This window comes from Scyliorhinus torazame, chromosome 12 (genome assembly GCF_047496885.1).
Source record: "Scyliorhinus torazame isolate Kashiwa2021f chromosome 12, sScyTor2.1, whole genome shotgun sequence".
Taxonomy (NCBI): domain Eukaryota; kingdom Metazoa; phylum Chordata; class Chondrichthyes; order Carcharhiniformes; family Scyliorhinidae; genus Scyliorhinus; species Scyliorhinus torazame.
This window is the reverse complement of record NC_092718.1, coordinates 106,031,860-106,176,038: the sequence shown is the minus strand read 5'-3', so window position 1 is coordinate 106,176,038 and position 144,179 is coordinate 106,031,860. Positions and strand designations below refer to the sequence as shown.

Below are 144,179 nucleotides of genomic sequence, written 5' to 3'. Positions count from 1 at the left end.
GTCTCAGCAGGCCATGGCCCAGTCTCAGCAGGCCATGGCCCAGTCTCTGCAGGCCATCGCTGAGGGCATCGGCGCCAGTGGCCATGTGCGAGCCGGCGTCGCACTATCACAGACAGGGTTTGCCAACCCCCTGGGCTCCATGGCTGCAAACCTGCAGACCCCTGCCGATACCAGCACGGGCCTCCAGGACTGGCAGCGCCAGATGTCGGGGGGGCGTCGGATGGCCAGTCCGTTCGCATCCCCCACCCATGTAGAGGCCTGGGGGCCATCGGGCACCCCGAGGGGGGAGGAGGTGGTGTGGTCCGTCCCGGCTCCCTCTGTAGGGGAGGTCCCGGTACACCGCGACACCTCGGACTCCCCCCCTTCCGTCCCAGGTGCATCGGGTGGGCAACGGGCAGGACAGGCTGGCAGCTCGCCATCCCAGTCGCCCGGGCCGCAGCCTGGCCCATCTAGGCCAGGACGCCCCAGGAAACGGCCGCCAAAGGGATCCAGTGTCAGAGGGCAGGAATCACAGGAGTCCACCTCCAGTTCTGCTGTACCGTCTGGGGAACCACGTAGTCAAAGGGCCCGTAAGGCCAAACAATTAGACACTGAGTAAGTTGGCACGGGTGCAGGGCACAGATGAGTTTTAGGGGCTAGGGCACGTGCATGAACTCCTTTCGTTATTAAAGTCAATGTTACACCTACCGAAGCTGCCTTTTTGCTCTGTCCAAAGTGTGCGGGGGTGTCATGTACATTGAGCACAAGTGTGTGTGTGAGGGGTGGTCTTACCTCAGCCCCAGGTGAGTCTGCCCCCTTCCCCCTGGGCCGCCATCAACATCCCCTGGGCAGAGGACGGGACCGTGCGCTGCAGTGTCACAGCCGCACGGCGACGTGCATCCCATCGATCGCGCCCTGGACCATGGGGAACCCGGCCACGGCAGAGAAGCCCACGGCCCGGGCATCTTGGCTGGCCCGGTCCACGGGGAAGCGGATGTAGCGGTGCGCCATGGCATATAGGGCATCTGTCACTGCCCGGATGCACCGATGCACCGATGCCTGCGATATGCCGGACAGGTCCCCACTCGGTGCCTGGAATGACCCCTTTGCATAAAAGTTCAGGGCCACCGTAAACTTGACGGATACGGGGAGAGGGTGTCCCCCGCCAGTGCCACGCGGTGACAGGTGTGCAGATGTGTGCCACGGTTTCCCGGCTCATCCGGAGTCTCCTCCTGCATTCCCGGTCCGTGAGGTCCTGGTATGACTGCCGGGGCCAGTACACACGGGGCGCCCTCGGGTGCCTCCGTTGCCGTGGGGCCGCGACGTCCTCCTCCCCCTCCTCGTCCTGTCGGTCAGGTGTCCCTCCAGCCTGGGCGGCTGCCGCCTGCCCCTCTGCGGCAGCCTGCGCCGCCTCTCTGGCACGCTCCTCCTCCTCCTCCTCCTCCTCCTCCTCATCCAGGGCAACATAGACATGAGCGGCTGCCACCACGGCGGCCAACATCGCTGGATGATCTGAAAACATGACGGCCTGGTGGGGGGGAGGGGAACGACGACATGTCATCATTGCCCATATCCCCTCCTCCCCCCAGCCAGGTGGCATGGACCGCATGGGTCCAACTGTTGGAGGCTGGCACCTGGCCAGGTGGACCAACTCACTTGCCCTCCCATCCCCCTCCTCGGCAGGGACCCCCCCCCAACCACCACCCCGGCACGGACCCCCCCCAACCTCCACCCCAGCACGGACCCCCCCCCCAACCCCCAACCTCCACCCCAGCACGGACCCCCCAACCCCCAACCTCCACCCCAGCATGGACCCCCCCCCCAACCTCCACCCCGGCACGGACCCCCCCCAACCCCCAACCTCCACCCCAGCACGGACCCCCCCCCCAACCCCCAACCTCCACCCCAGCACGGACCCCCCCCCAACCTCCACCCCGGCACGGACCCCCCCCAACCTCCACCCCAGCACGGACCCCCCCCCCCAACCTCCACCCCGGCACGGACCCCCCCCAACCTCCACCCCAGCACAGACCCCCCCCAACCTCCACCCCGGCACGGACCCCCCCCAACCTCCACCCCAGCACGGACCCCCCCAACCCCCAACCTCCACCCCAGCACGGACCCCCCCCAACCCCCAACCTCCACCCCAGCACGGACCCCCCCCCCAACCTCCACCCCAGCACGGACCCCCCTCTCCCCATCCCCAACCTCCACCCCAGCACGGACCCCCCCCAACCCCCAACCTCCACCCCAGCACGGACCCCCCCCCCAACCTCCACCCCGGCACGGACCCCCCCCATCCCCCTCCCCGGCACGGACCCCCCTCCCGGCACTCCCCCGGAGCCCAGCCTACTCTAACCACCCCCCCCCCCTGCCGCACACACACACACACAACCCGAGACACACCTCTCCTCACGCAATCAGACTGCGGCCACGCCATTTCCTGCCCAGAGCCAACCCCCCAGGCCGTCACTCACCTCCACGCTGGTCGGCGTGAGCCTGGAGCACCGGGTCACGCCGATGAAAAGGAGGTTTGATTCACGTCGACGTGAACGGTCATCACGTCGACGGGACTTCGGCCCATCCGGAAGGGAGAATATCGGCAGGCCGAAAATCGGCTGCCTTGTGCAGACCCGTGACATTCTCCGCGGCAGCGGCGCCATTAACGCCCCGCCGACTTTTCTCCCTTCGGAGACTTCGGCGGGGGCGGGGGCGGGATTCACGGCGGCCAACGGCCATTCTCCGACCCGGCGGGGGGTCGGAGAATGACGCCCATTATGTACAACCTAACCGTTTCCACATTTGTTTACCACTCTCAGGAGCGTCCTCCTGTAACCTTATGACGTCTTGGATGGTTGGCATTGGCTTGTCAGAAGCAGACCTATTTATATCAGATCGTTTAGTCTGACTTAACATTTTAGGCACCATCACTTGCTGAATTTGCGCGGCTGTCCGCGCTGCACAATCTGCTTGTTCATTACCAACGTCAACTGGGGTCCTACCATTTGTATAGGCAGCGCATTTAATGACGGAAATCTGCGCGGGCATAAGGAGGACCTGCAGTAGGTCATTAACTAAACCCCGGTTGGATATTTCCGTGCCGGCCGAGGTAAGGAATCCCCTATTCTTCCAGCGCTGTCCGAAGTCATGAACTACCCCGAAGGCGTATCGGGAGTCAGTGTAAATATTTACCCGTCGATCTACCCCAAGTATACATGCACGGGTAAGGACAAAACGTTTGGCTTGTTGGGCTGAATAAGGGGTCTGAAAAGCGGCCACTTTTAGGATCAGACCATCCTGATCTACGATTGCGTAACCGGACAGTCTCCGGCCAGTGGGGCTTACTAATGCACTGCCATCAACATACATAATCATGTCAGGTTGTTCTAATGGAATATCACTCAGATTGTCCCTTATTGTGGTGGTTTCCTGAATCAAGGCTAAACAGTCGTGGCCAGGCGCGTCTTCATGGACAGGGGGACAGCTAAGAAAACAGGCTGGATTGGGATAGTGGTACAGTGTTTAAATGTCAGACGTGGATTGTTCAAAAGGTATATTTCATACCTATTCTGACGAGCTGCGGTAAGATGCTGAGTCTGCAGTTGCCCCAGTAGTGCGATGACCGAGTGGGAGCTATACACCGTAATATCCTGTTGGAGAGTGATGTTGGCAGCAGCCTGCAAACTATTGTATATCGCTGCCAAGATCTGGGTGCAAACAGGGTGGCCCAACGCCACTGGGTCGAGTTTGGAAGAGTAATATGCTACGGGCCGGTGCTTGTCCCCATGTTGCTGGGTGAGTACCCTGTTGAACATCCTTCCAGAACAGTACAGTATATCTGGAACGGTCGGTCGTACAAGGGCCTACTGAGGGCTGGTGCTTGTAACAAGGCCTGCTTCAGGCAACGGAAGGCTTCGAGTGCCTTGGTGGTGAGAGTAAAATTCCCCCCTTCACTAGTGTAAGGCGTCAGCAGCTTTGTATAGACAGCGATGTTTGGTATCCACTGCCTACAATAATTCACCATACCCAGCCTATGACGAACTTCCTTGGCTGTGGTAGGGGCGGGGAATTGGCATATTTGTTCAATCCTACTGGGTTCGAGACTTCATTCTGTGGCTGTAAGTAAAACTCCTAAGAACTTGACCTTTGTCTGAGCCACCAGGACCTTTGATTGTGAAACAACATAACCCAACAAGGATAGGTGGTTTAATAACTGGATCCTATCATCCCTGTTACTGGGCTCGTCGGGACTCGCTACCAATATGTCATCTCCTTACTGCACCAGAGTGGAACCATGCTCCAATGTCAAGGTCTGGAGTTGGGTCTGCAGACATCTGGAGAAGAGCGTAGGTGAGTTGACGAACCCCTGAGGCAGTTGAGTCCAGGTATACTGCTGTCCATTGTAAGTAAAAGCAAACAAATATTGGCTTTCAGATGCGAGTGGAAGGGCAAAGAAGGCATGCTGAAGGTCAATTATGGCGAACACCCGGGCTCGAGCTGGAATTTGAGGCAGTATGTGGGCAGGATTAGGGACGAGTGCATGGAACGGCTGTGCGATGGCATTGATTGAACGTAAATCCTGTACCAATCGGTACTGGGCTGGTTTAGGCACAGCAAGTATGGGGGTGTTACATTCTGATTGGCAAGGGACCAAAATACCCTGTTGCAACAGCTCTCGGATTAATTTGTCTATAGACGGGGCAGCTTGGGGTTTCAGGGGGTATTGCCGAATGGAAGGCAGCTTTACATGGTCCTTAATCATTACCTTAATAGGCTTTCCCACTTGTGATGGTTATTCTGCCCAGACCTGTGGATTGACATATTCAAAAACGTCACGTCCCCAGTGATGCTGAAGTCGAGTGTTAATCGTTTCAGGGACCTCAAAATATTTTATGGAAGTGCCGTCTGGCCTGTCCGATTGGAGAGTCCTTATGACTAAATTAGCTAGTCAATCCTGTATTGGGAAAGGGTTTGCCTGGGCGAAGTCAGTGTATCTCGTCTGTCCTCCCCTTGGTGGGTACGCCCTCCTTTGGGTCGGGTTGTCTCCTTCTGCTGCCCGTCTTTTAAAGGGGCATTCCTGTTGCCAGTGATCTGCACGGCCGCAATTAAAACATGCATTGTTCCCTCTAGATCTGCCCCGTCCTCTTTTCCCAGTAGGCCAATGGCCCCTCAGAGGGGGCGGCAGTTGTAAAGCTGTTGGCACATACGGTGGGCCATAAAGAGGAGCTGAGGGTCCATTTGGGTGGGTTTGATATCCTACCCCATGTTGATCCACCCACCCAAGGTCACAATATTGGGGTTCCAGCTGGTAAGCCACCGTTTCTGCCGCTGGTTGGGTTCTCAGATCATCCTTTTTCATTACATATTCAGTCTTAATCTTTGTAACTGAGCGTCCTTCCAGGCCTCTACCCTCCTTCCAATAAAATCTGACTGCCCTGGCCATCTGAGAAGGGTCGTTCCCTGTCCAATTCATGTTATTACATTTCACGGCAGTAGCCACGGAAGGTGGTAGGCAATACATTAACATAGCACAATATTGAGGGGAATTCTGACCATTTTGGTCTGGAAAGTCGCCTGACTGCCCACAGTAGATTTCATTAAAACGTTCCAGAAATTCCTCTGGCTCTTCAGTCTTTTTAGGTTTGAGGTCTAAGAAAGCAGAAATGTTTATGGGCTTTTGAAATGTGACATTCAACGCATTCAGAATTTGTGTCCGTCTGTCATCGTCCAAAGCATGGGCTTGCTGGAGTGCGGCGTGGCTAGCATAATTCAAGTGATTGAGATGATTGCGCTACTCTGCTGGGGTTAAAACCTGCTGGACTAAGGTCCCAGAATCAGCTGGATAAACTGAGATGGTAGTTCTCAGATAATCCACGAAAGCAGCAGGAGATTTCTTCCTGTCTGGGATTGCAGCCAGAATAGCCATCATCTCACTGGGTCTCCATGGGAAATAAATGTCTATCGTGGGCTGGGCGGCCGCCGTTACCGCATCAGGATTTGGTATTTTCCTAGTCAGCAACTGTCTCAGAGTCTCACTAGGGGGCGCTCTAGCGAATTGCTCTGGCTCTTCAAAGACTTTGACGTCCTTCCCTGCCACTCGGGGGAGCTCCAGCTCCTCAGAACCATTCCCATCCTCTTTCTTTGTTCTCATACTTTTCTGTCCTACCAGATCGGTCTGAAGGGATCCAGTTGGTATGCGTGATTGTTTCTGGATAGGATCAGGCCCCTCTCTCACTGTCCGAGATTGGGTCCTAGAGCTAACTGGGCTTGTTGAACAGAGCTCCCTTTCTCTAACAGAGAGTGAAGATGCTGTAATCGGACCCAAGCTATCAATCGAAGGGGCTGGAGAGGCTGGCATGATTTGAATCTGGGGAGCAGTGACTGGATATAAATTATGATACCCTGGTGGTTCCGGAATTAGTGCAGACAATGCGACTGGAGCAGTCGGAACTCTAGCCGACGTGGTCCAATTTTCGATGTCCTCATCTCCTTCTGTCAATGCAAGGCCAGCCATTGAACTACGTAGCCCATTTTTGTTTTGTTTTTGAGTCCACCCTCTCTCTACTTGCGCGTTTTTTGAATGCACACTCCTTTTTCAAGATCTCTAGAGTTTTCTGGTTCCCCCTTCACTAATTGGAATTCCCATTTTAAGGGCATTTTCTTGCCAACTTGATAACATGATCTCATCTCTTTCCTCTTGCGCATTTTTTGAATGCACACTCCTTTTTCAAGATCTCCAGAGTTTTCTGGTTTCCCTTTCACTAATTGGAATTCCCATTTTAAGGGCATTTTCTTGCCAACTTGATAACATGATCTTATCTCTTTCCTCTTGACAATATTGTCTCCATAATCCAATTAATTCTTTTGCTTTCATACTTTGGCTCTTTTTCCAGATTTTCCCCTGAATTTTCTAAATGATGTCCAGGTCTTCAGTGCCCCCTAGTGGCATTCATCACCCAATTTGTTCCTTAAGGTTGCTGACATTTTCCTAAAATCTATTGCTTTATCTGGATAAATATCACATAATATTTGCAATGGCGTGCCTGGATCATTCGTGTTATCCAAGCAATTCCCCATAATCTCAAACTCGTCCGCAAGACTGCGTTTTTTCGCCACTACAGTCCAAGGATGTGTTGGTGGTCATAGACACCTTCACAAAATGGGTGGAAGCATTTCCATCACGAACTAATATGGCCAAGACAATGGCTAAAATATTAACACACCACATCTTTACAAGATGGAGCCTCCCACGCAGTATAGAGTCTGATCAAAGCTCCCATATCACAGGACATGTAATGAAAAACGTCCTCACGATTTTTGGCATGAGACAAAAGTTCCATATCGCATACCACCCCCAGTCAAGTGGTATTGTAGAACGAATGAATTGGACATTGAAAGCCACCCTCAGGAAAATGGTACAGCAGAATAACAGCACCTGGGATTCAGTACTCCCATTTGCTTTGATGTTTTTAAGAAACACGGTATCCACGTCCACAGGATACACCCCCCCATACCCTCATGACCGGACACCCCATAAAAGGCACTGAGTATTTATTAGGACTAGATTTGGCCAGCCCCGCAATTACAGCCCTCAGGCATGACAATGCAGTAACACAACTAGTACAGAACATAGCTCTGAGGAGCGGTTGAATAAACTCAGTTTGTTCTCACTGGAACGACGGAGGTTGAGGGGCGACCTGATAGAGGTCTACAAAATTATGAGGGGCATAGTCAGAGTGGATAGTCAGAGGCTTTTCCCCAGGGTAGAGCGGTCAATTACTAGGGGGCATAGGTTTAAGGTGCGAGGGGCAATGTTTAGAGTAGATGTACGAGGCAAGTTTTTTACACAGAGGGTAGTGGGTACCTGGACCTCGCTACCGGAGGAGGTGGTGGAAGCAGGGACGATAGTAACATTTTAGGGGCATCTTGACAAATACATGAATAGGATGGGAATAGAGGGATACGGACCCAGGAAGTGTGGAAGATTGTAGTTTAGTCGGGCAGCATGGTCGGCACAGACTTGGAGGGCGGAAGGGCCTGTTCCTGTGCTGTACTTTTCTTTGTTCTTTGTTCTTTGTTCCATAAAGGCGGGCCAACTCGCAGCAGTAGTGAGACTTGGAGCCAGGAGGAATTAGTGCAAGGCTTGTTTCGACAAAACAGTTCACGCCACTTAGTTTACAGTAGGGCAACAAGTTATGCTTTACCTTTACAACCCCAGTTCATTCCTTTACCCCAAATTTTCCGGACCATACTCCATTTTGGACAAAGTCAGCCCCTCAGTATACAAAATAACCTATCCCAATGGTAAGTCTGTGTCGTTTCATATAAACCAGCTCAAGGTTTACGGCTCACATAATAACCACACACAACACACCCTGCTCGCAGCAGCAGACGAGCACGCCCTGCCCAACAGATGACGTATTCCTACCCTTCCCCAACCACTCCAGCCCACCCTCAGACACGACTTCAACTCCGCCCCCATAGGCACGACTCCGCCTCTCCCTTCCTTCAACCAGCAGCGACAGTGATAGCGAACACATTGACGAAAGCCACAGCACACCACATTACAACTATACCCCTGCACCAGGCCCCACTCGCAGCGAATCTGAGCATGATTCTACTGACCCATTTGAGATCGCTTATATCAGATCTACCTACCCAGACCCACCGCCCGACGATTACGGATTGAAGCATAGTAGCTCCAACCTCGACACACGATTCTCGCAGCGAGACAATTCGTTCAGGCTCATCTGGAATGATGAGATGCACCCCAATTCGCCCCAAGCAGCTTTAGCACGGTTACTACAGACAAGAGTTCGGCAGCCGGGGAAAGATAATGACTTCGAGTCTGACTCCCACCAAACAAATCCCTTTGCGACCCTGTTCGCTATTGAGCAGTGACGTCTCCAGTTGATGGAGAAAAAAGGAACCAATGGAGAGATACGGTGTCCTTTCTGGTGGAACCTGCACCATGTTTGTTGAATGTTTGTTCGTTAGTGTTATCGTTAAGTGTTGTTCATAAACTCGAAAGTTTCACGGCCCCACGTCATCACTCCTTTAATGCCCCTGGCTGTTAATGGAACAAGTTTGTCCCCAGACAATAGTTCAGAGGAACTAGTTTGTCGACAGAACATGACTCATAGTTGCTCTCCTAATCCGAGAGGCAGCCCCCCACGACGACCACATTCTTACCCGTGCTTGCCGGTTGCTCAGGCAGTGGAGAAACGGCAGTGGTCCCCGCCTTGCCTGAGGACCCCCCTCTGGTCAGCTATGCTCGGGTAGAGCACATACGGCATTGATCACTGTCCTACCCGGGTATCCCACCCATTTCTTACCCACCGCGGCCCATATGTATCCCATTTTGGCTCGTTATGTTCAAAATTCTTTTGTTTGGTTTTGGCAACCCTTAGGTTGCTTCCCTATGCTATTGACAGCCTCAAACACTGGGACGGTAAATCACACAGGCTGAGAGACAGCTTGCAGTATGGCAGTATTTTTCTCAGACGTCGTGTCCCAATATTCGGGTTTTTTTTTTAAATCAGGGAGTCACAGATGGTGACCAATTATAAAGGGAATTTGGCAATATAGGACAGACATACAAGATCTTAAGCAAGATAATAACAGAAATTATGCTTGTGTTCACAGAACTCCAGGAAACCCAGGAACCCCAGAGGAAGACAAAGAAGAAGTTTGACAAAGATGAAGACAGTCTTCGTGTTCACATGGATCTTAGCGGGATCCCTTCAGTTTTGTGCACGGATGCTACCCCCCCCTGACCCCTGCCACACAAACCGTAAACGAGTCTCAGCCCTGCAATATACGGAACCCTGAGATAACTAACCCAGCGACAGCTAGCAATACCCCGACCTAGTGTGATAAGTTTATCACCTGGTACTCACTCTCATATGTAGTTGAAGCAGTCTTAGTGCTGGCGATACTTTGCAGTGTCGTGCAAACGTTTAGAGTGAGGAAATGGCGAAACATAGCATGTCGCTTTCGCACCCCGGTATACAGGTTTAGGTCCCCCATTTTCGGATTTGACCAGGCCCCCGAACCCATTGGGATGGATTATTGAGCATCCAATTTGTTTAATGTATTCTGTGGAATAAAGAGATGTAAACCTATGTGTCTGACTGCCAGGCCAGAGAACTTTGTGTGCTGCTATTTTGTACAGTTTAAGATGTATAGATTATTTTTGGATTGTTTGTATTTTTGGATTGTTTGAATGAGGATAGCTTATTGAGAATAGTTAGAGGTTCCAGTTTTTTTATTTTTCAGTAATGCATTTATTAATGTCATAGTGCCCCGTAGAGTTTTATGATAATGAATGTAAGTAAAATGGTTTAAGTAAAATTGTGTTGCATAGGATAGGACAGTGTAGAGCCTAAGTATGGGTTCCCCAGTTGGTCAGAGGATGAAGACGACATAATAGTGTGATCCTTCATGCTTCATGTTGAGGATCACAAAGAGGGAGTGTAGCCATCTGGGATGGCCACGTCCCGATTACAAAATGGACACTTGCAAAGAATGCTAAGAAACAAGCAGGTGCAAGCTCTGTCTGTTGATTAGAACCTTAAACTCTCAGACAGGACAGAAACTACCAAGCAATCTACATACTAATGAGCCATCTCCGGGGGACAAAAGGGAAACATTTAGATACACAATGTTAAGGCAGACTCCCCAGCGCCAGAAGAAGCAAAATACAAAGCAGACTAACAGTCACCAGGACACGTCCAGCGATCAGGGAACCACCCCTCTATTGGAGGAAGATCGATACGACTGATTGGGAAAAACCCAATTAGTTGAGGCCAAGTTCAAGGCCCGCCCAAAAGAGCGTGAAGCCCTTTTTAGTATAAAAGATATTCCCCAAGGGAGAATCTTCCTCCTTTGGCTTTGGCTCTCATCGAGGAGAGAGACCAGCCTAGCAGCTACAACAGACCAAGTAAGTTCCAAGTCAACGCACGCTACGAGATAGACGCTCCTAGTTGCTACCCTGTAAACAGCTCAACCCAGCAGCCTCAGAACCGAGCAACGGCCATTGTTCCTCTGATTGAGTGGGCACCCGAAGCTAAGTATAGGCTTTAGTAATAGTGGTAGTTTAGTTTGCAGAGTTTATGCATGAGTAGATTTGACTGTGTGTAAATAAATGGGCATTGCTTTTGAACTTACTAACTGATGTATCGAGTCATTGATCAGTATTCGGTTCTGAACCTTGTGGCAGTGTCGAAAGATACCTGCCGACTCTTGAGCAAACGTAATTAAACAGGGCCAAATTAAGAGCCAACCAAAGAGAGCAATAAATCACAATCTATGAAAAGTTGTGGCTCAGGTGAACTCCATGATACACTTTGGGGTGCACTGAACTCTGATCCACAACAGATTTTAGGGCCACTCCTGGTTGAAATGTCCAAGGACTCGATGAATTAGGGGGAGCTTCCACCCATATTAACACAGGCCTCGATTTCACTTATTCGAAAGAATGTTAAAGATCTGGAGGACTGTGGATACGACCGACCAATATTGCTTCTAAATGTGGGTGTGAATGTTTTGGCCACGATTTTAGCAATATGCCTGGAAGGTCAGTCACCAGGGGAAATAGCGTAGGATCAGACAGGGTTTGTAAAGTGACGACAGTTATCATCAAATATCAGGAGATTGTTAAATGTGGTTATGAGGGTGTCATGGTGCCACATTGGTAAGCATTATTGCTTCACAGCTGCAGGATCTCGGGTTCAATTTCAGCCTCGGGTGACTGTGAGGAGATTGCACTTTCTCCCCGTATCTGCGTGGGTTTCTTATTGGTGCTCTGGTTTCCTCCCACAGTCCAAAGATGTTCAAGTTAGGTGGATTGATCCTGCTAAATAATAATAATAGCTTATTGTCACAAGTAGGCTTCAATGAAGTTACTGTGAAAAGCTCCTAGTCGCCACATACCGGCGCTTGTTCGGGGAGGCTGGTACGGGAATTGAACACGCGCTGCTGGCATTGTTCTGCACTACAATCCACCTGTTTAGCCCACTGTGCTAATCCAGCCTCTTAGTGTCCAGACGGTTAGGTGGGTTATGGGGTGGTGGCGTGGCTTGAGTAGGGTACACTTTCCAAGGGCTGGTGCAGACTCGATGGGCTGAATGGCCTCCTCTGCCTTGTAAATTCTGTGATTCTGTGACGCTCCATTTAGACTGAGAAACTAGAGTAATAATATCTATGGTAGCTGAAAAGGCTTTTGATCGGGTTGAGTGGGAATACGTTTTTGAAATATTAGGACAGTTTAGTCTTGGGCCAGATTTGTTAACTGGAGTAGGTTGTTATATAGAGCCCTCAGAGCTAGTGTGCATACAAGCACCATCAGTTCAGGTTATTTTAGCTTGGAACAAGGCAGGGATGTCCATAGTCCCCGATGCTCTTCGCGCTGGCAATTGAGCAACTGGCAATATGCAGAGTGAAGAGGAATTGAGAGGAGAGGGGTAGAGCACGGCGTCTCCCAGTATACAGACGACCTGCTGTTATACGTCACTGATGAAATCTACCCGTGGTTAAGTGTAGTCTCGTATACATATAACTCAGTAGAAATTTGCACTACACGGCTCAGCTGTGAAATGAAATCTTTATTGGGTGTCTATTGATTATAATTGAGAGTTTGAAATCTTCTTGTGGTTGCAAATCAAATGTTCTGAAGAAAGCCCCTGCCAGCAGAAGACTTTTCCAGGATATAATTAAACTTAGTAGCTTACAAACGACTTGAACTTTGAAAATACAGTAATGCTTTATTGCTCAAAGCAAAACAGGTGGCGCAGACATAGAGTTAGAATAGAAATACGAAATAAATATAGTAGATAGTCAAGCACTTAGTATAGAGTGATTCTGGAATAGAAAATGGCTGCCCGGACATCTATGTTTAAGGAATTTGTTATCAAACTGAGCCTTCCAGAGGGACATAGATAAGCTGCAGCGCTGGGCTGAGAGGTGGCAAATGGAGTTTAATGCAGAAAAGTGTGAACTGATTCATTTTGGAAGGAATAACAGGAAGACAGAGTACTGGGCTAATGGTAAGATTCTTGGCAGTGTGGATGAGCAGAGAGATCTCGGTGTCCATGTACATAGATCCCTGAAAGTTGCCAACCAGGTTGAGAGGGCTGTTAAGAAGGCGTACGGTGTGTTAGCTTTTATTGGTAGAGGGATTGAGTTTCGGAGCCATGAGGTCATGTTGCAGCTGTACAAAACTCTGGTGCGGCCGCATTTGGAGTATTGTGTGCAATTCTGGTCGCCGCATTATAGGAAGGATGTGGAAGCATAGGAAAGGATGCTGAGGAGATTTACCAGAATGTTGCCTGGTATGGAGGGAAGATCTTATGAGGGAAGGCTGAGGGACTTGAGGCTGTTTTCATTAGAGAGAAGAAGGTTAAGAGGTGACTTAATTGAGGCATACAAGATGATCAAAGGATTGGATAGGGTGGACAGTGAGAGCCTTTTTACTCGGATGGTGATGTCTAGCACGAGGGGACATAGCTTTAAATTGAGGGGAGATAGATATAGGACAGATGTCAGAGGTAGGTTCTTTACTCAGAGAGTAGTAACGGCGTGGCATGCCCTGCCTGCAACAGTAGTGGACTCGCCAACACTAAGGGCATTCAAATGGTCATTGGAGAGACATATGGACGATAAGGGAATAGTGTAGATGGGCTTTAGAGTGGTTTCACAGGTCAGGCGCAACATCGAGGGCCGAAGGGCCTGTACTGCGCTGTAATGTTCTATGTTCTATGTTCTAATCTGTTTCTACCCCTGTAACATGCTGATTAGTTTGGATGAGTATCCAATACATTTGATTTGATGATTGGGTTGTCTGTCTTCAATGTGCAACATTATCTTGTTGAACTTTAAAGTTAATATAAATGTTGCATGTGGAATTCTTTAATGTGTATTGGAATGCAAACTCTGCTCTTATCAGTGAACAGATATGTGCTGAAATCTGCAATTCCTTTCATTTGAACAATAGAGAGTTCATTTGAACTATAATGTCAATTTGACCCTCAGTAGAAATGTGGCATTTGCTTCTATTTCGACTGCAAATGTTTCAAATGCTGTGCTTTTATTTTTGCAAGCTATGTGCTTTTGCAAACTGAGGTTATGTTTGATCATATTTGCAGTGCTATGATAGGATCCATTTTAAAATGATTTTTGAACTGGGCTTTACTATTTATAACAAAATGTCTAATTAATGATCCTTTTACCTGTCAGAAATAGCAGGTTTCCTTCAGTGCTCCCTTTTGATCAATCGAAAGATTAAGTGAGATGTATCATCATAAAATAAAAGGAAGAAGAAATGCGAGAGGATAGGTAAAAGCACGAAGAGGAACTCATTCACATTGTCTTTGACGGTTTCCTTGTTCGAAAACAGCCTTCAACAATAGAGCGAGCAAGCTTTCCATTTCAAGCATTACAGCAAAAATTCTTAAAATTCTTAAAGAACATTCATTATACAATAACAATTAATTTAATTTAATTCTCCTGATTCAGTATTAATCTTTCAGCAATACATTAGTAATATAGTCAAATAATTGATAGGTTAGTAACGGTTCAACAATAATATTTTAGTTCTATTTCATTGACTGGTGATGCACTGGGATTAATGTGAATCATTCTGATTGGTGGGGCCCTGCATTTAGTGAATAGTTGGGTAACGCATTTGATCAACAGGAATGTTATGTAGATGATGAATCCTGCTACACAAAAGAAGAAGAATCCCTGTACGATGGATATCCCTGTGGGTCCCAACCACCCGCAAAGTTTGTCCCAGATAGAGATATCTGAGGGTGTGTCAAGCTTCCTAACTTCTTCTTGAATGTTTGCTGACAGATCTTTAACTTCTTTTGAATTATCTGGAATGAAAGTGCAACACGCCGCACCAATCAGGGCACAGGTGCCACCTTTTTCGGCTAACACATAGTCAAGTGCCATTCGAGTTTGTAATGCCACGGTTCAAATTGCTCGCATTTCGTCAGAGATTTTATCTAGGGCAGTGGCGGTATAATCAGCTGTATTTTGTATGATGGTTGTTATTTAATTTAATTTGTTGGCAAATCTTGTCTCCTAATAAAAATAACTAAGTTTACCATAGATTTTGTCTTGCAAAGTGAAAGATCGTTTATTTCGTTGAGTGATTGGTTCTGATGGATAAGGGAGATCAGGAAGATCACTTAGTAAAAATTGATAAATTGCTTAAAACATTGATCTATTGATTAAAATCGATATCATGATTACATATTCAGTAATAAATAATTAATATTAATTATTTCATATGTACAAATAAAATACAGTGAAATAACTGAAGTTGAGTATATGATTTAGTAATAATTGGCAAACTGATTATCAAAATTGATTATGCAATTCAGTAATAAAATTATTAATAATAATTCACTAATAAATGAATAATAATGCAGTAAATAATAGTTCAACAGAAACTTTCCATTTTGATGTTATTGGCTAGTGGTGCATATGAATTACAATGAACCATGTGGATTGGTGCGGCACTATGGGTAGGCATGCATTAGCCAAAGTATCTGATCAGCAACATCAGTACGTAAATCATAAGTCCAAATATGCAAAATAGGAAAAGTCCCTGAATGATGTTAATTCCTGTGCCACCCAACCATCTGGAAAGCCAACCCCAAAGAGTGCAATCAAAGGGTTGGTCAAGTTTTTAAAAAAACTTTGTCTGCGATGTGTATTGCCAAGTCTTTGACATCTTCTGAATTATGCACCAAAGCCTATTGAAATGGTTAATTTCCCTGCAGAAACAAAAGGACGTATAGTGGGCGGATAACTTGGAATGATGCCATTTGCATCTCTCTCAACATTTTTATGACCCAAATGGACTGGATTGCTGCGAAATTCATCCTTATCTTTTGTATTGGGAACAGTGTGTTCTCAACATGGATTTGCTTTAAAGAAAATTTTAAATTCGAGTCTCACATTGCATAAAGTTTAACTTTCTATCCAATTAATTTTAAACATTATTCATCTGCTACCCTCTGATAGAACCGACTCATTCTCGCCCGAGTCATATGCACCCTGTACCCTGTGCACCACCTTAAACTGTATCAGGGCATCCTTGCACAAGAGGAGGTCACGTTTACCTTTCGCAGTGCCTCACTCCGGGGGGGGGGGGGGCGGGGGGGGGGGGGGGGCTGAAAAAGGAGGAAAATCTGTACAAACTGTATAGTTGATTGTTGGGAAGAATGTTTCCCGGGGTGTTTATTTGCTGTAACTACTTTGATACAAGTTTGAATAAAATGCGTTAAAAAAAAAATTAAAACATTATTTTAAAATATCCAACACAATAACTTGTTGAAAATATGACTGAATCAATCTTGCGCTGAATGAACTTGGTTTTCTGTAGATGCATTCGCCGGCTCTGTTAATCTGATGAAAAGCACAACTAACAAGACTTGTTAATTTTTTTCCAATAATTAATAAAGCATCATTCATCAAATGACAGTCTGCCTTTCTCAAGTTAACAGTTCTTTGCAATGAACTATTGTGTTGCGTAGCTATAGCCTTTTTGGTGATACGTGACTTGGGGCGTATCCCTGTAGCCAGGGTCCGTGTCTTGATCATAGGAGTCCATTTTGTAGTCATGAAATCTGATAATGCACAAATTCGCAAAATGGCCGTCTTCAACACAATAAAAGAATTTCATATATTTTCTGGAATTTTTTATCGGAGTGAAAACAGGCGTCGGAGTTGTTGTTACCGGAGGAGGCGAAGACATCATTTCTGCTGCGATTTATGTGCTATTTTTAGCAGTTGCAGTTTCGGACTGGGACTGAGATCCGTTACGGTTAGTAACGTCTTGCTGTCAGTCGGGTAGGACCAAGTTCAAAGCTGTGGACAGTTCTTGTCTTAAAACAGCGACAAGAGGGCTTCAAAAGGATTCTCCTACACTCATATCATAGTTGTCCTCTCCTGGCTGGAGTTCCATTCCAGAAAACTCCTTTCAAACTGTTTCAAACGTTTCATCATAGTTTGTGAGATCTTTTAAATGGTTTTGAACCCAGGCTGTTGTTTTTATCACTTCAACTCCAAGCTGTTTGGTGCTTAATGGGTTAAGTTGTATTACACTTTGTTTGCCACTTGGCTCGTTATCATTGTTCAACTGTACAGGCTTCCCTCGTTTAACAATCTCGGAGTCTGTTAAAGCTTCCATGAGAGGCTTTCGAATCGGGGCCAGCAGCATGTCTTGGTCCGCCTCAGAGTGAGATAATGGATTGGTCACGGGAAAAATGGGTGCTTGAACACGGAACGGACAGATAGTCTATTTGGCCAGACTCCTCTTGTGGAGTTCCAATCAGAGTATTCATAGTTTTCATGTCAGTAGCAGCTTGCAATAATGCAGGATCTGATTTAGATACCTCTGGTACATCTCGGGCCTTCGTTGAAATAATTTCAACTCTCGCCGGTGGAGGAGCTGTTTGCTTTGGAGAGTTGAGCTGAAGTTTTAAGAATAGATTTAAAGGCTTCTGAGCCGTTAATTTGTCTGTCAGCACTTTGTTATGACTATTCATGGTGTCCATTTCACTCTCCCAAGTACACTTTTCTTTAAGTAACTGGTTGTTTTGAGTTTTTACTTCATCAATTTGTGATCTTAACTGTTGAACTGTGGATTCTGAGTCAGTATTTCTCTTTTGGAGTTCTTCAATTTGTAATGGTAATTGCTGAGTTCTGCATTCCGAGTTTGCCAATAGTGTTTCAGTTTGATCAGATTTTTAGAGGTTAGAATTTGCAGCTCACGATTGGTCAATGACTGCCACGAGTTTTTCTTTGATAGATTTAAGTTTAATGTTTGATCTTGGTGGTGGAATTGGACCTGTCGCTGTATTGCTCGGGATATTTTGACTAGTTTTGGAACTGGGAGTAGGATTTAATCAAGGGCCGTTTGTTTTCTGAGCCAAATAATGAGTTGCGAGATTGTCTGTTAAGACTTTGCAATGACCTTTCATGTTGTTCATTTCATTTTCCAAAATACATTTTTTCTCAAGTAACTGGCAATTTTGACTTTTAAGACCATAATTTTCTGATATTAACTGTTGAATTTTGGAATCTGATTCACTATTGTTTCGCTGTAATTCGCCAATTTGGAATGATAGTTGTTGAACTACATTTTCTAATAATGTTTTGATCTGTTCACATTTTTCATGTCGAAATTTTGCATCTCGTAATTGTTCAACAACTGCCACTAGTTGGTCTTCAGTGGACTTATGATCATGATCGTGTTTTGAGTTCACGAACATTTCTTGTTGCCTACGGAGCTATGACACTACTGCGAAAGACCATTTCATACATTTCTTTCTGGTCAAACGTGTGGTTTTTCGCCAAACTCTCTTGATGTCGTCAATGGACCACAGTCCTTTAGGGATATCATATTTTGATTCAATTTTCGTAGCTACTTCAGACAATCCAAAATGTCTCTGAATTTAAGATTTAAGGTCACCCAATATATCGTCAATAGAGACAGCTGGTACAGCTGGACCTCCCTTTGAAGTTGTGGGGAGTTGTTCTCTACCCTTTGAAGGAACCAGGTCTATTTTAGGACTGTTATCCGCCATAAATCCTGCCTTAAAACCGAATTTTGTGGTCGTAACCAAGTGTGTGTAATTTGAAATACAGTTGTATTTTATTTAGTTATACGGCCTGCACCCGATTGAATAGCTCTTTACAGGTCCTTTCTAGAGGTGGCAGAGCACTAGCCGGTGCGGCTTTAAGACTTTTAATAGGTGCAAAAAGATTTTCTGACCACAGTCTAGCCGTTTTTCGGACAGGTGTCTTTGGGTCTTCCGTCCTTCTGGTCTTTTCACTAATGGTACGGCCTTCGGACATCTGATTTCCTCCGAATCCTTCCGATCGTCTCCGATTCTTTCCAATCTTCTCTGACTTTGCACTCCACCCCTCTGGCATACACCGCCAATTGTTGACATCTACCCTTTGGTTAAGTGTAGTCTCGTATTCACCTATCTTAGTGGAAATTTGCGCTACACGCCTCGGGTGCAAAATGTAATCTTTATTGGATGTCTGTTGATTATAATTGAGAGTTTGAAATCTTCTTGTGGTTACACAGGTTCGATTCCCCACTGGATCACTGTCTGTGTGGAGTCTGCACGTTCTCCCCGTGTCTGCGTGGGTTTCCTCCGGGTGCTCCAGTTTCCACCCACAGTACAAAGATGTGCAGATTAGGTGGATTGGCCAAGCTAAATTGCTCTTAGTGTCCAAAATTGCCCTTAGTGCTGGGTGGGGTTACTGGGTTATGGGGATAGGGTGGAGGTGTGGACTTGGGTAGGGTGCTCTTTCCAAGAGCCGGTGCAGACTCGATGGGCCGAATGGCCTCCTTCTGCACTGTAAATTCTATGCAAATCAAATGATCTCAAGAAACCCCTTGCCAGCAGAAGACCTTTCCGAGATATAATTAAACTTAGTAGCTTACAAACGACTTGAACTTTGAAAATATAGTAATGGTTTCTTGCTCAAAGCAAGACAGCTTGCGCAGACATAGAGTTAGTATAAAAATACGAAATAAAGATAGTAGATAGTCAAGCATATAGTATAGAGAGATTCCGGAATAGAAAATGGCTGCCCGGACCTCTATTTTTAAGGAATTTGTTATCAATCGGAGTCAATCTGTTTCTACCCTTGTAACATGCTGATTGGTTTGGATGAGTTTCCAAAACATTTGATTTGATGATTGGGTTGTCAGTCTGCAATGTGCAACATTGTCTTGTTGAACTTTAAAGTTAATATAAATGTTGCATGTGGAATTCTTAAATGTGTATTGGAATGCAAACTCTGCTCCTATCATTGAATTGGTATGTGCTGAAATTCCTTTCATTTGAACAATGGAGAGTTCATACGAACTATAATGTCAATTTGACTCTGAGTAGAAATGTTGCATTTGCTTCTAGTTCGACTGCAAATGTTTCAAATGTTCTGCTTTTATTTTTGCAAGCTAGGGGCTTTTGCAAACTGAGGTTATGTTTGATCATATTTGCAGTGCTATGATAGGATCAATTTTAAAATGATTTTTGAACTGGGCTTTAATATTTATAACAAAACGGCTAATTAATGATCCTTTTACCTATCAGAAATAGCAGGTTTCCTTCAGTCACAGACCCAATTTCCAGTGTAGATCGGATTTTGGAGACACTGGCACAATTTGGCTCGTTCTCGTAATATCAGCTTAATGTGGGAAAGAGTGAGGTATTCCTGGTCAATGCACAGATAAAGGGGAGAGATTTGAAGATGCTTTTTGGCTTGTTGGAACAAACCTTCGGTATCTAGAAATTAGGGTAGCTCAAACTGGGCACAGCTATTGAAATTAAACCTGCCCAGTTTGCTCGATAGGATGACGGAAGATTTCAAGAGGTGGGATGCTCTCCAGCAGTGTCTATCCGGACAGATCCAGACCGTGAAGATGACAGTCCTTGCAAAGTTTCTGTTTGTCTTCTGTAACCTCCTGATCTTCTTGCCTAAATCTTTTTTCATGAGGATGAACAGGCTGATGTCGAACTTTATATGGGTGGGGAAATGACCTAGGAATCGAAGGGTGTTTTTGGAGTGTGACAGATGCATGGGTGATTTGGCTTACCAAATTTGCTAAATTACTATTGGGCAGAAAACATGGAGAAGGTTTGGAAGTGGGCTATAGAGGAGGGTATAGAGGTGTGGAGATAGATGGAGGAGGCCTCATGTAGGGGGACGAGCCTGAAAGCACTGCTGTTGGTGCCCCTTCCATTCTCACCAGCGAAGTACTCCACAAGTCCACTGGTGGTCACCTCTTTGAGGATCTGGAACAAGTTCAGGCAGAATGTTAAGATGTGGGTTCTGTCTGTAATATTCATAGATTTACCCAAGCTGGGCTGGACTCCACATATAAGGAGTGGAGACATAAGGGGATAGAGTGGTTCAGTGACATTTTTGTGGAAGGGAGACTTGCAAATTAGAGGAGCTTGTGGAGAAATTTCACCTGCTGGATGGGAATGGGTTCTGGTACCTACAGATCAAAGATTTTTTGAAAAAAGGAGTTGGCCACGTTTCCACTGTTGCCACCCACTCACTGAAAAGATTGTGTTAGAAGATGAGCTTGGATGGTAGCACAGTGGTTCGCCCAATTGCTTCACAACGCCAGGTTTCGATTCTAGGCTTGGGTCGCAGTCTCCCCGTATCACAGAATTTACAGTGCAGAAGGAGGCCATTCGGCCCATCGAGTCTGCACCGGCTCTTGGAAAGAGCACCCTACCCAAGGTCCACACTTCCACCCTATCCCCATAACCCAGTAACCCCACCCAACACTAAGGGCAATTTTGGACACTAAGGGCAATTTAGCTTGGCCAATCCACCTAACCTGCACATCTTTGGAAGTGGGAGGAAACCGGAGCACCCGGAGGAAACCCATGCACACACGGGGAGAACGTGCAGACTCCGCACAGAGAGTGACCCAAGCTGGGAATCGAACCTGGGAGCCTGGAGCTGTAAAGCAATTGTACTGACCACAATGCTACCCTATCTACGTGGGTTTCCTCCAGGCGCTCCCACAAGTCCCAAAACCCATATGTGTTGTTAGGTGAATTGGACATTCTGAATTCTCCCTCAGTGTACCTGAACAGGCGATTAGGGGATTTTCACAGTACTTCATTGCAGTGTTAATATAAGCCTACTTGTGACACTAATAAAGATTATTATTGAAGATTTCTGGCATTTATGGACAGCTGATGGGAAGGGAGAAACTCATTTGAACAGATTAGGAGGAAATGCAAGGAAAAATTTGGGGTAACCTTTGAAGAAGGGATTTGGAGTGAGGCCCCCAGAAGGATAAAATCAACTTTGTCATGTGTGAGGTTAATAGGGCAGCATGGTGGCGCAGTGGGTTAGCACTGCGGCCTTATGGCGCCGAGGACCCAGGTTCGATCCCAGCTCTGGGTCACTGTCCGTGTGGAGTTTGAACATTCTCCCCGTGTTTGCGTGGGTTTTGCCCCACAATGCAGAAATGAGGAAGCTAGGTGGATTGGCCACGCTAAATTGCCTCCTAATTGGAAAAAAAATAATTAGGTACTCCAGATTTTTTTGAAATGAAAAAAGAAATGTGTGAGGTTAAGTCTGATAAAATTCAATATGGCAGCACAGTGGCGCAGTGGTTAGCACTGCTGTCTCACAGCGCTGAGGCCCCAGGTTCGATCCGGGCCCTGGGTCACTGTCCCCGTGGAGTTTGTATTTTCTCCCTGTGTTTCCATGAGTTTCGCCCCCAAACCCAGGTTAGGTGGATTGGTCACGATAAAGTGCCCCTTAATTGAAAAAATTAATTGGGCACTCTATATTAAAAAAAATAGGTTTAATACAATTTGTGGTGGTGCCTAGAATGCATATGACAAAGTCACGTATGAGTTGATTCATTCCAGAGGTAGACGATAAATGTGATGGATGCTCCAGTGGGCCGGCAGGCCACACCCATATGTGTTGGTCCTGCCCCAAACTGGTGGTGTTTTGGGAATCCTTTGCGAGGTCAGAGATGATTGGGCTGAGACTCTCACCGAACCCATGGGTGGCGATATTCGGGACTTCAGAGGATCCGAGACTGCAGACGGGGAGAGAGGCTGACGTGATGGCCTTTGCCTCCCTGATAGCTCGGAGGAGGAACTTGTTTGGTTGGTGAGCCTTGAAGTCGCCTAAAGCAGTTAGATGGGTGAATGATATGGCAAGCTTTCCTCCATTCTACCACAGGAAAGACATTGTGGTATTTTCTTACGTGATTTTAATGGAGCAAGGGTACATGTTTGTTCTAGCGCTGGTGGTGAAATTGTAGTTACTGCTGATATTCTTGCAGGTGCTGCAACAGCCGCCGCTGGAGCAGCAGGTAACATGGGCTGGATTTGAGCAATAGGCTGCATTTGAGCAGCTGCAGTGTTAAAAGTTGCCTGATTGTGCAAACCACGATCTATCTGAATGCATCGGTCAACTATGTGTCGGTATGTGCCAGCTGTGGCCCAAGCTGGTAAAACCAAATTCAAGGCAGCAGAAACTCCAGGTTTAACACCGGCTATAAAAGCCGTTTTTAATGGACTTAAAGTGCTTGCATCCCATGTGTCATTTTCCTGGTCGAGTGTCATCCCTGAATATTCCATCCAAGTACGTAAAAATCTTTCCTCAAAATCCTGAATATCTTCATTCTTTTTTTGAAAGCAAGCTGTGATCTTAGACCAATTGGTCCTCGGGGGGTGAAATTGTAATAGCCAATTGTTGATTGTTAGCCAACCAGCTTCTAAATTTTGCAAATCGTCTCCAAGGGCAACTTCTACTTCATTTCTAAGGGTTGAACTTATACGAGTACCTAGCATGATAGTCAGAATTTGTACTCCATCAAATGGGTGGAGACTGTAAATGGCTTGTAATCTGTGAATTCCATCCCATGTGATCTTACCACCCTTTTTAGGGTGTGGAAGACCCTTGGACCATTCGTCAATTTTAGAAGGATCAATTTGTTCATGAACCCATTGGTGGTCAAATATGTTTCTAGTGATAGTTTCACCATCTTCTTCTATTTTTTTGCTTCCAACTCTAACCCGTTTGCGTTTTAAAGGGGCTAGTCGAATTGCTTTAGTATTTTGTATTGTAGGAACACTATCTTCGTCTGATTCATCCGACAGAGAAAATGATTTATTTTTATCAATTGATCTCGGCTGTGCAATTGCCGATTGTGCCACTAGGTGGGTGGCTTGGACTGCTTTCTGAGTTTGTTCAATCTTTTGTACAGAAAGCATGTTTGTCAAAGAATTACAATGTTCAGTCACGCTGGTTATATTTCTTTCTAAAACACATCTTTCTTTCACTAACTTGCAATTTTCAAGTTCAATTCGCTCAGTTTTTAATTGCAATTGTCGGTATTTTGACTCCACTTCAAAGACTTGATTTTGGAATTCTGTTATTTGAAAAGATAACTGCTGGAGTTCAGAGGTTTTGTTTTGCAAATCTGTTTTAATTTCATCATGATGCTCAAGTTTGGATTTTGCAACTCGTAAATCTGTTTTAATTTCATCATAATGCTCAAGTTTGGATTTTGCAACTTGCAAACCTGTTTTAATTTCATCAGAATGCTCAAGTTTGGATTTTGCATCTTGCAATTCTGTTTCAAGTTTGGATTTTGCATCTTGCAATTCTGTTTTAATTTCATCATAATGCTCAAGTTTGGATTTTGCAACTTGCAATTCTGTTTCAAGTTTGGATTTTGCATCTTGCAAATCTGTTTTAACTTCATCATAATGCTCAAGTTTGGATTTTGCAACTTGCAATTCTGTTTCAAGTTTGGATTTTGCAACTTGCAAATCTGTTTTAATTTCATCAGAATGCTTAAGTTTGGATTTTGCATCTTGCAAATCTGTTTCAAGTTTGGATTTTGCATCTTGCAATTCTTCAACAACTGCAATTAGTTGCCTTTTAATAGACCTATACTCATCGTCACTTCGTTCAGTATTTAATTGTAACTGTTGATATTTTGACTCCACTTTAAAAACTTGATTTTGAAATTCTCCGATTTGAACAGATAACTGCTGGAGTTCAGAGGTTTTATTTTGCAAATCTGTTCTAATTTCATCATAATGCTCAAGTTTGGATTTTGCATCTTGCAAATCTTCAAGAACTGCACTTAGTTGGTCTTTAGTGGACTGAAGCTGATGATCACTTTTATTTTTAACAATGATCTCTTGCTGACTGTGTATCTGTCCCGTAATTACCAGGGACCATTTTACACGTTCTGCACCGTGTAATCGTGTGCATTTTCCCCATGCTCTCTTGATATTATTGAAGGACCACTGTCCTCTGGGGATATCATACTTTGATTCAATTTTTTTTGAGGTTTCACATAGGTTAAAATGTCTACGAGTGAAAGATCTACAATCCCCCAACATATCTTCAACAGAAACATCTGGTATTCCAGCACCCCCCTTGGATGTAGTGGGGAGTAATTTTCTGTCTGCTAAAGGCTCTGAATCTACACTTTGATTAGGATCAGCCATACATTTTCCTTGATTGCTGACTGCCGTCACTATTTTTTCAGTCCCGTTTTATTTTAGTTATTGCAGTGACTAATCTTCCAGCCACGTCTGATAGTCTGACCGACCGACTGGCACTTGATTTATTTAACACAGTCTATAAAAAATGTTCTTTTCAAGGGTCGAAGTACTGATTGATGCGGCTTTAAGACTTTTAATGGGTGAAAAAGATATTTCTTACCCCAGTCTAGCCGTGGGTTCCAGCTGTCTTCTGGGCCTCCTCCGATTATCTCCGAAGCTTCCCGAAGGTTCCCGACCTCCTCCGATTATCTTCGAAGCTTTCCGTCGTCACCTGGGCCTCCGAAGGTCGTTCAGTACTCCCCCCTTCTGCCTGACTACGCCAAAATAGGAATCTTTAATTTATAAGGATCTTAACCTGTCGAACTACGCCAAGTTTGGGGGAAGCTTAGTTGATGAATCAAGTCCTGGCGCAATACGACAAGTTGTAAGATTTATAATATTTATAGACTGTGTTAAGTTGTATGATTCCTTGTATTATTCGACTGTGTATAGTTGAAGTAATTTATATCATCTCTGCTATTCGGTTATCAGTAGCACTTTGCGAATACTGGAACTCAGCAGAAATTTGCAGTATAAACTCCTCAGGTGCCAAAAAGAATTGTTTTATTTGTAGTCGCTTGATTACAATTTGAAAGTCATTTAAAAGGCAATTCGTAGACAATTTGAAAGTCATTTAAAAGGCAATTCGTAGACAATTCGAAGCTTTCAGAGAATTACAGACATTATCTTTCTTTGCTTAGGCAGACAGCTCGAAAGTAACTTTTAAAAGGTCAAAGTCTGGCAATGAAACATGAAGAGAGAGAGAAAGCTAATCTTCAGCTAAACTCAAACTCAAAGTCAAAAGTGGACTAACATCACTGACACAGACTGTTAGGCTGACAGAACCCCCAAAGACAATTACCTAAAAACTAAACACTAAAACAAAACTGGAGACTAGAATCAAAGGCAAAAAACACTAAACTAACAGAAAGACAACACAGCACAACACCCCCCCAAAGACAATACACCACAGACAACACACTAAAAACTAAACCTAAAAAGACAATACTCACAAAGACAACAAAACCCAAAATGGCGGGGAGAAACTTTTTAGTTATACACTTTCATATCTGTCTTAAGTCATCTAATTACACCCCAATATCATCCTAATTGGTTTGGGTTAGACTCAAACACATTTGATTTGATGGCAAGCCGTCCATCTTCAATGTGCAACATCAGCTTTTCTGACCCAGCTGTTATCTGCATTGTGAACAATGTTGCTGTGTATTCAGTCCCTGTCCTTGACAATTAGCACAAGCAGTGTCAAATTATATAAATGGGTATTAAACTTGCTGTTTTAATGTCACACTGTCTTTGAAAATATGCATTTGCCAGAACAACGGACTTCAGTAAAAGTGAATTATGCTGTAACTGGGGCTCAACATTTATGCTTAAACAGCTATCTTTTACCTATACTAGTTGTATTTGAAATACTTGGCTTCTACAGGGGTGCGGGGGCGGGGGGGGTCCATTCTTGATGGGAGCATTCATCTCTTTCTTTAAGGATTGGTAAGCAGCAGACAGATGGACGGGGTATGTGATGATATGCATAAGCACTTATGTAAATATTAACAGATACGATCTCAAACCAGCAGGTGTCAGTAAAGAATGGGGCACTTACCTCGGGAAGTCTGGAGATAGTCGTCGTAGTGGATAGTCACATTTGTAATAGGTCTCAGATAATTTTATAATAGTGATTTAATAGTTTGTGGTTTTAGTAGTTTTCATATTGTTATCTGACCCACGTTACTGTTAATCAATAAACATTCAGCGAGTCATGAACTGGATATTCTCTAGTGCACTAATTATGTCCACCCAAGAACCAGAACGAAACATGATACCACGATTGGCGATCTGAAGATCTAAAAGACCAAGTGGACCGTGTTCGCACAGAGCTATGATTTTCGACACATCACATCTCATCCTCTTTATCTGCAATCCAATTGGAAGGCTGAAAAATGTGTTCACGTTTTGAAGCAGCTACTCAAAAAATCGGGAAGATCCATATCTCGCATTGCTTAGATAGAGAGCAGCACCATTGATTAATGGGTTATCATCTTCACAATTGTTAATGAATCGACAACTCAGAACCACCAGCTCGCCAAATATTTCACAGGAACCATCCAATCGGAAACTCGTGAAGCAGCTCAAATTTCAAAAAAGGAGGATACAGAGTTTAGATCTGATCTGTTGGCTGTGGGATTGCTTAGCTCTCTCTATTACTTACTGCTTTCACTGTTTGGCACACAAGTAGTCCTGTTTTGTGGCTTCACCTGGTTGACGTCTGATTTTTAGTTATACCTGGTGCTATTCTTGGCAAGACCTCTGCACTCTTTATTGAACCAGGCTTGATCCCTCTTTTAATGGTAATGGCAGAGTGGGGGATATGCCATGCCACGAGGTTACAGATTGTGATTAATTACAATTCTTCTGCTGTTGGTTGCACACTCTTGATTTGTTAGATCCATTTGAAAGCTATCCCATTTAGCAAGGTGGTAGTGCCATACAGCACAATGGAGGGTATTCTCCATATGAGGGTGGTGCCTATTCTGTACAAGGCCTGGGCAATGCTCACTCCTAGCATTACTGTCATGTAGCATGATCTTTGAACGTACAAACTTGGGCTGACAAGTCACAAGTACGTTTCGCTCTACACAAGTGCCAGGCAATGACTATCTCCAACAAGAGAGAATGTAATCATGTCCTCTTGAGTTTCAATGGCATTACAATCACTGAATCTTCCAGTATCAACATTATGGGTGTTACCATTGACCAGAAACAAAACTGAATGAGACAGATAAATCTGTGGTGACAAAAGCAGGTAAGGGGATGGGAAACCTGTGACGAGTAGCTCACCTTCTGACTTCCCAAGGCCTGTCCACCATTAACAAGGTACAAGTCAGGAGTGTGATGGAATACTCTCCACTTGCCCGGATGAGTGCAGCTCCAACAACATTGAAGAAGGTCAACACCATCCAAGACAAAATAGCCCCACTTAATTGGCACCCCTTCCAAAAACCTCCACCACCGACGAAGAGTGTCAACTGTGTGTGCCATCTACAAGGCGCACCGTAGGAACTCACCAAGGCTCCTTAGGTAACACCTTCCAACCTCACAGCCGCTACCACTTGGAAGGACAAGGGCAGCAGACACATGGGAACATCACCATCTGGAGGTTCCCCTCCAAGGTGCTCAGTATCCTGAATTGGAAATATATCACTGTTCCTTCACCTTCTCTGGGTCAAAATCCTGGAACTCCCTCCCTCACAGCACTCTGAGTGTACCTCCACTACAGGCACTGCAGCGGTTAAAGAAGGCAGCTCGCCGCCATTTTCTCAGGAGCAATTGGAGATGGGCAATAAATGCTGGCCTAGTCAGCGATGCTCACATCTTGCAAAAATAGAACTTAAGTCATACCATTGTCTCCCCAAGAAATATTTATCCTCCATGATATTCCTTGATGCTCCTTGTAGAGTCTGGAAAGGCTCTGAGGAGGCAAGAGTGAGTTCCTCACCCTAATGTTCCCAGCCATTGACCTGCTCTTGTAGCAATAGCAATTATATGGCTGGTGCAGTTCAGTTCTGAGAAATGGCCACCTGTTGGTGATGGGGATGTGGAAGGTATTATATGTAAACAAGGCTTTAAATGTGTTTGTTTAAAATTTTTGACCGCACTTTCTGAACCACTGACCTCAAATACACCAAATTGGGGAGACGGGACTGGGGGCATTCTGGCTAAGTTTGCCGATGATACAAAGATAGGTGGAGGGGCAGGTAGTATGGAGGAGGTGGGGAGGCTGCAGAAAGATTTAGACAGTTTAGGAGAGTGGTCCAAGAAATGGCTGATGAAATTCAACGTGGGCAAGTGCGAGGTCTTGCACTTCGGAAAAAAGAAGAGAGGCATGGACTATTTTCTAAACGGTGACAAAATTCATAATGCTGAAGTGCAAAGCGACTTGGGAGTCCTAGTCCAGGATTCTCTAAAGGTAAACTTTCAGGTTGAGTCCGTAATTAAGAAAGCAAATGCAATGTTGTCATTTATCTCAAGAGGCTTGTAATATAAAAGCAGGGATGTACTTCTGAAGCTTTATAAAGCATTAGTTAGGCCCCATTTAGAATACTGTGAGCAATTTTGGGCCCCACACCTCAGGAAGGACATACTGGCACTGGAGCGGGTCCAACGGAGATTCACACGGATGATCCCAGGAATGGTAGGCCTAACATACGATGAACGTCTGAGGATCCTGGGATTATATTCATTGGAGTTTAGGAGGTTGAGGGAAGATCTAATAGAAACTTACAAGATAATGAATGGCTTAGATAGGGTGGACGTAGGGAAGTTGTTTCCATTAGCAGGGGAGACGAGGACCTGGGGGCACAGCCTCAGAATAAAAGGGAGTCACTTTAGAACAGAGATGAGGAGAAATTTCTTCAGCCAGAGAGTGGTGCGTCTGTGGAATTTATTGCCACAGAGGGCGGTGGAGGCCGGGACGTTGAGTGTCTTTAAGACAGAAGTTGATAAATTCTTGATTTCTCGAGGAATTAAGCGCTATGGAGAGAGAGCGGGTAATCCTTAGTTGAAATCAGCCATGATTGAATGGTGGAGTGGACTCGATGGGCCGAATGGCCTTCCGCTCCTATGTCTTATGGTCTTATGGTCTTAAAGGACAATGCTGCAAATCCATGGGAACACCACCATGCCAGATTCCCCTCCAAGCCACATATCAACCTGACTTTGAACACAGAACATAGAACATAGGACATTACAGCGCAGTACAGGCCCTTCGGCCCTCGATGTTGTGCCGACCTGTGAAACCACTCTAAAGCCCAGCTACACTATTCCCTTATTGTCCATATGTCTATCCAATGACCATTTGAATGCCCTTAGTGTTGGCGAGTCCACTACTGTTGCAGGCAGGGCATTCCATGCCCTTGCTACTTTCTGAGTAAAGAACCTACCCATATGTCCTATATCTATCTCCCCTCAATTTAAAGTTATGTCCCCTCATGCTAGACATCACTATCCGAGGAAAACAACTCTCACTGTCCACCCTATCTAATCTTCTGATCATCTTGTGTGCCTCAATTAAGTCACCTCTTAACCTTCTTCTCTCTAACGAAAACAGCCTCAAGTCCCTCAGCCTTCCCTCATTAGATCTTCCCTCCCTACCTGGCAACATTCTGGTAAATGTCCTCTGCACCTTTCCAATGCTTCCACATCCTTCCTATAATACGGCGACCAGAATTGCTCGCAATACTTCAAATGCGGCCGCAACAGAGTTTTGTACAGCTGCAACATGACCTCATGGCTCCGAAACTCAATCCCTCTACCAATAAAAGCTAACACACCGTACGCCTTCTTAACAACCCTCTCAACCTGGGTGGCTTCTTTCAGGGATCTATGTGCATGGACACCGAGATCCCTCTGCTCATACCAAGAATCTTCCCATTAGCCCAGTACTCTGTCTTCCTGTTATTCCTTCCAACATGCATCACCTCACACTTTTCTGTATTAAACTCCATTTGCGACCTCTCCGCCCAGCGCTGCAGCTTATCTATGTCCCTCTGTAACTTGTAACATCCTTCCGCACTGTCCACAACTCCACCGACTTTAGTGTCATCTGCAAATTTACTCACCCATCCTTCTACGCCCTCCTCCAGGTCATTTATAAAAATGACAAATAGCAGTGGCCTCAAAACAGATCCTTGTGGTACACCACTAGTAACTGGACTCCAGTCTGAACATTTCCCATCAACCACCACCCTTTGTGTTCTTCCAGCTAGCCAATTTCTGATCCAACCTGCTAAATCACCCTGAATCCCATGCCTCTGTATTTTCTGCAGTAGCCTACCGTGGGGAACCTTATCAAACGCTTTACTGAAATCCATATACACCACATCAACTGCTTTACCATCATCCACCTGTTTGGTCACCTTCTCAAAGAACTCAATTAGTTTTGTGAGGCACGACCTACCCTTCACAAAACCGCGTTGACTATCTCTAATCAAATTATTTCTTTCCAGATGATTATACATCCTATCTCTTATAAACCTTTCCAAGATTTTGACCACAGCACAAGTAAGGCTCACTGGTCTATAGTTACCGGGGTTGTCTCTACTCCCCTTCTTGAACAAGGGAACAACATTTGCTATCCTCCAGACCCCTGGCACTATTCCTGTAGACAAAGATGACTTAAAGATCAAAGCCAAAGGCTCAGCTATCTCCTCCCTAGCTTCCCAGATAATCCTAGGATAAATCCCTTCCGGCCCAGGGGACTTATCTATTTTCACACTTTCCAGATTTGCTGACACCTCCTAGTCTAGTAGCCTGAATCGCAGTATTCTCCTCTCCAACATTGTCTTTTTCCTGTGTGAATACTGATGAAAAATATTCATTGAGCACCTCTCCTATCTCCTCGGACTCCACGCACAACTTCCCACTACTGTCCTTGACTGGCCCTACTCTTACCCTAGTCATTCTTTTATTCCTGACGTATTAATAGATAGCTTTAGGGTTATCCTTGATCCTACCTGCCAAAGACTTCTCATGTCCCCTCCTGGCTCTTCTTAGCTCTCTCTTTAGGTCTTCCCTAGCTAACTTGTAACTCTCGAGCGCCCTAACTGAACCTTCATGCCTCATCTTTACATAAGCCTCCATCTTCCTCTTGACAAGTGTTTCGACTGCTTTAGTAAACCACGGTTCCCTCGCTCGACCACTTCCTCCCTGCCTGACAGGTACATACTTATCAAGGACACGCAGTAGCTGTTCCTTGAACAAGCTCCACATTTCCATTGTGGCCATCCCCTGCAGTTTTCCTCTCCATCCGATGCATCCTAAGTCTTGCCTCATCGCATCATAATTGCCTTTCCGCCGGATATAACTCTTGCCCTGTGGTATATACCTATCCCTTTCCATCACTAAAGTAAATGTAATTGAATTGTTGTCACTATCACCAAAGTACCTCCAAATCTAACACCTGTCCTGGTTCATTACCCAGTACCAAATCCAATATGGCCTCGCCTCTCGTTGGCCTATCTACATACTGTGTCAGGAAACCCTCCTGCACACTTTGGACAAAAACGGACCCATCTAAAGTACTCGAACTATTGCGTTTCCAGTCAATATTTGGAAAGTTAAAGTCCCATAACAACTACACTGTTGCTTTCACTCCTATCCATAATCATCTTTGCAATCCTTTCCTCTACATCTCTGGAACTTTTCGGAGGCCTATGGAAAACCCCTAACAGGGTGACCTCGCCTTTCCTGTTTCTAACCTCAGCCCAGACTACCTCAGTAGACGAGTCCTCATCAAACGTCCTTTCTGCCACCGTAATACTGTCCTTGACTAACAATGCCACCCCTCCCCCTCTTTTATCACCTTCCCTGAGCTTACTGACATATCTAAACCCCGGCACCTGCAACAACCATTCCTGTCCCTCCTCTATCCATGTCTCCAAAACGGCCACAACATCGAAGTCCCAGGTACCAACCCATGCCGCAAGTTCACCCACCTTATTCCGGATGCTCCTGGCATTGAAGAAGACACACTTTAAACCACCTTCCTGGCTGCCGGTACACTCCTGCGACTTTGAAACCTTACTCATGACCTCACTACTCTCAACCCCCTGCATGCTGGAGCTACAATTCAGGTTCGCAATCCCCTGGTGAACTAGTTTGGAAATATATCACCGTTCCTTCACTATCGCTGGATCGAAATTCTGGAACACCCTCCCTATCAGCACTGTGCGTGTATGTACTGGACATGGGTTGCAGCCATTCAAGAAGGCAGCTCACCTTCTCAAGGACAGTTACAGATGGGCAATTAATGCAGGGCTTAGCCAGGAGACACATAGCCAAATAAAGAAAATGCCCTTTCATTGACATTACTGCCAAGCACATTACAAATTGTTCAGTTCATATTTGTTCCTGCAATTAACTTGGCATGCAAGATAAGGCTTCCATTATTAACTTATCACTAATTGAAGGTAAATAATAGTTACCAGCCTGTGTTGATTGTAACCGTCCCTCCTTCTTTGCCTACATATGCACAACCACCCTCCCCATCTCCCACTGACGGGACGAGGTAGTGTCCAGCTACAGACTCCAGCGCAAGATGGCCTACTTACCCCTACTCTTTCTGACATTGGCTCTCCTCCCTGATAGCCCCCAAGGCTGTGGTAAGTCATGATAGCCACCTGGTTTAGACACACTCTGACTGGGATTAAAGTTAAAGGGGTACAAGGCATTCAGTTTTTAACTAGAATGAGGGACTTCCATTTGAATTGAGATACTGAACAAACTGAACGTATTCTCCTTGGAGCAGAGAGGATAAAGGGCATGTTCATGGCTGTGTTCGGCACTGCAAGGAGTACAAGAAGGTTATGCTGAAATGATACAAGACCTCAACTGGAATGTTGTGTTAATTTCTGGGTTCCTCATTTTCAGAGGATGTGAACACATTGGAGAGAGTGCAGAAGAGGCTCTACGTGAATGGTTCCAGGGTTGAGAACCTTCAGTTACGAGCATGGATTGGAGAGGTTGGGACTGTTTTCCTTGGTGAAGCTTGAACATAACAAGGGGGCTGGGCAGAGTATATGGGGGAAACTGTTCCTCCTCGTAAAATGATTGAGAATGAGAGGGCACAGATTTAAAGCAATTTGCAAAAGAGGCAAATGTGATGTGAGAAAATTCCTTCTTCACACGGTGAGTGGTTGGAGTCTAGAATGTACAGCCTGGAAATACGATGAAGGCAGGTTCAACAGGGGCATTCAAGAGGGCATTAAGTGACTAGAAACAATGTTCAAGGGTACGGGGAAATGGCAGGGGGATAGCACTAATTCACGATGCTCGATTGGGGTGGGGGGCAGAGCAGACATGATGGGCTAAATGGCCCCCTTCTGAACTGTGACAATTCTGTGATTCTGTCTTTCCGTGATGAGCATCGAGTGAATCCGAGCGAAGTGATTAGAGTGACAGTAAGCAAAGGACACAGTTTCATGATGATCAGTTAAAGAAACAGGGCAGATTGAGAAGTTGGTTTTACAGAGCTAGTTATTGTATTTGAAACTATCTACCTAACAGGGTGAGGGTCGCAGACTCAAGAACGGCGATCTTTACGTGGGAAATGAAATAAATAGCTGAGAGGTGAATTATTAGACCGATGGTGTAAGCCAAGGTCTGAACACGGGGCCAGATGTAAACTGCAACCCAGTGATCAGGTCAATATGTTTTCAATTTATACCTTTTCCAATGCTTGTGTTCTATCATTTTCCAGCGCGATGGAGTCCAGCAATCGGAAATCTGGAGCAGTTTCTGGCTGAGCATCTGCATGAGCAATATCCTGACCCCAGTGTATTTGTTACCTTGCGTTTGGTGAACTACTCACTGCAGCAGAAATATGTAACAAGTCTGAAGAAGAATGTTCTCCACAATGGTAAGAGGGCAGAGATTGAAGACATCGCCTAGGTTCACAGGGTGTAAGAGCAAAAACTAACATCTGCATAACTCAATCACAGTTAAATGTCATGTTGCGACTCATTTATGTTTAACTAGGTGAGAGTCAGAGGGTCAATACCAAGGAGAGTGGCACTGGCAGAAGGTCGGGACTGAGAAAGTGCCGCACTGTTCGAGGGTCAGCACTGACAGTATACTGCACTGTTGGAGGAGCAGTACTGAGGGAGTGCTGCACTGTCAGAAGATCAGTATTGAAGGAATCTGCACTGTCAGAAGGGCAGTACTGATGGAGTGTCGTACTGTCGGATGGTCAGTACTGAGGGAATACTACATTGACAGAGAGTCAGTATTGATGGTGTGCTGGGCTGGCAGAGGGTCAGTACTGAGGGAGTGCAGCACTGCTCGAGGATTAGTGTTGAGGAAATGTTGCACTGTTAGAAGATCAGTATGAGGGAGTGCTGCACTGTTGGACGGTCATTAATGGAGTTCTACACTGTCAGAGGGTCAGTACAAATGGAGTGCTACACTGTCAGAGGGTCAGCACAGAGGGAGTTTTGTACTGTCAGAGGGTCAGTACTGAGGGAGTGCTGCACTGTCAAAGGGTCAGTACTGAGGGAGTGCTGCACTGTCAGAGGGTCAGTACTGAGGGAGTGCTGCACTGTCAGAGGGTCAGTACTGATGGAGTGGTGAACTGTTAGAAGATCAGTATAAGAAAGTGTTGCACTTTTGGAGGGTCAGTACTAATGGGTTGCTGCACTGTCAGACGGCCAGTACTGAGGGAGTGCTGCACTGTCAGAGGGTCAGTACTGAGGGAGTGCTGCACTGTCAGAGGGTCAGTACTGAGGGAGTGCTGCAATGTTCGAATATCAGTTTGAGGGGGTGCTGTACTGTCAGAAGATCAGTCTGAGAGAGTGCTGAACTGTCAGAGTGTCAGTACTGAGGGAGCGCTGCACTGTCAGGGTGTCAGCACTGAGGGAGTGCTGCACTGTCAGTGGGTCAGCACTGAGGGAGTGCTGCACTGTCAATCGGCCAGTACTGAGGGAGTGCTGCACTGTCAGTGGGTCAGTACTGAGGAAGTGCTACACTGTCAGAGGGTCAGTACTGAGGGAGTGCTGCGCTGTCAGTGGGTCAGTATTGAGGAAGTGCTACACTGTCAGAGGGTCAGTACTGAGGGAGTGCTGCACTGTCAATGGGTCAGTACTGAGGGAGTGCTGCCCTGTCAATGGGTCAGTACTGAGTGAGTGCTGCAATGTCAGAGGGTCAATGATTCCGCATGATGCAACCACTTTGTTTGTGTCAAGGAAGAACCGATTTGTTTGTTATCCTCTCCAGATCCAGCTTGCTGACAGCCTGTTGTGTTTTTTTTCATTTTCTGATTCCTGAGCAGCTGCGACTCTGTCCAGTGGGGAGTTCAGTTTTTACGTATTGGCTTTGATCGCCTCCTGTGAAAACACCTTGAACGTGAAGGTTAATGAATCGGGAACAACCCCTGGTATCGACCTGGGGAAACTGCTGTCTGAGAAAGTTGGTCAAGAGATGAAAAGTATAGGTAAGCAGCGGGAGAGTGAAGTTTCTGGAGAGCTGGAGAATGATAAAAACAGTGGCGGGGATGGGTGGCATTTGGCTCCATGACCGAGCTTCATCATGTACTGAATGATATATTTGAAGTGATCTGATTGTGATTATCTCTGGCTCATATGCCCTAATACATGTGACGAACAAAAATTAACAATCACACATTTAAAAATTAATTATTCGTTTAGCATCAATGACTCCTTGTGGAAGAGACTGATTGTAGCGCACAAAGACTCCATGAGACGAAAAGAGTGAAGTCGATGAGGCTTTATTAAGCGTGTCTGTTCCCCAGCAGCCCGATAGTAAACTGGCCTGCGGGGGAAGGCACCGGCTTCTTATACTTTGCCTTCAGGGCGGAGTATGAGATCAACGGCCAACCAGGACCCGGGATCTGTCAGCCAATGACATTAGGGCTTCCAGTCCCACATGACCCCCAATACATACTACCACATTCACCCCTTGTCAAAAATGAACCCGGCGGGGTGATGCTTCGTATGGTGGTAAGGGTTTACAGGGCTGGTCCTGGGAGGATAGAACAGATACATGGTAGTACAGTATTGGACAGTATCGTCCTGTTACAACTATTTACAGAGGGTATAGGAAAAACAAAATGTTCATTGAACAGTCCATCTTTGTTTTACATCGACGCCACGAGTCGGTCGGGCGGTCTGGTCGTCCGTGTCGATCGCCTCGGCCCCGGCGGTGGTGGTGGTGCTTGTACCAGCGTTGTCGCCTCCGGGAGCCGCACGGTTTCAGCTGTCGGTGCAAAGGGGAGGGGGACTGATCCTCCTGGGAAGGGGGCGGTCGCGGGGTGCGGCGGCGGCAGGAAGAGGGGGCGGTTGGGTTGATGGTGTCGGGGGGGTGTGCGTGGTGCCGGCGGGCGCCAGATCCCGCAGGGAGACCGTGTCCTGTCGGCCGTCGGGGTACTCCACGTAGGCGTACTGGGGGTTTGCGTGGAGGAGGTGAACCCTTTCGACCAACGGGTCCGCCTTATGTGCCCGCACATGCTTTCGGAGCAGGATGGGTCCTGGGGTCGCCAGCCAGGTTGGCAGCGACGTTCCAGAGGAGGACCTCCTAGGGAAGACAAGGAGACGCTCGTGCGGCGTTTGATTAGTGCTTGTACATAATAACGACCGGATGGAATGGAGAGCGTCCGGGAGGACCTCCTGCCACCGTGAAACTGGGAGATCCCTGGACCGTAGGGCCAGTAGGACGGCCTTCCAGACCGTGCCGTTCTCCCTTTCTACTTGCCCGTTCCCCCGGGGGTTGTAGCTGGTCGTCCTGCTTGAGGCTATGCCCTTGCTGAGCAGGAACTGGCGCAGCTCGTCACTCATGAAAGAGGACCCCCTGTCGCTGTGGACGTATGCGGGGTAACCGAACAGCGTGAAGATGCTGTTCAGGGCTTTAATGACTGTGGCCGCGGTCATGTCGGAGCAGGGAATGGCAAAAGGGAAGCGGGAGTATTCGTCCACTACATTAAGGAAATATGCGTTGCGGTCGGTGGAGGGGAGGGGCCCTTTGAAATCGAGACTGAGGCGTTCAAAGGGGCGGGAAGCCTTAATCAGGTGCGCTCCATCTGGCCTGAAAAAATGCGGCTTGCATTCCGCGCAGATGTGGCAGTCCCTTGTGACTGTACGGACCTCTTCTAAAGAGTATGGGAGATTGCGGGACTTGATGAAGTGGTAAAACCGAGTGACCCCCGGGTGTCAGAGGTCCTCGTGGAGGGTTTGGAGGCGGTTAATTTGTGCGTTGGCACATGTGCCGCGGGATAGGGCATCGGACGGCTCGTTCAGCTTTCCGGGCCGGTACAAGATCTCATAGTTAAAGGTGGAGAGCTCGATTCTCCACCTTAAGATCTTGTCATTTTTAATCTTGCCCCGCTGTGCATTATCGAACATGAAGGCTACCGACCGTTGGTCAGTGAGGAGAGTGAATCTCCTGCCGGCCAGGTAATGCCTCCAATGTCGCACAGCTTCCACTATGGCTTGGGCTTCCTTTTCCACTGAGGAGTGGCGGATTTCTGAGGCGTGGAGGGTTCGGGAGAAAAAGGCCACGGGTCTGCCCGCTTGGTTCAGGGTAGCCGCTAGAGCTACGTCGGAGGCGTCGCTCTCGACCTGGAAGGGGAGGGACTCGTCGATGGCGCGCATCGTGGCCTTTGCGATGTCCGCTTTGATGCGGCTGAAGGCCTGGCAAGCCTCTGTCGACAGAGGGAAGGTCGTGGTCTGTATTAGGGGGCGGGCCTTGTCTGCGTACTGGGGGACCCACTGGGCGTAGTACGAAAAGAACCCCAGGCAGCGTTTCAGGGCTTTTGGGCAGTGCGGGAGGGGAAATTCCATGAGTGCGCGCATACGTTCGGGGTCGGGGCCTATTATCCCATTGCGCACTATGTAGCCCAGAATGGCTAGCCGATCGGTGCTAAAAACGCACTTGTCCTCGTTGTACGTGAGGTTCAAGGCTTTGGCGGTCTGGAGGAATTTTTGGAGGTTGGCGTCGTGGTCCTGCTGATCGTGGCCGCAGATGGTTACATTGTCGAGGTACGGGAACGTGGCCCGTAACCCATGTTGATCAACCATTCGGTCCATCTCCCGTTGGAAGACCGAGACCCCGTTTGTGACGCCAAAAGGGACCCGTAGGAAATGGTATAATCGCCCGTCTGCCTCGAAGGCTGTGTACTTGCGGTCACTTGGGCGGATGGGGAGCTGATGGTAGGCGGACTTGAGGTCCACGGTGGAGAAGACTTTATACTGGGCAATCCGATTGACCATGTCGGATATGCGGGGAGAGGGTACGCGTCTAGTTGTGTGTACCTGTTGATGGTCTGGCTATAGTCAATGACCATCCTTTGTTTCTCCCCTGTCTTCACTACTACCACCTGCGCTCTCCAGGGACTATTGCTGGCCTGGATTATGCCCTCCTTTAGTAGCCGCTGGACTTCGGACCGAATGAAGGTCCGGTCCTGGGCACTGTACCGTCTGCTCCTAGTGGCGACGGGTTTGCAATCCGGGGTGAGGTTCGCAAACAAGGACGGGGGTTGCACCTTGAGGGTAGCGAGGCCGCAGATAGTGAGTGGGGGTATGGGGCCGCCGAATTTAAACGTAAGGCTCTGTAGGTTACATTGGAAGTCTAAGCCCAGCAAGGTGGGGGCACAGAGTTGGGGAAGGACGTTAAGTTTGTAGTTTTTGAATTCCCTCCCCTGTACCGTTAGGGTGACTATGCAGAATCCCTGGATCTGTACGGAGTGGGATCCTGCAGCTAGGCAAATCTTTTGTGCGCTGCGGTAGGTAGTTAAGGAACAGCGTCTTACCGTGTCGGGGTGTATAAAACTTTCCGTGCTCCCGGAGTCGACTAGGTATGGCGTCTCGTGGCCGTTAATTAGGACCGTTGTCGTCGTCGTCTGGAGAGTCCGGGGCCGAGCCTGATCGAGCGTAACCGAAGCGAGCCGTGGTTGTAGTAGTCGGGTGTGGTCCGTTGTTGCCGTCCAAGATGGCGTCGGGGATGGACAAAATGGCTGCCCCCATACATCGTACGCGGCTGAGGGGTCACAAGATGGCGTCGGGGTGGACAAAATGGCCGCCCCCATGCGTCGTACAGGTCGGGGGCGGTCCAAGATGGCGGCACCCCTCCTCCCCTCGTGGTGGTCGGGACCCAAAATGGCGGCGTCTGTGGGTCGCACATGGTGTGCTGGGGGGTCTGGGGAGCGCTAGGACCGCGCGGAGTTCCTTCACTGCGAGCGCCAGGGCCGCGGGCGCTAGGACCGCGCGGAGCTCCCTCTCTGCGAGCGCCAGGGCCGCGGGCGCTAGGACCGCGCGGAGCTCCCTCTCTGCGAGCGCCAGGGCCGCGGGCGCTAGGACCGCGCGGAGCTCCCTCTCTGCGAGCGCCAGGGCCGCGGGCGCTAGGACCGCGCGGAGCTCCCTCTCTGCGAGCGCCAGGGCCACGGGCGCTAGGACCGCGTGGAGCTCCCTCGCCGGGGACAGCGGTGGTCGGGGCCCAGGTAAGTTGCGCCGGCGGGTCAGGCGTGGGGCGCGGGACGGGGGTGAGGGCCCAGGTCGGCGGCGCCGGCGGGTAAGTCGTGGGGCCGCAAGCGCAAGGAGCGCAAGGAGCGCGAGGAGCTCCCTCACCGGGGACAGCGGCGGTCGGGGCCCAGGTAAGTTGCGCCGGCGGGTCAGGCATGGGGCGCGGGACGGGGGTGAGGGCCCAGGTCGGCGGCGCCGGCCGGACAGGCGTGGGGCGTGGGGTGAGGGCCCAGGTCGGCGGGTCAGGCGTGGGGCGCGGGACGGGGGTGAGGGCCCAGGTCGGCGGCACCGGCAGGACAGGCGTGGGGCGGCGAGCGCTAGGACCGCGCGGAGCTCCCTCACCGGGGACAGCGGTGGTCGGGGCCCAAGTCGGCGGAGCCGGCGGGTCAGGCGTGGGGCGCGGGAGGGGGGTGAGGGTGGCGTTCGGGACGCGAAAGACCCATTCCTCTCCGTGGAGAGTGTTGGCCGGCACCCAAATCGGGAGCGCCGGCGGCGGGTCGTACATGGACTGCGGGGAGGGGGGTTGGGGAGCGTGGGCGGCGTGCAGGGCTCCCAGTTCTCCCGGGGCCACGGTGGTCGGGACCCAGAGCGGCTGCGCCTGCCGGTCGCACATGGCGTGCTGGGGGGGTTGGGAGGCATAGACTGCCTGTAGGGCTCCCTGTGGCCCCGGGACGGCAGTGACCTCGCGGGATCGGCACACCACCGCATAGTGGCCCTTTTTCCCGCAGCTTTTGCAGATGGCTGCGCGGGCCGGACAGCGTTGTCGGGGGTGGTTCGCCTGGCCGCAGAAATAACAGCGGGCGCCCCCGGTGCGACTCGGCGTTTGGGCCGCGCAAGCCTGTGGGGTGTCCGGGGGGGGGGGGGTTTGCCGCGATGGGTACGTACGGGGCCCAATGGCCTGCCGCGCGGTCGGGGCCGTAGGCGCGGGTAGCGCGGCGTAGAACTCGTCCATCGATTCTTCGGGAGCTTGTCATCTCGTCGCGAGCTGGTAGCGAGCGTAGATTTGGTTAACTGGGCGGACATAGAGACTTTTCAGTGCTGCGAACGCCATCTGGAAATCGTCAGTGTCTTCAATGAGGATGAAAATCTCCGTGCTCACCCTCGAGTGCAGGACCTGCAGTTTTTGTTCGTCTGAGACCCGGCCAGTGGTCGGTCTGAGGTAGGCCTCGAAGCAAGTCTGCCAGTGTTTGAAGGCTGCTGCCGCATTCGCTGCGTGGGGGCTGATCCTCAGGCATTCTGGAATGATCCTGAGCTCCATAGTCCTTTTTAGGCACGCTTAATAAATTGTAGCGCACAAAGACTCCATGAGACGAAAAGAGTGAAGTCGATGAGGCTTTATTAAGCGTGTCTGTTCCCCAGCAGCCCGATAGTAAACTGGCCTGCGGGGGAAGGCACCGGCTTCTTATACTTCGCCTTCAGGGCGGAGTATGAGGTCAACGGCCAACCAGGACCCGGGATCTGTCAGCCAATGACATTAGGGCTTCCAGTCCCACATGACCCCCAATACATACTACCACACTGCTGAAAAGCTTTCACCTTTAGGGTGTGTGAGTCTTGTCCAGCACTCATTGTCAAAATCTATCCCCAACCCCATCCTGACCCTATACACCTCAAAAAAATTAAAATGTTTTCTCTGCATTTAACCTATCCGTTTACCTCAATATCCTAAAAAAATAACTTTCCATTAGATCATAATTTACCGGTTAAATTACAGAGTATAGCGTCCCTGGTTTGATTATTCTTTCCTCTGATTATACCTGACAATAGTAATGCCCCCAAACTTTGCCAGAGAAGATTTCTGATCTCCATGTACATTGCTCAGAACAGACTTGGACCATTGTGCACAGTTCTGGTCTCCATATACCTTGGTTACAACACATCCCGAGCACTGTGCACAGTTCTGGTCTCCATATACGTTTGTCAGACCACACGTGGAGCATTGTGCACAGTTCTGGTTTCTGTATACCTTGGTTAGAACATATCTGGAGCATTGTGCACAAACTTGGTCTACATATTTATGTAGACTTATAAAGTTTTAATGGGACTAGTACGAAGTCTTACAACACCAGGTTAAAGTCCAACAGGTTTGTTTCGATGTCACTAGCTTTCGGAGCGCTGCTCCTTCCTCAGGTGAGACATTCACCTGAGGAAGGAGCAGCGCTCTGAAAGCTAGTGACATCGAAACAAACCTGTTGGACTTTAACCTGGTGTTGTAAGACTTCGTACTGTGCTCACCCCAGTCCAACGCCGGCATCTCCACTTAATGGGACTAGACAGGGTAGATGCAGGGAAGATGTTACCAGTGATGGGTGTGTCCAGAACCAGGGGTCACAGTCTGAGGATTCAGGGTAAACCATTTCAGACAGATATAGGAGATATTTCTTCACCCAAAGAGTGGAGAGCCTGCGGAATTCATTACCACAGGAAGTAGTTGATGCTAAGACATTCAAGAGGTGGCTAGATATAGCGCTTGGGGAGAATGGGATCAAAGGCTATGGGGAGAAAGCAGGATTAGGCTATTGAGTTGGATGATCAGCCATGATCGTGATAAATGGCGGAGCAGGCTTGAAGGGCCAAAAGGCCTCCTTCTGCTCCTATCTTCTATGTATCTAATTTGGTTAGCCCAGGCTTGGAGCACTGTGCACAATCTTGGTCTCGATATTCTTTGGTTAGACCAGAAAGGTCGAATTAGAAAGGGCACCTGGGTGGCCTCAGGTTGGCATGGACAAGATGGGCTGAATGGCCTCCTTCTGTTTGCAAGCTGCTATCTGACGGATGGAAGAAGCAGATTCAATTGGAGCTTTCAGAAGCAGAATACGATAAATATATTGAAGGGCGGGAACTTGCAAAACTACTGTGAAAGAGCAAGGGGGAATTGGACTAAGGTAGCTTTCTCAAGGTTCTGGGACATGGACAATAGGCCAAATGGTCTCTTACTGAGACGTATCACTCCCTGCAATGATAAATCTTAGTCCTACTCCTTCGGAAATTACTGTGAGATATGTTATGGGCGAGGCATTTTCAGAACCCCAAAATGTATCATGGAGTTCAACCAACCCCCTTTAATGTATTGTTGCTTGTCCGAGCACACGGATTGTTCTCCAGGTGTGGGATTACAATTATGGACACATGGGTTTTTAAACACAAAACAATGTTCATTCCATGAACTCAGCTTAACCCTTTTAAATAAACATTGAATCTCTTAACACTTCAAAGAAAACCCCGAAAATATTACAACACTAAATAATCCTTCAGTTTTCCCTTTCAACATCCAAGAGATACTAAACACTTTAAACAGAAACACATGAAATTAAAATCACTTACTGTCACAGGTAGGCTTCAAATGAAGTTACTGTGAAAAGCCCCTAGTCACCACATTCCGGCACCTGTGCGGGGAGGCTGGTACGGGAATTGAACCGTGCTGCTGGCCTGCCCTGGTCTGCTTTAAAAGCCAGCGATTTAGCCCTGTGCTAAACCAGCCCCTCAGGTTAAAGGCATTACTTTTATGAGTTTAAATCACCCAAATGATCCAGAGATAGTCTTTCATGGCAGAGATCACAGCAGATCCGGCTCACTGCAAACACAGACACTCCCAAGCTCTTTTCAAAACTGAAACTAAACTCAGCACTAAAAACTGAAAAATGGCTGATCTAAAGCCCAGCTCCACCCACACTCTGACATCACTGCATTTCTTAAAGTTACATTGCTTAAACATCCATTTCTTAAAGGTACTCTCACATGACACTTCTCCCCAAGAAAAAAAAAATAAACCATCAACTTCAAGATGATTTCACTTTTCACTTTTGCACCATCCACTAAGATATGTACACAGTAAATATACCTTTTCGTTTAAAAAAAAACACACGCAAACAGGTATAATAATATAGTCCATTTTTCTTTGTTCTTTCTCCTCCAACCAAACTCCTTCCCGATTGACAGTCTCTTTGAACAAAGTCTCTGCACGATCCATCCATTCCTCAACTCCTCGGCATTCCTCTTTAGAATCAGATACTTTAGTTCAATCTGACCACAGATTCCCTTACAATTCTCCAATACAGGAGCATTGGTGATCACAGCTTTAAGGCAGTCAAATGCCTGTTGAAAGTCCCCTGTACATTGACATTTTTTATATTTCTTCAGCAATTCCATCAGTGGAGCAACCACGCTACAAATTCTTTGCACAAAGGTTCGATCAAATTCATTCATACTAAGAGATCGTATTATTTCCCTTCATCTTGAGGGTATCGGAAACTCCGCAAGGAAAGTGATTCGGGCTTCTTCAAATTCACTTTCGGCCAGGTTTATCACCAATCCCGAAGCCTGAAGTCGATCGAAGAACTCCATATGATTTTTTTAATGTTCTTTCCATGTCTGGAAGTTGTAAATAAAAGCAGATTGGCCCACTTTCTCAATGCAAACCTTCAAACGTGGGATAGGATAAGAGTCCGTTCTTATAACTGCATTCACCTTTCGATAGTCCACACACAACCGTTGGTACAGTCTGGTTTAGGTACCATCACTATGGGTGAGTTCCATTGGCTGCAACCCACTTCAATTATGCCATTTGTAAGCAAATTCTCAATCTCTTTGTTAACCTGTGCCAATTTTAAAGGGTTAAGTCTACATAGATGTTGTTTGATAGGAACAGCATTTCCCACATCTCCATCAGACATTGCCATTTTAGTATGTCCCAATTTATCTCTACAAACCTGCCTATGAGACATCAATAACTCTTTCAGGTCCGTTCATTTTTCCTCTGGAAGGTAACTTAACTATTCATCCCAATTTTTAAGAACATCCTCATTTTCCAATTTAATTTCAGGAATGTCAAATTCACAGTCATCTGGATTTGGTTCATCATTTTGAGTTAGAATCATTAAAACCTCCTTTTTCTCTCCTTCCCTTTCAAAATACCCTTTAAGCATATTCACATGACACACTCGGTGAGTCTTCCTTCTATCTGGTATTTTTACCACATAATTTACCTCACTTAATTTCCTTTCAATCTGATACGGTCCACAAAACCTAGCTTTTAAAGGTTCACCTACCACTGGTAACAACACCAAAACTTTATCCCCAATGACAAAACTACGAACTTTGGATTTCTTGTCCGCTACCCGTTACATCACATTTTGTGCAACTTCCAAATGTTGTCTAGCCTAAAATTTGACACGTAATCCAATCATGTAATTTCCGATTTCTCACCCACAAATTTTTCCTTAATCAATTTAAGTGGTCCTCTTACATAATCACCAAAAATTAGTTCAAAAGGACTAAATTTGGTAGACTCATTCGGTACATCCCTCATTGCAAATTATACGAATGGGATTCCTTTATCCCAATCCTCTGGATAATCTTGACAATACACCCTCAACATTGTCTTTAATGTCTGATGCCACCTTTCTAACACTCCCTGCGATTCTGGATCGTACGCAGTTGATTTAAATTTTTTTATTCCGAAGCTATCCATAACTTCTTTGAATAACTTTGAAGTAATATTCGATCCTTGATCCGATCGAATTTCTGTGGGTAGTCCATATCTAGTGAAGAATTGAAGTAACTCCTCCACAATCCTCTTAGCTGTAATATTACGTACTGGAATGGCCTCTGGAAACCTAGTAGACACATCCTTTATAGTCCAAAGATATTGATTCCCACTTTTTGTTTTAGGAAGCGGTCCTACACAATCGATTAGGACCCTTGTAAAAGGTTCCTCAAATCCTGGAATGGGTATTAAGGGCGCTGGTTTTATCACTGCTTGAGGTTTCCCTATCACTTGACATGTGTGACATGATTGATAAAATTTAACTACATCTTTCTGTAGTCCAGGCCAATAAAAATGTTTCTGTATTTTAGCTTGAGTTTTCCTTATTCCCAAATGACCTCCCACTGGTACCTCATGTGCAACTCGCAACACCTCCTTTCTATACCCTACCGGCAATACTACTTGATGAACTTCTGCCCACTTTTCATCTGCCTGCATATGTACAGGTCTCTATTTTCTCACCAAGACATCACTTTTACGGTAATAACACTCTGGTATACTCTCAGATTCCTCTTCTGTAGATGGTTTCTGATACATCCATTTTATTTCCACATCTTTCTGTTGTAACTCCGCCAATTTTCCTGAACTAAAAATATCCGCCTCATCCTCCACCTGTTCTTGTTCTTTTTCAAGCATCTGATCAAAAATTGTTTCTGATAATTGCACTTCAACCTCATCTTCACTCTTTGATTTCTCCTCTTGTCTTAACCTGGGACTTTGCGAACTTGTTACTCCACAATCCAGAAAAATCCCAGGATATTCGTCCTTCAACCCTTCAGTTGTCTGATTTTCCACTGGCTTATCAACCACAGTAGGCATCGCTCCCATCTGCAAACCAGCTATATCATTACCCAAGATAAACTGTATTCCTGGACAAGATAGTTTATCTATTACTCCTACTGCCATTTCACCACTCTTCACTGGACTTTCCAACCTTACCTTATATAATGGAACGCTAGCCCTCTCACCCTGAATTCCACATGTTACCACCTTTTCTGGCAACATTCTTCCCAAACTACATAATTCCTCATCTTTTACCATTACAGATTGACTAGCCCCTGTATCTCTTAAAATTGTGACTTATTTACCTGCTCCACATGACACACATGAGTAAACTTTACCCACACAAGTAAATTATTTAAAGACATCTGGCACCTTCTTAACAATTACTTCTTGAACATGCTGTACAATCGTTTGCACCTCCTTCGCTTCCCTTGGGCTTTCCTTTACCACTCTAACAAATCCCACTGTCTTATCCTGTTTTACCACATCAGCCTTCTCAGTGCTTTTCTTCAACCACCAACACTGTGACAGGCTGAAACTGATGTCGGAAACCAATCTTTGATTTATGAACTAATTCACAATCATCTGCCATTTGTGCTGCTAAACTCGCAGTTTTAACCCTCTGTTCTTCCACATGAGTTCTCACTACATCAAGAATTGAATTTTTAAACTCCTCCAAAAGTATAATTTCTCTGAGAGCTTCATACGTTTGGTCTATTTTCAAAGCCCTGATCCACCTATCAAAATTACTCTGTTTGAGCCTTTCAATCTCCATGTATGTTTGACCAAATTCTTTCCTTATATTTCTAAACCTTTGTCTGCAAGCTTCAGCCACTAGCTCATATGCACTTAAGATGGATTTCTTCACCTCCGCTTACGTTCCAGATACCTCCTCCGGTAGTGATGCAAACACTTCACGAGCTCTACCTTCCAGATTTGTTTGAATCAGTAATACCCACATGTCCTGTGGCTATTTCATTTGTTTAGCTACCTTCTCAAATGAAATGAAAAAGGCTTCTACTTCCTTCTCGTCAAACCTTGGCAATGCTTGGACATATTTAAATAGATACCCACCAAGCCTTCGACTATGACGCTCTTTTGCACAATCCTCATCACTATCATCCAGCTGTACGTTTCCCTTTATGACTGCCAATTTTAACTGATTGTCATGTTTCATGGCCATTTTCTGAAGTCCAAACTCCCTCCCTTTATCTTTTTCCCTGATCTGTATCTCCCTTTCTTTTTCTTTTTGTTCTTTTTGTTCTGCTAGGGCTATTCGTTCTTTTCTCCATTCTTCTCGCTCCCTTTCTTTCTCTTTCTTTTTCCTCTCTCTCTCTTTCCCTCTCTTTTTCCTCTCACTCTCGTATTCAAGCCTCTTTAATTCTTTGTCATGTTCCATTTCTTTAATTTGCAACTGAATTTTTGCCATTTCCCATGAGTCAAACTCTATCTCAGGCAACTTTAAATGCTTAACCACCGCCATAATTACCTCATCTTTTCGCATTTTGTCAGGTAATGTTAACTGCAATGTTTTTGCCAGACCCAATAGTCTGCATTTAGTCTCTGTCCGTAAGGTACTGCGTGTGACAGTCTCCACCCCCAAATACTTCTAAGCCTCTGAAAGAGCCATTGTTCACAACAAACTTAAACTAAAATACCACACCGGTAAATCAACAATCCTTCGCTGTCTTTAAGTTTACAAAAGCCAATCTAATAGAATGCAAGGACTTACATCATGTGGTTTGTGAGGTATTGCTGTGTTGTAATTGAGAGAACCTTCCTTTCCACCCCCTTGCTTTCTAAAACTGAGAATATGGAACTGACGTGATTTCCCCTTCTTTTCTCCCAAGCGATCCACGGCCACCCAATCACTACCTACTACCAGATTGGGTTGGCGATGCTTGCACTTTGCAAACAGAATTATTACATCAGCAAGGGGGATATCAAAACCTTTGCCCATGCTGTAATACACAGCAGGATCTCCCCTGGACAGGAATTCTCAGTGGGTGAGTAGAACACATCTTGGTAGGTCAACAGATGGGAAGAAGTGACTGGGTGGAGACACGCCGAGGGGAGAAAATACAATGAGAGGGAAAAACAGATGGAACAAGAGAGAAGATAAAGGCGCAGGAGAGGGAGGGAGAAAGAGAGGATTGAAGAGAGGCACTGTATTGCAGCAGTTCAAGAGGTCGGCTCACCACCACCTTCTTAAGGGCGATTAGGGGACTAGCCAGAGATGACTACAACCCATGAAAGAAGAAATAAAAATTATGTGCAGAGAGGGAGAGATGGAGACATGGATAGGTCGATGGATGGATGGATGGGTAGGTGGTGGGATGGTGGATAGATACTCACAGACAGGAGCAGGGACAGACAGCGAACGAGAGAGAGAGAGAAAGAGAGAGAATTGAAAGAGAGGGACTGACAGGGGGCGGACGGAGAGGCACAATGGCAAGAAGAGATCTGTCTGTCTCTCCTCAAGAGATGGACTGTGTGAATCCATTAACCAATCTCTCCCTCCTTCCAACAGAGGATGGTAGTTGATATGTTAAGCATTCTGTCTATCTCCCAGCAGGATCTCCCATTTAATATGTCTGCGCCAGGGACCCGAGTTCGATTCCAACCTCGGGCAACTGTCTGTGGAGTTTGCCCATTCTTCCAGTATCTGCATGCGTTTCCTCTGTGTCCTCCCGGTGCTCCGGTTTCCTCCCATAGTCCAAAAATGTGCAGATTAGGTGGATTCGATATGCTAAATTGTCCCCAGGTGGCATTACAAGGATATGCTTTGGGATTGAGCCTGGATTAGCGGGCTTTTCAGAGGGTCAGTGCAGACTTGATGGGCTGAAATCTGCAATGTAGGGATTCTATGATCTCATATCTATACTCGAGCTGCCTGCTACTTCTATCAAGCCTGTCTGTTTCTCCTCCAGATACGGCTGCTATTGCGGCCCTTGCATTTCGTTGCATGCAGCAACAATTATACCAGCCAGCTGACACCATCCGGATTGCCTCAATTAAGCTGATCCTGCAGATTTTCTGTGCAAAGGACGCTCAGGGTATCATTGGCAATATCTACAGCACTGGCCTCGCCATGCAGGTAAGCTGGGCAAAATTGTATGGCCAGTGTAATATTGGATACCACAGGGAGGGGGAGGGGTGGTGGAGAACTGGGGGCAAGAGCAGACAGCATAATAGAAGAGAAGGCCAGAGGGAGGTGAATGGGCGGGGGAGAGGGGTGAGGTCGGGTGCTGACGGATGGCAGATAGAGAGAAATAGATGGAAGATAAAGAAAATGGGGAGAGGGAAGTGAAGAAGAGAGCTCGAGGGAGAGAATTGGAGATACAGAGAGGGAGATAGAGCAGGAGATAATGAGTGACAAGGAGAGTGGTAGAGAGGAAATGAAGGGAAGGCATGATCGAGCAGAAAGGAGGGAGAGTGAGAGATCCGGAATGGAGCAGGTTACAGAGATAGAAATGGTTTCAGGGACTGCAGTCGGTTGCTGAAATACTGTGGTGCAACTTATAGCGTGTTGGACTTGTAACCATTGTCATTATGAGGGAGGATTGTAGTGACTGTGGGAGGTTTCTGAGATCGTGAGGGTTGTAGGAGGCGGAGGGGGTTATAGAGGTAGGGAAGGTTGTGGGGACTTGAGGGGGTGACAAAGATAAGGAGCGTTTTCGGGGCTGGAGGAAGTTACAGAACAGGGAGGGTTGGAGGGACTTGAAGGGGTTACAGAGATAGAAAGGGTTGTTTGGACTTGAGGAGGTTACAGCGATAGGGAAGGATTGGATTGGATTGGATTTGTTTATTGTCACCTGTACCAAGGTACAGTGAAAAGTATTTTTAAGCGAACAGCTCGACAGATCATTAAGTACATGGGAAGAAAAGGGAACAAAAGAAAATACATAATAGGGCAACGCAAGGTATACAATGTGACTACATGAGCACCGGTATCGGATGAAGCATACAGGGTGTCGTGTTAATGAGGTAAGTCCATAAGAGGGTCATTTAGGAGTCTGGTAACAGCGGGGAATAAGCTGTTTTTGAGTCTGTTCGTGCTTGTTCTCAGGCTTCTGTATCTCCTGCCCGATGGAAGAAGTTGGAAGAGTGAGTTAGCCGGGTGGGGTGGGTCTTTGATTATGCTGCCCGCTTTCCCCAGGCAGTGGGAGGTGTAGATGGAGTTGTGTGATGGACTGGGCAGTGTTCACGATTCTCTGATGTTTCTTGCGGTCCTGGGCCGAGCAGTTGTCATACCAGGCTGTGATGCAGCCAGATAGGATGCTTTCTATGGTGCATCTGTAAAAGTTGGTAAGGGTTAATGTGGACATGCCAAATTTCCTTAGTTTCCTGAGGAAGTATAGGCGCTGTTGTGCTTTCTTGGTGGTAGCGTCGACGTGGGTAGACCAGGGCAGGTTTTTGGAGATATGCACCCCTAGGAATTTGAAACTGCTAACCAGGTTCCAGGCGCTGCAAGAAGTTAGAAATAAGGAATGTTGTAGGCACTGGAGAAATATGAAGGGTTGTGGGGACATTTGGACATTATAGGGATATGGACAGTAGGGACTGGAGGAGGTTGCTGAGATCGGGAGGGCTGTAGGGGCTGGAGGAGGTTATAGAGATATTGTGGGTTATGCCGTTTGTGGCAGCTTACGGAAATAGTGACAGTTAATGAGGTTGAGTGAGGGCAAAGAGAGAATGGATTTTGGAGGCTTGAGCCAGTTATACAAATAGCTTGGATTGTATGAGCTGCAGGACGTCACAGATATGGGGAGAATTGTAGGGGTTGGAGACGGTTACAGCGATAGGTAGGTTTGTAGGGGCTGGAGGATGTTGCAGAGATAGGGAGGATTGTGTGAGCTGCAGGAGGTCACAGAGGTAGGGAGGTTGTAGGGGTTGGAGAAGGTTACAGAGATAGGTAGGTTTGTAGGGGTTGGAGGATATTGCAGAGATAGCGAGGTTTGTAGGGGATGGAGTACGTTGCCGAGATAGCAGGGTTGAAAGGGCTGCAAAGTGTTACAGAAATGGGGAGGGTTGTAGCGTTTGTGGAAGCTCACCGAGATAATAAGGGGTTAAGGGGCTGGAGAGGTTAAATGGATAGTGAGGTATATTGGGGCTGGAGGAGTTCAACCAGATTGGAAGAGCTTTAAGTCCTGGAGGAGTTTATTGAGTTTGTGAGGCTTGTAAGTGATGGTGAAGGTTACAGCAATCGAGGGAGTTGTTGAGGTTAAACGTGGTTCGAGAATTAGGGAGGGTTATACGAGTTGGAGGGGGTCATAGAGTTAAGAGAGGGTTGTAAAGGATGGTCGAGGCTACAGAGGTAGAGAGAGTTGTTGAGACTGGAGATGGTCAGAGAGATAAAGAGGGTTGTAAGGCCTGGATGAGTTTGCACAGACCAGGAGAGTGGTAGGTCCTGGAGGAGTTTATTGAGATAGTGAGGGTTGCAGGGGCTTGAGGCTGTTCCCGAGAGGGATATACGTGCTGGAGGAGGTTACAGAGATCAGGAGCGGTACAATCCATAGTTTCCATTGAATCGCTACAGTGCAGAAGAATGCCATTCGGCCTAGAGGCTACACTGACCCCCTGAAAGGGCACCCTACCGAGGCACAATCCCCCGCCCTATCCCCAGGAACCCGTAACCCCACCTATCCTGCACATCTTTAGAAACAAAGGAGAACTTTAATTTGGCAAATCCACCTAACCGGCATATCTTTGGACTCTGGGGCGGGGGGGGGGCATTGGAGCACCTGGGGGAAAATGCATGCATCCATGGGAAGAACCCGTAAGTTCCACACAGACAAGGTCCAAATCGAACCTGACGCTGTGAGGCACCAGTTCCAAAAACTGTGTCACCGTGCCGCCCCTTTGTAAGGGTTGGAGGAATGCCCATAGGCAGGGAGGATTGTAGGGACCAGAAGATGTTAAAGAGAGCATTGTAAGTGCTGTCGGAGGTTAGAAAGACAGAATTACCGGAGCTGGAGGAGGTTACATGAGAGGATACAGATATAGGGAGGGTTGTATGGACTGGAGGAGATTGCAGATAAAGGGAGAGTAGTAGGTGCTGGCGGAGGTTGCAAAGACAGCGAGGGTTCTAGGGGCTCAAGGAGGTTACAGAGAAAGGGAAGGTTGTAGCAGCTGGAGGTGTTTACACTCATAGGGAGGGTTATAGGGGCTGCAGGATATTACAGAGATAGGCAAGGTTGTAGGGGTTCTCGTAGGTTGCAGAGATAGGGAGGTGTTTAGAAGCTGGAGGAGATTACAGAGATAGGGAGGGCTGTAGGGACAGAAGGAGATTACAGAGCTAGGGCGGTGTTTCGGAGGTGGAGGGGATTGCGGTGATAGGGTGAGTTGTAGGTGCAGAAGGAGGTTATCGAGATGGAAAGGTTTTTAGGAGCTGCAGGAGATCACAGAGTTATCGAGACTTGTAGGGGCTGGAGCTGGTTACAGAACTTAAGAGGTTACTATGGGCTTGAAGAGATTTCAGATTTCAGTGTATGGGAGTGTTGGAGGGGATTGAAAAGACAACAGATTATAGCTAGTTTTAAAGTTGCTGACAAAGGTTAGAGAAATTGGGTGGCATTGTATCACACTGGTTAGCACTGCTGCCTCACAGTGCTAGAGATCAGGGACCTGGGTTTGATTCCGACCTTGGGTGACTGACTATCTTTGGTGACTGTCTTTCTCCGAGTGCCTGCGTTGGTGTTCTTCGGGTGCTCCGGTTTCCTCCCACAGTCCGAATATTTGCAGATTGTTGACGAGTTGAGGAAAATTTGGGTTCCTTTTGCTCAGATGATGGGGGTTATCATCATGTGATGCGTAGAGCTTCAGCCACTGCATATGCAACAGATGCCAACACATCCCTCTTCTTCTATCACTCACAGGCTCTCATTGCCAATGGTCAACTCGTCCCCTTCCAAGTGTGGAACTGTTCAAACACTCTGCGGGAGGTCCTGCTGGAGATCGGTGCCGGATCTTTCACAAGCCCAACTCTGGCCTCACAAGTCTTACCCCCGACACAGGGCAAGACATACCTAGATGTAGACCAGCTGCCGTGCAGTTGGGCTGTGGGTGAGTTGACTGCGGACCATGTGAATTCTGCATCACAGAACATTGGGTCCCAGCGAGTCTGAATCTCTCCTTCGATCGAAAGTCAGTGTTTGGGTCCGGCACCCTTGGAATTGAGCCCCATATTGGCCAGGTAAACATGATTGAGATAGGGGCAGTAGGGCGAGAGCACTGCACTGTCGATGGGGCAGTAATGGAGTGCTGCAATGCATTAGGCATAGTACTGAAGGAGTGCTGCACTTTTGGAAGGTCAGTAGTGAGGGAACGCCAAATTGTTGGAGAGTCAGTACTGAGGAGGTGCTGCGCAGTCAATGGGTCAGTCCTGAAGGGGTGCTGCACTGTGAACATAACAGATCTGAGGAGGTGCTGCTGTGACAGAGTGGATGTGCCAAGGTGTGTTGCGCTGTAGAAACCCAGTACTGAGGAGCTCTTCAATATTAGTACTGATGGATCTCTGCCAGTTGAGCAGGGCATAGAGTGCATTGTACTGTTAGAGAGATTGGATCGGATTTGTTTATTGTCACGAGGGACAGCAAAAAATATTGTTCTGCATGCAGCTCGGACAGATCATTCCGTGCAGGAAAAGAAAATACATAATAGGGAAAACATAAAATATCAGCTTATCAGCCAACGTTAGAGGATGCGGGAAGTTATGGAGGGTTGTAGTGATTGAAGGATGCTACAGAGATAAGGAGGATAGTACGGTTGGAGAAGGTTATACAGATAGGGAGGATGGTAGGGGTTTCAGGAGGTTACAAAAACTAGGAGTGTGGAAGTGTCTTCAGGAATATTCAGAGATGGGGGGTTGTAAGGGCTGAAGGAGTTTACAGAGATAGGGAGGTTTATATGGGCTGGAGGAGATACAGAGATAGGGAGATTTGTAGGGGCTGGAGGCGGTTACATAAATTGGGGGGGGGGGGTTGATAGGGGCTGGAAGAGGTTTTATTATATTTTCATTTTGTAAGACTGTGAGGAAAGGAGTGATTTCACACAAAATAGGAAAGTGGTATGTCAAAACAAACATGACTAACAAAGTATTTAAATATCTATCACATCACACAGGAAGATAGCTAAAAATTATCCCTCAAAAAGTACTAATCAATACAGTGACACAATAATCCTTAACTGCTATCTTTATTTCCACTCAAAGAACAAAACCATCTCAGATTCCAATCCACTTTTAAATACAGTCAGCAGATTCAGGAATAATTGCTAGATGGAGTTGTCTTGGATACTCTACTTTGAGAAAGAGATACCTTTTGACACTGCTTTAAAGAAAGAGATCTGACAGCTTATCAATATAATGCAGAATTTCTGGCTACATTTCTTCAGAAACCTTCTCAGCACACTTTCCAGCCTAAACACCTTGACACCTGACTGTTTCAACCCCTTGCAGCTCCCGTTAACTAAATCCTAAATCTAAACTAAACACAAGAGGCCAGATTGTCGGAGAATTGGCTGGTGGCGACGTGAATCCCGCCCCGCCGCCAGCTGCCAAATTCTCTGGCACCGGTTTTTGGGCGGGGGCGGGGATCGCGCCGCACCTGTCGAGGGCCGATGGCAGTGCGGAGCGGCCGCCCGTTTTCGGCCAGCCTGGATAAGACAAGGTCCATACTGGCGGAACCTGGCTTTGAGGGCGGCTTACTGAGTCCTGGGGGGTTGGGGGGGGGGGGGGGGGTGGGCACGGGGGATCCATGGTGGCTTGGCCCGCGATCGGGACTCCTGGCACTTCTTGAGGGGATTTCTTCTCTGCGCCGGCCATCGCGGAGCCTTACACAGACTGGCGCAGAGGGAAAAAGTGCTCCCACGGCACAGACCTGCCCGCAGATTGGTGGGCCCCGATCGCGGCCAGGCCAACGTGGAGGCCCTTCGACGCCGGTTGGCCCAGCACCAACCACTCCAGCGCCGGCCTAGTCCCCCGATGGATGGAGGAATCCGCATCTACCGGGCGGCCCCACGCCGGAGTGGTTCACGCCAGTCTTTGGTGCCGGTACGACCCGCCCCACCAATTGCGGGAGAATCCCGGTCCTCAAGCTCTCTCATTGATCAATTGGCAAGGAACCCTCTTAATATATATATTTTTTAAATCCACAAATCTTTACAATGCTTTAATTGCACCACTTGCGGGAAAAAGCCGAACTGTCTTGCACACCAGGAGTTTTAAAAGTACGACTGCAGCAGTAATACACACACTAATCCTGGGCTTGACTTTCCGAGCCTCCACGTCGAAATCGCGTTTGGCGCGGGGGCATAAAATGGCCGTTTGCATGGATATTGTGCCCGACGCTGCTGACGTGATTCTCCGGACCCCGGAGAATCGCTCGGGAATGCGTGATCTACACAGCGCGGGTAGGGGGCCATTGACAGAGGCCCCCTGCGATTCTCCGCGCGCAACTGGCCGAGTTCCCGACGGTGTGGGTCCAACCACGTATCGGCCGTCGGGAACCTCGGGTGGCAGCTGCAGATTCAGTCCGGGGCCGCCCTGGTGGGGGGATCAAGTACTGGGGGGAGGGGCCTTATGGGCACCCGCAGGTGGGGCCATCGGGCGGGTAATACGGAGCGGCGCGGGGCCAATCCTCGGGACCTTCTTTCCTGGTCCAGGTCCGCTGGCTGTGTCCGTCATGCCACCGTGGGCATGGGCGAACTCACCACCGGAAGTGCGGGGCCCGTATCCACAGCCAGAGCTGCGAGAAGCACTCTGGGGCCCTGAAAGCCCCCTGCAGATTGGAGAATAACGCAGGTCTTTCTAATGGATAGTCCAGAGTGAAACGCCAGCGTTTTGACGCTGGCTTGGGGACATAGCCCCATTTTTGGAGTATCCAGCCCCCAGTCTTACAACCCCCACTGTACTCACTGCAGATAATACAATATATCAGCAATTCCTAAATTCATCATAAGGTAATACATATAAGGAGAATACAAGGTCAGTTGAGGCATTTAAACATGATTGTTAGGTTTTGAACTTGGAGGTGGCTGCTCCTGCCGCTGACTGATCGTATCATGTGATGGGACTCGCCAATAACATTTTCAGTGTCAGTATACACGCAAGAAATATATCACAATATATGTATATCCCAAATATATCCCAAATATATCCCAAGAAATGCAGCAGAGCAGTGGGCCTTTAATATATTGGTGTGGGAACCTAGGCAAATTTACGCACAAAGACAATTTGTCTAACCCTCTATTTTAGATGCCAAAACGGTGCAAATCCTGGAGGCTGGAAATAGCGGAGAGATCACTGTGAACTACACTGTGATTATTGGTCTGTCTTGCACTACTTCGTGTAGTCATTCCCTTTGTCTGATGGTGCCTGGAGGAACCAGACTTCTCCAACTCATGAAGCTTGCTGAGGAGAAAGATCCAACTTTCTTTACGTGAGTAACATTAAGAATTGAAATGTGATCATTGATATTAAATTGATTCTGCAGTGCAGAGTAGAGGAGCTGGGAGGATATAGGATGGCAGCTAAGGATTGTGGAATGGGGGCAGGATTAGGATGAAGGATGTGCGGGAGTGGGGCAGGGCTGGTAGTGGAAAGGGGGCAGGCTGAGAAGGGGGTGGTAGTGTTTGGAGGGTTCAGAGAGTGGTGGATTATGGGAGCAGAGTGAGTGATTAGTTTCGTAATGAGGTGGACAATGGGGAAAGGGATGGGTTCAGTGATTTGGTGATTGACGTGAAGAGCAATGTACTAGCTGAAAGGGTGTGATGGGGTGAGTGACGGAGTGAATGATGGGGTGTGAGATTCAGGGAGAGATGGGATGAGTGATGGGATGAGTGATGGGGTGAGTGATGGGTGTAATCAATAAGAAACCCCCCCTAAACCAAAAAAGGGGTCAAGAAATTCCAAGTGGTGAACAGGGACTCTCTTGAGTCCCTGACTCCTGCGCAGACTTAGGTGGGTGCTATTCGGGTCACACTAATGTTGCAAGTTAGTCACCGGTATAACCCATATCTTCCAAGAAGATTTCATTTACTTAAGAGAGAGAGAGACAGAGAGAGAGAGAGAGACAGAATTTGAAAAAAAAAAAATCCCCCCTTTTTTTCTTTTTACTCTTGTTGTTTTTTACACTATGTAGCCCCTTCTAACCTACCCCCAAATTGTCCAACATCCTCTCAACCTCCTTTTCTATGGGGTCGTCCTCTCCTTCAGTCTTCCCTCTTTCTAGTAGGCAATTTGTATCCTGGCCTCCTTTACCCAGTGGTAATGGCATCTGCTTAGTCAAGGCTGTTTCGATGAGCCTCTGCACCAAGCCTCTTACACACGGAATGATGCAACAGCCTATTGCCGCCAATGCTCCTATCACCACAATGATGGAGGTGAGGATGGATACAATTAACCCTTTCCATTTCCCAAACATTGATTCAAGCCACCCAGTCATGGATGTGTCTGCCCCTGAATTGTGTGCCATTTCCTCAGCCAGAGTGGTTAACCCTTGTAGCGCACGGGTAATCGATCCGTCAGGTGCAGTGTTGTTGGGGATAAACGTGCAACACTGTCCCTTAAGCATAACGCATACACCACCTTTCTCTGCCAAAATCATATCCAGAGCCAATCTATTCTCCCAGGCCATTCTACTGGTTGCGTCCAGTTGTTTGGCTATGCCCTTTGCGGCGTCCGTGGTATAATTGATGAACCTCTGTTGATTATAGTATATATAGTTTATCCAATCCACATTCTTATTGATCGTAACCCACCAGAAGAGGGACTCGAACCCAGCTGCAATCTGATTTTGGGCTTTGAACTCATCTGGTACTCCTCTGGGAATGCCAACGGAGTCCAGGTAAATCCTGTCATCAAATGAGGTGGGTATGCCCAGTTTAGATCGTTCCCCTTTTACACTCCCCTCTCCTCTTGTCTTTCATAGGCTATACTGAACAGAATGGCCAGCTGAACTAATGCGTATGTCCCTTTCCATTGGGGGGGTAGAGTGGGTCTTCGGATCTTTCCTCCGCAATACCACCATATATCCGCACGTGGTATTTTTAGTGATGAGTAATTGCCCTGGGTGGTCACGTTCTTAGTCTCAATACAAGTCTTGAGTTCTCCCATATCTTTACTTAGCCCCGTATCAGAACGACTTATACATGATTTGTGATGCGTCACGGTAACCAAGAAGGAGGGAGGGTTTGCTGATAGTTTCTCATTAACAGGAGGAAACATCAGAGATAGGGCAGTGCAGGTCTTGTCGCCCCAGGCTGTCTCATCTTGGTACAAGGCCATCATGCATTCCATGCTCCCTCTATTTTCTGTCCACCCCATTGGAAAGGGCTCCAGATGGGCGTGTGGTCTACCTGATGCGCAAGCATAACAATTGTCTTTCTTCAGCGTCTGGGCCGAATACCTCACCCACTCAATCCTCGCATTCTGTTCCTCATAGCCGGTCTCTATCTCTTTTTTAAAAAAAATATATTTTATTGAAAAATTTTTCCCTGAACAACATTTTTCCCGCTTACAAAACAAACGAAACTATAACAATAACAAAACAGAAATTTTTAACTTTTTAACAATAATAATAATAATAATAATAATACACAAGTAACAAAACCTCATTCTCAATTGACCTATATTCAACTAAACCTCCTCCCCCCCTCCCCCCCCCCTCCCCCTGGGTTGCTGCTGCTGGTCATCTATCTTCCCTCTAACGTTCCCGTAGGTAGTCGAGAAATGGCTGCCACCGCCTGGTGAACCCTTGAGCCGATCCTCTCAGGGCAAACTTTATCTGCTCCAGTTTAACAAACCCCGCCATATCGTTTACCCAGGCCTCCAGTCCGGGGGGTTTCGCCTCCTTCCACATGAGTAGGATCCTGCGCCGGGCTACGAGGGACGCAAAGGCCACGACATCGGCCTCTTTCGCCTCCTGCACTCCCGGCTCTTCCGCAACTCCAAATATAGCTAACCCCCAGCTAGGTTTGACCCGGGCATTCACCACCTGCAAGATCACTCCCGTCACTCCCTTCCAATATCCTTCCAGTGCCGGGCACGCCCAAAACATATGTGCGTGGTTTGCCGGGCTCCCGCCACACCTCCCACATCTGTTCTCCACTCCAAAAAACCTGCTCAATCTTGCCCCCGTTATGTGTGCTCTATGTAGCACCTTAAATTGAATCAGGCTAAGCCTGGCGCATGAGGAAGAGGAGTTTACCCTGCTTAGGGCATCAGCCCACATACCCTCCTCTATCTCCTCCCCTAATTCTTCTTCCCACTTTCCTTTTAGTTCGCCCACCGACTCCTCCCCCTCTTCCCTCATCTCTCTGTAAATCTCTGACACCTTGCCCTCTCCGACCCACACCCGTGAAAGCACCCTGTCCTGTATCCCCTGTGTCGGGAGCCGCGGAAATTCCCTCACCTGTTGTCTAGTAAACGCCCTCACCTGCATATATCTCAAGAAATTTCCCCGGGGTAACTTATACTTTTCCTCCAATGCTCCCAAACTCGCAAAAGTCCCATCTATGAATAAATCTCCCACCTTCCTAATTCCCAACTGGTGCCAGCTCTGAAATCCTCCATCCATTCTTCCTGGGGCGAACCTATGGTTGTTCCTGATAGGGGATCCCACCAGGGCTCCCGCACCCCTCTCTGTCGCCTCCACTGTCCCCATATGTTCAGTGTTGCCGGCACCACCGGGTTCGTGGTGTACTTTTTAGGTGAGAGCGGTAGCGGTGCCATCACCAGCGCCTCTAGACTCGTCCCTTTACAGGACCTTCTCTCCAGCCTTTTTCACACCGCTCCCGCACCCTCCATCATCCATCTACGTATCATTGCCACATTGGCGGTCCAATAATAATCTCCCAAGTTCGGTAGTGCCAGTCCTCCTCTGTCCCTACTGCGCTGAAGGAACCCTCTCCTTACTCTCGGAACTTTCCCTGCCCACACAAAGCTCGTAATGCTCCTGTCTATTTTATTAAAAAAGGTCCTGGTGATTAAAATAGGGAGACATTGGAATACAAATAAGAACCTCGGGAGGACCATCATCTTAATTGCTTGAACCCTGCCCGCCAGCGATAAAGGCTGCATGTCCCACCTCTTAAAGTCCTCCTCCATTTGATCTACCAGCCGTGTCAGATTAAGTCTGTGCAAGGTTCCCCAGCTCCTAGCGATCTGAATCCCCAGGTATCGGAAGTTTCTTTCCACTTTCCTCAGCGGTAAGCCTTCTATCTCTCTACTCTGGTCCCCTGGATGTATCACAAATAATTCACTCTTCCCCATGTTTAACCTACACCCCGAAAATTCCCCGAACCTCCTCAGAATTCGCATAACCTCTATCATCCCCCCCCGCTGGGTCCGACATGTATAACAATAGGTCATCCGCGTATAACGAGACTCGGTGTTCTTCTCCCCCTCTAGTCACCCCTCTCCATTTCCTGGAGTCTCTCAACGCCATGGCCAGAGGTTCGATTGCCAATGCAAACAACAATGGAGACAGCGGGCATCCCTGGCTTGTTCCCCTATATAATCGGAAATACTCCGATCTATGTCGACCTGTAACTACGCTTGCCGTTGGTGCCCCATAAAGTAGCCTAACCCAGCGAATAAACCCGTTCCCAAACCCAAACCTCCTTAGCACTTCCCATAAATACTCCCACTCCACCCTATCAAATGCCTTCTCTGCGTCCATTGCCGCCACTATCTCTGCCTCCCCCTCCAATGAGGGCATCATTATCACCCCTAATAGCCGTCGCACGTTAACATTCAGTTGTCTCCCTTTTACGAACCCAGTCTGGTCTTCGTGCACCACCCCCGGGACACAGTCCTCTATCCTCGATGCCAGCACCTTTGCCAGCAATTTTGCGTCCACGTTCAATAGTGAAATAGGTCTATAGGACCCGCACTGCAACGGATCTTTGTCCCTCTTCAAAATTAGCGATATCATCGCCTCCGACATCGTCGGGGGTAGAGTCCCCCCTCCCCTGGCCTCATTGAACGTCCTCACCAACAACGGGGCCAACAAGTCCACATATTTTCTGTAGTATTCCACCGGGAACCCGTCCGGCCCCGGGGCCTTCCCTGCTTGCATGCTTCCCAGTCCCTTAATAACCTCATCCACCTCAATCGGTGCCCCCAGGCCTTCCACCTCCTGCTCCTCCACTTTCGGGAACCTCAATTGGTCCAGGAACTGCCGCATCCCCTCCTCTCCCTCTGGGGGCTGAGACCTATACAGTTCCTCATAAAAGGTCTTAAACACCTCGTTTATCTTTCCTGCCCTTCGCTCAGTGTCTCCCCTTTCATCCCTAATTCCTCCTATCTCCCTCGCTGATGCCCTCTTTCGCAGTTGGTGCGCCAACAGGCGACTAGCCTTTTCCCCATATTCATACCTCCTCTCCTGTGCCTTCCTCCACAGTACCTCCGCCTTTCTGGTGGTCAGAAGGTCAAACTCGGTCTGGAGTCGTCTCCTCTCCCTGTACAGCTCCTCCTCCGGGGTCTCTGCAAATTCCCTGTCCACCCTTAAAATCTCCCCCAGTAGTCTATCCCTTTCCTTGGCCTCTGTTTTCCTTTTGTAGGCCCTAATAGAAATCAGCTCTCCTCTGACCACCGCTTTTAGTGCTTCCCAGACCACTCCCACAGGGACCTCGCCGTCGTCATTGACCTCCAGGTATCTCTCAATACACCCCCTCACTCTTGCACACACTCCCTCATCCGCCATCAGTCCCACATCTAATCGCCAGAGTGTTCTCTGTTCCCTGTCCTCTCCTACTTCCAGGTCCACCCAATGTGGGGCATGGTCCGAAACCGCTATGGCTGAGTATTCAGCTTCTTCCACCCTCGAGATCAACGACCTTCCTAAAACAAAAAATCTATCCGGGAGTACACTTTATGGACATCGGAGAAGAAGGAATACTCCCTAGCCCTGGGTCTAAGAAATCGCCATGGATCCACTCCCCTCATTTGGTCCATAAACCCCTTAAGTACCTTGGCCGCTGCCGGCCTTCTTCCGGTCCTTGAGCTGGATCTATCTAGCCCCGGGTCCAGCACCGTGTTGAAGTCCCCTCCTAAAATCAAATTTCCTGCCTCCAGGTCCGGAATACGCCCCAGCATCCGTCTCATGAACCCCGCATCGTCCCAATTTGGGGCATACACATTAACCAACACGACCTCCATTCCCGCCAGCCTACCACTCACCATTACATATCTACCTCCACTGTCTGCTACGATGTTCTTTGCTTCAAATGCTACCCGTTTCCCCACCAAAATGCCCACCCCTCTGTTCTTTGCGTCCAGTCCTGAGTGGAACACCTGTCCCACCCATCCTTTCCTTAGCCTAACTTGGTCCGCCACCTTTAGGTGCGTCTCTTGGAGCATAGCCACGTCTGCCCTTAGTCCTTTCAAATGCGCGAGCGCTCGGGCCCTTTTTATCGGTCCATTCAGGCCTCTCACGTTCCACGTGATCAGCCTCACTGGGGGGCTACCCCCTCCTGTGTCGACTAGCCATTACCTTCTCTAGGCCAGTCCCATATCCCGCCTCCGCGCTCCCGCTCGCTCCCGCAGCGTCGCACTCCGCCCCCGACCACCCACTCTTTAGCCATTTCCTTTTTGATTTCCGCAGCAGCAACCCAGTTGTCCCCTCCCCCGCCCGCTAGATCCCTATCTAGCTTGATTGCTCCCCCCATATCACTTCCGTAAGTCAGCTGACTTCAACTGACCCCGGCTACGCCTGCTCACTCCTCGGCCCCCCCGGTGTGAGGGAACTCCCATCCGCCTTGCGCCTGTTTTCCCGCCTTATTCTTTCTGGCGCGGGAACATCCCTTTACCTAACCCGCCACTTATGGCGCAGCTCCCTTTCCCCTCCCCCTCCCCTTCCCTATTCTTCGACTATGTCCCGCCTTTCCCCCCTCACCGGCGCCCACATTTCCCCAGTGTCCCCCCCCTTCCCTGTTTACTTCTCGATTCACTTTCACCATCACATTAACAAAAACAATAACAATAACAAATCCCTGCAGCATCAGTCCCTCAGTTCCGGTCCAGTTTCTCTTCATTGATGAAGGACCATGCTTCCTCCGCCGTCTCAAAATAATAGTGTCTCTCCTGATACGTGACCCATAGTCTTGCCGGCTGCAGCATCCCAAACTTCACCTTCCTTTTGTGCAAAACCTCTTTGGCTCGGTTAAAGCTCGCCCTCCTTCTCGCCACCTCCGCACTCCAGTCCTGGTATATCCTTACCACAGCATTCTCCCATCTGCTACTCCGCACCTTTTTAGCCCATCTCAGGACCTCTTCTCTGTCCTTAAGGCGGTAGACCCGCACGATTATCGCCCTCGGTGGTTCCCCCGCTTTTGGTCTTCTCGCCGGGATCCGATTTGCCCATCCCACCTCCATGGGGCCCGCAGGGGCCTCAGCACCCATCAGTGAGCTCAGCACCTTACTTGCGTACGCTCCACAGTCCACTCCTTCCACGCCCTCAGGGAGACATAGTATCCTAAGGTTCTTCCTTCGCGCTCCATTTTCAAGGGCCTCAATCCTGTCAGCACACTTTTTATGAAGTGCCTCGTGCGTCTGAGTCTTAACCGCCAGGCCCAGGACCTCGTCCTCAATACCTGATACCTTCTGCTCCATCACGCGAAGCTCAGTCTCCTGGGTCTTTAAAGTCTCTTTAAGCCCCTCAATTGCCTGTAACATCGGGGTCATTACCTCCTTCTTCAGCAGATCCACGCACTGTCTCACAATCTCGTCCTGCTCAGGCCCCCATGTCACCTGCGATCCCTCCGCCGCCATTTTGTTCCACTCCCTCTGACCTTCTGGTTGCAGATTCTTCGGGCTGCAGCCGCCGCCGCCGGTTTTTCCTCCGTCGTTCGGGGGGGGGGACTCCCTTCCCACGCACCTCCCACCGGGTTTTTCGGCCGGCAAAGCCCCCGTTGGGGCTCTTAAAAGAGCCCGAAGGTCTGTCGGAGCTGGAGCCGCCGAAACGTGCGGCTAGCTCATCCTTGCCGCAACCGGAACGCCGGTTTCTATCTCAAAGGCTTGCTCTAAATCTTTTACTTCAATTATTTTGACTCCCTGTCCTTCCTCCGCATTGTCGTTCCTAGTTCCATTGGTGGGAGTTGCTCCCTGCTCTAATGAGATACGGAAGCAGCATTCAGTCTCGCCATTTCTCATTTTTACCCCAAATATCTCATGTCTAAGTGAACAAACCCTATTGCCTGTTTCGACCCAGGCCATGTGTTTTACGATGATGTATACGGGGTGACAAGTTCCAGCCCTGCACGTTGAGGGGGAATTTCCATTAATCTGGTGAATGGATACGACCGGTGGTGCCCCTCTGGGCAATTGGCAGAACCTTTTCAGCCAACCCTCCCTCTCCGTAATCATTCCCCGTCGGTAATAATGAAGAGAGTCTACCCTAAACTCCTTTCCATTCCCCGCTGACTCGCAGTCTATGAGGGTGCATAGATCAGTCCGTATTACCTGAGGGTACCGACTTTCTGGGATTGTCAATGTAACCATACGACCGATTCCGAACTCCCACATCATTAATATTATTATACATTGCATAGTCCATTTTAGCTGTAGTTTTGTCATATTATTGAACAGTTCAGGATTTAGTGTCTTTTCAATCTTATCTTTAATGGTTCCTCAGTGGCCTCCACATGCCATTGTTCCTGTTCAGGTGGTGATTTAACGGGACCCTTCGTTCTGCTGTAATGAGTCCAACCTTTTTCCGCGGTTCGTATGGCAGCCTCTGTGGTTAACAAGACCAGGAACGGTCCGTCCCAAGTGGGTGGAAGCTTGGTTTCCTTCCACGATTTCACCAGTACCTAATCTCCTGGTTTAAATTTGTGGACTGCGAATTCAAGGGGAGGTGTCTGCGCTAGCAGTCCTCGTCTCCTGAGGAATGATAATGAGGAAGTCAGTGCCAGTATATATTTCTTTACATAGATATCTTTACATTCTGCAATGGTCAATTCTCCCATTGTTCCAAGGTATGGCAATCCGAACAACATTTCGTATGGGGACAACCCCAAATCTTTTCTTAGAAGGGCTATCGGTAAGCATTTTGTCCAGGGGAGCCTAGTTTCTAGTATTATTTTTGACAAATGATTTTTAAGGGTTTGATTCATCCTTTCCACCCGTCCCGATGAGGGGGGGTGCCAAGGAGTGTGGAAGTCCCAATTTATCTCCAAACTTCTAGTAGTGCCTTCTTTAATAGAATCGACGAATTCATCTACAGAAAACCTATATGTTTAATAAGTTATTGTGTTTGATATTTTAAAATAAATGTTTAGGATTAGCCTGGAAATTAAAACTTCAAACCATGTGGAAGCTGGTCTTAAAAAAAACCCAAAACAACTTTGATTAAAAAGAACAGATCATTCAAGGACATTTGATAATGGGAATTTGGCAGCAATCCAACTTTTACTCCCAGTCGATGAATTTTATTGATTATAATAATTATTTTGAAATGCCTGGTTGTTGGGCCCCTACGGTTGGCAGGGTTGTATGCTATATTGGGAACTTGCCGGACGGGGAACTGACACTGCGGTTGATAAGACCTTAGAGGTAAAGTGACTTCCTCTGTCCGAGTCTATATTTTCTACCAACCCATATCGGGGAACTATTTGCTCCCGAATGATTTTAGAGACTCTGCCTGCGGTGGCGGTGGTTGTAGGGTAAGCTTATTTCAGCCTTCCCACGGGTGTTCAGTATTTGCAGCCTTCTCTGTAACAAACTGTCTCTCTCTCTCTCTCTCTCTGTATTGAAACAGTGACTCCAGGCATGTTGCAGCCTTCTCTGTCGGTCTGTCTCTCTCTCTCTGTATTGAAACAATGACTCCAGGCATGTTGCAGCCTTCTCTGTCTCCCTCTCTCTCTCTCTCTCGGTATTGAAACAGTGACTCCAGGCATGTTGCAGCCTTCTCTGTCTCTCTCAGTCTCTCTCTGTATTGAAACAGTGACTCCAGGCATGTTGCAGCCTTCTCTGTCTCTCTCTCTCTCTCTGTATTGAAACAGTGACTCCAGGCATGTTGCAGCCTTCTCTCTCTCTCTCTCTCTGTATTGAAACAGTGACTCCAGGCATGTTGCAGCCTTCTCTGTCTCTCTCTCTCTCTCTCTCTGTATTGAAACAGTGACTCCAGGCATGTTGCAGCCTTCTCTGTCTCTCTCTCTCTCTGTATTGAAACAGTGACTCCAGGCATGTTGCAGCCTTCTCTGTCTCTCTCTCTCTCTCTGTATTGAAACAGTGACTCCAGGCATGTTGCAGCCTTCTCTGTCTCTCTCTCTCTCTCTGTATCGCTCGCTCTGTCTCTCTCTGCCTCTCTGTCTCTCTCTATCACTTTCTCTCTCTGTCTCTCTCTCTCTCTGTCTCTGTATCTCTCTCTCTCTCTCTCTCTGCCTGTCTCTACCTGTCTCTCTCTCTCTGTCTCTCTCTCTCTCTGTTCTCTGTATCTCTCTCTCTCTGTCTCTCTCTGTCTCTTTCTCTCTCTGTCTCTCTGTGTCTCTCTCTGTCTGTATCTCTCTCTGTGTCTCTCTCTCTGTCTCTGTATCTCTCTCTGTCTCTGTCTGTATCTCTGTCTCTGTCTCTGTCTCTCTCTCTGCCTGTCTCTCTCTCTCTCTCTCTGTATCTCTCTCTCTCTGCCTGTCTCTCTCTCTCTCTCTGTATCTCTCTCTCTCTGCCTGTCTCTCTCTCTCTCTGTATCTCTCTCTCTCGGTATCTCCTGCGCTGTCTCTCTCTCTCTCTGTTATGTGTATCCCTCTCTCTCTGTCTCTCTGTATCTCTCTGTCTCTGTCTCTCTTTCTCTGTAGTTCTCTGTCTCTTTCTGTCTCTCTCTCTGTATCTCTCTGCCTCTGTATCTCTCTCTCTGTATCTCTCTGTCTCTCTCTCTCTCTGTTCTCTGTATCTCTCTCTCTGTCTCTTTCTCTCTCTGTATCTCTCTGTCTGTCTCTCTCTGTCTCTCTCTCTGTATCTCTCTCAGTCTCTGTATCTCTCTCTCTGCCTGTCTCTCTCTCTCTGTCTGTCTCTCTCTCTGTTCTATGTATCTCTCTTTCTCTGTCTCTCTCTGTCTCTTTCTCTCTCTGTCTGTCTCTCTCTGTATCTCTCTCTCTCTGTCTGGTTCGCTTCCCCCTGTCGGGTGTTTATTCTCCCACAGTCGCAACCCTGCTCTTCTAATCATACCCCTTTCTTCCCCCGTGAATAGGATACTCATAATGGACATTAATTCGGTCCATGTGGATATATTAGGACCTAAGAACTGATTGAATTGTTCCGCCAGTCCTAAGGGGTCGTCCATTAACGTACATAGACATCTTTTTTTTTGAATACTCTGACTTCTCCTGAATTTAAAGGAGAATTTACAAATCCTACTTCTCCCTCTCCAAGAGGGACTTCCCGAAAGAGGTTCATTTTTGTTACTTCTGGTTCCTTACCCTGTCCTGTCGTGGATCTTAATATCATTTGACTCTCTCCTTCTTTTTCAGGGACTTTCTCTGATTTGCCTTTATTCATTTGTTGGTCATTTGGCGAGTCCTTGTCGTTTGACCTATTCTTATAAGGGGGTGGCAAATTATCAAGGACGTCCCATTGTCTAAGAGGGGCGGTGGGAACGTCTTCGCCCTGTGGGATTAATGGATATATTCGGGTGGCGTTCCTGCTGGGAAGCCAACAACTTGCGTAACTTACTTCTTTATCGGAACAGGGTCTTTTATCATTGACATATATATTCAAAATTTGGCACACCCAATCTTTGTCCGAACCGTATTTCGGCCAAAAGACTGAGGGTTTACGGATTGCTTCTTTTATCCGTGTGAAGCAACAAAATTTTATCATTGTTTTCCTGTACTTATTTTTTTGTACATGGCTCTCAAAATCCCAATTCACTAACATCCAAAGAACAAAACAAAGAACAAAGAAATGTACAGCACAGGAACAGGCCTTTCGGCCCTCCAAGCCCGTGCCGACCATGCTGCCCGACTAAACTACAATCTTCTACACTTCCTGGTCCGTATCCCTCTATTCCCATCCTATTCATGTATTTGTCAAGATGCCCCTTAATTGTCACTATCGTCCCTGCTTCCACCACCTCCTCCGGTAGCGAGTTCCAGGCACCCACTACCCTCTGCGTAAAAAACTTGCCTCGTACATCTACTCTAAACCTTGCCCCTCTCACCTTTAACCTATGCCCCCTAGTAATTGACCCCTCTACCCCGGGGAAAAGCCTCTGACTATCCACTCTGTCTATGCCCCTCATAATTTTGTAGACCTCTATCAGGTCGCCCCTCAACCTCCGTCGTTCCAGTGAGAACAAACCGAGTTTATTCAACCGCTCCTCATAGCTAATGCCCTCCATATCAGGCAACATTCTGGTGAATCTCTTCTGCACCCTCTCTAAAGCCTCCACATCCTTCTGGTAGTGTGGCGACCAGAATGGAACACTATACTCCAAGTGTGGCCTAACTAAGGTTCTATACAGCTGCAACATGACTTGCCAATTCTTATACTCAATGCCCCGGCCAATGAAGGCAAGCATGCCATATGCCTTCTTGACTACCTTCTCCACCTGTGTTGCCCCTTTCAGTGACCTGTGGACCTGTACTCCTAGATCTCTTTGACTTTCAATACTCTTGAGGGTTCTACCATTCACTGTATATTCCCTACCTGCATTAGACCTTCCAAAATGCATTACCTCACATTTGTCCGGATTAAACTCCATTTGCCATCTCTCCGCCCAAGTCTCCAAACATTCTAAATCCTGCTGTATCCTCTGACAGTCCTCATCGCTATCCGCAATTCCACCAACCTTTGTGTCGTCTGCAAACTTACTAATCAGACCCACTGGACTTTCTGGTGGGATATCCTTAGGGATTTTCTTATCGGCGCCGTCTCCTTGTTTCGAGTTTTTACTTCCCATTGTAATGTAATCAACTTTCACTTATTTCTAAGTAAAGTGTCTAGTTATGACCGGTCCATCAAAACAATCACAATTCTGAAAGTACTTATATCATCAATCCGCCCATACACTTATACGGATGTCTAGATATAAACTCCAGAGTCCTTATATCATCAATCCGGCCTTGCGGATGTCTAGATACGAACTCAAGTCAACAAGGTAATACTTAAAAGTCGTTTTTCTTACCTTGCTCCATGCACAGAGTTGCCTGACTTTCAGTTCCACGGCGTGCCTGCCATTATACTCCGTTATTTCCTTCTTCAGAATGACTACCCTAGGAACGTGTTCAGTTGACCGTGGGTAACTACTCAACATGAAGTACGAGACCGTTTAAATAACGGGACGCGTCTTCTCGGTTCCTCTTGAGCTGCCCCCCTCGATCAATGAAAACTATCCCGGCCACGAGCCCCCAATTGTGAGAAACACCGCTCACTTGATAATAATTTACACTTAGTCAAATTCTGAAGAAGTATTTATTCCTATCGATCTTGCAAGAGCGGGTGCCGCCAGTAAGCAACAGCAGACACACAGAATTCACACAGCATCACTTTGTTATATACAATCCGTGAGAAACATATCCCACAAACTGCAGAAAGGGCAGTTCCCTTATCAGTGATTCCTCATTTGGACTTGTTATGTTCATTTTGTCTTCCCCGAAGGTCAGGTCTGTACATAGTTGCAACAATTCGCTCACTGTAGCGTACACAGAACTTGACATGTTAATTTTCCCATCAGGCCTTATTGTTGACATCTTAATTGTGAACCAGAGTTTATACATGTAAAAACAACACAAAATGGTCACTTCTCACACACATAGCTCTACACACGGCCAGGCTTTTGTAAGTAGAATAAGTAAACTTTCTGATATTCACTCTTGCAGTTTATCCACTTAACTTAACTTTATTTTCAAATGAAAAGATTTAAAATATTTTTTTAAAGGATATAACAGATCTTTTTCTTTCGATGATTTGGACCTTCAGGTCTTCCTTGTCAATCATTATTCTTCTAATTTTGGGTCTTCTGATATACTTTCTGGGCTGCTTGGTTTTTAAAAGCGAGCCTCACAGCCTTTTCTTCTTCCTTCGTCCAGCACTTTATTTATGACCTTGTTCTTTATCGCCGCTGGCTCCTTGTTCGCTTTGCGGAGGCGTCCATCCAGCCTCCGCACACCATTGGCTTTTTTTATTCTGCTCATGGGCGAGAGTCTCCGACCCCCCCGCCGGGTCGGAGAATTGCCGGGGGCTGGCGTGAATCCCGCCCCCGCCGGTTGCCGAAGTCTCCGGCACCGGATATTCGGCGGTGGCGGGAATCGCGCCGCTCCGGTTGGCGGCCCCCCCGCTCGATTCTCCGGCCCGGATGGGCCGAAGTCCCACCGCTAAAATGCCTGTCCCGCCGGCGTAAATTAAACCACCTACCTTACCGGCGGGACAAGGCGGCGCAGGTCCTGGGGGGGGGGCGCGGGGCGATCTGGCCCTGGGGGTGCCCCCACGGTGGCCTGGCCCACGATCGGGGCCCACCGATCCACGGGCGGGCCTGTGCCGTGGGGGCACTCTTTCCCTTCCGCCTCCGCCACGGTCTCCACCATGGTGGAGGCAGAAGAGACTCCCTCCAATGCGCATGCGCGGGAATGCCGTCAGCGACCGCTGACGCTCCCGCGCATGCGCCGCCCGGAGATGTCATTTCCGCACCAGCTGGCGGGGCACCAAAGGCCTTTTCCGCCAGCTGGCGGGGCGGAAATTCGTCCGGCGCCGACCTAGCCCCTCAAGGTTGGGGCTCGGCCCCCAAAGATGCAGAGCATTCCGCACCTTTAGAGCGGCGCGATGCCCGTCTGATTTGCACCGTTTTGGGCGCCAGTCGGCGGACATCGCGCCGTTTCCGGAGAATTTCGCCCCTGGTCGCGGCTGCCTTCCTCTATGGCTGCCTTTCTCCAACTGCTCTATTACTGCCGTCCAACTGCCTTTTAACTGCCGTAACGGCCGCCACGAGCGCCAGCGCGTGTCTCCTGCTCGCGCTCCCAAGTGCCGCTTCTCCCCGAAAAGCAACGGCTCCCACGAGTCCCAGCGCGTGATCCAGCTCGCGCTACATCGGCTCCCCACACAAAACACCCAAATACTCCCAGGACAACACTCATGGCCCAAATGCCACATTTTTTCATTACAGGTGAGTGACGGAGTGAGGTATATAGGTAGGGTGACGGGGTGCGCGAGGTTGTGTGTGGAGGAGTAAGTGAGCAAGTGAGTGATGGGGTGAGTGATGGCCGAGCACAGAAGTGATGAATGGGGTGAGTAATGGTGTATGTGATGGGGTGAGTGAAGGGGTGTGGACTGTGGTGACTGATGTTGTGAGCAATTGAGTACGTGACAGATTGAAGGAGTGGGGTGAGCAATGAGATAAATAATGGAATTATTAGTGGGGTTAGCTAATGAGTGACTGACAGATTGACTGAAGGGGTTAGTGATAAAGTGTGGGATCGGGTGAGTGACTGAGTAAAAGATGGAGTGTCACAGGGTGAGATACAGAGAGAGTAATGGGTGAGTGATGGAGAGTGTGGAGGAGTGGGTGACGGTGTGGGTTACGGTGTAGGTGACAGAGTGGGTGACAGTGTGGGTGACAGAGTGAATGATGTAATGAAGGATGTGGCGAGTGGGGCGAGTCGGGAGGATGCGAATGGTGGGGGGGGGAAGAGTGGGGTGGGGGGTGCGAGGGAGGGAATGGTTTAATGATTTGGGTGAACGGTGGTTAGGGCAAGGCGTTTTCAGAACCCCAAAATGTATGATGGAGTTCAACCAACCTCCCCCTTTAATGTATTTGTTGCTTTTCCCAGCACACGGCTTGTTCCCTATGAGTGGGATTACAATTATGGACACGTGAGTTTTTAAACACAAAACACTGTTTATTCCATGAACTCAACTTAACATCTTAAATAAACATTGGATCTCTTAACACCCCTTACTTCAAAGATAACTCCGAAAATATTGCAACAGTAAATAATTCCTCAAAATGTTCCTTCAAACTTCCAAGAGACTTAACACCTTTAAACAGAATCACATCAGGTTAAAGGCTTTACTATTATGAGTTTAAATCACCCAAATGATCCAGAGACAGTCTTTCATGACAGAGATCCAGCTCACTGTAAACACAGACACTCCGAAGCTCTTTCCAAACTGCAAAACTGCAGCTCTCTGGAAACACACAGACACACACAAGCTGCTTTTCCAAACTGAAACTTCCAAAATGGCTGACCTGAGCTCAGCCCCACCCACTCTCTGACATCACTGTTTTCTTAAAGGTACATTGCTTAAACATCCATGTCTTAAAGGTACTCTCACATGGCACCTCCCCCCAAGACAAAAAAACCCCATCAACTTCAAGATGGTTTCATTTTTCACTTTTGTACCATCCACTAAGAAATGCACACAGTAAATATACATTTTCATTTAAAGAAAACAACACACTGAAATAGGTATAATAATATAGTCCATTTTTCTTTGTTCTGCTTCCTCCAACCGAAATCCTTCTCGATTGACAGTCTCTTTGAACAAGAAAGTCTCTGCACGATCCATCCACTCCTCGACTCCTCGGCATTTCTCTTTAGAATCAGATACTTTAGTTCAATCTGACCACAGAGTCCCTTGCAATTGTCCAATGCAGGAGCATTGGTGATTTCAGCTTTCAGGCAGTCAAATGCCTGTTGAAAGTCCGCTGTCCATTGACATTTTTTAGGTTTCTTTAGCAAGTCCATCAGTGGAGTAATCACACCACAATACGTTTGCACAAAGGTTCGATCAAATTCATTCATGTTGCGAAATCGCATTATTTCCCTTCGTCTTGAGGGTATCGGAAACTCCGCAAGGAAAGTGACTCGGGCTTCTCCAAATTCACTTTCGGCTTGGTTCATCACCAAACCCGCCTCCTGAAGTCGATCAAAGAACTCCATACGATGTTTTAAATGCTCTTTCCATGTCTGGAAGTTGGAAATAAAAGCACATTGTCCCACTTTCCCAATGCAATCCTTCAAACGTGGGATAGGATAAGAGTCCGTTCTTGTAACTGCATTCACCTTTCGATAGTCCACACACAACCGTTGGGTACTGTCTGGTTTAGGTACCATCACTATGGGTGAACTTCATTGGCTGCAACCCACTTCAATTATGCCATTCTTCAGCATAATCTCAATCTCTCTGTTAACCTGTGCCAATTTTAAAGGATTAAGTCTATATGGATGATGTTTGATCGGGACAGCATTTCCCACATCTACATCATGTATAGCCGTTTTAGTACTTCCCAATTTATCTCTACAAACTTGCCCATGTGATATCAATAACTCTTTCAGGTCAGTTTGTTTTTCCTCTGGAAGGTAGCTCAACAATTCATCCCAATTTTTAAGAACATCCTCATTTTCCAATTTAATTTGAGGTATGACAAATTCACAGTCATCTGGATTTGGTTTGTCACTTTGAGTTAGAATCATTAAAATATCCTTTTTCTCTCCTTCCCTTTCAAAGTACCTTTTAAGCATAATCACATGACACACTCGGTGAGTCTTCCCTCTATCTGGTGTTTTTACCACATAATTCACCTCATTTCATTTCAATCTGATACGGTCCACAGAACCTAGCTTTTAAAGGCACTGGTAACAACACTAAAAGTTTATCCGCACTGGCAAAACTACGAACTTTGGATTTCTTGTCTGCTACCCGTTTCATCACATTTTGTGCAACTTTCAAATGTTGTCTAGCCAATTCACCTGCTCTATTCAATCGTTCCCTAAAATTTGACACGCAATCCAATAGTGTAATTTCTGGTTTCTCACTCACCAGTTTTTCCTTAATCAATTTAAGTGGTCCTCTTACCACATGACCAAAAATTAGTTCAAAAGGACTAAATTTGGTAGACTCATGAGGTGCATCTCTAATTGCAAACAGTACAAATGGGATTCCTTTATCCCAATCCTCTGGATAATCTTGACAATATGCCCTCAACATTGTCTTTAATGTCTGATGCCACCTTTCTAACGTTCCCTGCGATTCTGGATGGCACGCAGTTGAATTAAATTGTTTTATTCCTAAACTATCCATAACTTCTTTGAATAACTTTGAAGCAAAATTCGTTCCTTGATCCGATTGAATTTCTGTGGGTAGTCCATATCTAGTTAAGAATTCAAGTAACTCCTCCACAATCATTTTAGCTGTAATATTACGTACTGGAATGCCCTCTGGAAACCTAGTAGACACATCCATTACAGTCGAAAGATATTGATTCCCACTTTTTGTTTTAGGAAGCGGTCCTACACAATCGATTAGGACCCTTGTAAAGGTTCCTCAAATGCTGGAATGGGTATTAAGGGTGCTGGTTTTATCACTGCTTGAGGTTTCCCTGTCACTTGACACGTGTGACATGATTGACAAAATGTAACAATATCTTCATGAAGTCCAGGCCAATAAAAATGTTCCTGGATTTTAGCTTGAGTTTTCCTTATTCCCAAATGACCTTCCACTGGTACCTCATGTGCAACTCGCAACAGCTCCTTTCTATACCCTATCGGCAATACTACTTGATGAACTTCTGCCCTCTTTTCATCCGCTTGCATATGTACAGGTCTCCATTTTCTCATCAAGTCATCATTTTTACGGTAATAACACTCTGGCATACTCTCAGATTCCTCTTCCGTATATGCTTTCTGATATATCCATTTTATTTCTACATCTTTCTGTTGTAACTCTGACAATTTTCCTGAACTAAAAATATCCACCTCATCCTCCACCTGTTCTTGTTCTTTTTCAACCATCTGATGAAAAATCGTTTCTGATAATTGCACTTCAACTTCATCTTCATCTTCACTCTTTGATTTCTCCTCTTGTCTTAACCTGTGACTTTGAGACCTTCTTACTACACAATCCGGAAAAATCCCAGGATATTCGACCTTCAACACTTCAGTTGACTGATTTTCCACTGGCTTATCAACCACAGTAGGCATCACTCCCACCTGCGATCCAGCAATATCATTACTCCAGATAAACTGTATTCCTGGACAAGATAGTTTATCTATTACTCCTACTACCACTTCACCACTCTTCACTAGACTTTCCAACCTTACCTTATATAATGGAACGCTACTCCTCTCACCCTGAATTCCACATATCACCACCTTTTCTGGCAACATTCTTCCCAAACTACATAATTCCTCTTCTCTTACCATTAAAGATTGACTAACCCCTGTATCTGTTAAAATTGTGACTTCTTTACCTGCTCATACACATAAGTAAACCTTACCCACACAAGTAAATTCTTTAAAGACAACTGCCACCTTCTTCACAATTACTTCTTGAACAGGCTGTACAATCGTTTGCACGTCCTTCGCTTCCCTTGGGCTTTCCTTTACCACTCGAACAAACCGCACTGTCTTATCCTGTTTTACCACATCAGCCTTCCCAGTGCTTTTCTTCGACCACCAACACTGTGACTTTACATGGCCTAGTTTATTACAGTGAAAATATCTGAAACTTTTCACTTCTTTTCCACCCTCCTGGATTTTTTTTAAGCCTGAGGTACACTCTCTTTATTGTCTTCCATCAGATCACCTTTACCTTTAGCACTTGAGTATTTCTCATGTCCCCAGTTTCTATCATTCACCGGCTGAAACTGATGTCTGAAACCAATCTTTGATTTCTGAACCAATTCATAATGATCTGCCATTTCCGCTGCTAATCTCGCAGTTTTAACCCTCTGTTCTTCCACATGAGTTTTCACTACATCAGGAGTTGCATTTTTAAACTCCTCTAATGGTATAATTTCTCTGATAACTTCATACGTTTGATCTATTTTCAAAGCCCTTATCCACCTATCAAAATTACTCTGTTTGAGCCTTTCAAACTCCATGTGTGTTTGACCAAATTCTTTCCTTAAATTTCAAAACCTTTGTCTGTAAGCTTCAGGCACTAGCTCATATGCACTTTAGATGGATTTCTTCACCTCCTCACACGTTCCAGATACCTCCTCCGGTAGTGATGCAAATACTTCACTAGCTCTACCTACCAGCTTTATTTGAATCAGTAACACTCACATGTCCTGTGGTCATTTCCTTTGTTTAGCTACCTTCTCAAATGAAATGAAAAAGGCTTCCACTTCCTTCTCGTCAAACCATGGCAATGCTTGGACATATTTAAATAGATCCCCACCAAGCCTTCGACTATGACGCTCTTTCTCACTATCCTCATCACTATCATCCAACTGTACGTTTCCCTTTACATCTGCCAATCTTAACAGATTGTCATGTTTCATGGCCATTTACTGAAGTTTAAACTCCCTCTCTTTATTTTTTTCCCTGCTCTGTATCTCCCTTTCTTTTTCTTTTTGTTCTGCTGGGCTATTCTTTCTTTTCTCCTTTCTTCTCTCTCCTTTTCTTTTTCGCCTCTCTCTCTTTCTCTTTCTTTTTCCTCTCTCTCTCTTTCTCTTTCTTTTTCCTCTCTCACTCTCGTATTCAAGCCGATTTAATTGTTTCTCATGTTCCATTTGTTTAATTTGCAACTGAATTTTTGCCATTTCCAATGATTCAATCTCTATCTCAGGCAACTTTAAATGCTTAACCACCGCCATAATTACCTCATCTTTTCGCATTTTGTCAGGTAATGTTAACTGCAATGTTCTTGCCAATTCTAACAATCTGCTTTTCGTTTCTGTCCGTAAAGTACAACGTGTGACATTCTCCACCCCCAAAAACTTCTGAGCCTCTGAAAGAGCCATTGTCCACAACATACTCCCCACTTAAACTAAAATACCACACCGGAAAAGCAACAATCCTTCACTGTCTTTAAGTTCACAAAAGCCAATCCAATAGATAGACTTTTATCCCAGACGAGCCCTCAATTGTTATGGGCGAGGTGTTTTCAGAACCCCAAAATGTATCATGGAGTTGAAACGACCTCCCCCTTTAATGTATTTGTTGCTTTTCCTAGCACACGGCTTGTTCACTAGGAGTGTGATTACAATTATGGACACGTGGGGTTTTAATCACAAAACACTGTTTATTCCATGAACTCAACTTAACATCTTCAATAAACATTGGATCTCTTAACACCCCTTACTTCAAAGATAACTCCGAAAATATTGCAACAGTAAATAATTCCTCAAAATGTTCCTTCAAACTTGCAAGAGACTTAACACCTTTAAACAGAATCACATAAGGTTAAAGGCTTTACTATTATGAGTTTAAATCAGTCAAATGATCCAGAGATATCCTTTCATGGCAGAGATCCAGCTCATTGCAAACACAGACACTCCCAAGCTCTTTTCAAACTGCAAAACTGCAGCTCTCTGAAAACACACAGACACACACAAGCTGCTTTTCCAAACTGAAACTTCCAAAATGGCTGACCTGAGCTCAGCCCCACCTACTCTCTGACATCATTGTTTTCTTAAATGTACATTGCTTAAACATCCATGTCTTAAAGATACTCTCACATGACAGTGGGTTGAGTGATGTTGTGGACTGGTCTTTTGGAAAGTATGATGTCATGAGTGTACCTTAAGGTAATGTGTTGAGGGATGTGTTGCACGATCCATAATGATGATTTGGTGATCGGGAATGGTCTTGGTATACAGGAGCAGGCATTTTGTGAAGGATCATTTGAGAGGCAACAAAACTGGGGGATAAGATTCAGTCTGAGTGTGGGATACAGTTTCAGGCATAGTTTGCGGATATGAGGGCAGCAGTGGTGGTGCTGGAATGGCTGATCGGTTGAGGGATGCTTTGAGGATGAGCTAGAGGGGATTGGGTCACGATGATCTGCTGGACTTGCGGACTGGAGATGTGATACGGATATGTTGAGAGATGTGGAAGAGGGTGGAGTTGTGGGATTGAATGGGGAATGTGATGGTGAGGTGGTGAAGTATTGTTGCAGGTTTTAGTGGGAAATAGGGTGTGGTCTGTGGGGGAGGTGACAAACTTTGTGGTGCAACAAGATGTGGAATTTGGGATCGAGTTAAAGTGTAAGGTTTTGATTAGTTGTGTCAGTGGTGGGGTGATAGATTGTATCATGAGTACAGTGGGATTAAATTATAGTGTTTTTATAATTTTAAAAGTATGAAGACCCAGGGGACCGTTGTAGGTGAATAAAGTTTATTGTAGACAAAGAAAACAGCCACTACAGTGGTGCATGCACAATCAGCCCCCATCGGGACTGCCAGAATTCCCATCCCTGGCTGGGCCGGCTTTTACATAGACCGTTTACAAGCTCCAGCAGGGTGTGCCTCCATCCACTGGCAGGGAAGCTTGCATCCCATGAGCCCAATGGCAAGATCAATTAGGATATCCCTGTGCGCCTCATGAGGATTACGACAGCATGATTCAATGATATTCCATTTACATAGATACATAGAAGATAGGAGCAGGAGGAGTTTGCTCCGCCATTCATCACGATCATGGATGATCATCAACTCAGTAACCTAATCCTGCTTTCTCCCTATATCCTTTGATCCCATTCTGCCCAAGTGCTATATCTAGCCATCTCTTGAATATATTTATAGTTTGGCATCAACTATTTCCTGTGGTAATGAATTCCACAGGCTCACCACTCTTTGTGTGAAGAAATGTCTCCTTCTGTCTATCCGAAGTGGCCCAAATCCTAAGACTGTGACTCCTGTGGCGTCATTCTCCGACCCCCCGCCGGGTCGGAGAATGGCCGTTGGCCGGCGTGAATCCCACCCCCGCTAAAGTCTCCGGTACCGGAGATTGGGCGTGGGCGGGAATCGGGCCGCGCCGGTTGGCGGGACTCCCCGCTCAATTCTCCGGCCCGTATGGGCCGAAGTCCCGCCCAGAAATTGCCTGTCCCGCCGGCGTAAATCAAAGCAGGCATTTACCGGTGGGACCAGGCGGCGTGGGCGGGCTCCGGGGTCCTGGGGGGGGCGCGGGGCGATCTGGCCCCGGGGGGTGCCCCCACGGTGGCCTGGCCCGCGATTGGGGCCCACCGATCCGCGGGCGGGCCTGTGCCATGGGGGCACTCTTTCCCTTCCGCCTCCGCAACGGCCTCCACCATGGCGGAGGCGGAAGAGACTCTCCCCATTGCGCATGCGCGGGAAACTGTCGGCGGCCGCTGACGCTCCCGCGCATGCGCCGCATTTCCGCACCAGCTGGTGGGGCACCAAACGCCATTTCCGCCAGCTGGCGGGGCGGAAATCCCTCCGGCGTCGGCCTAGCCCCTCAATGTTGGGGCTCGGCCCCCAAAGGTGCGCAGCATTCCGCACCTTTGGGCCGGCGCGATGCCCGTCTGATTGTGCCATTTTTGGCGCCAGTCGGCGGACATCGCGCCGTTGGGGGAGAATTTCGCCCCTGGTTCTGGACACACCCATCATTGGTAACATATTCCCTGCATCTACCCTGTATAGTCCTGTTAAAATGTTATAAGTCTCTATGAGAACCCCCCTCAATCTTATGAACTCCATCGAGAACAATCCCAACGTGGTCAATCTCTCCTCGTATGACAGTCGCGCCATCCCTGGAATCAGTCTGGTAAACCCTCGCTGCACTCCCTCGAGAACAAGAACATCTTTCCTCAGGGAAGGAGACCAAAACTGCACACAATAATCCAGGTGTGGCCTCACCAAGGCCCTGTACAATTGCAGCAACACATCCCTGTTTCTATACTCAAAGCCTCTCGCAATGCAGGCCAACATGTCATTAACCTTCTTTAACGCCTGCTGCACGTGCATGCTTATCTTCAATGACTGGTGCACAAGGACACCCAGTTCTCGCTGCACACTCTCCTCTCTCAATTTATAACCATTCAGGCAGTAATCTGCCTTCCTGTTTTTGCTTCCAAAGTGAACAACCTTACACTTATCCAAATTATACTGCACCTGCCATTGATTTGCCCACTCGCCCAACCTGTCCACATCATGCTGTAGGATCCCTGCATCCTCGTCATAATTCACCCTCCCACCTAACTTTGTATCATCTGCAAACTTTGATATGTTACATTTTGTTCCCTCATCCAAATCATTAATATATATTGTGAATAGCTGGGGTCCCAGCACCGATCCCTGTGGTACCCCATTAGTTACTGCCGTGCCAATTTGAATAGGAACCATAATCCCTACTCTTTGTTTCCTCTCTGCCAACCAGTTTTCTATCCACCTCAATACATTTTCCCCAATCCCACGTGCTTTAATTTTACACAATAATCTCTTATGTGGGACTTTGTCAAACGCCTTCTGAAAGTCCAAATATACCACATCGACTGTCTCCCCTTGCGAACTGTACTAGTTACATCTTCAACGAATTCCAACAGATTTGTCAAGCATGATTTTCCCTTCATAAACCCATGTTGATTCTGACTGATCCTGCCACTTACTTCTAAATGTTCCGTGACAAAGTCCTTGATAATGGATTCAAGCATTTGCCCCACTACCAATCTTAGGCTGACTGGTCTATAATTACCTGCTTTCTCTCTACCACCCTTTCTGAATAATGGAGTGATGTGAGCTACCCTCCAATCTGCAGGGACAGTTCCAGAATCTATAGAATCCCGGAATATGACCACCAATGCGTCCACTATTTCCAGAGCCACCTCTTTAAGCACTCTGGGATGCAGATTCTCCGGCCCTGGGGATTTATCCATCTTAAATCCCATCAGTTTCCCAGCACCATTTCTTTACTAATGTTTGTAAATGTTTACAAATGACGTAATCTCCCTCAGTTCTTCTCTCTCACTAAACATTTCATTTTCCAGCATTTCTGATATCTGATTTTTGTCCTCTTTTGTGAAGACAGAACCAAAGTGTGTGTTCAATTTCTCAGCCATTTCTTTGCCCTTTATCATGCATTCCCCCGTTTCTGACCGTATGGGGCCTACATTTCTCTTTACCAATCTCTTGCTCTTCATATATCTATATAAACTCTTTGTATCAGACTTTATGTTCCTTGCAAGCTTCCTTTCGTACTGTACTTTCCCCTTCTTAATCAATTCCTTTGTCCTTCTTTGCTGAACTCTAAACTGCTGTCAATCCTCAGACCTGTTATTTTTCTTGGCCAATCTGTACGCTTCTTCCATGGATCGAATGCTATTTCTAATTTTCTTTGTGAGCCATGGATTTGCCCTTTTACCCCCTTTGCCTTTCTGCCGGACAGGAATGAACAGTTGCTGTAGTTCCCCCATACGTTCCTTGAAGGTTTGCCATTGTCTATCCACTGACATCCCTTTAAGTAACTCGACCCAATCTATCAAGGCCAACTCACGCCTCATATCTTCATAGTACCCTTTGTTAAGATTCAGCACCCTAGTCTCCGGATCAACTACTTCACTCTCCATCTTGATAAAAAATTCTATCATGTTATGGTCGCTCATCCCCAAAGGGTCTCGTACAGCCAGGTTGGCAACAATTCCCTTCTCATTACACAGTATCCAGTCTAAGATGGCCTGATCTCTATTTGGTTCCTCCATGTATTGGTCAAGAAAACCATCCCGTATACACTCCAGGAATTCCTCCTCTATGGCATTGTGGCTAATTTGATTTGCCCAATCGATGTGAAGATTAAAATCATCCATGATCACCGACATTCCCATATTACATGCACCTCTAATTTTGTATTTAATGCCATTCCCAACCTCACCACTGCAGATTGGTGGTCTATACATGATACCCACTAATGTTTTTTGCCCCTTGGTATTTCTCAACTCTACCCATAAAGATTCTGCATTGTCAGAGCTAATAATCTTTCTCACTACTGTGTTAAATTCCTCTTTAACCAGCAGTGCCACACCACCACCTTTTCTTTTATGCCTGTCCTTCCCAAATACTGAAAACCCTGGGACATTCAGTTGCTATCCCTGTTCACCCTGCAACCATTTCTCCATAATCCCAATTATATCACACCCATTTATATCTACCTGCGCAATTAGTTCATCCACTTTATTGCAAGCACTTTATTACACGGCAGCTTTTCTGACTTTTGAATGTGAAAATAACACTGTATACCCACAATGGTTCCATAATCAAATCTCCTTTCATCCCCGATATGAACACCATTACACTTTAATCAACATCAGGTCACACCAATTACATGGACCATTTCTAAGAGAAATCTGCATTGTCATCAACACAAATCCACAACTGAAGAAAAGCACACATCAAGTGCAACACCATTCCACTAACAGCAACACCATTCCTTCAATTAAACCATTCCCCCAAAAACAAGACCACCCCCCGATTTCCTCAAAAGAAATTCCATGCCTCCGACAATACCATTTCCCCTTAAAGAATACCATTCCCTCAACATCAACACCATTCCCTCAACAACAACACCATTTCCCGAGCAAAAACACGAGTAAACGAGCAGCAACACAATTCTCTCAGCAGCAACACTCCACGGAAATCATGGCACCCCTTAACAACACTGTTCCCCCGAAAACAACATAATTACTCAGACAGCAAAACCATTCCCTCATAGACATCACCATTCCTGGAAGAGCATCACCATTCCAACAACATCATTCCCCGAACATCGACACCATTACCTCAACAACACCATCATTGCCACAACATGTTCAATTCCGGCTTGGGTCACTGTCTGTGCGGAGTCTGCACATCCTCCCCGTGTGTGCGTGGGTTTCCTCCGGGTGCTCCGGTTTCCTCCCACAGTCCAAAGATGTGCAGGTTAGGTGGATTGGCCATGATAAATTGCCCTTAGTGTCCAAAATTGTCCTTAGTGTTGGGTGGGGTTACTGGGTTGTGGGGATAGGGTGGAGGTGTTGACCTGGGTAGGGTGCTCTTTCCAAGAGCCGGTGCAGACTCGATGGGCTGAATGGCCTCCTTCTGCACTGTAAATTCTATGATCTATGAACACCATTCTCCTAACAGCAACACTATGCCCCCAACAACGCCATTCCCTCTAAAACAACACAGTTCCTCCAACAGCACACCATTCCCCCAACAACACCATTCCACCAACAACAACACCATTCTCTCAACAACAATAGCATTCCCCCAACAAAACTATTCTCCCAACATAAACAGCACTCCGCCAGCAACACTATTCTCTCAACAGCAAGACCATTCCCCCAACAACACAATTTCCCCAACAACAACAACATTCATTCAACAGCAACACTATTCATCGTACAGCAACACCATTCTCCCAACAACACTATTCTCTCAACAGAAACGCCATTCCCCCAAGAACATAAATCCTCCAACAGCGACACCGTTCTCCAAAAAACACACCTTTTGCTCAAGAATAACACTATTCCCCCAAGAATACCAAACCTCAAACAACAACACCATTCCCCCAACAGCAACACCGTTCACCCAACAGCATCACGATTCACTCAACAGCAACACGATTTCCCTATTAGCAACACCATTTTCCCAAGAACAGCAACAATATTCCCCCCCAAAAAGCATAATTCCCCCTACAGTTTCACAATTCCCTCACAACAAGATAGTTCCCTCACAGAACCATTCCCTCAGCAACAATACCATTCCCTCAACAGCAAAATCATTCTCACAGAAAAAAAGGCCATTCCTGTGAAAACAACTCCATTCCCCCAAGTACAAGACTATTCTGTCACCAAAAACACACATTCTCCAACAAAAATAACCCCATCCTCTCAACATCAACACCATTCAATCAACCTAAGCACTGTTCCCCCAACAAAAACATCATTCTCGCAACGGCAACACAAGCCCATCTACAACAATTACATTCCCTCAAAAACAACACCAATCTTCCAACAGCATCACTGTTCGCCAAAAGCCGCAACCACATTCCCTCAATAACACCACACCAAAACAACAACACCATTGTCCCAATAAGGACATTCCCCCAAAAGCAAGGAAACCAGCATGCCCCCAATAACATAAGTAATTCTCCCAATAGCAATGCAATTCTCTCAACAACAATACCATTTCATCAAGAGGGACACCATTTCTCCAACAACAGCAACAACATTCCCTGAAAAATTGCACATTTCCTCAAACAGCAACACCATTTTTAACGACAATGCAGCTTGCCAACAAACAAAACATTTCGTGAAGAGTAAGAGCATTCCACCAGCAACAAAATGATCCCCAAAACACCAACATGCCCCAATTACAATTAATTTCCCCATCATCTTCACCATTCCCCCAACAACAACACGATTACCTCAACAGCAACACCATTACCTTAACAACAACGCCATTCCTCCAGCAACAAAATCATTCCACCAATAGCACCACTATTACCTCAACAGCAACACCATTACCTCAACAACAATACCATTCCTCCAACAGCAACATCATTCCCTCAACAACACCATTCCTCAAGGAACAACCTCATTCCCCCCAAAACAACACTCCAGCATCAACATCATTCCCCTAGCAACAAAACCACTATTTCAAAAGCAACACTTCCCATCCCCGAACAACAGTTCCATTCCCATCAAAACACTATTCCCCCAACAAAAATATGAATGCCCCAACAGCGGCACCATTGCCTCAACAACAACACCATTACCTTAACAACAGCATTCTCCCAACAACTCCATTACCTCAACAGCAACACCATTCTCCCAGTAACAACACCATTCCCCCAACAACACCATTACCCCAACAACAAAACCATTCCCCCAACAGCAACGCCATTGTCACAACAGCACCACTATTATCTCAACAGCAACACCATTACCTCAACAACAACACCATTCCCCCAAAGGCAACATCATTCCCTCAACAACACCATTCCTCAAGGGACAACCTCACTCCCCCCAAAACAACACCATTCCTCCAGCATCAACACCATCCCCCCAACAACAACATCACTATTTCAAAAGCACCACTTGCCATCCCGCAACAACACTTCCATTCCCAACAAAACACTATTCCCCCAACAAAAATATGAATGGGCCCCAACAGCGGCACCATTGCCTCAACAACAACACCATTACCTTAACAACAGCATTCTCCCAACAACTCCATTACCTCAACAGCAACACCATTCTCCCAGTAACAACACCATTCCCCCAACAACACCATTACCTCAACAACAAAACCATTCCCCCCACAGCAACGCCATTCCCCCAACAGCAACACCATTATCTCAACAGTGACACCATTCCTCCAACTGCAACACCATTCACCCCAAAATACACCATTACTTAACAACAACACAATGCCTCAAACAACACCATTCCCCCAACAAGAACACCATTCCCCCAAGAACAATACCATTCCCCCAACAACACCATTCAACATAAAAAATAGCAGCACCTGAACAGCAATGCCATTAGCTCAACAGCACCACTAGTCCCCAAGAACTCAATTCCCTCAACAACAATACCATTACCTCAACAGCAACACCATTACCTCAACAACAACACCATTCCCCCAAAGGCAACATCATTCCCTCAACAACACCATTCGCTCAAGAGCACATCATTCACCCAAAAGCAATGCCATTCTCCCAATAACAGCACTATTCGGCCAACATCAACATAATTACACAAATAAAAATTTCCATTTAGCAACACTCTAATGTTCCCTATAGTTTGCTCAAGACCAACAATATTCTCTCAGCAAAAACGTCATTCCTTCAAAAATAACTCCATTCCCCCGGAACAAAACATGACCTCAACACCAAGACCATTCCACCACCAACAACGTACACACTTCACAATTTCCCCAACTGCAACAAAATTTCATAGACTTATAGAATGTACAGCGCAGAAGGAGGTGATTCCCACCCATTGAGTCTGCACCAGCCCTTGTATTGGAAGTCCTAAGCCCACATCTCCAACCATCCCCGCAGCCCAGCAACACCACCAAAAATTTTTGTTTGGACGCCAAGAGCAATTTAGCATGACCATCCACCTCACCTGCACATCTTTGGACTGTGGGAGAAAACCGGAGCACCTGGAGGAAACCCACACTGACACTGGGAGAACATGCAGACTACGCAAAGACAGTTACCCAAGCCGGGAATCTATTCTGGGACGCTGGAGGTGTGAAGCAACAGCGCGAACCACTGTGCTACGTTGCCGCACAAGAACAACAATATTTCACCAAAACCAACACTATTGCCCCGACAACAACAAGATTCCCTCAACATCATCACCATTTCCCCAACAGTAACCCCATTTCAGAAACACCATTTCCCCAACAGAAACACCATTTCCCCGACAGAAACACCATTCCCCCAACACCACCACCATGCTCCAATGCGGACACAGTTCCCCCAACAGCAACATAAGACCCCAACAGCAGCACCATTCAAAAACAGAAATTCCATTCCCCAATAGAAAAAACATTCCCCCAAGAGCAACACAATCCACCCAACAGCAACACAAATCCACCAACAACAAAACCATTATCAAACAGAAACAGCATTCCCACAAAAGCAACAGTATCCCCAACAACATAACCATTCCACCAACAGAAACACCATTCCCCCAACAGCAACACCATTCACCCAACAGCAACACCATTCACCCAACAGCAACACCATTCCACCAACAGAAACACCATTCCCCCAACAGCAACATCATTCCCCCAACAGCAACACCATTCACCCAACAGCAACACCATTCCCCCAACAGCAACACCATTCCCCCAACAGCAACACCATTCCACCAACAGAAACACCATTCCCGCAACAGCAACATTTTTCCTCAACAGCAAAACCATTCCCCAACAGCAACAACATTCCCCAACAGCAACACCATTCCCACATCAGCTATACCGTTGTGTCAACAGCAACAGCATTCCAATCACAGGAACAACATTCCCCAAAGCAACAACATTACGCAGAAGCAAAACAATTCCACCAACAGAAAGGCTATTCCCCAACAGAAACACCATTCCTCAACAGCAGCACTATTCCCCCAATTGCAACACCATTCACCCAACAGCAACACAATTCCTCCAACAGCAACACTATTCCCCCAAGAGCAACAGCATTCCCTCAACAGCAACACCATTTCCCAACAGCAGCACTATTCCCCCAAAGCTAGACTAATCCCCCAACATTAACACTATTTTCCAAGAGCAACATCATTCCCCAACAGCAAACCATTCCGCCAACGCAACACTATTCCCCAACAGGAAAACTATTCCCCTCACAGCAACATTATTCCTACAGCAGCAACACCATCCCCCAAAAAGCAACACCATTCTCCCAACAGCAACACCATTCTCCGAACAGCAGCACCATTTCCCAACAGAAACACCACGCCCCCAGTAGCAACACTATTTCCACAACAGCAACAACATCCCCCCCCACATCAATACTATTCCCGCAACAGCAACACCATTCCCCGCACAGCAAGACCATTCCCACAACAGCAGCACCAATCCCTCAACAGCAACACCATTCCCTCAATAGCAAAAGCATTCCGCCAACAGCAAAACCATTCCCTCAACAGCAACACAATTCCCCAACAGCAGCACCTTCCCTCCAACAGCTACACCATTCCCCAAAGAGCAACACCTTTCCCCAACATCAACACTATCCCCCTACATCAACACCATTCCCCAACAGCAACACCATTCCCCCAATAGCAACAACATTCTCCTTACAGCAAAACCATTCCCAACAGCAGCCTGAGTCACCCAACAGAAAGATCACTCCCCCAAGTGCAAAAACACACTTCCAACAGCAACACCATTCCCTCAACAGCAACATTATTCTCCCAACAGCAACACCATTCTCAAAACAGCTAAGCTATTTCCAACAGCAAATCCATTCCCCAACAGCAACGCCATTCCCTCAACAGCAATGCCATTCCCTCAACAGCAACACCATTCCCTCAATAGCAACACCATTTCCCGACAGCGAAACCATTCCCACAACAGCAACACCATTTCGCCATAAGCAAGACCATTCCCCCAATAGCACAACCATTCCCCCAACAGCAACACAATTCCTCCAACAGCAACACTATTCCCCCAAGAGCAACACCATTCCCTCAACAGCAACACCATTCCCCAACATCAGCACTATTCCCCCCACAGCAACATCATTCCAACAGCAACAACACCATCCCCGAAACAGCAACCTCATCCGCTAATCAGCAACACCGTCCCCCCAACAGAGACACCGTTCCCGCAACACCATCACCCCGACAGCAACACGATTCCCGCAAGACAGAATCATTCAACAGCATCAACACTATTCCCCCAACAGCAACACCATTACCCAAAAAACAACATTATCCCGCCAAAAGCAACACCATTCCCCCAACAGCAACACCATTTCCCCAACAGCACCTCCATTCCCCCAACAGCAAGACCATTCCCCCAACAGCAACGCCATTCCCGCAACAGCAACGCCATTCACCCAAGAGCAACACCATTCCCCCAGCATCAACAGCATTCCTCGAACAGCAACACCATTCCCCCAACAGCAATACCAAGCCTCCAGCCACTACACCATTCCCCCAACAGCAACAACATTCAACGAACAGCAACACCATTCTCCCAACAGCAACAACATTCCCCACGAGAAACACTTTTCCCCAATATCAACACTATCCCCCTACATCAACACCATTCCCCAACAGCAACACCATACCCCCATTAGCAAGAACATTCTCCTTACAGCAAAACCATTCCCAACAGCAACATGAGTCACCCAACAGAAAGACCACTCCCCCAAGTGCAAAAACACACTTCCAACAGTAACACCATTCCCTCAACAGCAACACTATTCTCCCAACAGCAACACCATTCTCAAAACAGCTAAGCTATTTTCAACAGCAAATCCATTCACCAACAGAAACACCATTCCGACAACAGCAACGCCATTCCCTCAACAGCAACACCATTCCCTCAATAGCAAAACCATTACCCCAAGAGCAAAACCATTCCCACAACAGCAACACCATTCCCGAACAGCAACTCTATTCCCCAGCAACAGCACTAATTCCCTAACAGCAATAAAATTCCTTCAACAGCAACACCATTCTCCAACAGAAGTGTCAGTCCCCAACAGTAACACCATTCCCCCAACAGCAATGCCATTCCCCCAACAGCAACACCATTACCCCAACTTCAACACCATTCCCCCAACAGCAACAGCATTCCCCGAACAGGAACACAGTTCCCCCAACAGCAATACCATCCGCCCAACAGCTACACCATTCCCCCAACTGCAACACTATACCCAACAGCATCATTATTCTCCAACATCAACAACATTTCCCCAACAGCAACACCAATCCCCCAACAGCAATACCATTCCTCCAACAGCAACACCATTGCCACAACAGCAGCAGCATTCCCTCAACAGCAACACCATTCCCCCAAAAGCAACAACCTTCCCCTCACAGCTACACGATTCCCCAAGAGCAACACTTTTCCCAACTGCAACGCTATCCCGCTACATCAACACCATTCCCTAACAGCCGCACCATTACCCCAATAGCAACAACATTCTCCGAACAGCAAAACCATTCCCCAACAGCAACATTAATCACGCAACAGAAGGACCACTCCCACAATTGCTACAACGTACCACCAACAGCAACACCATTCCCTCAACAGCAACACCATTCTCCCAACAGCAACACCATTCTCACAACAGCAAAACTATTTCCAACTGCAAAACCATACCCCAACAGCAACATTAATCACGCAACAGAAGGACCACTCCCACAAGTGCTACAACATACCACCAACAGCAACACCATTCCCTCAACAGCAACACCATTCTCACAACAGCAAAACTATTTCTGACTGCAAAACCATTCCCCAACAGCAGCATAATTACAACAACAGCAACGCCATTCCTTCAATAGCCACACCATTCCCTCAATAGCTACACCATTCCCCCAACAGCAAAACCATTCCCTCAACAGCAATACTATTCCTCAACAGCAAAACAATTACCCAACAGCATCACTAATTCCCTAACAGCAATAACATTCCTTCAACAGCACCATTCTCCAACTGAAGTGACAGTCCACAACAGCAACGCCATTCCCCCAACAGCAAAGCAATTCCCCCAACATCAACACCATTCCCCCAACAGAAACACTATTCACCCAATAGCAACACCATTGCCCCAACAGCAACAACATTCCCCCAAGAGCAAAACTATACCCCTAAGGCAAGACCAATCCGCCAACAGCAACACCATTCCTCCAAAAGCAACAGCATTCCCCGAACAGGAACACAGTTCCCCCAACTGCAACACCATCCGCCAACAGCTACACCATCCCCCCAACAGCGACACTATTCGCCAATAGCAACATTATTCCCCAACAACAACAACATTCCCCAACAGCAACACCAATCCATCAACAGCAGCACCATTCCCTCAACAGCAACGCCGTTCCCCCAACAGCAACAAACTTCCCCTAACAGCTACACCATTCCCCAACAGCAACACCATTCCCCCAACTGCAACACCATTCCCTGAACAGCAACACCATTTCCAACAGGAACACTATGCCCTCCAGAGCACGATTATCCGGCCCACAGCAACACTATATACCCCAACAGAAGTACCATTCCCTCAACAGCAAAACCGTTCGCCCAACAGCAACAACCTTCCCCTAACAGCTACACCACTCCCCCAACAGCAACACCATCCGCCCAACGGCAATACAATTCCCCAAACAGCAACACCATTCACCCAACCGCAACACCGTTTCCCCAAGGTCAACAGTATTCCGCCAACAGCAACACCATTCCCTCAACAACAACAACATTCCCCCATCAGCAGCTCCCTTCCCCCACCTGCAACACCATTCCCGCAACAGCAACATCATTCCCGTAACATCAACAACTTTACCCAGCAGCCACACCATTCCACAACTAGCATCAACATTCTCCCAACAGCAACATCACTCCCCGAACAGCAACACCATTCCCTCAATGGCAACACCATTTCTCCCAAAATGCCATAATCCCACCAACAGGAACACAATCCGCCCAACAGCAACACCAGCCCCCAACAGCAATACTTTTCCCCGAGCAGCAACAGCATTTCCCCAAGATCAACACTATTCCACCAAGAGCAACACAATTCCCCCAACTGCAACTCCCATCCTCGAACAGCAACATCATTCTCTAACATCAACAACATTCCCCAACGGCCACACCATTCCCCCAACAGCAACACCAGTCCCCGAAAAGCAACAACATTCCCTCAATAGCAATACCATTCCCCCAACAGCACAGCCATTCCCTCAACAGGAAACCCCATTCTCCCAACAGCAACTCCATTCTCCGAACGTGAAAACAATTCCCAATAGCAACACCATTCCCCAACAGCAACACCATTCGCCAACTGCAGCAACAATACCCCAACAGCAATCCATCCCCCCAACAGCAACACAATTTGCAAAAAGTAACACCATTCCCCTAACAGGAAACCATCCCCCCCAACAGCAACACCATTGCCACAATAGTAACACTATTCCCCAACAGCAACACCATTCCCCCAACGGCATCACCATGCCCGCACAGCAACATTTTTGCTCAACAGCATCACCATTCCCCAACAGCAACAAAATTGTCCAACAGGAACACCACTCCCCAACAGCAACACCATTCCCCAACAACAACACCATTCCCCAACAGCAACACCATTCCCCAACAACAACACCATTCCCCCAACAGCAACAAATTCCCCAACAGCGACACTAATCGCCAACAGCAACACCATTCCCCCATCACCTACGCCGCTCCATCAACAGCAACACCATTCCAAGCAACGGAACAACATTCCCCAACAGCAACAACATTCCCCAAATGCAAACCCATTCCCCCAATAGAAAGGTTATTCGCCAACAGAAACGCCATTCCCCGACAGCAGGACTATTCCCCCAACAGCAATACCATTCCCCCAACAACAACACCGTTCCACCAACAGCAATACCATTACGCCATAAGCAACACCATTGCCACAACAGCATCGCCATTCCCCCAACAGCAACGCCATCCCCCCAACAGCAACACCATTCCTCCAACAGCAAAATCATTCCCAACAGCAACACCATTCCCCCAACACCAACAATATTCCTCGAACAGCAACACCATGCCTCCAACCGCTACATCATTCCCGCAACAGCAACAACATTCTCCGAACAGCAACACCATTCTCCCAACAGCAACACCATTCTCCCAACAGCAAAACCATTCCCAACAGCTGTACCAATTCCCAACAGAAACACACGCCCCCAACAGCAACACCATTTCCACAACAGCAACAAATTCCCCCACTGCAACACCATTCCCGCAACAGCAACACCATCCGCCCACAGCCCAGACCATTCCCACAACAGCAGCACCATTCCCTCAATAGAAAACCATTTGGCAAACAGAAAAACCATTCCCTCAACAGCAAGACCATTCCCCAACAGCAATACCATCCCTCCAACAGTTACACCATTCCCCCAAGAGCAACAACATTCTCCTTACAGCAAAACCATTCCCAACAGCAACATTAGTCACCCAATAGAAAGACCACACCCCAACAGCAAAAGCATTCCCCCAACAGCAACACCATTACCGCAACAGCATCGCCATTCCCCCAACAGCAACGCCTTCCCCCCAATATCAACACCATTCCCCCAACACCAACAACATTCCTCAAAGAGCAACACCATTCCCCCAAAAGCAACACCATGCCTCCAGCCGCTACACCATTCCCGCAACAGCAACAACATTCTCCCAACAGCAACACCATTCTCCCAACAGCAACACCATTCTCCCAACAGCAAAACCATTCCCAACAGCAACACCATTCCCCCAACTCCAACAACATTCCCCCAATAGCAACACCATTCCTCCAGCCGCTACACCATTCCCGCAACAGCAACAACATTCTCCCAAAAGCAACACCATTCTCCCAATGGCAACACCATTCTCCCAACAGCAAAACCATTCCCAACAGCTGCACCAATTCCCAACAGAAACACACGCCCCCAACAGCAACACCATTTCCACAACAGCAACAAAGAACAAACAAAGAACAAAGAAATGTACAGCACAGGAACAGGCCCTTCGGCCCTCCAAGCCCGCGCCGACCATACTGCCCGACTAAACTACAATCTTCTACACTTCCTGGGTCCGTATCCTTCTATTCCCATCCTATTCATATATTTGTCAAGATGCCCCTTAAATGTCCCTATCGTCCCTGCTTCCACTACCTCCTCCGGTAGCGAGTTCCAGGTACCCACTACCCTCTGTGTAAAAAACTTGCCTCGTACATCAACTCTAAACCTTGCCCCTCTCACCTTAAACCTATGCCCCCTAGTAATTGACCCCTCTACCCTGGGGAAAAGCCTCTGACTATCCAACGACATCCCCCCACAGCAACACCATTCCTGCAACAGCAACACCATCCGCCCACAGACTAGACCATTTCCACAACAGCAGCACCTTTCCCTCAATAGTAAAACCATTCGGCAAACAGTAAAACCATCCCCTCAACAGCAAGACCATTCCCCAACAGCAATACCATCCCTCCAACAGCTACACAATTCCCCCAAGAGCAACAACATTCTCCTTACAGCAAAACCATTCCCAACAGCAACATTAGTCACCCAATAGAAAGACCACTCCCCAAGTGCAACAACATACCTTCAATAGCCACACCATTCCCTCAATAGCTACACTATTCCCCCAACAGCAAAACCATTCCCTCAACAGCAATACCATTCCTCAACAGCAAAACCATTCCCTGACAGCAACATCATTCCCACTACAGTGAGGCCATTCCCTCAACAGCAACACCATTCCCTCAATACAAAGCCATTCCCCCAACAGCAAAACCATTCCCTCAACAGCAACACCATTCTCGAAAAGCAACACTATTCCCCAACAGCAGCACTAATTCCCTAACAGCAACAACATTCCCACAACAGCAATGCCATTCCCTCAACAGCAACACCATTCTCTCAATAGCAACACCATTCCCCAACAGCAACACCATTCGCCAACTGCAACACCAATACCCCAACAGCAACACCATTCCCCCAACAGCTACACCATTCTCCCAACAGCAACTCCATTCTCCGAACGGGAAAACCATTCCCAATAGCAACACCATTCCCCAACAGCAACACCATCCGCCCACAGACTAGACCATTTCCACAACAGCGGCACCATTCCCTCAATAGTAAAACCATTCGGCAAACAGTAAAACCATTCCCTCAACAGCAAGACCATTCCCCAACAGCAATACCATCCCTCCAACAGCTACACAATTCCCCCAATAGCAACACCATTCCCCAACAGCAACGTCATTCGCCAACTGCAACAACAATACCCCAACAGCATCACCATTCCCCCAACAGCAACACCACTCGCCAACAGTAACACCATTCCCCCAACAGCAAACCATTCCCCCAACAGCAACACCATTGCCACAACAGTAACACTATTCCCCAACTGCAACACCATTCCCCCAACGGCATCACCATGCCCGCAACAGCAATATTTTTGCTCAACAGCATCACCATTCCCCAACAGCAACAACATTCCCCAACTGGAACACCATTCCCCAACAGCAACACCATTCCCCAATAACAGCACCATTCCCCCAAAAGCAACAAATTCCCCAACAGCAACACCATTCCCCCATCACCTATGCCACTCCATCAACAGCAACATCATTCCAAGCAAAGGAACAACATCATTCCTTGCAAAGGAACAACATCCCCCAACAGCAACAACATTCCCCAAATGCAAAACCATTCCCCCAACAGAAAGGTTATTCCCCAACAGAAACACCATTCCCCGACAGCAGCACTATTCCCCAAACAGCAACACCATTCCCCCAACAATAACACCGTTCCCCCAACAGCAATACCATTACACCATAAGCAACACCATTGCCCCAACAGCAACACAATTCCTCCAACATCAACACTATTTCCCCAACAGTAACACCATTCCCCAACAGCAACACCATTCGCTAATCAGCAACACCGTCTCCCCAACAGCAACACCATTCCCCAACAGCTACAGCAATCCCGCCACAGCAACACCTTGACCCCTACAGCAACACCATTCCCGCAAGACAGACCCATTCACCAAGATCAAAACTATTCCCCCAAAAGCAACACCATTTCCCAAAAACAACATTTTACCGCAGCAGCAGCACCATCAACCCAACAGCAACACCATTTCCCCAAAAGCACCACCATTCCCCCAACAGCAACACCATTTCCCCAACATCAGCACTATTCCCCCCATATCAACACTTTTCCCCCAACAGCTACACCATTACCCCAAAAGCATTGCCATTCCCCCAACAACAACGCCATCCCCCCAACAGCAACACCATTCGTACAACAGCAAAACCATTCCCAACAGCAACACCATTCCTCCAGCCGCTACACCATTCCCGCAACAGCAACAACATTCTCCCAAAAGCAACACCATTCTCCCAACGGCAACACCATTCTCCCAACAGCAAAACCATTCCCAACAGCTGCACCAATTCCCAACAGAAACACACGCCCCCAACAGCAACACCATTTCCACAACAGCAACGACATCCCCCCACAGCAACACCATTCCTGCAACAGCAACACCATCCGCCCACAGACTAGACCATTTCCACAACAGCAGCACCTTTCCCTCAATAGTAAAACCATTCGGTAAACAGTAAAACAATCCCCTCAACAGCAAGACCATTCCCCAACAGCAATACCATCCCTCCAACAGCTACACAATTCCCCCAAGAGCAACAACATTCTCCTTACAGCAAAACCATTCCCAACAGCAACATTAGTCACCCAATAGAAAGACCACTCCCCAAGTGCAACAACATACCTTCAATAGCCACACCATTCCCTCAATAGCTACACCATTCCCCCAACAGCAAAACCATTCCCTCAACAGCAATACCATTCCTCAACAGCAAAACCATTCCCTGACAGCAACATCATTCCCACTACAGTGAGGCCATTCCCTCAACAGCAACACCATTCCCTCAATACAAAGCCATTCCCCCAACAGCAAAACCATTCCCTCAACAGCAACACCATTCTCGAAAAGCAACACTATTCCCCAACAGCAGCACTAATTCCCTAACAGCAACAACATTCCCACAACAGCAATGCCATTCCCTCAACAGCAACACCATTCTCTCAATAGCAACACCATTCCCCAACAGCAACACCATTCGCCAACTGCAACACCAATACCCCAACAGCAACACCATTCCCCCAACAGCTACACCATTCTCCCAACAGCAACTCCATTCTCCGAACGGGAAACCCATTCCCAATAGCAACACCATTCCCCAACAGCAACACCATCCGCCCACAGACTAGACCATTTCCACAACAGCGGCACCATTCCCTCAATAGTAAAACCATTCGGCAAACAGTAAAACCATTCCCTCAACAGCAAGACCATTCCCCAAGAGCAATACCATCCCTCCAACAGCTACACAATTCCCCCAATAGCAACACCATTCCCCAACAGCAACGCCATTCGCCAACTGCAACAACAATACCCCAACAGCATCACCATTCCCCCAACAGCAACACCACTCGCACACCAACACCACAGTAACACCATTCCCCCAACAGCAAACCATTCCCCCAACAGCAACACCATTGCCACAACAGTAACACTATTCCCCAATAGCAACACCATTCCCCCAACGGCATCACCATGCCCGCAACAGCAATATTTTTGCTCAACAGCAACACCATTCCCCAACAGCAACAACATTCCCCAACTGGAACACCATTCCCCAACAGCAACACCATTCCCCAATAACAGCACCATTCCCCCAAAAGCAACAAATTCCCCAACAGCAACACCATTCCCCCATCACCTACGCCACTCCATCAACAGCAACATCATTCCAAGCAAAGGAACAACATCATTCCAAGCAAAGGAACAACATCCCCCAACAGCAACAACATTCCCCAAATGCAAAACCATTCCCCCAACAGAAAGGTTATTCCCCAACAGAAACACCATTCCCCGACAGCAGCTCTATTCCCCAAACAGCAACACCATTCCCCCAACAATAACACCGTTCCCCCAACAGCAATACCATTACACCATAAGCAACACCATTGCCCCAACAGCAACACAATTCCTCCAACATCAACACTATTTCCCCAACAGTAACACCATTCCCCAACAGCAACACCATTCGCTAATCAGCAACACCGTCTCCCCAACAGCAACACCATTTCCCCAACATCAGCACTATTCCCCCCATATCAACACTTTTCCCCCAACAGCTACATCATTACCCCAAAAGCATTGCCATTCCCCCAACAACAACGCCATCCCCCCAACAGCAACACCATTCGTACAACAGCAAAACCATTCCCAACAGCAACACCATTCCTCCAGCCGCTACACCATTCCCGCAACAGCAACAACATTCTCCCAAAAGCAACACCATTCTCCCAACGGCAACACCATTCTCCCAACAGCAAAACCATTCCCAACAGCTGCACCAATTCCCAACAGAAACACACGCCCCCAACAGCAACACCATTTCCACAACAGCAACGACATCCCCCCACAGCAACACCATTCCTGCAACAGCAACACCATCCGCCCACAGACTAGACCATTTCCACAACAGCAGCACCTTTCCCTCAATAGTAAAACCATTCGGTAAACAGTAAAACAATCCCCTCAACAGCAAGACCATTCCCCAACAGCAATACCATCCCTCCAACAGCTACACCATTCCCCCAAGAGCAACAACATTCTCCTTACAGCAAAACCATTCCCAACAGCAACATTAGTCACCCAATAGAAAGACCACTCCCCAAGTGCAACAACATACCTTCAATAGCCACACCATTCCCTCAATAGCTACACCATTCCCCCAACAGCAAAACCATTCCCTCAACAGCAATACCATTCCTCAACAGCAAAACCTTTCCCTGACAGCAACATCATTCCCACTACAGTGAGGCCATTCCCTCAACAGCAACACCATTCCCTCAATACAAAGCCATTCCCCCAACAGCAAAACCATTCCCTCAACAGCAACACCATTCTCGAAAAGCAACACTATTCCCCAACAGCAGCACTAATTCCCTAACAGCAACAACATTCCCACAACAGCAATGCCATTCCCTCAACAGCAACACCATTCTCTCAATAGCAACACCATTCCCCAACAGCAACACCATTCGCCAACTGCAACACCAATACCCCAACAGCAACACCATTCCCCCAACAGCTACACCATTCTCCCAACAGCAACTCCATTCTCCGAACGGGAAACCCATTCCCAATAGCAACACCATTCCCCAACAGCAACACCATCCGCCCACAGACTAGACCATTTCCACAACAGCGGCACCATTCCCTCAATAGTAAAACCATTCGGCAAACAGTAAAACCATTCCCTCAACAGCAAGACCATTCCCCAAGAGCAATACCATCCCTCCAACAGCTACACAATTCCCCCAATAGCAACACCATTCCCCAACAGCAACGCCATTCGCCAACTGCAACAACAATACCCCAACAGCATCACCATTCCCCCAACAGCAACACCACTCGCACACCAACACCACAGTAACACCATTCCCCCAACAGCAAACCATTCCCCCAACAGCAACACCATTGCCACAACAGTAACACTATTCCCCAATAGCAACACCATTCCCCCAACGGCATCACCATGCCCGCAACAGCAATATTTTTGCTCAACAGCATCACCATTCCCCAACAGCAACAACATTCCCCAACTGGAACACCATTCCCCAACAGCAACACCATTCCCCAATAACAGCACCATTCCCCCAAAAGCAACAAATTCCCCAACAGCAACACCATTCCCCCATCACCTACGCCACTCCATCAACAGCAACATCATTCCAAGCAAAGGAACAACATCATTCCTTGCAAAGGAACAACATCCCCCAACAGCAACAACATTCCCCAAATGCAAAACCATTCCCCCAACAGAAAGGTTATTCCCCAACAGAAACACCATTCCCCGACAGCAGCACTATTCCCCAAACAGCAACACCATTCCCCCAACAATAACACCGTTCCCCCAACAGCAATACCATTACACCATAAGCAACACCATTGCCCCAACAGCAACACAATTCCTCCAACATCAACACTATTTCCCCAACAGTAACACCATTCCCCAACAGCAACACCATTCGCTAATCAGCAACACCGTCTCCCCAACAGCAACACCATTCCCCAACAGCTACAGCAATCCCGCCACAGCAACACCTTGACCCCTACAGCAACACCATTCCCGCAAGACAGACCCATTCACCAAGATCAAAACTATTCCCCCAAAAGCAACACCATTTCCCAAAAACAACATTTTACCGCAGCAGCAGCACCATCAACCCAACAGCAACACCATTTCCCCAAAAGCACCACCATTCCCCCAACAGCAACACCATTTCCCCAACATCAGCACTATTCCCCCCATATCAACACTTTTCCCCCAACAGCTACACCATTACCCCAAAAGCATTGCCATTCCCCCAACAACAACGCCATCCCCCCAACAGCAACACCATTCGTACAACAGCAAAACCATTCCCAACAGCAACACCATTCCCCCAACACCAACAACATTCCTCGAACAGCAACACCATTCCCCCAATAGCAACACCATGCCTCCAGCCGCTACACCATTCCCGCAACAGCAACAACATTCTCCCAACAGCAACACCATTCTCCCAACAGCAACACCATTCTCCCAACAGCAAAACCATTCCCAACAGCTGCACCAATTGTCAACAGAAACACATGCCCCCAACAGCAACACCATTTCCACAACAGCAACAAATTCCCCAACAGCAACACTATCCGCCCACAGCCCAGACCATTTCCACAACAGCAGCACCATTCCCTCAGTACAAAAACCATTCGGCAAACGGAGGAACCATTCCCTCAACAGCTACACCATTCCCCCAAGAGCAACAACATTCTCCTTACAGCAAAACCATTCCCAACAGCAACATTAGTCACCCAATAGAAAGACCACTCCCCAAGTGCAACAACATATCTCCAACAGCGACACCATTCCGTCAACAGCAACACAATTCTCCAACAGCAACACCATTCTCACAACAGCAAAACTATTTCCAACAGCAAAACCATTCCCCAACAGCAACATCATTCCCACTACAGTGAGGCCATTCCCTCAACAGCAACACCGTTCCCTCAATACAAAGCCATCCCCCCAAATGCAAAACCATTCCCTCAATAGCAACACTATTCCCCCAACAGCATCGCCATTCCCCCAACAGCAACGCCATCCCCCCAACAGCAACACCATTCTCCCAACAGTAACACCATTCTTCCATCAGCAACACCATTCTCCCACCAGCAAAACCATCCCCCCAACAGCAACGCCATCCCCCCAACAGCAACACCATTCCCCCAACACCAACAACATTTCTCGAAGAGCAACACCATTCCCCCAATAGCAACACCATGCCTCCAGCTGCTACACCATTCCCGCAACAGCAACAACATTCACCCAACTGCAACACCATTCTCCCAACAGCAACACCATTCTCCCAACAGCAAAACCATTCCCTGAATACAAAACCATTCCCCCAACAGCAAAACCATTCCCTCAACAGCAACACCATTCTCCAAAAGCAACGCTATTCCCAACAGCAGCACTAATTCGCTAACAGCAACAACATTCCCACAACAGCAACGCCATTCCCTCAACAGCAACACCATTGCCCCAACAGCACAACCATTCCCTCAACAGCAACCCCATTATCCCAACAGCAACTCCATTCTCTGAACAGCAATACCATTCCCAACAGCAACACCATTCCCCCAACAGCAACACCATTCCCCCAACAGCGACACTATTCCACCAACAGCAACACTATTCACCCAACAGCAGCACCATTCCCCCGACTCCAAAACCATCCCCACAACAGCAACGCCATCGCCCCCGCAGCAACACAATTCCCCCAAGAGCAGTACTATTCGCCCGAAAGCAACACCATTACTCAACAACAAGACTATTCCCCCAACAGCAGCACCACTCCCCCAACGGGAACACCATTCCCCCAAGAGCAACTTCATTCCCCCAACAGGTTCTCAATTCCCCGAAAAGCAACACCATACACCCTACAGCAACACCATCCCCCCCAACAGCAACGCCATTCTCAACAGCAACACCATTTCTCCAACAGAAACATAATTTCCCCAACAGCAGCGCCATTCCCCCAACAGCAGCACCATTCCCCCAAAAGCCAATCTCTTCCCACAACAGCAAGACCATTTCCTCAACTGCAACACCATACCCCAACGGCAATGCCATTCCCCCAAGAGCCACACCATTCCCCCAAGAGCAACAACATTCTTCCACCAGCAAAATCATTCCCAACACAACATTAGTCACCCAACAGAAACACCACTCCCCCAACAGCAACACCATTCATTCAACAGCAACACCATTCCCGCAACAGCAACAAGAATCCCCCAACAGCAACTTCATTCCCCCAAAAGCAACACCATCCCATCAACAGCCACAACACTCCTGCAATAGCAACAACATTCTCCCAAAAGCAAAACCATTTCCAAGAGCATCACCATTCCCCCAAGAGCAACAACATTCTCCCACCAGCAAAATCATTCCCAACAGCAACATTAGTCACCCAACCGAAACACCTCTCACCCAACAGCAACACCATTCACTCAACAGCAACACCATTCCCGCAACAGCAACAAGGATTCCCCAACAGCAACTTCATTCCCCCAAAAGCAACACCATCCCATCAACAGCCACAACACTCCCCCAATAGCAACAACATTCTCCAAAAAGCAAAATATTTCCCAACAGCAACACCATTCTCCCAACATAAGACCATAAGACCATAAGACATAGGAGGGGAAGTAAGGCCATTCGGCCCATCGAGTCCACTCCACAATTCAATCATGGCTGATTTCAACTCCATTTACCCGCTCTCTCTCCATAGCCCTTAATTCCTCGAGAAATCAAGAATTTATCTACTTCTGTCTTAAAGACACTCAATGTCATGGCCTCCACTGCCCTCTGTGGCAATGAATTCCACAGACCCACCACTCTGGCTGAAGAAATTTCTCCTCATCTCTGTTCTCAAGTGACTCCCTTTTATTCTAAGGCTGTGCCCCCGGGTCCTAGTCTCCCCTGCTAATGGGAACAACTTCCCTACGTCCACCCTATCTAAGCCATTCATTATCTTGTAAGTTTCGATCAGAACTCCCCTCAACCTCCTAAACTCCAATGAATATAATCCCAGGATCCTCAGACAATACCATTCCCCCAACAGCAACACCATTTTCACAACAGCAACACAATTCCCCCAACAGCAACACCATCCCACCAACAGCAACACGATCCTCACAACAGCAACCACATTCCCAACAGCAACACCTTTTCTCCAACAGAAACATCATTCCCCCAACAGCAACATCAGTAACCCAACAAAAACTCCACTCCCCCAAGAGCAGCGCCACCCCCTAACAGCAACATCATTCCCCCAACAGCAATACGTTTCCCAACAGCAACACCATTCCCCCAACAGCGAAACTATTCTCCCAACAGCAACACCATTTTTCCCACTGCAACACCATTCCCCCAACGGCAATGCCATTCCCCCAACAGCAAAACCATTCCCCCTAAAGCTACACCATTTCCCCAACAGGAACAGCATTCCCCAACAGCAACACCTTTCCCCAAGAGTAACAACATTGTCCCACCAGCAAAACCATTCCCAACAGCAACATTAGTCACCCGACAGAAACACCACTCCCCCAACTGCAACACCATACTCCCAAACGCAACAACATCCCCCCAAAATCAACACCATTCCACCTACAGTAACACCATGCCTACAACAGCAACACCATTCCCTCAACAGCATCACCATTCCCCCAATATCAACACTATACCCCCAACAGCACAACCATTCCCTCAACATCAACACCAGTCGCCCAACAGCAACTCCATTCCTTAAAAGCAACAGCAATCACCCAAATGCAACACCATTACACCAACAGCATCATCACCTCCCCAACAGAAACAATATGCTCCAAGAGCAATACCATTCCCCTACAGCTGCACATCCCACCAACAGCAACAGAATTCCCCCACAGGAACACAATTCCACCACAGCACCACCATTCGACCAACAGCAACACCATGACCCAACAGCAACACTATTCCCCCACAGCAACACCACTCCCCCAACAGCAACTCCATTCCCCCAACAGCAACACTATCCCCCTGCAACACCAACTCCCCAAGAGCAACACCATCCCCTCAACAGCAGCACCATTCTCCAACAGTAAGACAATACTTCCAACAGCAACACCAATACCCTAACAGCATCACCATTCCCCCAACGGCAATGCCATTCTCCCAACAGCATCACCATTCCCCCAACGGCAATGCCATTCTCCCAACAGCAACACCATTCCCCCTAAAGCTACACCATTTCCCCAACAGGAACAGCATTCCCCAACAGCAACACCGTTCCCCAAGAGTAACAACATTGTCCCACCAGCAAAACCACTCCAAACAGCAACATTAGTCACCCGACAGAAACACCACTCCCCCAACTGCAACACCATACTCCCAACCGCAACAACATCCCCCCAAAATCAACACCATTCCTACAACAGCAACACCATTCCCTCAACAGCATCACCATTCCCCCAATATCAACACTATACCCCCAACAGCAAAACGATTCCCACAACAGCAACACTATTCCCCCAACAGCAAAACCATTCCCTCAAGAGCAACACCATTCTCCAACAGCATCACCATTGCCCTAACACCAACACCATTCCCCAAAAGCAACACCATTCCTTAACAGCAACAGGATTCGCCCAAATTCAATACCAGTACCCCAACAGCAACATCATCTCCCCAACATAAACACTATGCTCCAATACCACCACCATTCCCCTACAGCTGCACCATCCCACCAACAGCAACACAATTCCCCCACAGGAACACAATTCCACCACAGCACCACTATTCGACCAACAGCAACACCATGACCCAACAGCAACACTATTCCCCCAACAGCAACACCACTCCCCCAACAGGAACACCATCCCACCAACAGCAACACAATTCCCCCACAGGAACACAATTCCCCCAACAGCAACACCATTCCACCCACAGCTACACCATTCCCCCCATAGCAACACCATTGCTCCAGCAGCAACACAATTCCCACAACAGCAACACGATTCCATCAACACATTCACAATTCCCTCAATAGCAACACGATTTCCCCAACAACAACTCTAGTCCCCCAAACGCACCACCATTCTCCAACAGAAACATTATTCCCTCAACAGCAACAACATTCCCTCAACAGCAAAACAATTACGCAACAGCGGTGACAGTCCCCAACAGCAACACCATTCCTCCAACAGCAGCACCATTCCCCAAAAGCAACACTATTCCCCCAACAGCAACATTATCCCCTCAATAATAACACCATTCCCCATCAGCAACACCATTCCCCATCAGCAACACCATTCCCCCATCAGAAACACCAATCCCACAACAGCAACGTAATTCCCTCAACAGCGACACCATTTCCCCAATAGCAAAACTATCCACCCCAACAGCAACACCATGCCCCCAACAGCAAGATCATTCAGCCAACAGCAACACCATTCCCCCAACAGCAACACCATTCCTCCAACAGCAACTTCATTCCTCTAACAACAGCACCTCTCCCCCAAAAGCAACACAATACCTACAAGAGCAACACCATTCCAACAATAGCAACTTCATTCCCCCAACAGCAACACCATTCCCATAACGGCAACACGATTCCCCAACAGCAGTACCACTTCACAACAACAGCACTATTCCCCCAATAGCAACAACATTCTCCCAACAGCAACACCATTCCCAACAGCAACATTAGTCCCCCAACAGAAAAATCAACTCCCCAACAGCAACACCATTCCCCCCAACAGCCGCAGCATTCTCCCAACAGCAAAATCATTTCCAACAGCAACTCCAATCCCCAACAGGACCACCATTACCCAAGAGCAACGCCTTTCCCCAAGAGTAACAACATTGTCCCACCAGCAAAACCATTCTGAACAGCAACATTAGTCACCCAACAGAAACACCACTCCCCCAACTGCAACACCATACTCCCAACGGCAACAAAATCCCTCAAAAATCTACACCAGTCCATCGACAGTAACACCATTCCTACAACAGCATCACCATTCCCCCAATATCAACACTATACCCCCAGCAGCAAAACTATTCCCTCAACAGCAACACCAGTCCCCCAACAGCAACTCCATTCCCCCAACAGCAACACTATCCCCCTGAGAGCAACACCAATTCCCGAGAAGCAACACCATCCCCTCAACAGCAACACCATTCCCCAACAGTAAGACCATTCTACCAACAGCAACACCAAAACCCCAACAGCATCACCATTCCCACAACAGCAACACTATTCCCCCAACAGCAAATCCATTCCCTCAAGAGCAATACCATTCTCCAACAGCAACACCATTGCCCCAACACCAAAACCGTTCCCCAACAGCAACACCATTCCCCAAAAGCAACACCATTCCTTAAAAGCAACAGCAATCACCCAAATGCAACACCATTACACCAACAGCATCATCACCTCCCCAAAAGAAACAATATGCTCCAAGAGTAATACCATTCCCCTACAGCTGCACATCCCATCAACAGCAACACAATTCCCCCACAGGAACACAGTTCCACCACAGCACCACCATTCGACCAACAGCAACACCATGACCCAACAGCAACACTATTCCCCCAACATCAACACAATTCCCCCAACAGGAATACCATTCCCCCAACAGCAACACAATTCCCCCAACATCAACACAATTCCCCCAACAGGAATACCATTCCCCCAACAGCAACACAATCCCCCCAACAGCAACTTCATTGTCCCAACAGCAACACCATTCCACCCACAGCTACACCATTCCCCCCAGAGCAACACCATTGCTCCAACAGCAACACCATTCCCACAACAGCAACCCGATTCCCTCAACACATTCACAATTCCTTCAATAGCAAAACCATTCCCTCCACAGCAATACTATTATACAACAGCAAAGCTATTCCCCCAACAGCAACACTATTCTCCCAACAGCAACACTATTTCCCCAACAGCAACTCTAGTCCCCCAAATGCACGACCATTCCCCAACAGCAACATTATTCCCTCAACAGCAAAACCATTACGCAACAGCGGTGACAGTCCCCAACAGCAACACCATTCCTCCAACTGCAGCACCATTCACCAAAAGCAACACTATTCCCCCAACAGAAATATTATCCCCTCAATAATAACACCATTCCCCATCAGCAACACAATTGCTCCAACAGCAACACCATTCCTACAACAGCAACACGATTCCCTCAACACATTCACAATTCCCTCAAAAGCAACACGATTCCCCCAACAGCAAAACCATTCCCTCCACAGCAAAACCATTCCACAACAGCAAAGCTATTCCCCCAACAGTAAAACTATTCTCCCAACAGCAACACTATTTCCCCAACAGCAACTCTAGTCCCCCAAACGCACGACCATTCCCCAACAGCAACATTATTCCCTCAACAGCAATAACATTCCCTCAACAGCACAACCATTACGCAACAGCGGTGACAGTCCCCAACAGCAACACCATTCCTCCAACAGCAGCACCATTCCCCCAACAACAACATAATTCCCTCAACAGCAACACCTTTTCCCCAATAGCAATACTTGCCCCCCAACAGCAACACCATTCTCCCAACAGCAACATCATTCCCCAAAAGCAACACTATTCCCCCAGCAGCAACATTCCCCCCATAGCAACACCATTGTTCCAACAGCAACACCATTCCCACAACAGCAACCCAATTCCCTCAACACATTCACAATTCCTTCAATAGCAACACGATTCCCTCCACAGCAAAACCATTCCACAACAGCAAAGCTATTCCCCCAACAGCAACACTATTCTCCCAACAGCAACACTATTTCCCCAACAGCAACTCTAGTCCCCCAAACGCACCACCATTCCCCAACAGTAACATTATTCCCTCAACAGCAACAACATTCCCTCAACTGCAAAACAATTACGCAACAGCGGGGACAGTCCCCAACAGCAACACCATTCGTCCAACAGCAGCACCATTCCCCAAAAGCAATACTATTCCCCCAACAGCAACATTATCCCCTCAATAATAACACCATTCCCCTTCAGCAACACCATTTCCCCAACAGCAACATCATTCACCCAACAGCAACACCATTCCCCCAACAGCAACACCATTCCCCCAACAGAAACATCATTCCCCCAATAGCAAAATAATCCCCACAACAGCAGCATCTTTTCCCCAATAGCAATACTATCCCCCCAACAGCAACACCATTCTCCCAACAGCAACACAATTCCACTAACAGCAACCCCATTCCCCCAACTGCAACACCATTCCCACAAGAGCTACACAATTCCCCCAACTGCATCACCATACCACCAATAGCAACATCATTGCCCCAACTGCTGCACCATCCTCCCAACAGCAACATCATTCCCCCACAGCAACACCATTCCCCCAAAATCAGCACCTTTCCACCAACAGCAACACCATCAGCCAACAGCAACACGATCCCCCCAACATCCACACCACCCCCCAACAGCATAACAACTCCCCCAACAGCAACAGTACTCCCCAAACAGCAACACCGTTCCCCCAACAGCAACACCATTCCGCCAATAGCAACTTCATTCCTCTAACAGCAGCACGTCTCCCGCAATAGCAACACAATTTCTACAAGAGCAACACCAATCCAAAAATAGCAACTTCATTCTCCCAACAGCAACACCATTCCACCCACTGCTACACCATTCCTCCCATAGCAACACCATTGCTCCAACAGCAACACAATTCCCACAACAGCAACACAATTCCCTCAACACATTCACAATTCCCTCAATAGCAACATGATTCCCCCAACAGCAAAACCATTCCCTCCAAAGCAAAACCATTAAACAAGAGCAAAGCTATTCCCCAAACAGCAACACTAATCTCCCAACAGGAACACTATTTCCCCAACAGCAACTCTTGTCCCCCAAACTCACCACCATTCCCCAACAGCAACATTATTCCCTCAACAGCAACAACATTCCCTCAACAGCAAAACCATTACGCAACAGCGGTGACAGTGCCCAACAGCAACACCATTCCTGCAACAGCAGCACCATTCCCCAAAAGCAATACTATTCCCCCAACAGTAACATTATCCTCTCAATAATAACACCATTCCCCATCAGCAAAACCATTCCCCCAACAGCAACATCATTCGCCCAACAGCAATACCATTCCTCCAACAGCAACATTATTCCCCCAACAGAAACATCATTCCCCCAACAGCAACATAATTCCCTCAACAGCAACATCTTTTCCCCAATAGCAATACTATCCCCCCAACAGCAACACCATTCTCCCAACAGCAACATCATTCCGCCAACAGCAACACCATTCCCCCAACAGCAACACCATTCCCCAACAGCAACACCATTCCACCAACAGCAACACCATTTTGCAACAGCAACACTATACCCCAACAGCAACATTATTCCCCCCAACAGCAACACTATTCCCCAACAGCAACACTATTCCCCCCAACAGCAACACCATTCCCCTAACAGCAACACTATTCCCCCAACAGCAACACTATTCCCCCAACAGCAACACCATTCCCCCAACAGCAACATCATTCGCCCAACAGCAACACCATTCCCCCAACAGCAACATTATTCCCCCAACAGAAACATCATTCCCTCAACTGCAACGTAATTGTTTCAACAGCAACACCTTTTCCCCAACAGTAATACTATCCCCCCAACAGCAACACCATTCTCCCAACAGCAACATCATTCCGCCAACAGCAACACCATTCCCCCAACAGCAACACCATTCCCCAATAGCAACACCATTCCACCAACAGCAACACCATTTTGCAACAGCAACACTATACCCCAACAGCAACATTATTCCCCCCAACAGCAACACTATTCCCCAACAGCAACACTATTCCCCCCAACAGCAACACCATTCCCCTAACAGCAACACTATTCCCCCAACAGCAACACTATTCCCCCAACAGCAACACCATTCCCCCAACAGCAACATCATTCGCCCAACAGCAACACCATTCCCCCAACAGCAACATTATTCCCCCAACAGAAACATCATTCCCCCAACTGCAACGTTAATGTCTCACAGCAACACCTTTTCCCCAACAGTAATACTATCCCCCCAACAGCAACACCATTCTCCCAACAGCAACATCAATCCGCCAACAGCAACAACATTCCCCCAACAGCAACACCATTCCATCAACAGCAACACCATTTCGCAACAGCAACACGATTCCCCAACAGCAACACTATTCCCCCCAACAGCAACACCATTCCCCTAACAGCAACACTATTCCCCCAACAGCAACACCATTCACCAACAGCAGCACCATTCCCGAAAAGCAACTCTATTCCCCCAACAGCAACATTATCCCCTCAATAATAACACCATTCCCCAACAGCAACACCATTCCCCCAACAGCAACATTATTCCCCCAACAGAAACATCATGCCCACAACAGGAACATAATTCCATCAACAGCAACACCATTTCCCCACGAGCAATACTTGCCCCCCAACTGCAACACCATTCTCCCAACAGCAACATCATTCTGCCAACAGCAACACCATTCTCCCAACAGCAACGCCATTCCCCAATAGCAACACCATTTCGCAACAGCAGCCCCAGTCCCCAACAGCAACACTATTCCCCCCAACTGCAACACCGTTCCCCTAACAGCAACACTATTCCGCCAACAGCAACACTATTCCCCCAACAGCAATACCATTCCCCAACAGCAGCACCATTCCCCAAAAGCAACACTATTCCCCCAGCAGCTACATTATCCCCTCAATAATAACACCATTCCGCATCAGCAACGCCATTCCCCCAACAGCAACATCATTCGCCCAACAGCCGCAGCAATCTCCCAACAGCAAAATCATTTCCAACAGCAACTCCAATCCCCAACAGGACCACCATTCCCCAAGAGCAACACCTTTCCCCAAGAGTAACAACATTGTCCCACCAGCAAAACCATTCTGAACAGCAACATTAGTCACCCGACAGAAACACCACTCCCCCACCTGCAACACCATACTCCCAACCGCAACAACATCCCTCAAAAATCTACACCATTCCACCGACAGTAACACCATTCCCACAACAGCATCACCATTCCCCCAATATCAACACTATCCCCCAGGCAGCAAAACTATTCCCTCAACAGCAACACCAGTCCCCCAACAGCAACTCCATTCCCCCAACAGCAACGCTATCCCCCTGAGAGCAACACCAATTCCCGAGACGCAACACCATACCCTTAACAGCAACACCATTCCCCAACAGTAAGACCATTCTTCCAACAGCAACACTAATACCCCAACAGCATCACCATTCCCACAACAGCAACACTATTCCCCCAACAGCAAATCCATTCCCTCAATAGCAACACCATTCTCCAACAGCAACACCATTGCCCCAACACCAAAACCGTTCCCCAACAGCAACACCATTCCCCAAAAGCAACACCATACCTTAAAAGCAACAGCAATCACCCAAATGCAACACCATTACACCAACAGCATCATCGCCTCCCCAACAGAAACAATATGCTCCAAGAGCAACACCATTCCCCTACAGCTGCACATCCCACCAACAGCAACACAATTCCCCCACAGGAACACCATTCGACCAACAGCAACACCATGACCCAACAGCAACACTATGCACCCAACAGCAACATAATTCCCTCAACAGCAACATCTTTTCCCCAATAGCAATACTATCCCCCCAACAGCAACACCATTCTCCCAACAGCAACATCATTCCGCCAACAGCAACACCATTCCCCCAACAGCAACACCATTCCCCAACAGCAACACCATTCCACCAACAGCAACACCATTTTGCAACAGCAACACTATACCCCAACAGCAACATTATTCCCCCCAACAGCAACACTATTACCCAACAGCAACACTATTCCCCCCAACATCAGCACCATTCCCCTAACAGCAACACTATTCCCCCAACAGCAACACTATTCCCCCAACAGCAACACCATTCCCCCAACAGCAACACCATTCCCCCAACAGCAACACCATTCCCCCAACAGCAACATTATTCCCCCAACAGAAACATCATTCCCCAAACTGCAACATAATTGTCTCAACAGCAACACCTTTTCCCCAACAGTAATACTATCCCCCCAACAGCAACACCATTCTCCCAACAGCAACATCATTCCGCCAACAGCAACAACATTCCCCCAACAGCAACACCATTCCACCAACAGCAACACCATTTCGCAACAGCAACACGATTCCCTAACAGCAACACGATTCCCCAACAGCAACACTATTCCCCCCAACAGCAACATTATTCCCCCCAACAGCAACACTATTCCCCAACAGCAACACTATTCCCCCCAACAGCAACACCATTCCACTAACAGCAACACTATTCCCCCAACAGCAACACTATTCCCCCAACAGCAACACCATTCCCCCAACAGCAACATCATTCGCCCAACAGCAACACCATTCCCCCAACAGCAACATTATTCCCCCAACAGAAACATCATTCCCCCAACTGCAACATAATTGTCTCAACAGCAACACCTTTTCCCCAACAGTAATACTATCCCCCCAACAGCAACACCATTCTCCCAACAGCAACATCATTCCACCAACAGCAACAACATTTCCCCAACAGCAGCACGATTCCCCAACATCAACACTATTCCCCCCAACTGCAACACCATTCCCCTAACAGCAACACTATTCCCCCAACAGCAACACCATTCACCAACAGCAGCACCATTCCCAAAAAGCAACACCATTCCCCCAACAGCAACATCATTCGCCCAACGGAAACACCATTCCCCAACAGCAACACCATTCCCCCAACAGCAACATTATTCCCCCAACAGAAACATCATGCCCACAACAGGAACATAATTCCATCAACAGCAACACCTTTTCCACAAGAGCAATACTTGCCCCCCAACAGCAACACTATTCTCCCAACAGCAACATCATTCCGCCAACAGCAACACCATTCCCCCAACAGCAACACCATTCCCCCAACAGCAGCCCCAGTCCCCAACAGCAACACTATTCCCCCCAACAGCAACACCGTTCCCCTAACAGCAACACTATTCCCCCAACAGCAACACTATTCCCCCAACAGCAATACCATTCCCCAACAGCAGCACCATTCCCCAAAAGCAACACTATTCCCCCAGCAGCTACATTATCCCCTCAATAATAACACCATTCCGCATCAGCAACACCATTCCCCCAACAGCAACATCATTCGCCCAACAGCCGCAGCATTCTCCCAACAGCAAAATCATTTCCAACAGCAACTCCAATCCCCAACAGGACCACCGTTACCCAAGAGCAACGCCTTTCCCCAAGAGTAACAACATTGTCCCACCAGCAAAACCATTCTGAACAGCAACATTAGTCACCCGACAGAAACACCACTCCCCCACCTGCAACACCATACTCCCAACCGCAACAACATCCCTCAAAAATCTACACCATTCCACCGACAGTAACACCATTCCCACAACAGCATCACCATTCCCCCAATATCAACACTATACCCCCAGCAGCAAAACTATTCCCTCAACAGCAACACCAGTCCCCCAACAGCAACTCCATTCCCCCCACAGCAACACTATCCCCCTGAGAGCAACACCAATTCCCGAGACGCAACACCATCCCCTCAACAGCAACACCATTCCCCAACAGTAAGACCATTCTTCCAACAGCAACACCAATACCCCAACAGCATCACCATTCCCACAACAGCAACACTATTCCCCCAACAGCAAATCCATTCCCTCAAGAGCAACACCATTCTCCAACACCAAAACCGTTCCCCAGCAGCAACACCATTCCCCAAAAGCAACACCATACCTTAAAAGCAACAGCAATCACCCAAATGCAACACCATTACACCAACAGCATCATCACCTCCCCAACAGAAACAATATGCTCCAAGAGCAACACCATTCCCCTACAGCTGCACATCCCACCAAAAGCAGCACAATTCCCCCACAGGAACACCATTCGACCAACAGCAACACCATGACCCAACAGCAACACTATTCCCCCAACAGCAACACTATTCCCCCAACAGCAACACCACTCCCCCAACAGGAATACCATTCCCCCAACAGCAACACAATTCCCCCAACAGCAAATTCATTGTCCCAACAGCAACACCATTCCACCCAATGCTACACCATTCCGCCCATAGCAACACCATTGTTCCAACAGCAACAGAATTCCCACAACAGCAACACGATTCCCTCAACACATACACAATTCCCTCAACTGCAACACGATTCCGCCAACAGGAAAACCATTCCCTCCACTGCAATACCATTATACAACAGCAAAGCTATTCCCCCAACAGCAACACTATTCTCCCAACAGCAACACTATTTCCCCAACAGCAACTCTAGTCACCCAAACACACGACCATTCCCCAACAGCAACATTATTCCCTCAACAGCAATAACAATCCCTCAACAGCAAAACCATTACGCAACAGCGGTGACAGTCCCCAACAGCAACACCATTCCTCCAACTGCAGCACCATTCCCCAAAAGCAACACTATTCCCCCAACAGCAACATTATTCCCTCAATAATAACACCATCCCCATCAGCAACACCATTGCTCCAACAGCAACACCATTCCCACAACAGCAGCACGATTTCCTCAACACATTCACAATTCCCTCAACAGCAACACGATTCCCCCAACAGCAAAACGATTCCCTCCACAGCAAAACCATTCCACAACAGCAAAGCTATTCCCCCAACAGCAACACTACTCTCCCAACAGCAACACTATATCCCCAACAGCAACTCTAGTCCCCCAAACGCACGACCATTCCCCAACAGCAACATTATTCCTTCAACAGCAATAACATTCCCTCAACAGCAAAACAATTACGCAACAGCGGTGACAGTCCCCAACAGCAACACCATTCCTCCAACAGCAGCACCATTCCCCAAAAGCAACACTATTCCCCCAACAGCAACATTATCCCCTCAATAATAACACCATTCCCCATCAGCAACACAATTCCGCCAACAGCAACATTATTCGCCCAACAGCAACATCATTCCCCCAACAACAACATAATTCCCTCAACAGCAACACCTTTTCCCCAATAGCAATACTTGCCCCCCAACAGCAACACCATTCTCCCAACAGCAACATCATTCCCCAAAAGCAACACTATTCCCCAGCAGCAACGTTCCCCCCATAGCAACACCATTGCTCCAACAGCAACACCATTCCCACAACAGCAACCCGATTCCCTCAACACATTCACAATTTCCTCAATAGCAACACGATTCCCCCAAAAGTAAAACCATTCCCTCCACAGCAAAACCATTCCACAACAGCAAAGCTATTCCCCCAACAGCAACACTATTCTCCCAACAGCAACACTATTTCCCCAACAGCAATTCTAGTCCCCCAAACGCACCACCATTCCCCAACAGTAACATTATTCCCTCAACAGCAACAACATTCCCTCAACTGCAAAACCATTGCGCAATAGCGGCGACAGTCCCCAACAGCAACACCATTCGTCCAACAGCAGCACCATTCCCCAAAAACAATACTATTCCCCCAATAGCAACATTATCCCCTCAATAATAACACCATTCCCCATCAGCAACACCGTTCCCCCAACAGCAACATCATTCACCCAACAGCAACACCATTCCCCCAACAGCAACACCATTCCCCCAACAGAAACATAATTCCCCCAATAGCAACATAATTCCCACAACAGCAACATCTTTTCCCCAATAGCAATACTATCCCCCCAACAGCAACACCATTCTCCCAACAGCAACACAATTCCACTAACAGCAACCCCATTCCCCCAACTGCAACACCATTCCCACAAGAGCAACACCATTCCCCCAACAGCATCACCATACCACCAACAGCAACACCATTGCCCCAACTGCTGCACCATCCTCCCAACAGCAACATCATTCCTCCACAGCAACACCATTCCCCCAAAATCAGCACCTTTCCACCAACAGCAACACCATCAGCCAACAGCAACACGATCCCCCCAACATCCACACCACCCCCCAACAGCATAACAACTCCCCCAACAGCAACAGTACTCCCCAAACAGCAACACCGCTCCCCCAACAGCAACACCATTCCGCCAACAGCAACTTCATTCCTCTATCAGCAGCACCTCTCCCGCAACAGCAACACAATTCCTACAAGAGCAACACCAATTCCACCCACTGCTACACCATTCCTCCCATAGCAACACCATTCCCCCCAACAGCAACACCATTCCCCTAACAGCAACACTATTCCCCTAGCAGCAACTATATTCCCCCAACAGCAACACCATTCCCCAACAGCAGCACCATTCCCTAAAAGCAACACTAATCCCCCAACAGGAACATTATCCCCTCAATAATAACACCATTCCCCATCAGCAAAACCATTCCCCCAAGAGCAACATCATTCGCCCAACAGCAACACCATTCCCCCAACAGCAACATTATTCCACCAGCAGCAACACCATTCCCTCAACAGCAACGCCTGTCCCCCAACAGCAACACCATTCCCCCAACAGCAACACCATTCCCCCAACAGCAACATCATTCCGCCAGCAGCAACACCATTCCCTCAACAGCAACACCTATCCCCCAACAGCAACACCATTCCCCCAACAGCAACACCATTCCTCCAACAGCAACATCATTCCGCCAGCAGCAACACCATTCCCTCAACAGCAACACCTATCCCCCAACAGCAACACCATTCCCCCAACAGCAACACCATTCCCCCAACAGCAACATCATTCCGCTAGCAGCAACACCATTCCCCAACAGCAACTCCATTCCCCAACAGCAACACCATATCACAACAGCAACACCATTCCACCAACAGCAACATCATTCCACCAGCAGCAACACTTTTCCCCTAACAGCAACACTATTCCCCCAACAGCAACACCATTCCCCAACAGCAACACCATTCCCCAGCAGCAACACTTGCCCCAACAGCAAAACTATTCCCCCAACAGCAACACCATTCCAGTAACAGCAACCCCATTCCCGCAACTGCAACACCATTCCCACAAGAGCAACACCATTCCCCCAACAGCATCACCATACCACCAACAGCAACACCATTGCCCCAACTGCTGCACCATCCTCCCAACAGCAACATCATTCCCCCCACAGCAACACCATTCCCCCAAAATCAGCACCATTCCACCAACAGCAACACTATCCCCCCAACATCCACACCATCCCCCCAACAGAATACCAACTCCCCCAACAGCAACACCATTCCACCAAGAGCAACTTCATTCCTCTAACAGCAGCACCTCTCCCGGCAACAGCAACACAATTCCTACAAGAGCAGCACCATTCCAAAAATAGCAACTTCATTCCCCCAACAGCAACACCATTCCCATAACGGCAACACGATTCCCCAACAGCAGCACCACTTCACAACAACAGCACCATTTCCCCAACAGCAACAACATTCTCCCAACAGCAACACCATTCACAACAGCAACATTAGTCCCCCAACAGAAACATCAATCCCCCAACAGCAACACCATTCCCCCCAAAAGCCACACCATTCTCCCAACAGCAACACCATCCCCACATCAGCAACACCAATTCACCAACAGCAACACCATTCTCCCAACAGCAAATCCATTCCCAAAAGCAACACCATTTCCCAACAGAATAACCATTCCCCCAACAGCAACACCATTCCCCCAAAGCAGTACTATCTCCCCAACAGCAGCACCATTCCCCCAACAGCAACACCATACCACCATCAGCAACACCATCCCCCCAACAGCAAACCATCCCCCCAATAGCAACACCATTTCCCTACAGCAACACCATTCCCCCAACAGCAACATAATTCTTCCAACAGCAACATCAGTCACCCAACAGATATACAACTACCCCAACAGCAACACGATTTATCCAGCAGCAACACCATTGTCCCAACCGCAAACCCATTCCCAACAGCAACACCATTCCCCACCGGAAAGACCATTCCCCCAACAGCAACACCATTCCTTCAATAGCCACACCACTCCGTAAGATCAACACTATTCCCCCAACAGCAACACTCTTTCCCCAACAGCAACAACATTCCCCAAGAGCAACAATATTCCCCCAACAGCAACAACATTCCCTGAACAGGAAAACCATTCCCCAACAGCCGTGCCATTCCAAAACAGCAAGACAATTCCCCCAACAGCAACACCATTCCCCAACCGAAATACCATTCTCCCAACGGCAACACTATCCCCCCAATAGCAACAAGTTCCCCTAACAGCAACACCATTCCCCGAACAGCAACACTAGTACCACAACAGCAACACCATTCCCCCAACAGTAGCACCATTCTCCCAACTGTTATGGGCTAGGGTTTAGAGAACCCCAAAGTGTATTCTGGAGTTCACCTGACCCACAAATTGTTATAGATTGTGGTATGGAGAGCACACTTCCCACTCTGGAGATGTGGTATAATCAGGAATGCAAAACAATGTTTATTCTATGAACTCAAGTTATCCTTTTTAAAACATACAGTGAACATCTTAGCAACCATTAATTCAAATACAACCCCCAAAGACAACAATACTAAGTAATCATTTAAACTTTCCTTTGAACATCCATAAGACTTTAAAAAATAATTTTAACAGAAGCACATCAGGTTCAAGTCACTACTGAGAGCAGTTATTTGTTTTAAATCACTAAAGGATCGATTTGCAGTTTCTACATTACAGAGCGAGAGACTAATACTCCCTGTGGCTGTGACTGAAACTACCCAACTCTGAAAACGAAACTAAACCAGACCCTGCAGCAAACAGCCTAAAACAAAAGTAAAAAGCTGACAAACAGCCCAGTTCCACCCACTCTCTGACATCACTGCATTAATAAACACCCATTTCTTAAAGGTACTCTCACTACAGATATTTATATACACACCCATTTATATACACCCATTTCTTAAAAGTACTCTCACATGACACCTACCCCCAAGAAAAAAAACAAACCATCAACTTCAAGATGGTTTCATTTTTCAACTTTTCACTATCCTTTAAGAAATGCACCAGTAAATATACTTTTGTCTGGAAAAAAAAACAACACACGCAAACAGGTATAATAATATAGTCCATTTTTTGTTTTTCCTCCAATTGGAATCCTTCTCAATAGGCAGTCCCTTTGAACAAGAAGCTCTCTGCACGATCCGTCCATTTCTCTACGCCTCGGCATTTCTCTTTAAAGTCAGATACTTTAGTTCAATCTGCTCACAGAGTCCCTTGTAATTTTCCAACACATGAGCATTGGTTATCACAGCTTTCAGGCAATCAACTGTCTGTTGAAAGTCCGCTGTCCACTGAAATTTTTGGCGTTTCTTCAGCAGGTCCATCAGTGGAGCAGCCACGCTCCAAACATTTTTCACAAATGTTCGATCAAATCCACTCATGCCAAGCCATCGCATTATTTCCCTTCGTGTCGAAGGTATCAGAAACTCCTTAATAAATGTTGATTTCACCTCCCGTGTGACGATTCGACCCTGTGCGATTTGTATGGCCAAGGAAAGTGCCTTGGGCTTTCCTAAATTCACTTTTGGCTAGTTTTATCACCAAACCCGGCTCTTGAAGTCGATCGAATAGCTCCATCAGATATTTTAAATGTTCTTTCCGTGCCTGCCCGAAATTTACTAGGTCGCCTATGTATACCGCACAATTGGGTAATCCTGAAGCACCATTGTTAGGTAATCGTTGAAATGTGGCTGGGGCGTTGTTGATGCCAAATGGCATAACTTTGAATTGGTATATACCATCTGGAGTCACAAAAGCTCAAATCTCCTTCGCCCTTTCGGATAAAGGTACCTGCCGGTAACCATTAAGTAAATCCAGTTTGGAAATAGAAGCTGATTGTCCCACTTTCTCAATGCAATCCTCCAAACATAGGATAGGATAAGAGTCCGTTCTTGTGACTGCATTAACCTTTCTATAGTCCACACACAACCGTAGGGTACCGTCCTATTTTGGTACCGTCACTGTGGGTGAGCTCCATTGACTGCAACCCACTTCAATTATGCCATTTTTAAGCATACTCTCAATCTCTTTGTTACCCTGTGTTAACTTTAAAGGGTTATGTCTGTATGGATGTTGTTTGACTGGAACAGCCTTTCGCAAGTCTACATCGTGTATAGCCATTTTAGTACTTCCCAATTTATCTCCACAAACTTGCCCATGTGATACCAATAACTCTTTCAGGTGAGTTTGTTTTTCCTCTGGAAGATAACTCAACAATTTATTCCAATTTTTAAGCACATCCTCATTTTCCAATTTAATTTGAGGTATGTCAAATTCACAGTCATCTGGATTTGGTTCGTCACTTTGAGTTAGAATCATTAAAACCTCTTTTTTCTCTCCATCACTTTCAAAGTACCTTTTACGCATATTCACATGACACAGTCGGTGACTCTTCCTTCCATCTGGTGTTTGTACCATATAATTCACCTCACTTAACTTACTTTCAATCTGATAAGGTCCACAAAACCTTGCTTTTAAAGGTTCATCTACCACTGGCAACAACACAAAAATTTCATCTCCACTGGCAAAAGTACGAACTTTGGATTTCTTGTCCACGACCCGTTTCATCACATTTTGTGCAACTTTCAAATGTTGTCCAGTCAATTACGTGCTCTATTTAATTGTTCCCTAAAGTTTTATACAAAATCCAATAATGTAAGTTTGGATTTCTCACTCACCAATTTTCCTTAATCAATTTAAGTGGTCCTCTTACCTCATGATCAACAATTAGTTCAAAGGACAGAATTTTTGTTGTCACATTAAGTGCATCCCTAATTGCAAAAAGTATGAATGGAATTCCTTTATCCCAATCCTCTGGATAATCTTGGCAATACGCCCTCATGATTATCTTTAATGTCTGATGCACCCTTTCTAACACTCCCTGCGATTCTGGATGGTACGCAGTTGATTTAAATTGTTTTATTCCTCAACTATCCATAACTTCTTTGAATAACCTCGAGGAAAAATTTGATCCTTGATCCGATTGTATTTCTATGGGTAGTCCATATCTTGTAAAGAATTAAGTAATTCCTGCACAATCTTTTTAGCTGTAATATTCCGTACTGGAATGGCCTCTGGAAACCTATATCATCAAAAGATATTGACTCCCACTTTTTGTTTTAGAAAGCGGTACTACGCAATAAATTGGGACCCTTATAAAAGGTTCCTCAAAAGCTGGAATGGGTATTAAGGACGCTGGTTTTTATCACTGCTTGAGGTTTCCCTGTCACTTGACATGCGTGATATGACTGACAAAATTTAATTACATCTTTATGCAGTCCAGGCCAATAAAAACGATTTTAGATTTTAGCTTGAGTTTTTCTTATTCCCAAATGACCTCCCACTGGTACCTCATGTGCAACTCGCAACACCTCCTTTCTATACCCTACTGGCAATACTACTTGATGACCTTCTGCCCACTTTTCATCCGCCTGCATTTGTAAACGTCTCCATTTTCTCATCTAGGCATCACTTATAGGGTAATAATACTCTTGTATACACTCATATTCCCCTTCCGTGTATGCTTTCTGATATATCCGTTTTATTTCAATATATTTTTGTTGTAACTCGGCCAATTCTCCTGAACTAAAAATAGACGCCTCAGCCTCCAGCTGTTCTTGTTCTTTTTCAACCATCTGATCAAAAATCATTTCTGATAATTGTACTTCAACTTCATCTTTGCACTTTGATTTCTCCTCTTGTGACTTTGCGACCTTGTTACTACACAATCTGGAAAAATCCCAGGATATTTGTCCTTCCACCCTTCAGTTGACTGATTATCCAATGGCTTATCAACCACAGTGGGCATCACTCCCACCTGCGATCCATCTATATCATGATCCAAGATAAACTGTATTCCTGGACAAGATAGTTTCTCTATTACTCCTGCTACCACTTCACCACTCATCACTGGACTTTCCAACCTTACCTTATATAATTGAACACTACTCCTCTCACCTTGAATTCCACATATTACCACCTTTTCTGGCAGCATTCTTCCCAAACTATACCACTCCTCATCTCTTACCATTAAAGATTGACCAGCTCCCGTATCTCTTCAAAACGTGACTTCTTTACCTGCTCCTCCTGATACACATGAGTAAACTTTACCCACACAAGTACATTTTTTAAAGAGATCTGGCACCTTCTTATCAATCACCTCTTGATCCGGCTGTACAATCTTTGCACCTCCTTCGCTTCACTTGGGCTTTCCTTCACCGCTTTATCAAACCCCACTGTCTTACCCTGTTTTACCACATCAGCCTTCCCAGTGCTTTTCTTCAACCACCAACACTGTGACTTTACATGGCCTAGTTTATTACAGTGAAAACTTTTGAACCTTTTCATTTCTTTTCCACCCTCCTGGATTTCATGTTAAATCTGACGTGCACTCTCCTTATTATCTCCCCTCAGATCACCTTTACCTTTATCACTTGAGTATTTCTCATGTCCCCAGTTTCTATCCCGCACAGGCTGAAACTGATGTCAGAAACAAAACTTTGATTTATCAACTAATTCATAATTAGCACCCGATTTTCCATTGAAGTCACCAGATGCCGGCAGGGCAACCATGGGCAGGGGTGCACTGCCAGCGGGAAAGAGGAGGCTGACGACCGGCGAATTCCTGCTCAGCTTTGCCTCAAATTGAAACTCCGTTCCACCATTTTCCCAACAGAAACAATGGGCGATGGGCCAACCTAGGCTGCTGTCATGCCAGTCCCGCTGGCGTGAATCAAACCACCTATCTTACCGGCGCGGGCGGGCTCCGGGGTCCTGGGGGGGGGCGATCTGGCCCCGGAGTCACTCCATAAGAGGGGCCTATGGGACTCTGGTAACAGTGGGGAAGAAGCTGTTTTTGAGTCTGTTCGTGCGTGTTCTCGGACTTTTGGAAAGTTGGAAGAGTGAGCAAGATGGATGGGAGGAGTCTCTGATTATGGTGCCACGCTTTACCCAGCAAGTGGGAGGTGTAGATGGAGCCAATGGATGGGAGGCATGTTTGTGTGATGGACTGAGCTGTGTTCACGACTCTCTGAAGGGTGCACCTCGTAATAGTTTTAGGGCTCGTAAAGCCAGAAAAGTAGACACCAGTTAAGTTGGCACAGGTGCAGGGAACAATTTAGTGATGGGGTTAGGGCATAAATCTGTATATATGTTTTCACATTAAGCACCTGTGCATATTGTTACAACCTAATACGGTGCTCTTGTCAGAAGGGAGAGAGGGCTGGACTGGGCTGGTCTGGCTGCCGAGGGGGCACGGGTGGGGAGGGTAATCGGGGGACATTGTGGGTGGGCTTGGATCAAGGACAACTGTCCAGCCAATGCTCACTGCTCCCACCCCCAACCCATCACTCCCCACCCCCAACCGTCCCACCTCACCACCCCGGGGATTCGATGTCACCGTGTGATGGAATGGTCAGCTCGTATGCAGTGATCACCGAGGTCGATCGTAGAATGTGCTACCATGGGCAGGAGACAGACATGCTCCAATGATGTGGAGTACCAGAGCTCATCGCATAGCGGTTTGTCAAAATCCTCCATTCCATGGATCAGACCCACTGTTACTGCCAACCCAGCGCCCGCACCCCGTAATATGGCAGGTATTGTTCATGGAGGGGCTTACAGGTGGCGGGAGGAAGGCGATGGCCGGCCGCTGGGGGGTATGGGGGGACGGAGGGGGGGATGGGAGGACTGTGGGGGATGCGGTGTCCATGCCACCCCCCCACCATAGTTAGTGATCCTGGAGATAACTCCCGTGCCTGCGTGAGCCCCATTTATCTGTCCATCCTTGCCCTCTCCCACATCCTCCTCATTGGAGGAGGTACGTCGTTTATCCTCCTCGTCCAACACATCGCCCATCATCTGCGCAATGTTCATAGATCATTGGTGGGATTCGCCTTTCCGGGGACTAAGTCCCCACGCCGGCGGGAAAACCGGCGCGAACCACTCCGTCGTCAACAGACCCCAAAATTGTGGAATTCTTTGCACTTCCGGCGTCGAGGTGGATGCCAGAGGAGTTGACGCCGCGCTGCCGGCGCCAGAGGGACTGCATGAGTCTGTGCATGCACCAAAGGGCTGACTTGATCCTGCGCCAAAGAATAGGGCAACCGGCGGTGGGGCGGGATATGCGCTGTCCCTTGGGGATTCTCTGACCCGGCAAGGGATCTGAGAATCCCACTGCATAGATCATAGGTAGTAGAATTTACAGTGCAGAAACAGGCCATTCGGCCCATTGGGTCTACACTGGCCCTTGGAAAAAGCTCCCTACTTAAGCCCACACCTCCACCCTATCCCCGTAACCCAGTTTCCCCACCTAACCTTTTGGATACTAGGGGCAATTTATTATGGCCAATCCACCTAACCTGCACGTTTTTGGAATGTGGGAGGCATTTGATAAGGTTCCCCATGGTAGGCTCATTCAGAAAGCCAGGAGGCATGGGATAGAGGGAAATCCCACTGTCTGGATACAGAATTGGCTGGCCAAAAGAAGAGTGAGTGGTAGTGGATGGAAAGTATCTCGCCTGGAGGTCGTTGACCACTGGTGTCCCGCAGTCATATGTTGTGGGACCTCTGCTCTTTGTGGTTTTTATCAATGACTTGGATGTGGAAGTGTAAGGGTGCGTTACTAAGTTGGCCGATGACACGATGATTGATGGAGTTGTAGATAGTGTCGAGGGCTGTTGCAGGTTACAACAGGACATTGTCAAGATGCAGAGCTGGGCTGAGTAGTGTCAGATGGAGTTCAACCTAGATAAATATGAGTGATTCATTTTGGAAGGTCGAATTTGATTGCTGAATACAGTGTTAAAGGCAGGAGTCTTGGAAGTGTGGAGGAACAGAGAGATCTTGGGGTCCACGTACATGGATCCCTCAAAGTTGCCACACAGGTTGATAGGTTTGTTAAGAAGGCGTATTGTGTGTTGGCTTTCATTAGCAGGGGGATTGAGTTTAAGACCCGCGAGGTTTTGCTGCAGATTTATAAAACCCTGGTTAGACCACACTTGGAATATTGTGCCCAGTCCTGGTCACCTCATTATAGGAAGGATATGGATGCTTTGGAGAGGCTTTCGAGGAGATTTACCAGGATTCTGCCTGGACTAGAGGGCATGTCTTATGAAGAAAGGTTGAGGGAGCTAGCGCATTTCTCATTGGAGCCAAGAAGGAAGAGAGGTGACTTGATCGAGGTGTACAAAGTGATGAGAGGCATGGATAGAGTGGATAGCCAGAGACTTTTCCCAGGGTGGAAATGGCTGCCACGAAGGAACATAATTTTAAGGTGATTGGAGGAAGGTTTAGGGCAGATGTCAGAGGTAGGTTCTTTACACAGTGAGTGGTGGGTGCGTGGAATGCACTGCCAGTGGAGGTGGTGGAGTCAGAGACATTAAGGACTTTTAAGGGATTCTTGGACAGGCACATGGACAGCACTAAATTGAAGGGGCGTAGATTAGGTTGATCTTAGGTTAGGATAAATGGTCGGTACAACAGCATGTGCTGAAAGGCCTGTACTGTGTTGTACTGTTCTATGTTCTAAAAGGAGCACCCAGAGGAAACCCGCGCAGACCCAGGGAGAATGTGCAGACTCCGCACAGACACTGACCCCAGATGGGAATCAAACCTGGGACCCTGAAGCTATTAAGCAACGGTGCTACACACTGTGGTACCGTGCCGCCCTGCTGTGGAGGATGTAGCACGTCCTCACCATGCACCGACCCTCCCAGCGCTAAACTGGAGGAGCCCTCAAGAATGGTTCAGGCACCTGAATTGCATCTTCAGGAGGCCGAAGCATCGCTCGATCACATCCCTGGTCGCGACATGGGCGTTGTTGTAGCGGGTCTCTGTGTCGGTCTGTGGTCATCGGATAGCTGTAATCAGCTGCGACTGCAGTGGGTAATCCCTATCGCCGAGGAGCCAACCCCGCTGCTGTGAGCACGATTCAAAGTGGCCAGGAATCATTGAGTATGCTCGGATGAAAGCATCGTGCACACTGCACGGGTATCAAGCGCAGATGTGCTTGATTTGCATCTGATGGTTACACACCAGCTACACGTTCATCGAGTGGAACCCGTTTTGGTTTGTGTGGAACAGCCTGTCATCTGAAGGTGCTCATAGGGTGGCATGTATCCCATCGAACACCTCCTGGACCTGGAGTATGTCGGCGATGGTGGCGAATCCCATTGCCCGGGTATCCTGGTGCGCTCGGTTCACATTGAAATCATAGAATCATAGAATTTACAGAGCAGAAGGAGGCCATTCGGCCCATCGAGTCTGCACCGGCCCCTGGAAGAGCTCCCTAACTAAGCCCACACCACCCCTTATCCCCACATACCCCAGCTAACCTTTTGGACACTGTGGCCATCGGATGGCTGACTGGGCATATAAGGCCTCCATGACGGAATGGATGCATCTGTGCACTGAGCTCTGTGACATCCCAAACAGGTTTCCACTCGGTATCTGGAAGGGCCACGTGGCATAGAGGTTTAGGGCAACTGTTACCTTGACGGCCACTGGGTGTGCGTCACCTCCACTATTCCCCAGTGTCAGATGCGCCATGATCTGGCAGATATGTCATACTGTCCCCCTGCTCAGCTGGAGTCTTTGATGGCATGCCCGGTCCGGCAGGTCCTTGAAGGACAGGCGCTGCCGTACACACAAGGCCTCATGCGGTGCCTCCTTGGCACCTCCTCCTCCTCGGCTTGTTGAGCGGCTGGCTCTCCATCCTCAGCGGCTGCGTCCTGGTCCCCTTGTTCATGTGTTGTTCCTGCACGCTCTGCTGCTACAACTTCCCCCTCCTCCTCCAGCAACTCCAGTTTGTACAGCCGCAGAGCTTCCCCCAGGCCTGTGGCGACTAGGAGGAAAGTCACCATTGCTAGTTGTGTTCCAATATCCATTGTCTGCATGGGGTGAAAGACTGACATGTTAGCATGGTGTATACCACCGAGCGCAACCAGGGCCCCGATTAGCACTGCGGACTCTGCCTCCCCATGTCCGTCCACTCCCCACGCCTGAACCCATGTCCCAGTTGGTGCCCGACACCGTGGTGCCCCTTCCTGCTGCCAGGGATACCATCAGCTGGCGCTGCCCTTGCCAGCAGTACACTTCATGGCCCATGCGCAGTGCCACCCTTTATGGGCTACTGTGGGCATTTTTCTTGGGCAAGCCTCGTGAGGCCCCGCAGGCAGGTGGTGGCTGATTGGGGGGTTGGTATCGTGGAGGGTGAGTTGCGGGGGTGGTGGGATGGGTTAGTGGGGGCTGGGTGTCGGTGGAAGCATCAATATGGCCGGAGGCACTCTGTAGCACCAGTGGCAAAGTGGGATGCGCAGCAAGATAGATGCCTTGCAGGCTGTGGCAATGGGGGTCTGTGCGTGGATATCGCCCCAGTCCTGTGGGGATTCATACCCACTCTACAGCTCTTCCCACCCTCCCCCAATGCAGCCAGCCCTGCCAGTGTCAGGACTGCCAGCCCATGGCCGCGCCTCACCGTGTCCTATCTCCTCTCTCTCCCTCATCAGCTATGGTGCCTCCGACCCCCCGCTGGGCCGGAGAATTGCCGGGGTCAGCGTAAATCCCGCCACGCCGCTCCGACGCCGGCTGCCGAATTCTCTGGCGCCGGTTTTTCGGCGGGGGCAGGAATCGCGCCGCGCCGGTCGGCGGCCGTTGGCTGCGGCCCCCCCGGCGATTCTCCAGCCTGCAATGGGACGAATGGCCACCCGTTTTCGGCGGGTCCCGCCGGCGTTAAATACAACAGGTTCCTACCGCCGGGACCTAGCTCAGCGGGCGACCTGCAGAGTCCTCGGAGGGGCGCGTGGGGAGCTAGCCCCATGGGGGTGCCCCCACGGTCGCCTGGCCCGTGATCAGGGGGCCCACCGATCCGCGGGGCAGGCCTATGCCATGGGGGCACTCTTTCCCTCCCCACCGGTGTAACGGTCCGCCATGGCCGGCGCGGTGAAGAACCCGTCACATGCGGTGGGATGAGGCTAGCAAACGCTAGCGCTCCCGCGCATACGCCAACTCGCGCCTCCCGGAGGAGGCCCTTCGGTGCTGGTTCACGTGGCGCCAGCCCTGCCGGCGCCGGTCTAGCCCCTGATGGTACGGAGGAGTCCACACCTTCCAGGCTGACCAACGCCGGAGTGGTTCACGCACTCCTCGGCGCCGGTATGGCCCGCTCCGCTGGGTAGGGGAGAGTCCCGCCCCATAAGTGAACCTTACCATCGGGAATTCACCCCATTGAGGCATAGAATCGCAGAGGCCCTGGACAATCTCGGGTCAGGACCACTATTGATATGCCAACGGTGTTTAATGTACGTGCAGTTAGAACACACTCCCGCCGCTGTCGAGCCACTGGAGAATTGCGATTTGCCATGAAACTGGCGCCCGCCACGATTTCGGCTTCAAAACCGATTCTGTGCCCAATCGCGTTTCCCAATTCCGGGGCGGGATTCTCCGCAATCGGCGCGATGTCCGCCGATAGGCGCCAAAAAACGGCGCAAATCAGTCCGGCATCGCGCCACCCCAAAGGTGTGGAATTCTCCGCATCTTGGGGGGGCCGAGCCCTCACCTTGAGGGGCTAGGCCCGCGCCGGACAGATTTCCGCCCCGCCAGCTGGCAGGAAAGGCCTTTGGTGCCCCAGCAGCTGCCGTGGAAATGACTTCGCTGGGCGCGCATGCGCAGTGGAAGGGGTCGCTTCCGCCTCCGCCATAGTGGAGACCGTGGCGAAGGTGGAAGGAAAATAGTGCCCTCACGGCACAGGCCCGCCCACGGATCGGTGGGCCCCGATCGCGGGCCAGGCCACCGTGGGGGCCCCACCCCCCGAGGCTAGATCGCCCCAGGACCCCGGAGCCCGCCCGCGCCGCCTTGTCCCGCCGTTCAAAAGGTGGTTCAATCCACGCCGGCTGGCATGGGTTGAGGGCGGCGGGACTTTGGCCCATCGCGGACTGGAGAATCGCCGGGGGATTTCCGCCGACCGGCGCGGTGCCGAATCTCCGGTGGCAGAGAATTCGGGACACGGCGGGGGTGGGATTCACGCCGGCCCCCGGCGATTCGCCGACCCGATGGGGGGTCGGAGAATCACGCCCCCGGTGTCAGACGATGAATAGCCCCGCCCATGTTCATTGACAGCAGATCTCCACCATTTTAAAGAGGGAAAGCAGAACCTGAATCGCATGGCTTACCTGGAGTTTGATTGTCCCTGTAATGTTTCATTCTCACGTGTCCTTGTTTTCCAAATCACCCAGGTTCACCCAGATCAGGACATCCTTGGGCCCCTTCATCACCAGCATCGGAGGCGTTGATGGAAGTGAGAAAGAGAGAACCTACTGGCAGTTTCTCAATGGGACAGTGCCAATTCCTGTGGGTAAGATAGTTAGAAAGAACTCTTATTTCTTGACTACCATCCACAAGATCAGGATATCCCGAAACAACCCACAGACAAATAGGCATTTTGATTGACGGAGAGCAATGTTGAAATGAAAGCACGAGTTGTGTTCATAAAGTTCCATAAACAACAATATGATTTCGTGAAGTTTTTGGAGGGATACACATAAGTCCGGACAATCGTGAGAAATTCCAAGACCCATCTCCCACCACAACTGTCCTCTGAAGGTGCAATGATATCACTCCAAATGTTCCTCTCTCCTTTTGTGCTGCCAATCCGACAGTGCAGCACTCATTTAATAGTCATTCAGCACACTGCAGTGCTCCCTCAGTCCTCATTCATCTGACAGTGCAGTGCGCCCTCAGAGTGCAGCATTCATTTAATAGTCATTCAGCACAGCGCAGTGCTCCCTCAATCCTCGCCCTCTGACAGTGCAGACGCCTTTATTATTGAATTTCGGACAGTGCGGCACCCCCTCAGTACCAACCCTTTAACAGTGAAGCACCTTCTCAGTACCAACCCTCGACAGTGCAGCACCTTCAATATTGACCCTGCAACAGTCCAGCACTCGCTCAATATTACTCGCTGAAAGTCTCGCACTCCCTCAGTACAAACTCTCCAACAATACAGCACTCCTTCAGTAATGGTCCTCTAACAATGCAGCACTCCCTCAGTATTGGCGATCCAACACTATAGCACTCCCTCATACTGACCCTCTGCCCATGAGGCGCACCCTCAGTCCTGACACTCCAACAGTGCACCGGTACCTCAGTACAAACCTTCCAACAATACAGCGCTCCCCTCAGTTTTGGCGCTCCAACAGTGCAGCACTCCCTCAATACTGATCTTCAAACACTACAGCACTGCCTCAGTACTGACCCTCTGACCGTGCAGCGCTCCCTCAATACTGACTCTCTAACAGTGCAGCACTCCGTCAATCGTGACTATCAATGTAGCACTCTCTCAGTACTAACTCTACAAAGTGTAGCGGTCCCTCGTGATTGACCACTGACAGTTCAGCACACCCTCAGTACTGACCCTCCGACAGCACATTGCCCTCTCAGTACTGACTCTCTAAAGGTCCATTGCTCCCTCAGTACTGACCCTCCCCCAATAATACAGCGCTCCATCAGTGTTCGCCCCCTGACAGTGCAGCATTTTGTCAGTACTGACCATCCATCAATACAAGGCTACGTCAATGTTGACCCTCTGACATTGCAGTACAGACTCAGTACTGATCCTCCAACAATATAGCACTCCCTCAGTGCTGAGCCTCTGACAGTGCAGCACTCCTTCAATATTGATCGTGCAACAGAGTAGTGCTTTATCAGTACTGTCCTGCTGAAAATGCTGCACTCTCTTAGTACCGACACTCAAATGGTGCAGCCAATCCTCAATGCTGACCCTTTCACAGTTCAATACCCCTGGAGTACTGCCAGTCCAACAATATTGTGCTCCCTCAGTGTTGACCGTCTGACATTGCAGCACTTCCTCAGTACTGAGCTGTTGACAGTGCTGTACTCTTTCAGTGCTGACCCTCCAGCAATACAGTGCTCCCTCAGTGTTGACCCTCCAACAGCGCAGCACTCCCTCAGCATTAACCCTCTGACAGTGCAGCGCTCCATCAGCATTGACCCTCCAACAATACAGTGCAGCACTCCCACAACATTGACCCTCTGACCGTGCAGCGCTCCCTCAGCATTGACCCTCTGACAGTGCAGCACTCCCTCAGTACTGACCCTCTGACAGTGCAGTACTCCCTCAGTCCTGACCCTCTGACAGTGCAGCACTCCCTCAGTACTGACCCTCTGACCGTGCAGCGCTCCCTCAATACTGACTCTCTAACAGTGCAGCACTCCGTCAATCGTGACTATCAATGTAGCACTCTCTCAGTACTAACTCTACAAAGTGTAGCGGTCCCTCGTGATTGACCACTGACAGTTCAGCACACCCTCAGTACTGACCCTCCGACAGCACATTGCCCTCTCAGTACTGACTCTCTAAAGGTCCATTGCTCCCTCAGTACTGACCCTCCCCCAATAATACAGCGCTCCATCAGTGTTCGCCCCCTGACAGTGCAGCATTTTGTCAGTACTGACCATCCATCAATAGAAGGCTACGTCAATGTTGACCCTCTGACATTGCAGTACAGACTCAGTACTGATCCTCCAACAATATAGCACTCCCTCAGTGCTGAGCCTCTGACAGTGCAGCACTCCTTCAATATTGATCGTGCAACAGAGTAGTGCTTTATCAGTACTGTCCTGCTGAAAATGCTGCACTCTCTTAGTACCGACACTCAAATGGTGCAGCCAATCCTCAATGCTGACCCTTTCACAGTTCAATACCCCTGGAGTACTGCCAGTCCAACAATATTGTGCTCCCTCAGTGTTGACCGTCTGACATTGCAGCACTTCCTCAGTACTGAGCTGTTGACAGTGCTGTACTCTTTCAGTGCTGACCCTCCAACAATACAGTTCTCCCTCAGTGTTGACCCTCCAACAGCGCAGCACTCCCTCAGCATTAACCCTCTGACAGTGCAGCGCTCCATCAGCATTGACCCTCCAACAATACAGTGCAGCACTCCCACAACATTGACCCTCTGACCGTGCAGCGCTCCCTCAGCATTGACCCTCTGACAGTGCAGCACTCCCTCAGTACTGACCCTCTGACAGTGCAGTACTCCCTCAGTCCTGACCCTCTGACAGTGCAGCACTCCCTCAGTACTGACCCTCTGACAGTGCAGCGCCCCCTCATCATTGACCCTCTGACAGTGCAGCGCTCCTTCAGCGTGGACCCTCTGACAGTGCAGCGATCCCTCAGCATAGACCCTCTGACAGTGCAGTGCTCCCTCAGCATTGACCCTCTAACAGTGCAGTGCTCCCTCAGCTTTGTCCCTCTGTCAGTGCAGCACCTACTCAGGACTGACCCTCTCCTTGGCGGCTTTTCAGTGTTGGATTCCACCACGTTCGACTGTATTTTTGTCAAGCTAAAAATAGCACGAACACTTATTTGCTGCCTCAACATCCAGCAGAATTAAAAGGTAGCAACTGTCTTCCTGTTTTTCCCCAGGTGTTGCAGAGTATAAAGCTTCCAATGGTGAAAACATCATCGCAAGGCTCTCAAAATACTGATCCAAGTGGTCAATAAGTATGAGAGAACTTGAGTACCACTGAGGGAAGAGACATAGTGTCAATGGGAGAGGAGAATACCACTTTCGGAATATTTTGATCTGAAGCAACAGTGTAAAATTAAACGCAAAAAGAAGCGATAAAATTGTGAAACCTGATCTCTTCTTGCATCTCTGGGCCATTTTCCATATAATAAATCACATTAAAGCTAAGGACCATTGACACATCTCTATCACAAATGTGTACATCACATTTAAAAGTCAAGAGCACAGACAGAAGTAATTGTTAACAGGAATGGTATTTGAGCTCAGATGGTGTTAAACCTGACAGCAGGGAAGCACATCTGATGGTACGAATGGGGACAGATGAAGACTGTCATTTTTGTTCCCATGTGGAAGAGCTGTGTCCCCATCTCTGATTTCAAGAAATTTACTTTACATCTCTGACGCCCTGGTCAGACTGGCTAGCTTCACTACTGCCATCTGGGTCTTCCCACCCTCTCCTTCTCTATTAGTCCCTCTCCGCCTCCCCCTCTCTCAGTCCACTTTTCTCAAAAATTGAACTTTAATTTTAATTCAGTCATTGGATGGAGGTGTCGCGGGCTCAGTCAGAATGTATTGCCTATACCTAATTTCCCTTGAGATGGTGGAGGCTGCCTTCTTGAATGTCTCCAGTTCATGGGGTGACAGTACACACACAGTGTTGTTCAAGAGTGAGTTCCCGGATTTTCTCTCACTCTGTCTTTATTCCTCCTGCCCCTCTCAGCCACTCGTCACAGCAGGATACACATTGCTGCCGGAATTCACCAATCTGCATATTCAGCCATCTAGGAGTAATGGGTAGGGGTGGAGGGTCTGGGAGAGAGGCAGAGCGAGAGAGTAAACTATGGGGAGAGAGAGAGAGGGACGCAGAGAGAGTCCAGGGGAGGGAATCCAGGAGGGATGAAGAAAGTACATATGCATACACACATGCACGCACGAATAGCGGAAGAAAATGAGCTATGAAGGGACACAAATGTGCATCTTGCACAGCACAATTTCCCTATCTTGGGTGGAATTCTCCAGCTTTTGGGGTTCGCTGTTCCGAACCGGCAGTGAAACACTGACCACGGGTTTCAGGCCGGCAAGGGGGGGGGGGCTTAATATGGGGCGGGATTCTCCATTTAAGAAACTAAGTGCTGCTCCTTGAACAGAATCGATGGAGTACTACGATAGCAAAATTGACGCGCAATTGAACAACCGTTATTGAGCTAGCACTGGTGTCACGTGGAACACAAATGATTACAACGAGAAATGGTGTCGGATTCACTGTGGTCTGGATTTTCACGAGAGAGGCTGACAAGTGGCAGCCGCATATTAACACTCCATTTGAGTCTCTCAGTCCAATTCTACATTGGTTGGTGTCTGTCTGGAGGTTTTGTGATGCAAAGGTATCGGCCACGGGTCAGGATGCCCAAGGCCTGGTGCACTCTGCACAGGTGGTGGCTGAGGCACAGAACATAGAACATTACAGCGCAGTACAGGCCCTTCGGCCCTCGATGTTGCGCCAACCTGTGAAACCACTCTAAAGCCCATCTACACTTATTCCCTTATCGTCCATATGTCTATCCAATTACCATTTGAATGCCCTTAATGTTGGCGAGTCCACTACTGTTGCAGGCAGGGCATTCCACGCCCTTACTACTCTCTCAGTAAAGAACCTACCTCTGACATCTGTCATCTATCTATCTCCCCTAAACTTAATGCTATGTCCCCTCGTGCTAGGCCTCACCATCCGAGGAAAATGGCTCTCACTGTCCACCATACTAATCCTCTAATCATCTTGTATGCCTCAATTAAGTCACCTCTTAACCTCTTTCTCTCTAATGAAAACAGCCTCAAGTCCCTCAGCCTTCCCTCCTGAGATCTTCCCTCCATACCAGGCAACATTCTGGTAAATCTCCTCTGCACCCTTTCCAATGCTTCCACATCCTTCCTATAATGCGGCGACCAGAATTGCACTCAATACTCTAACTGCGGCCGCACCAGAGGTTTGTACAGCTGCAACATGACCTCATGGCTCCGAAACTCAATCCCTCTACCAATTAAAGCTAACACACCGTACGCCTTTTTAATAACCCTCTCAACCAGGGTGGCAACTTTCAGGGATCTATGTACATGGACACCGAGATCTCTCTGCTCATCCACACTCCCAAGAATCTTACAATTAGCCCAGTGCTCTGTCTTCCTGTTATTCCTTCCAAAATGAATCACCTCACACTTTCCTGCATTAAACTCCATTTGCCAACTCTCAACCCAGCTCTGCAGCTTATCTATGTCCCTTTGTAACCTATAACATCCTTCCTTACTGTCCACAACTCCACCGACTTTAGTGTCATCTGCAAATTTACTCACCCATCCTTCTACGCCCTCCTCCAGGTCATTTATAAAAGTGACAAACAGCAGTGGCCCCAAAACAGATCCTTGTGCTACACCACTAGTAACTGGACTCCAGTCTGAACATTTCCCATCAACCCTTTGTCTTCTTCCAGCTAGCCAATTTCTGATCCAAACTGCTAAATCACCCTGAATCCCATGCCTCCGTATTTTCTGCGATTGCCTACCGTGGGGAGCCTTATCAAACGCTTTACTGAAATCCATATACACCACATCAACTGCTTTACCCTCATCCACCAGTTTGGTCACCTTCTCAAAGAACTCAATAAGGTTTGTGAGGCACGACCTACCCTTCACAAAACCGTGTTGACTATCTCTAATCAAACGATTAGCTTTCCAGATAATTATACATCTTATCTTTTCTAAACATTTCCAAGATTTTGCCCACAACAGAAGTAAGCCTCACTGGTCTACAGTTACTGGGGTTGTATCTACTTCCCTTCTTGAACAAGGGGACAACATTTGCTATCCTACAGTCTTCTGGCACTATTCCTGCAGACAAAGATGACTTAAAGATCAAAGCCAAAGGCTCAGCAATCTCCTCCCTAGCTTCCCAGAGAATCCTAGGATAAATCCATCCGGCCCAGGGGACTTATCTATTTTCACACTTTCCAGAATTGCTAACACCTCCTCCTTATGAACCTCAAGCCCTTCTAGTCTAGTAGCGTGTATCTCAGTATTCTCCTCGATAACATTGTCTTTTTCCTGTGTGAATACTGTCAAAAAATATTCATTTAGCACCTCTCCTATCTCCTCGGACTCCACGCACAATTTCCCACTACTGTCCTTGACTGGCCCTACTCTTACCCTAGTCATTCTTTTATTCCTGACATATCTATTGAAAGCTTTAGGGTTATCCTTGATCCTACCTGCCAAATACTTCTCATGTCCCCTCCTGGCTCTTCTTAGCTCTCTCTTTAGGTCCTTCCTAGCTAACTTGTAACCCTCAAACGCCCTCACTGAACTTTCACGTCTCATCCTTACATAAGCCTCCTTCTTCCTGTTGACAAGTGTTTCAACTGCTTTAGTAAACCACGGTTCACTCTCTCGACCACTTCCTCCCTGTATGACAGGTACATACTTATCAAGGACACACAGTAGCTGTGCCTTGAACAAGCTCCACATTTCCATTGTGCCCATCCTCTGCAGTTTTCCTCTCCATCCCATGCATCCTAAACCTTGCCCCATCGAATCATAATTGCCTTACCCCCAGATATAACTCTTGCCCTGCGGTACATACCTATCCCTTTCCATCACTAACATAAACGTAATCGAATTGTGGTCACTATCAACAAAGTGATCACCTACATCCAAATCTAACACCTGTCCTGGTTCATTACCCAGTACCAAATCCAATATGGCCTCGCCTCTCGTTGACCTATCTACATACTGCGTCAGGAAACCCTCCTGCACACATTGGACAAAAACGGACCCATCTAAAGTACTCGAACTATAGCGTTTCCAGTCAATATTTGGAAAGTTAAAGTCCCCATTAACAACTACCCTGTTACTTTCGCTCCTATCCAGAATCATCTTTGCAACCCTTTCCTCTACATCTCTGGAACTTTTCGGAGGCCTAACAGGGTGACCTTACCTTTCCTGTATCTAACCTCAGCCCATACTACCTCAGTAGACTAGTCCTCATCAAACGTCCTTTCTGCCACCATAATACTGTCCTTGACTAACAATGCCACCCCTCCCCCTCTTTTACCACCTTCCGTGATCTCACTGAAATATCTAAACCCCAGCACCTGCAACACCCATTCCTGTCCCTGCTCTATCCATGTCTCCGAGATGGCCACAATATCGATGTCCCAGGTACCAACCCATGCCGCAAGTTCTCCCACCTTATTCCGGATGCTCCTGGCATTGAAGTAGACACACCTTCCTGCCTGCCGGTACACTCCTGCAACTTTGAAACCTTACTCATGACCTCACTACTCTCAACCTCCTGTATACTGGAGCTAAAATTCATGTTCCCAATCCCCTGCTCATCTATTTTAAACCCTCCCGAAGAACATTAGCAAATATCCCCCCCAGGATATTGGTACTCATCTGGTCCAGGTGTTTCCCGTCACAGGCAGCCATGAACCAGGGCCTCCTGGACATAATAATCTTTATTCGTGTCACAAGTAGGCTTACTGCAATAACATCACTGTGAAAATGCCCTAGTGGCCACACTCCGGCGCCTGTTCGGGGACATCGAGGGAGAATTCAGAATGTAAAATTCACCTAACAAGCACGTCTTTCGGGACTTGTGGAAGGAAACTGCAGCACCCGGAGGAAACCCACGCATACATGGGGAGACAGTGACACACATAGTGACACCAGCCGGGAATCGAACCTGGGTCCCTGGCGTTGTGAAGTAACAGTGCTAACCACTGTGCTACATATTGCAGTGGTGCTCCAGAGAGTGGTCCAGTGACAGCGAGTCATGGATGAGGCCACCGGCAGCATTGCTCAGTCACTGGCTGACCTGATGCAGGCACAGAGCGAGGTGGCACAGTCACTGTCTGATGTGGCACAGACCCAGAGATAGGTGACCCACTCTCTGTGCTCCATAGCAGTGAACATTGAGACCCTGGTTGAGATGGGAGCGGGCTTCTAGAACTGGCAGCACAAGGAGGTGGGGAGCCTCAGGGGTTAACTCCATTCCCAAGTTGCTGCCGGGGGTCATCGGGCACCCCGAGGGAGGAGCAGTTGATGGAACTTGTGCCAGTGACTCCCGCAGGGGTGGTGCTGGAAAGGAATAGCACCTTGGAATCCCTCCCTCCTGTCCCTGGTGCATCAGATGAACAGCGGGCACAATAGGGTGCCACAAAACCACCTGGGACACCTGAGCAGCAGCCTTGCCCATCCAGACCCAATCGGTCCAGAAGATGGCCGCCAAAGAGAACGCAGGTCACAGGGCAGGAACCACTGTAGTCCGCCTCGACTCCTGATGTACCTTCTGGCGGTGCACCTAGATGCAGCTTTAGGGCCCATAAGGTCAGAATTGTAGACACCAGTTAAGCTGACATGGGTGGATTTGAACCTAGGGCACAAAACTGTACATCTATGTACATTGTTGCACAATAAAGAACTGTTCACAACATTTCAACCTGCCTCAGTGATCTGTCAGACGGATGGCTTATGCTGGACTGGCAGCAGAGTGCGTGGTGGACGGAGGGGCGGTGGTTGGGCATTGGGGGTGGGTTTGGGTCAATACCCTCGATCAGCCAGTGTTGACAAGCCCGGTGCCCTTCCCATCCCCTCATCCCCACTGTCACCATCTCCAGCTCCCAAGATGTGTGGAGCACCAGAATTCATCGTAGAGCGGGTTGTAATCATCCTCCATCCCATGGACCAGACCCGCTGTCACTGCAAACCCAGGGTCCACACCCTGCAGTGAGGCAGGAAGGAATCATGGGGTGGGTTGCAAAGGTGGTGATAGTGGTGCATGGAGGATGTTCATGGGAGGAGGTGGTTGGCCAGGGGGGTGGGAGGGAGCTGGGTTGCCCGTGCCACCGTCCGGGCTACATAGTCGATGAAACTGGAGATGAATAGAGCATCCAGTGCGCACACGTTGTGCTGACTCCTGTGACTGCCAGGGCCCGATGTGCCGCCCATCCTCGCCCACCCCCGTTTCCTCCTCATCGGACCTGGCCTGCCGTTCAACCTCTTCCTTCTTCAGCATATCGCCCCTTCGCTGTGCAATGTTATTTAGCGCGCAGCAGGCCATCATGATGTGGGAGACCCTCCGAGTGCTATACTGGAGGCTCCTCCAGAGCGGTCCAGACATCTGAACTGCATATTCAGGATGCCAAAGCACCGCACAATCGCACCACTGGCCATGGCATGGGTATCGTTGTAGTGGTCTCCGCATCACACTGTGGCTGCCGGATAGATACCATCAACCAAGAGAACACCAAATGGCCTCTGTTGCTCAAGAGGCAACCTCTCACCCAGGGGTGTGCCTCGATTATGTCAGGGACCATTGAGTGTGCCAGGATGAAGGTGTTGTGCCACAGCCTGGATATTAGCCTCAGATGTGCACGATGTGCATCTCATAGTCACACACCAGCTGTAGGTTCACACCAGCTGCAGGATCAACGAGTGGAGCCGCTTTCAGCTTGTGAAGACAGGCCCAACATGGGCCGGTGTTCTCAGGGTGACATGCATCCCGTCGGTCACCCCCTCGACCTGAGCATCTCAGCAATGATGGCGAATCGCGCTGCCCGGGCATCCTGGTCGGCTCAGTCCATTGAATTTCATGTATTGTGCCGACCGGACAAATAGGACCTTCATGACGGCGCGGATGCACCTGTGCACTGATGTCTGCGAGATCCCTGACAGGTTCCCACTCGCCTCCTGGAAGGACACCGTGGCATAAAGATTCCGGGCGGCGACCTTCACCTTGATGGCCACCGGGAGCGGATGTCCTCCTCCAAACCCTGGGGTGCCATGATCTGGCAGATATCCTGTACGGTGCCCCTGCTCAACCAGAATCTTCGACGGCATTCCCATTTCGGCACGTCCTCAATTGAGGACACACGAGGTCTGATGTGGTGCCTCAAGCCGGGGGGTGGGGTTGGGGGCTGGTGAGCGGAGGGTGATGGGGGCACCTGTATGACCCATATGGTCGGTGTCACTCTGCGCAACCGCTGCCCAGTGTGGGAGGTCAGGGGGCAGGGAGATGGCTGCCTTTTAGGCTGCGACAATGAAGGCCCGTGCCTTGATAACCTCTTCTCTGGAGGCTCACCCCGAACCAGCGGCTCATCCCCTGATTGCGGCCGACAGCCCCTGCGGGCGTGGCAGATTCCCCCCACTGCCAGTGCAGCCAGAAGCACGGTCAGCAACCCATGGTCATGCCACTGCATGTCCGACCTCCTCTCTCTCCCTCATCAGCCACGGCATCACTTTCCCGAATTTTAAAACCACAAGTGAAACTCAAGCTCAGTAAATCGTCCCTGTGGATTCAGAGCAGCGAGCAGGCCCCCGAGAATACTGGGTCAAGCCCGCTATGCTATTGGCATTTACTGTACGTGCGGTGTTGAACGCATTTAGTTCGCTGTCAAGGCACTGGAGCATGGCATTTAGTCGGGTGCCTGGGGCCGGCCGTGGTTTTGGTCTCAAAACTGATTTCCCGCCCTATCGCCTTTCCCAATTCTGGCGTCGACCGACAGAGAATCCCGCCCGAGAAATTACATTGACAAGCAGTGGGAAGAGTGTCTCCAGATGCCAGTGAAGAGTGCGCCCATCTCCCAGCTAGGGGAACTTTGGACTAAATTCTCGTTGTCTCCGTTGTGAGTCCACCCCTCTACCACTGCTGGACAGGACCCCCAGCACCCTAGATCAGCCAAATCTCCCATTGACTGCATCGGGACTGAATGCCCAAATAGGATGAAAAACCCCACACAGGTTCTGGTGGACATACTCAATTAACCACCAGGGGGGCTCAATAAGAGGACTGCATCACATAGCATCAAACCCAAATTATAGAAGCATAAAGACTTTGTGCAGAGATTGGGAGTGAATGGCACAGGAGGGGAGCAGAGGTGAGGAAGGAGGTGGAGGAGCAGGGGAGTGTGGAGTGGGGGTTGGGAGCAGAGGGGGAGCGGAGGGAGGGTTAGTGGAGGGAAGGGGGAAAAGGAGAGGGGGAGACTGCAGTGGAGCGGGGAAGGGGGATAAAGGAGGGGGAGGCGAGAGCATGGACAGGGACGAATGGAAAGTGAAGGGTTGAAGGTTGGAGGTCCTGAAGCTGCTGCTTGAAGCGGTCCTTGAGGGGTGCTGGTACCCTGCGAGGTGCGAGCACCACAGGCGTGGCATTTGGTTTTAACAAGATTTTGTAAGTGCATGGGAGTGTGCCCATGCCCTCGAATACACCATGGTATCGGGTGATGATGGCGTTCAGCTGTGTCCGAAAGTCAGCGTTCTGAGATGCGGAAGCGTCAGCGGGTGACATGGAGTGAACCCTTTGGACAAGGGTTAGAAGTTTGCACGCCTGAGCAACAAGCAGGGAGGCTTTAGTGGATCCCACTATTTCGAATGGCAGGTGAACCTTTAATGACCGGTGCGGCACTTCAAGCTGGCAAGAGCCAATGGCAGCAATGGCATTACCATTATAGGCCAGAAGCTGGCAGGCAGATGGCAGGATGGTAGACTTGACATGGAGGCTTTTGAGATCAGACCGCACAATGATGTTGGCTGAAGCGCCGGTATCCAGGTGGAATTGGATGTGGGATCAGTTGACCGTGAGGGTGGCACACCACTTGTCGTCCAGAGCGATGCTGAATATTGGGAGAGATTTGGCTTTTGTCTTCTGGAGCATCTTGTGTTTGGTGATGATGCCCACCCGAAATGGTGCTTTAGGGTCCTCGGTGTCAAGGTCCGGAATCAAGTCGGAGTCGGAATCGGTGACCGGTGGCTAGATGGTTCGAACATCCTTACGTGGCTGGTTGGAGCGACGAGAGGTAGTAGGTTGAGCAGACGTGCATAGGGCTGCACAGTGGCCAAGCTTGCCACATTGGAGACAGCGTCAGGGTTTTGCAGGACATTGCCGCTTTAAGTGGGCGGAGCCACAGTTGCCGCACGTCGTGACGTGCGAACGGTCGGTACGCCACCGCGAATGCGCGGTGCGGTCATACGTAATGCATATCTGTGCAGTGCGATCTTCGGCCTCGCCGTCCCCTTGGTCAGTGCGCGCATGCGCGGGAGCCCGCGAAAGGCGCGCAAAATGGCCGCCCTCATCCAGGCTTAGGCCCTGGAGTTGTTTAATGACTTGCACCCGCTCTGCCTCGTGGGGACCTTGCAGTTTCAGCCCCTTGAATGTGCGAGTATCGGTTACAAAGAACAAAGAAAAGTACAGCATAGGAACTGGTCCTTCGGCCCTTCAAGCCCGTGCAGACCATGCTGCCCGACTAAACTACAATCTTCTACACTTCCTGGGTCCGTATCCCTCTATTCCCATCCTATTCATGTTTTGTCAAGATGTCCCTTAAACGTCACTATTGTCCCTGCCTCCACCATCTCCTCCGGCAGCGAGTTCCAGGCACCCACTACCCTCTGTGTAAAAGATTTGCCTCGTACATCTACTCTAAACCTTGCCACTCGCACCTTAAACCTATGCCCCCTACTAATTGACCCCTCTACTCTGGAGAAAGGCCTCTGACTATCCACCCTGTCTATGCCCCTCATAATTTTGTAGACCTCTATCAGATCGCCCCTCAACCTCCGTCATTCAAGTGAGAACAAACCGAGTTTATTCAACCGCTCCTCATAGCTAATGCCCTCCATACCAGGCAACATCCTGGTAAATCTCTTCTGCACCCTCGCTCAAGCCTCCACATCCTTCTGGTAGTGTGGCGACCAGAATTGAACACTATACTCCAAGTGTGGCCTAACTAAGGTTCTATACAGCTGCAACATGACTTGCCAATTCTTATACTCAATGCCCCGGCCAATGAAGGCAAGCAGGCCGTATGCCTTCTTGACTACCTTCTCCACCTGTATTGCCCCTTTCAGTGACCTGTGGACCTGTACGCCTAGATCTCTCTGACGTTCAATAATCTTGAGGGTTCTACCATTCACTGTATATTCCCTACCTGCATTAGGCCTTCCAAAATGCATTACCTCACATATGTCCGGATTAAACTACATCTGCCATCTCTCCGCCCAAGTCTCCAAACAATCTAAATCCTGTTGTATCCTCTGACAGTCCTCATCGCTATCCGCAATTCCACCAACCTTTGTGTCGTCTGCAAACTTACTAATCAGACCAGTTACATTTTCCTCCAAATCATTTATATATACTACAAAGAGCAAAGGTCCCAGCACTGATCCCTGTGGAACACCACTGGTCACAGCCCTCCAATTAGAAAAGCATCCTTCCATTGCTACTCTCTGCCTTCTATGACCTAGCCAGTTCTGTATCCACCTTGCTAGCTCACCCCTGATCCCGTTATGACTACACCTTTTGTACTAGTCTACCATGAGGGACCTTGTCAAAGGCCTTACTGAAGTCTATGTAGACAACATCCACTGCCCTACCTGCATAAATCATCTTTGTGACCTCTTCGGAAAACTCTATCAAGTTAGTGGGACACGACCTCCCCTTCACAAAACCATGCTGCCTCTCACTAATAAGTCCATTTGCTTCCAAATGGGAGTCGATCCTGTCCCGAAGAATTCTCTCCAGTAACTTCCCTACCACTGACATAAGGCTCACCGGCCTGTAATTCCCTGGATTATCCTTGCTACCCTTCTTAAACAGAGGAACAACATTGGCTATTCTCCAGATCTCCGGGACATCACCTGAAGACAGTGAGGATCCAAAGATTTCTGTCAAGGCCTCAGCAATTTCCTCTCTAGCCTCCTTCAGTATTCCTGGGTAGATTCCATCAAGCTCTGGGGACTTATCTACCTTAATATTTTTCAAGACGCCCAACACCTCGTCTTTTTGGATCTCAATGTGACCAAGGCTATCTACACACCCTTCTCCAGACTCAACATCCACCAATTCCTTCTCTTTGGTGAATACTGATGCAGAGTATTCATTTAGTACCTCGCCCATTTCCTCTGGCTCCACACATAGATTCCCTTGCCTATCCTTCAGTGGGCCAACCCTTTCCCTGGCCACCCTCTTGCTTTTTATGTACGTGTAAAAAGCCTTGGGATTTTCCTTAACACTATTTGCCAATGACTTTTCGTGACACCTTCTAGCCCTCCTGACTCCTTGCTTAAGTTCCTTCCTAGTTTCCTTATATTCCACACAGGCTTCGGCTGTTCCTAGCCTTTTAGCTCTGACAAATGCCTCCTTTTTCTTTTTGACGAGGCCTACAGTATCTCTCGTTATCCAAGGTTCCCGAAAATTGCCGTATTTATCCTTCTTCCACACAGGAACGTGCTGGTCCTGAATTCCTTTCAACTGACAGTTGAAAGCCTCCCACATGTCAGATGTTGATTTACCCTCAAACATCCGCCCCCAATCTAGGTTCTTCACTTCCCGCCTAATATTGTTATAATTAGCCTTCCCCCAATTTAGCATATTCACCCTAGGACCACTCTTATCCTTGTCCACCAGCACTTTAAAACGTACTGAATTGTGGTCACTGTTCCCAAAATGCTCCCCTACTGAAACTTCTACCAGCTGGCCGGGCTCATTTTCCAATACCAGGTCCAGTACAGCCCCTTCTCTAGTTGGACTGTCTACATATTGTTTTAAGATGCCCTCCTGGATGCTCCTTACAAACTCTGCCCCGTCTAAGCCCCTGGCACTAAGTGAGTTCCAGTCAATATTGGGGAAGTTGAAGTCTCCCATCACAACAACCCTGTTGTTTTTACTCTTTTCCAAAATCTGCCTACCTATCTGATCCTCTATTTCCCGCTGGCTCTTCGGAGGCCTTTAGTAAACCCCCAACATTGTGACTGCACCCTTCTTATTCCTGATCTCTACCCATTTAGCCTCACTGCCGTCTGAGGTGTCCACCCGTAGTACAGCTGTGATATTCTCCCTAACCAGTGGCGCAACTCCGCCACGCCTTTTACATCCCTCTCTATCCCGCCTGAAACATCTAAATCCTGGAACGATTAGCTGCCAATCCTGCCCTT

General features: G+C 48.0%; 2 protein-coding genes across 2 annotated transcripts in view; both read left to right on the top strand.

The window, feature by feature from the left end:
• LOC140386601 (claudin domain-containing protein 1-like) overlaps positions 1–11,124 on the top strand; it is a 157,995-nt gene extending 146,871 nt beyond the window's left edge. The window contains exon 5 of the mRNA XM_072469075.1: positions 9,625–11,124. Coding sequence (XP_072325176.1) covers positions 9,625–9,755 — 131 coding nt within the window. The 3' untranslated portion in view covers positions 9,756–11,124. The remainder of the gene's footprint in view (positions 1–9,624) is intronic.
• A 22,088-nt stretch (positions 11,125–33,212) lies between these two features.
• Positions 33,213–132,309, top strand: LOC140386600 (transcobalamin-1-like). Its single transcript, XM_072469073.1, has 9 exons — positions 33,213–33,301; positions 34,399–34,557; positions 35,965–36,126; positions 48,344–48,499; positions 49,424–49,590; positions 53,372–53,558; positions 56,749–56,932; positions 128,886–129,004; positions 132,098–132,309. Exons 1-9 carry the CDS (start codon positions 33,238–33,240, stop codon positions 132,157–132,159), a joined length of 1,260 nt encoding a protein of 419 aa, XP_072325174.1. The 5' UTR covers positions 33,213–33,237; the 3' UTR covers positions 132,160–132,309.
• The last annotated feature ends 11,870 nt before the right edge of the window (positions 132,310–144,179 follow it).

Coding starts and splice junctions, on each gene's coding strand:
- LOC140386600 (XM_072469073.1), top strand. CDS start 33,238: ATGGCCTACTTACCCCTACTCTTTCTGACATTGGCTCTCCTCCCTGAT. Junction 36,127..48,343: donor TCAAGAGATGAAAAGTATAG/GTAAGCAGCGGG, acceptor TTTTCTCCCAAG/CGATCCACGGCCACCCAATC. Junction 53,559..56,748: donor GCCGTGCAGTTGGGCTGTGG/GTGAGTTGACTG, acceptor CCTCTATTTTAG/ATGCCAAAACGGTGCAAATC.